This window comes from Oncorhynchus tshawytscha, linkage group LG09 (genome assembly GCF_018296145.1).
Source record: "Oncorhynchus tshawytscha isolate Ot180627B linkage group LG09, Otsh_v2.0, whole genome shotgun sequence".
Classification (NCBI taxonomy): domain Eukaryota; kingdom Metazoa; phylum Chordata; class Actinopteri; order Salmoniformes; family Salmonidae; genus Oncorhynchus; species Oncorhynchus tshawytscha.
Genome location: NC_056437.1, coordinates 77249226 through 77367176, shown reverse-complemented (window position 1 = coordinate 77367176; position 117951 = coordinate 77249226). Strand labels below are relative to the sequence as shown.

Here is a 117951-nt window from a genome sequence, read left to right as displayed (position 1 = left end):
TAAAAAAATGTACACACAAAAAAACATTTCATGAATAAAAGATTGTCATCCTAAAACGAAGTGGATGTTGACGTAATCTTTATAAGCGGGAGGGATTCTTATTTCATTGGTCCTCAACTCGTGGCTCAGTCGTTTCATTCAGTGTAAGTGGAGTTCACAGGAGGTTGTGGCACATTAATTGGGGAAGACGGGCTTGTGGTAAATGGCTGGAGCGCAATCAGTGGAATGGCATCCACGCTCCGTTCCAGCCATTATCATGGGCCGTCCTCCCCTCAGCAGCCTCTCCTGGGCTGGAGTTAGCCTGCTCAGGAGCAGATTAGTTCTGAAATGTACCTGGCTAAAGGGTGAGACACTTTCCTATGAATGGCTGTCCCGAGTTGAACTCAGAGTTGATCTAATTTACCTAGGTAACTCCTCAAACCTTCGTAGGATACCCCTCTGGATCAGATTTGCCTACCCATGTTGTAGACAGTGGCATCATTGGAAAGTTGTTTGGCTGGTTGACGTCTATGGTGTTGATTGTTATGAAATTATAATATCCTTGTCTTTTCCTCAACGTACAGAAGACTTTCAGGAGTATCAGGGTACTGACCGGGATAACTAATGTAATCATTACAATAATTATGATTGTGGGGTCATCTGAAGAGGAAATAGAAGGAGAACAGGAGAGTTTAGACATGATTCAGACCAATTCTGTTTATAAATTGATTCAGGCTAGCTTGTGATCTAGGATTTCTGTTTCGCAATTCAGCTCTTTAGAATTAAATGTCATTCATTCATCTTACTGAAAGAATATGAAGTATGTCTTATGACAACATGAATCACTACATCAGGGTCAGCTACGTTTCTACCATAACATGACCCTCAGTCGGTCAGTTATAATACCTTTCAGAGTTACTGTTGTTGTTCTGGTGGCTGTCCCAACTCTATTCGTGGCAGTGCAGATGTAGATCCCAGCGTTGGTAGACGTGGCTGTGGTGATTCTAATAGTCCTCTGGCGCCCCTCAGTGGACAACTTCACATTGCGTGCAGCGGTGTAGTTCCACTTCATCTCAGGAGAAGGGTTCCCCTCAGCACTGCAGTTCAGAGACACATTACTGTCTGCACTCACCACTGTGTCATTCCCTAGAAGGAACTTAGGAGCATCCAAGGAGAAAGGAGGTGATTTTAGAGTAGACCACTCAAAACTATGCAACTTATGGGATTTCAATTGGAATTGGAAGCCATACCCGTCAAGTGTTTTTGATTTATGAAAAAGATCAAGATTAATAGCCAACTTACAGTGCACAGTAATGTTGAGAGGTTCCTATGTCACTGTAGGATGGGGTTGTGGTCCCTCTGGTCCCAGGTCCAGTTCTGCTCTACATCATCATCTCTACTGGGGCTGATCATCAGAGTATCTGACACATCCACTGGTGTCTTACTGACAGTACTGTAAGTTACATTATCTAAGGGTTCATTCCCCTTGTACCACTTCATAACCAGGTTCTGTAGAGGAGCGATGTTCTGGATGTCACACTGCAGCTGGTACTGTGTCCCCTCCACCATGGGACCAGAGTGGTTCAGAACAGAGATGGAGACGCTGTCTGGAGTCTCTGTAGAGGAGGTCAACAATATAAAAAACCCTCAATGCTGATATACAGTTAAATAGAAACATACCTTTCACATTCACAAGGAGGACCATACTCACTGTAGAGAATGACTGGAAGTACTTTTGAGGGTTGTTTGCTGTCAATGAGAGTGATGTAGCATGTAGGTTCTATTGTCCAATCAGTAAGGTTATCCACAGTCCAGGTGACAATGTTGACATCTTGTTCAAAACTTGTACCTCCGAATGTGTCCTCCCAGCCCATCCCCTCATGGTCTGTGGATGATGTGCTGCAGTTGACTGAGACTGAGTCTCTATATCTCACCACCACTCTGGGAGGGTTGAGCTCAAGAGGGAAGGTAACTACTGTAAAAACATACAAGAATGAAGACATCAATGTGAAATCCACATCAAATATAAACTGTTCTGCCTTTGTGAGATAAGTGAGGGTGGGTTAAACAGTGTGATTGCAGAGATGAGCTGGAAAATACCCTTTGGCTTGGCTGTTGCTGGGAGGGTGGTCATAGTTCCTGGAGTTGAGGGTGCTGTGGAGAACATCTTTGGCTGTTGTTGTGGAGGTACATCTACTAGGACATGTATCTGCTTGGTGATGGAGCCCAGTCTATTTGTGACTGTGCAGTTGTAAGTTGCGTTAGCTGTTACTCTGGAGATATTGAGAGTACGCAGGCGCCCTACAGTGGTCTCATTGGCATTTCCCTCTGCAGTGTTGTTGGTCCACTTCAGCTCAGGAGGAGGGTTCCCCTCAGCACTGCAGTCCAGAGACACATCACTGCCTGCACTCACCTCCACTGTGTCATTTCCTGGAAGGAACTCAGGAGCGTCTGAGGAGAAAAGGAGGTGCTTTTAGACAGTTTCAAACGTACACAGTTGTAGAACATCCCTCCTGGTCAGGGGTACAGAGGCAAGATCGGGTATTGATAAACTCACAGTGCACAGTAATGTTGAGAGGTTCTGATGTCACTGTAGGATGGGGTTGTGGTCCCTCTGGTCCAAGGTCCAGTTCTGCTCTACATCTATACTGAGCTCCATCATCATCTCTACTGGAGCTGACCATCAGAGTATCTGACACATCCACTGGTGTCTTACTGACAGTACTGTAAGTTACATTATCTAAGGGTTCATTCCCTTTGTACCACTTCACAACCAGGTTCTGTAGAGGAGCGATGTTCTGGATGTCACACTGCAGCTGGTACTTTGTCCCCTCCACCATGGGACCAGAGTGGTTTAGAACAGAGATGGAGACGCTGTCTGGAATCTTTGTGATATAAATAATTTTTTGAATAATTGTTTTCCACATGTATTTTTCATTTCTCCTTTACACTTCCTACTTATGTGTTAATTGTATAGTGGACTTCACTATTGTACAGAAAAAAACTTTTTTTCAATACTAAACGGTGATGTTTTCCTAATGAATCTACTCATATTCAATGGGACACACTTCCTGTACACAGTGAGAGTAAGGTCTTGACTGCATAGGAGACTCCCATTCAACTTTATGTTGCCCCGAGCCTGTGTACCCCAGTCCACCACAGCCATGTTCCAGGTGACAAACTGGCTATTTTTCTCCAAGCTTGTATTTCCTTCTGTAGAGACCCAGTGCATCCCTAGGTGGGTATTGAACAATGTGCTGCAGTTGACCTCCAGTGGATTCCCGTGTCTCACCACCACCACTGGAGGCTCCAGAGTCAGGGGGTTGATGTCAGGAAGACCGGCTTCATCTGCAGCTGGTGATAAAGTCAGAGTGGCTGGTGTCTTTAGTCTTTGGTTGGATTTCACAATGACCTTTCCTGGAAACTGCAGTACGGGTGAACTCTGAGACACATTATATTAAATGGCTGATAATTGGTTACCCAAACATTTACATTTCTCATGAAAATATTACATTGGGTTGTTGATGATCTCATCCCTTCTGAAACATGCTGAAAGGGGAATCACCTTGCCCAAAATATTCAGACGCATTTCCTATTGTGTAAGTACAGTATATCATGGAACAACAATTGCTTAATAGAGCACTGTAAAGCACATAGTCCATCCCTATGCGTTACAAACTTGACAATGGTGCTTCTGTCAAATATGGAGTTTATATAGGTGTAATCGGCCTGTGTGTAGCTGGTGTGGAGGAGTGAGGCGCAGGACAGTAGATATGAGTAAGGAACGTAATTTACTCAAGGAATCATTAAATACAACTCAATAAACGAGCCCACAATAACGGACTGTATACATACAAACAATCCCTCACAAAAACCATGGGGGATCAGAGGGTTAAATAATAAACAAGTAATTGGGGGGATTGAAACCAGGTGTGTAAAACAAAGACAAAACAAATGGTAAATTAAAAGTGGATCGGCGATGGCTAGAAGGCCGGTGACGTCGACCGCCGAACGTCGCCTGAACAAGGAGAGGGACCGACTTTGGCGGAAGTCGTGACAATAGGTTAGCACATACTAGCCAAACACCCATACTAACAATCAAGCACCACACCCACCATCAGCAGTCATATATGTTGCTCTCAATGTTACACCACATGGAAATTCACACCCACCCCACCCATTTAGACACTGACATATCACTCAACAACATCAACAGTGTCTGTGTTGTACCTGAGTGAGTGTGTGTTTCTTGTGATTTCATGTCATTATATAATTGTGTCCTTTAATTAGGGTCCTGAGTTGTTTCTATCCATGTGACCTGATCAGGAAAAACTCAGGGCCCTGTCTACTGATAACTGTTACCTTATTGCATTATTGCAACATATCAATATAACTTTTTTATTGCTCATTGAATACTTTAATTTCTTGACTTTAATTGCTCTCAAATATTAGTCTTCAAATTGGCCATTGTGGGGTTAAAACTAATTTCCATTGTCAACAATCAACTTCCGTTCAAGTTTTGTTAGCGGGAGGTGAGCACATATTTAAGTACCACCCTGGGAGACAGCAAACAGTTACTATATCACCAGAGTAGATAATAACTAATAGATAAACTACAGTCAACATAAACATCATAATCCACACAGCGATCACAACAATAGATATTAATAGATAAGTATGGAACAAATTAACCACTCACCTCCATGTAACAGCATGAGCATGAGGAGGCCCCACATCCTCTGGAGTGAGATCATGGTAGTTCTCTGGTACCCCATGCTGAGCAAGGTGAGGGTGATGTTGTAAGACAGGATGCCCTGACTGATGGTCCACCCGTTGGTCCAGGCTCGGTCCTAACGCTGTGCTAGTGCCAGTTAGTGTATCTCAGGCAGAGAGCTTACTGTGTGAAGCAAGTGTTTCAAAGAGGAAATTCAAACCCTACCCTGATGCTGTGCAAAGAGGAAACTGTTAAACTGAAACATGACTGAATCAAACCAGTGATGGAAAAAGAACCCAATTGTCATACTTGAGTCAAAGCAAAGATACCTTAATAGAAAATGACTTGAGTAAAAGTGAAAGTCACCCAGTAAAATCCTACTTGAATGTAAGTAAAAAAGTATTTGGTTTTAAATAAACATAAGTATCAAAAGTAAATGCAATAGCTCAAATATACTTAAGTATCAAAAGTCAAATCATTTCAAATTCCTTATATTAAGCACATTCTTTTATTTACCGATAGCCAGGGACACCCTCCAACACTCAGACATCATTTAGAAACAAAGCATTTGTATTTAGTGAGTCTGCCAGATCAGAGGCAGAAGGGATGACCAGGGTTTTTCTCTTAATGTGCGTGAATTAGACCATTTTCCTGTCCTGGTAGGCATTACAAATGTTACGAGTACTTTTGGGTGTCAGGGAAAATGTATGGAGTAAAAAGTATATTATTTTCTTCAAGAATGTAATAAAGTAAAAGTCATCAAAAATATAAATAGTAAAGTACAGATACCCCCAAAAAAACGACTTATGTAGTACTTGAAAGTATTTTTTACTTAAGTACTTTACACCACTGCATCAAACCACAACGTCAGTTCTCATTAGCAAAAGAAACGGACTCCTACTTCACCTTGTGGTGTAATCTTCAAACATTGTTTTGCAATTTTTTATAAAATAAATACATTGCAGTTAGAAAACAATTCCACATGTTGTGTTGGTCAGTCTAACGCTGTCTTATTAACATACCTGTTTAACATATAAGAACTTCATTAACATCCTTCCTCATCCATGAAGGAACCATAATATTGCTGTGATGCATGATTGACGTGTATAACACAGGAGGCTGCTGAGGGGAGGACGGCTCATAATAATGGCTGGAACGGAGTGAATGGAATGGCATCAAACACATTTGAAACTATTCCACTCCAGCCATTACCACGAGCCCGTCCTCCCCAATTAAGATGCCACCAACCTCCTGTGGTGTATATCTAATGGGAAGAAGGTTAGGTGGGTTTGATCATCATGGTGACTGTTTTGAGGGAGTAGGAGCCCCCATGGAACTCTGCCCAGTAAACCCCGTCCTGGTAGCGGCTGCGGTAGTGACCCCCTCGATACCACACGCCGTTTAAGTTGGAGTGGGCACACATGTGGTACCACCAGCCCCCCTTCTGGAAGTGGGCACAGTTCCCTAATGAGGAAATGGAGAGAGAAACCAACTCATCAAGCCAAACCTGGGTGTTCAAACAGGCAGCCATGAAAAGAGGCAGAAATGAAAAGAGAGAGGGTAGTAGAGGTCAGAGTGGATTCACCTGAATAAGCATCCTTATCCTTGTCCAAAGTTGTAAAGGATTTGTCATTGTGCCAGGACATTGAGTCTCCGGCATTGCCTTGGTATTCCCCCAGCCTCAGACGGTACCCGTCGCTCTCAGGCTCCAGGCGGAAGCTGTCGTACTCTGCAAACACCTGGCGGCCCTGCCAGTCCTCCATGGCCACCCGAAGCTTATAGTGGGCCTGCTTGGTCAGCCAGTAGAGGTGCTCCAGACCCAGCCAGTACTCTCCATCCAGGTTCCCAAAGCCTTGCTGGGTTGGAGGGGTACAACAGATAGTTTAGAGTTATGTTCACTGTAGCAATAGTTTTCATGATTTCTGTGGTGTTAAACCGTCCTCAACTGAAGGATACTCTTGAGTCTCTGAGCTGTAATACCAGCTGTTTTTCTGGTTTTATAGCCCACTGTGATGGTTGTCAATTACAGTAACTATACAGCTCATGTTTCATCACATATAATCAGCTGAAATGAAAGGCAAATGGAGGAGGGGAAAGGATTATGGGTCTGCAGTGCACACACTCACTGTGTGTTTTGTATTGCAATGGTAATAGCACACTGGCTGATGTCATAACAAACTCTTGAGTGCTTCACTTTTAGTGGCTCACTGCAAACTGGAGGTGAGAGCACCTTGTACTGCTCCCAGGTCCTGAAGAAGTTGACTGATCCGTCCTGTCTCCTCTGGATGACGGTCCAGCCTCCCTGGGCCTTGGTCTGTTCACACCAGGCCTGCAGAAGCCGGTTGGCGCTCTGTGGACGCAGCAGGTAGATCCCATTGGTGGTCTCGCCCGAGTCCAGCACATGCTGGCAGTCCCTCCAGGGTCCTGAGGGACAGAGATGGTGTAGGTATGTGGCTCACAAAGGCAGTTAGGATTTCGGAACATACCTGGGTTCAAATAGTCATAATTGTGCTCGATTGAGCCTGCCTGGTGCAATGGAACTAATGGGAGTCCAGAACGTCCAAACTCCGCCCACCTGCCACTAGGCAGGCTCAACCAACTGCTGGAAATGAGGGTGTGAGTGAGACACGTAATGGAGAGAGTGGTCTGGAATTCTGTTTGTTTTAGAGCCAACAGGGTCACAGATAAATGTTTTCTCGATTTGCTTCAGCTTATCTCTTTGCTGCAGAAGACATTCTTTCACAACACATGTTGTATGTCTTATGTCGCACTAGAAGAGATAAGGGTACACCGCATGAATGGACGCAGAAAGGCTAAGCATCACCTCTCTCTCACACAGTCCAGACCAAGGGTTATTCATACTGTAACCGTACACTCATTCTATAGACAAGTATCTCCTTGTCACTCATCCCACACACATAAGCTCTGAGTCATGCTCCCTTTATTCTATATTGTAACTGGTGTGAAGTCCACATGCTGCTGCTCAGCTCCACTGTGGGAGGAGCCTGTCCATACAAGGTGGTGTCACACATCTGAATGCTCTGCCTTGTAATCTCACACATTCCAGTGGCGCACACAACGTGCATTGTATGGGGGTATCACCTTGTAATTCAAGGTTACATAGCAATGTCCTAAAGATGGCTGTGATTAGGGTGTGTGTGTGTGTGTGTGTGTGTGTGCGTGCGTGCGTGCGTGCATGTGCGCGCGTGCGTGCGTGTGTGTGTGTGTGAGAGAGAGTTTGTTTGGTAAATTAGATTTTTTTAGATTCTAATATATTTTATTTGGAATTCATCCCATTTGCTCTTTCTAAAGAGGAGGTGCTGACAAATCTGGTTATTGGTACCAAATTGTGGATTAGCTACTTTTGATGGTTTATTTCCTAAAAGAGGATTATATTTTGGCCCATTTGATTGTTATTTATAACAAATATTATTGATGAATTTGCAAATGTTATATCAAAGTCAAACTTTGTGTGTGTGTGTGCATGCGTGTGTGTGTGTGTGTGTTACTCATTAACAAAGCCCCTTCTCTACTCTGATAAGAACAGTTGGCAGTTATTAGACATTGTTTAGGCATTCCCAGAGAGATAACAAAGTCCTATCAGCGGGTCAGTGACTCCCCGAGCTTCTGCACAGTGTCTTCTGAAGTGTAAATAACACTGACAAAATACTGACATTGTTTCATACACAAACTCAAGGTCCCAACAGCAAACAATGAAGCATTTGAAGGGCCGAAAGAAAACAGCTTGCTTGTTCTGATTGTTGTCAGAGGTGACAGAAAAACAATATCGAAAAACAATATCGAAACAAAGCAGGAACCAATGAGATATGCGATGTATTGACTGAAATAGAAACAAGGTGTTATAATGTGTGATAACGCTGCTGGGGGAAGATACATAGTGTTACTCTTTCACACGGTCTTACAAAGAAAGACCTTCATTCCTACATAGACAGTGTTGGTTAAGCTGAAAGCACCGTTGGCAGTTGTAAGCTCTGAGGGTGCAGTGATTTACCTGGGGTCTTAGTGACAGGGAAGCTTATGTAGGGGGCGTCGGTAGGGGTGTCGGCCATGTTGGTGGGGAGCACCTTTGTCCCCTGCAGGGGTTCTCTCTCCTCCTGTGGCTGTAGTGGAGGGGCACCCTGGTCTCTCTGAACATCATTAGCCATCTCCTTGGACTGTGAGCTGTCATTCAGATGCCCACTGGACTGGATACTCAGGGGTTCAGAGGTCATCTGTCCAATAAAACACAAATATATGAAGACTTTTGTACAGACCATTGTGGGTACTGTAGTATGTTATGGTACAACTTTAGCTTCAAGGGTCAGGGTCAGTGCTTGAGAAAGGCCATGATAACAATGCCAGTGGTTTGATAAATACAGAGCTCCCCCTACCTGTGGAGGTGGGGTAGTGTTCTTGGTGGCCTGGCACAGCTTCTCCAGCCGGGCGATGAGCTGACTCTGGTTGCTCATCATGGAGGTGAGGGCTCCATACTTCTTCTCCAGCTCCCTGTAACTAGTGGAGATCTGCAGCATCTGGGATGTTGGTCCACCATGACCGAGCAACAGACAACGGGACAATCAGGGATGTATCAAGGTGCTACATGCCTGTCATCGATAGGTAAAGGATACTAAGGCAGTAGAGAGATAGATGGTAGCAGGTATACAGTTATATGATTTTAACTTCCCCCTTATGAACACAGCTGTTCCCACAATGCTCTCTGTCTGTTTACCTGTGCGGTGACGTTGAGCAGTAGGTTCTCGACCCGCCTCTGTTCGATCACCTGGTCCTTCCTGTACATAACCTCGTGCAGCAGCTGGGCGTAGAGCTGGGCAATGCGGGAGTTCATGCTGCCGCTCTCTTTCCGTAGTGCCCGTATCTCCGTAACCAGGGCCCCCTCCTGTTCCAGCTGGCCCCTCAGCTTCTCCAGCTGCTCCTGCTGACGGCTGAACTCACCCCGCAGAGCCGTTACCTCTGAGTGGTTGGAGGCTCCGGTTGTGGACTCGGTGCTCACGCACAGCGCCCCCTTCAGTTTCTGCTGGGGAACGATAAAGGTGTAGGAGCAGCGGCCTGCTTTTAGCTCTGAGAAGCGGGACGGGCGCTTCTGGGACTCTTCCTTCCGCCCCCCCACCTCAGGCATGACTAGGAGGAGCCCCAGCAACAGAGACAGGCCAATAGTCAGCTGCTTCTCCATCTACCTGTTCAACTGCTCTTCTGTCTGTGGAAATAAGCAGTGATAGAGATTCATTAGCAGATTCCCCCAATAAAACATGATACTCTATATCTAGAACATGTAGAGATGTATTAATTCAGTAAAACTAGCTTTTCCCCATTTCAAACAACTATAATTGTACACCAAGTACATCGCAGTCACACACTGGCCACAAAGATGCAAAATTCCATACAGGCAATTTCAGTGGAAAGCAGAGCATGTAAAAGTGCTACCACTATATCTAAGATGCAGCTCAGACTGTCTCTCAAGCCTTGACAGCCCACCAGATGTTTCCCTGGAAGGTGAAAGTACACTTAACCCTGTCTGCCTGGCGTTTATTAGCAAGTCAACACTGGGGTGACGATGGTCAACAAAACCCAGTCAGAGTCAACTCACATTTCCATCCCATTGGTCAACACAATCCTTTCAGGGTCAACTCTGGCTACCCCCATTGTCAACACCATTACCACCATTATCACCTCAACATTGGCACAACACACTATATTTGCAGGGGTCACTACTCCTCAACCTCAGTGAAACACATTATTGGTACCAACAAGTTTCTGTAAGTAAACTGGAATACCAAAGAAAAAGAATACATCACATTTTAATTTTTTTTTTACCTTTATTTAACCAGGCAAGTCAGTTAAGAACACATTCTTATTTTCAATGACGGCCTGGGAACAGTGGGTTAACTGCCTGTTCAGGGGCAGAATGACAGATTTGTACCTTGTCAGCTCGGGGATTTGAACTCGCAACCTTCCGGTTACTAGTCCAACGCTTCAACCACTAGGCTACGCTGCCAAATGGTAGTGTCAGAAGCCCTGTACCATATCGCCAAACATTAACCATTGATCATCTATCATTATAATAGCAGCACTATTCTTATTCAATCTGAAAGGTGATCCTATCTTTGTAACTTTGAAAGTGAGGGAGCATGACTTACCTCAGTCCTGTTCAGAGGTATAGAGTCAGTTGGCAAACTCTGTCAGCTGTGTTCCTGTGTGTATTCCAGAATCCTGAGCTCTAATGGGTACAGAATGTACTTCTTTAAAGCATCCTCATCTAGAATCCAGACGACAGGACTAACGGACCTTTCCTTAGCATTGCCTCAGAATGGTCTACTGCCGCAGAATTGCCTCCCAATGAGAAAGTCCACCGCTGTGGCTGTAGCATGCAGCCCGGCGACCCTTTTTCCTAGTGTGTCTCAGGCAGACCAGAGAGACTGAGCTACAGCAAGAAAGACTCAAGGGAGAAAGAGAACTACTCACCAAACTGACACACAACATTTTTTCAGCAGCAAGACCTCCCCCTCACTTCATCCCTGTCACAGGCCCTCTAAACAAAGAGAGACATAATTACAAACTACCCTAATGACACCCCCTCTCTCTCTCTCCTCCCATCCCCTCAACTCAGCTGCCTCTGGCCCTCAGTGCAGGAGGCAGGAGCCCTCTCTCTGTCTCGGCCCGTTGCCTCCCTTCAGCCTGCTGTTCTCTCACAAAGGCCTACTCCCAGGCGGTCTACCTGTTACTGCAGTTCAGCTTCAAAAGGTAGCCTATGAGTAATCAATATAATTTATAAAACAATGTCCAATATAAAAACAATATATTGAGGGTTATAATATGGATAAGATGCAGATGAAGGTGAATATCCACCATTAAGACGAGGAATAATTCTGTCAGTCATCCTGGATAGTCTCTTTCAACTGCTGTGTGCTAGTAGATACGGTACGGACGGCATTTCATCTGAAAAGGACCCATGAGCGCAACATGTGAAGTTCACAGGAACATGTCAAATTTGGTGGCAAATGAAAGCTAAGAGTCTATGATTTTACAAATTAAGGCATATATACCTTTTCCAACCATTTTCACCCTAAAAATGTGGAATAAGCAAAGGCTTTGATTTCTGGTCCAACAGATAGAAAATGGGTCTTAGAAAACATCTACCTGAAAAAGTATGAAAAGGTATTAGAAATACATTAAAAAACAATCATGTAAAGACCTCTGCCAACTAATATCAACACTTATATTTTGTTTTTTAGATTACTTTAGATTACATTGCCTTGTAATTCTGTTACCAAAAACCTCTAATTTCACTCACTCATGAGAAAGGAGGATGAAAGGTCACAGAAGTAACAAGTAAAGGTAAACCTACCAATTAGTTAGTGTTTTTACTGATATCAAGTTTGTTTATGAATTATTAAGTGATTAAAACTTTACCAGGTGGTGTCAGAGGAAGGCCCAAGAAATTGTCAAACTCTTCAGCCACCCAAGCCACAGACTGTTCTCTCTGCTACCACAGGGCAAGCGGTACCAATGCATCAAGTCTGGAACCACCAGGAGCCTGAACAGCTTCTACCTCCAATCCATAAGACGTCTAAACAAGACTACTAAATAGCTAATCAAATGGCTACCCAGACTACCAGCATTGACCCTTTTTGCACTAACTCTCTTGCACACACACTAGACTCTATCCACACACTCACATATATTAACACTGACACCCCAACACACACATACACACACACAAAAACACACTGCATATGTCCACACACACATAACATGTACACACATGTATACTGACACCACACACATGCATACTGATGCCACACACACACACTTTCACATTCACCACATACGCTGATGCTACTGTCTATCCTGTTGCCTAGTAACTTTACCCCTACCTACATGTACAGTACATACAGTTGAAGTCAGAAGTTTACATACACCTTAGCCAAATAAATTGGCTGACATTTAATCCTAGTAAATGATTTATTTCAGCTTTTATATCTTTCATCACATTCCAAGTGGGTCAGAAGTTTACATACACTCAATTAGTATTTGATAGCATTGCCTTTAAATTGTTTAACTTGGGTCAAATGTTTCGGGTAGCCTTCCACAAGCTTCCCACAATAAGTTGGTTGAATTTTGGCCCATTCCTCCTGACAGAGCTGGGGTAACTGAGTCAGGTTTGTAGGCCTCCTTGCTCGCACACGCTTTTTCAGTTCTGCCCACAAATTTTCTATGGGATTGAGGTCAGGGCTTTGTGATGGCCACTCCAATACCTTGACTTCATTGTCCTTAAGGCATTTTGCCGCAACTTTGGAAGTATGCTTGAGTCATTGTCCATTTGGAAGACCCATTTGCGACCAAGCTTTAACTTCCTGACTGATGTCTTGAGATGTCGCTTCAATATATTCACATAATTGTCCTCCCTCATGATGCCATCTATTTTGTGAAGTGCCCCAGTCCCTCCTGCAGCAAAGCACCCCCACAACATGATGCTGCCACCCCTGTGCTTCACGGTTGGTATGGTGTTCTTCGGCTTGCAAGCATCCCCCATTTTCCTCCAAACATAACGATGGTCATTATCGCGAAACAGTTCTATTTTTGTTTCATCAGACCTGAGGACATTTCTCCAAAAAGTACGATATTTGTCCCCATGTGCAGTTGCAAACCGTAGTCTGGCTTTTTTTATGGCTGTTTTGGAGCAATGGCTTCTTCCTTCCAGATACTTTTGTACCTATTTCCTCCAGCATCTTCACAAGGTCCTTTGCTGTTGTTCTGGGATTGATTTGCACCTTTCGCACCAAAGTACATTCATCTCTAGGAGACAGAACGCGTCTCCTTCCTGAGCAGTATGACGGCTCCGTGGTCCCATGGTGTTTATACTTGCGTACTACTTGCGTACTATTGTTTGTACAGATGAACGTGGTACCTTCAGGTGTTTGGAAGTTGTGTTTGGAAACCAGACTTGTGGAGGTCTGCAAATGTTTTTCTGAGGTCTTGACTGATTTCTTTTGATTTTCTCATGATGTCAAGCAAAGAAGCACTGAGTTTTAAGGTAGGCCTTAAAATACATCCACAGGTACACCTCCTATTGACTCAAATGATGTCAATTTTCCTATCAGAAGCTTTTAAAGCCATGACATCATTTTCTGGAATTTTCCAAGCTGTTTAAAGGCACAGTCACCTTAGTGTATGTAAACTTCTGACCCACTGGAATTGTGATACAGTGAATTATAAGTGAAATAATCTGTCTGTAAACAATTGTTGGAAAAATTACTTATTACTGGTAATTACTGTCATGCACAAGTAGATGTCCTAACCGACTTGCGAAAAACTATAGTTTGTTAACAAGAAATTTGTGGAGTGGTTGAAAAAAACTAAGTATATACTTCATCTGTACAGTGGGGCAAAAAAGGGACCAGGACGACTGATCCGTGTAAAGGAAAGAATGAATGGGGCCATGTATCATGAGATTTTGAGTGAAAACCTCCTTCCATCAGCAAGGGCATTGAAGATGAAACGTGGCTGGGTCTTTCAGCATGACAATGATCCCAAACACACCGCCCGGGCAACAAAGGAGTGGCTTCGTAAGAAGCATTTCAAGGTCCTGGAGTGGCCTAACCAGTCTCCAGATCTCAACCCCATAGAAAATCTTTGGAGGGAGTTGAAAGTCCGTGTTACCCAGCAACAGCCCCAAAACATCACTGCTCTAGAGGAGATCTGCCTGGAGGAATGGGCCAAAATACCAGCAACAGTGTTCTGAAAACCTTGTGAAGACTTACAGAAAATGTTTGACCTCTGTCATTGCCAACAAAGGGTATATAACAAGGTATTGAGATTAACTTTTGTTATTGACCAAATACTTATTTTCCACCTCTCTCATATTTTTAAGTGGGAGAACTTGCACATTTGGTGGCTGACTAAATACTTTTTTTGCCCCACTCTATATACTGTAATCTAGTCAAGGCCTATCCTATTTAATTATTGCTGTACATATACTATTCTATACTACATATTCTTCAGATAAACAAAATATTCTATCTGTTCACTGTCCATAATGTCTATACATCCCAGTATATATATATATATACAGTACAAGTCAAAAGTTTGGACATACCTACTCATTGAAGGGTTTTTCTTTATTTTGACTATTTCCTACATTGTAGAATAGTAGTGAATACATGAACGCTATGAAATAACACAAAAAAAGTGTTAAAGTGTTAAACAAATAAAAATATATTTTAGAGTCTTCAAAGTAGCCACCCTTTGCATTGATGACAGCTTTGCACACTCTTGGCATTCTCTCAACCAGCTTCATGAGGTAGTCACCTGGAATGCATTTCAATTCACAGGTGTGCATTGTTGAAAGTTATATTGTGGAATTTCTTTCCTTCTTAGTGCATTTGAGCTAATCAGTTGTGTTGTAACACGGTAGGGGTGATATACAGAAGATAGCCCTATTTGGTAAAAGCCCAAGTCCATATAAGGGCAAGAACAGCTCAAATAAGCAAAGAGAAGCAATAGTCCATCATTACTTTAAGACATAATGGTCAGTCAATACCAATATTAAGAAGAGACTTGCTTGGGCCAAGAAACACAGTGGAAATCTGTCCTTTGGTCTGATGAGTCCAAATTGGAGATTTTTGGTTCCAACCGCCGTATCTTTGTGAGACACAGAGTAGATGAACGGATTATCTCTGCATGTGCTGTTCCCAAGCATGGAGGTGTGATGGTGTGGGGGTGCTTTGATGGTGACACTGTCTGATTTATTTAGAATTCTGCATTCTGCAGCAATACGACATCTCATCTGGTTTGCGCTTAGTGGGACTATCATTTGTTTTTCAACAGGACTATGACCCAAAACACACCTCCAGGCTATGTAAGGGCTATTTGACCAAGGAGAGTGATAGAGTGCTGCATCAGATGACCTGGCCTCCACAATCACCCGACCTCAACCCAATTGAGAAGGTTTGGGATGAGTAGGACCGCAGAGTGAAGGAAAAGCATCCAACAAGTGCTTAGCAAATGTGGGAACTCCTTCAAGGCTGTTGGAGAAGCATTCCTCATGAAGCTGGTTGAGAGAATGCCAAGAGTGTGCAAAGCAGCCATCAAGGCAAAGGGTGGCTACTTTGAAGTATCTAAAATATATTTTGATTTATTTAAATTTGTTTTGGTTACTAAATGATTACATATGATTATTTCATAGTTTTGATGTCTTCACTATTATTCTACAATGCAGGAAATAGTAAAAATAAATAAAAACCCTTTAATGAGTAGCTGTATCCAAACTTTTGACAGGTACTGTAGATATCTGTCACGTTTTATCAAGGTGGGTGGAATCAGGCGCAGAGAGCAGGTTTCAGTGATTGAACAGTTTATTCTCCGGCGCGCAAAAAACACGGTCAACCCAACACACAGGGTGAATAATCCAACACAGGATCAAAATAGACCGGAGAATAAAACACAAGTGCTACACCAAATGACACGAATACAAAACAATCCCGCACAAAACAAGGGCGGGACAACCTACTACATATAAGGACGTTAATTAAACTAAAATACACACAGGTGAAACTAATAAGACAAAACCAACAGACAAACGAAAAAGGGATCGGTAGTGGCTTGTAGGACAGTGACGACGACTGCCGAGCACCGCCCGAATAGGCAGGAGAGCCAACTTCGGCGGAAGTCGTGACAGTACCCCCCTTCTGACGCGCGGCCCCCGCAGCGCGCCGCCACCGTCCTCGAGGACGACCCGGAGGACGAGATGCTGGGCGATCCGGGTGGAGGCGGTGGAAATCTCTCAGGAGAGAAGGGTCCAAAATGTCCCCCACCGGAACCCAGCATCTCTCCTCCGGACCGTACCCCTCCCAGTCCACGAGGTACTGTAGGCCCCCCACCCGGCGTCTCGAATCCAGAATTCCCTGAACTGTGTACGCCGGGGACCCCTCGATGTCCAGAGGGGGCGGAGGGACCTCAGGCACCTCACCTTCTTGCAGGGGACCAGCCACCACCGGCCTGAGGAGAGACACATGAAACGAGGGGTTAATACGGTAATACCTAGGAAGTTGTAACCTGTAACACACCTCGTTTATTCTCCTCAGGACTTTGAACGGCCCCACACACTCTGGACGTGAATTGGGGACCCCGATCAGAAACGATGTCCTCAGGCACCCCATAGTGCCGGAAGACATGGGTAAACAAGGCCTCCGCAGTCTGCAGGGCCGTAGGGAGACCGGGCAACGGGATGAGACGACAGGACTTAGAAAACCGATCCACAACGACCAGGATCGTAGTACTTCCCTGGGATGGGGGAAGGTCGGTAAGAAAGTCCACCGATAAGTGTGTCCACGGCCGTTGTGGAACGGGGAGGGGTTGTAATTTCCCTCTAGGCAGGTGCCGAGGAGCCTTGCTCTGAGCACACACTGAGCAGGAGGAGACATAAAATCTCACGTCTTTAGCCAGCGTGGGCCACCAGTATCTCCCTCTCAGACTCCGCACTGTCCTCTCGATGCCAGGATGACCCGAGGAGGGGAGAGTATGAGCCCACCGGATCAGCTTGTCCCGGACCCCCCTCGGCACGTACTGAGTCCCCACTGGACAGTTAGGGGGGCCGGCTCTGACCGTGAGGCCTCCTCTATCTCCGCGTCCACCTCCCATTCCACCGGTGCCACGAGACATGACGGTGAAATGATGGGAGTTGGCTCAACGGACCGCTCCTCGGTATCATAGAGGCGGGACAGCGCGTCGGCTTTGGTGTTTTGGGAGCCTGGCCGGTATGAGAGGGTAAACCGGAACCTGGTAAAAAACATGGCCCATCTAGCCTGACGTGGATTTAGTCTCTTCGCTGCCCGGATATACTCGAGATTACGATGGTCAGTCCAGATGAGAAAAGGGTGTTTAGCCCCCTCAAGCCAATGTCTCCACACCTTCAGAGCCTTGACTACAGCTAACAACTCCCGGTCCCCCACATCATAGTTTCGCTCCGCTGGGCTGAGCTTGCTCGAAAAGAAAGCACACGGGCGGAGCTTGGGTGGCATGCCCGAGCGTTGGGACAGCACGGCTCCGACCCCAGCCTCGGACGCATCCACCTCCACTATGAACGCTAAAGAGGGGTCCGGATGCGCCAACACGGGCGCATTGGTGAACAGCTCCTTCAAATGACTGAAGGCTCTGCCCGCCTCTGCTGACCAGAGCAAGCGCACCGGTCCTCCCTTCAGCAGTGAGGTGATGGGAGCAGCCACCTGACCAAAACCCACGATAAACCTCCGGTAGTAATTGGCAAACCCTAAAAACCGCTGCACTTCTTTCACCGTGGTCGGAGTCGGCCAATTACGCACGGCTGTAACGCGGTCATCCTCCATCACCACCCCGGAGGTGGAAATACGATACCCCAGGAAGGAAATGGACTGTTTGAAAAACTCACATTTCTCTGCCTTGCAATACAGGTCATGCTCCAGCAGTCGCCCAAGTACCTTACGCACCAGAGACACATGCGCCGCGCGTGTGGCAGAATAGATCAAGATGTCATCGATGTACACTACCACTCCCTGCCCGAGCAGGTCTCGGATAATCTCATCTACGAAGGATTGGAAGACGGCTGGAGCATTCTTCAACCCGTATGGCATGACGCGGTACTCATAATGACCAGATGTAGTACTAAATGCGGTTTTCCATTCATCTCCTCCCCGGATACGCACCAGATTATACGCGCTCCTCAGGTCCAGTTTTGTGAAGAAGCGCGCCCCGTGAAATGATTCCACCGCCGTAGCGATGAGAGGTAGTGGGTAACTAAACCCCACTGTGATGGAATTTAGACCTCTATTATCAATGCACGGACGCAGACCTCCATCCTTCTTCACAAAAAAGAAGCTCTAGGAGACGGGTGATGCGGAGGGCTGAATGTACCCCTGTCCCAGCGATTCAGCAACGTTCAGTTTCCATCGCTACTGTCTCCTCCTGGGACAATGGATACACGTGACTCCTAGGAAGTGCAGCGTTCTCCAGAAGGTTTATCGCGCAGTCCTCTCGACGATGAGGTGGTAATTGGGTCGCCCTCTTTTTACTGAAGGCGATAGCCAAATCGGCATATTCAGAGGGAATGCGCATGGTGGAAACTTGGTCTGGACTCTCCACCGTAGTCGCACCAACGGCAACTCCTATACATCTACCTGAACACTCCTCTGACCACCCCTTAAGAGCCCCCTGTCGCCAGGAAATCACCGGGTTGTGTTGAGCTAACCAGGGAACCCCCAACACAACTGGAAATGCAGGTGAATCTATAAGGAACAGACTAATCTGCTCCTTATGATCCCCCTGCGTTACCATGTCCAGCGGCACCGTAGCCTCCCTAATTACTCCTGACCCTAATGGTCGGCTATCTAAGGAGTGCACGGGGAAGGGTTGGTCTAACGACACAAGGGGAATCCCTAGCCTTAACGCAAGCCCACGATCCATGAAATTCCCAGCTGCGCCTGAATCGACTAGCGCCTTATGCTGTAGAGAGGGAAAAAACCCAGGGAAAGAAGTCAACACATACACATGACCGACAGGAAGCTCTGGGTGAGTCTGGTGCTTACTCACCTGGGGTGATCGAGCAGTGCTCCGCCTGCCCTCCCGACTCCCAGACGAGTTCCTCCAGCACCGGTCCGATGTGTGCCCTCGTCGACCACAACTGGTGCAGGAGGACACTCCTCCTCCGGTCCCCCTCGAAGCCGCCCCTCCTAATTCCATAGGGATAGGGGCAGGAGGGCTGGGAAGTGGAAACGACAGGGCCTGATCAGAACGCCCGCGGGCAGCCAGCAGATTGTCGAGACGGATAGCCAAGTCAATGAGTTCATCCAGTGTGAATGTAGTGTCCCGACATGCCAGCTCCCTGCGAACGTCCTCCCTGAGACTGCATCTGAAATGATCGATCAAGGCCCTGTCGTTCCATCCTGCTCCTGCGGCCAAGGTCCTGAACTCCAGAGCAAAGTCCTGTACGCTCTTCGTCTCCTGACGCAGGTGGAACAGCCGTTCACCCGCCGCCCGACCCTCTGGTGGATGGTCGAAAACAGCTCGGAATCGGCGGGTGAACTCTGGGTAATTATCCGGACCATTCCACACTGCGTTGGCCCACTCGAGGGCTCGCCCAGTCAAGCAGGAGACGAGGGCGCTCACGCTCTCCTCTCCGGAGGGAGCAGGACGCACGGTAGCCAGGTATAGTTCCAGTTGAAGGAGGAAACCCTGGCACCCAGCCGCCGTTCCGTCATACTCTCGTGGGAGTGTCACCCGAAGAGCCCCGGAGCCAGATGTGGTCGCAGGAACAGGAGGTACTGGAGAAGGGGGTGCTGGAGATGAGGTGGGAAGGCCACTCCTCTCCCATCGATCCATCCTCTCCATCATTTGGTCCATGGCAGAACCAATCCGGTGAAGCACGCTGGTGTGATGGAGGACCCTCTCTTCCATCGATGGGAGAGGAGACGCGGCTGCTCCTGCTGATTCCATGATGGGTGCGGGATTCTGTCACGTTTTATCAAGGTGGGTGGAATCATGCGCAGAGAGCAGCATTTGTTTTGTCTTTGTTTTCTTACACACCTGGTTTCAATTCCCCCCCATTACATGTTCATTATTTAACCCTCTGGTTTCCCCCATGTTTGTGTGCATGTTTGTTTTATTGTAAGCCTGTATTCTGACGGCTGGTATTATTGTTGCCGGGTTTTGTTGTTACGCCTGTTTATGTCGTGGTACCGGTATTTTTCCAGCACCATAGTGTTGTGTTTGTACTGGTGTTTTCTTGAATTAAATACCTTGTCCACGCATCTCAGCTCTCCTGCGCCTGACTCCTTTCACCAGTTACCCACAGCCTTATTTACCTTTATTTAACCAGGTAGGCAAGTTGAGAACAAGTTCTCATTTACAATTGCGACCTGGCCAAGATAAAGCAAAGCAGTTCGACAGATACAACGACACAGAGTTACACATGGAGTAAAACAAACATACAGTCAATAATACAGTATAAACAAGTCTATATACAATGTGAGCAAATGAGGTGAGAAGGGAGGTAAAGGCAAAAAAGGCCATGGTGGCAAAGTAAATACAATATAGCAAGTAAAACACTGGAATGGTAGTTTTGCAATGGAAGAATGTGCAAAGTAGAAATAAAAGTAATGGGGTGCAAAGGAGCAAAATAAATAAATTAATTAAATACAGTTGGGAAAGAGGTAGTTGTTTGGGCTAAATTATAGGTGGGCTATGTACAGGTGCAGTAATCTGTGAGCAGCTCTGACAGTTGGTGCTTAAAGCTAGTGAGGGAGATAAGTGTTTCCAGTTTCAGAGATTTTTGTAGTTCGTTCCAGTCATTGGCAGCAGAGAACTGGAAGGAGAGGCGGCCAAAGAAAGAATTGGTTTTGGGGGTGACTAGAGAGATATACCTGCTGGAGCGTGTGCTACAGGTGGGAGATGCTATGGTGACCAGCGAGCTGAGATAAGGGGGGACTTTACCTAGCAGGGTCTTGTAGATGACATGGAGCCAGTGGGTTTGGCCACGAGTATGAAGCGAGGGCCAGCCAACGAGAGCGTACAGGTCGCAATGGTGGGTAGTATATGGGGCTTTGGTGACAAAACGGATTGAACTGTGATAGACTGCATCCAATTTGTTGAGTAGGGTATTGGAGGCTATTTTGTAAATGACATCGCCAAAGTCGAGGATTGGTAGGATGGTCAGTTTTACAAGGGTATGTTTGGCAGCATGAGTGAAGGATGCTTTGTTGCGAAATAGGAAGCCAATTCTAGATTTAACTTTGGATTGGAGATGTTTGATATGGGTCTGGAAGGAGAGTTTACAGTCTAACCAAAAGTATTTGTAGTTGTCCACGTATTCTAAGTCAGAGCCGTCCAGAGTAGTGATGTTGGACAGGCGGGTAGGTGCAGGTAGCGATCAGTTGAAGAGCATGCATTTAGTTTTACTTGTATTTAAGAGCAATTGGAGGCCACGGAAGGAGAGTTGTATGGCATTGAAGCTTGCCTGGAGGGTTGTTAACACAGTGTCCAAAGAAGGGCCGGAAGTATACAGAATGGTGTTGTCTGCGTAGAGGTGGATCAGAGACTCACCAGCAGCAAGAGCGACCTCATTGATGTATACAGAGAAGAGAATCTGTCCAAGAATTGAACCCTGTGGCACCCCCATAGAGACTGCCAGAGGTCCGGACAGCAGACCCTCCGATTTGACACACTGAACTCTATCAGAGAAGTAGTTGGTGAACCAGGCGAGGCAATCGTTTGAGAAACCAAGGCTGTCGAGTCTGCCGATGAGGATGTGGTGATTGACAGAGTCGAAAGCCTTGGCCAGATCAATGAATACGGCTGCACAGTAATGTTTCTTATCGATGGCGGTTAAGATATCGTTTAGGACCTTGAGCGTGGCTGAGGTGCACCCATGACCAGCTCTGAAACCAGATTGCATAGCAGAGAAGGTATGGTGAGATTCGAAATGGTCTGTAATCTGTTTGTTGACTTGGCTTTCGAAGACCTTAGAAAGGCATGGTAGGATAGATATTGGTCTGTAGCAGTTTGGGTCAAGAGTGTCCCAGCCTTTGAAGAGGGGGATGACCGCAGCTGCTTTCCAATCTTTGGGAATCTCAGACGACACGAAAGAGAGGTTGAACTGGCTAGTAATAGGGGTGGCAACAATTTCGGCAGATAATTTTAGAAAGAAAGGGTCCAGATTGTCTAGCCCGGCTGATTTGTAGGGGTCAAAATTTTGCAGCTCTTTCAGAACATCAGCTGAATGGATTTGGGAGAAGGAGAAATGGGGAAGGCTTGGGCGAGTTGCTGTTGGGGGTGCAGTGCTGTTGACCGGGGTAGGAGTAGTCAGGTGGAAAGCATGGCCAGCCGTAGAAAAATGCTTATTGAAATTCTCAATTATGGTGGATTTATCAGTGGTGACAGTGTTTCCTATCTTCAGTGCAGTGGGCAGCTGGGAGGAGGTGTTCTTATTCTCCATGGACTTTACAGTGTCCCAGAACTTTTTTGAGTTAGTGTTGCCTTGACAGCAGTACAGGAAACTGGTCCAATTCACACACTTATCAAGAGCAAATGCCTGGTCATCCCTACTGCATCTGATCTGGCAGACTCACTAATCTCAATTGCTTAGTTTGTAAATTATGTCTGAGTGTTGGAGTGTGTCCCTGGCTATCTGTAAATACAAAAAACAAGAAAATCATGCTGTCTTGTTTGCTTAATAAGGAATTTGAAATAATTTACACTTTTACTTTTGATACTTAAATATATTTTAGCAATTACATTTACTTTTGATACTTAAGTATATTTAAAACCAAATACTTCTATACTTTTACTCAAGTAGTATTTTACTGGGGGACTTTCACTTTTACTTGAGTCCTTTTCTATTAAGGTATCTTTACTTTTTCTCAAGTATAACAATTGGGTACTTTTTCCATCACTGATTTTGAGGGGAACATTATGTAATTAATGTGTAATTTTACAGTACGTCATCCACCCCGACAACCTGGCCGTAATTTTAAAGCTTCTGGAAGCACCAGCCAAGTGAAAAAAATTAACACACTATTACTCCACAGAGTACGTGTAATATCTGTATAAGTGTAATGTAATTACTAGGTGTTACACAGGATTGAGCCAGTTAAAATTAAGTGTATCTTGAGATGTACTTACTTTTAATTATTGCGTACCTACAAAGTACATTACCCATTCTGACAATGTAATCATTATCCAAGTGGGACAATAAATACACTAATACACCACAGAGTATAACTATATCTGTAATATCTGCATAAGTACAAGGATGTCGCTAATTGTTACACAGGATGTAGCTATTAAAAGTGATGTGTAACTTTATAGTTACCAATAAGCAATTTCGATATTACAAATTACGCTTTACCAAGTGAAAATACCTACAAACAACAGATGAGCTTCTACTTTAGTCAACTTTATTGCAACATGTAAAAAATACCTTACATTTCTTACAAAATAATAAGGATTTCTATTGTTAGATTCCTAATTTGCTTAATTATATTAAACAAAGATATAGGCCTACTCAAGAACATAAAAATAACAATTCTAGTGACTCAAATCGAGTCACATTTTATTGGTCGCATACACAAACTATACAATAGTATATGGACACCCCTTTAAATTAGTAGATCTATCTATTTCAGCCACAAACGTTGCTGACAGGTGCATAAAATCGAGCACACTGCCATGCAATCTCCGTAGACGAACATTGGCAGTAGAATGGACTTACTGAAGATATCAGTGACTTTCAACGTGGCACCATCATAGGAAACCATCTTCCCAACAAGTCAGTTTGTAAGTTAAATATTAAGCAAACCACAGGCCAACATTGTCTTGTTTTTTTTAAATTTAAGGATAGCCAGGGACACACTCCAACACTCAGACATCATTACAATTGAAGCATTTGTGTTTAGTGACTCCGCCTGATCATGTCACGTTCTGACCATAGTTCTGTTATTTTATTCTTTGTTTTAGTATGGTCAGGGCGTGAGTTGGGGTGGGCAGTCTGTTTGTTTTTCTATGTTGGTTTTTGTGTTCGGCCTAGTATGGTTCTCAATCAGAGGCAGGTGTCGTTAGTTGTGTCTGATTGAGAATCATACTTAGGTAGCCTGGTTTTCACTTTTGGTTTGTGGGTGTTTGTTTTCCGTGTGAGTGTTTGGTCCACACGGTACTGTTTCGGTTTTCATTTCTTCACCTTATTGTTTTGTATTTCAGTGTTCAGTTTCTTTTCATTAAAGATTACATCATGAACACTTACCACGCTGCGCTTTGGTCCGATCCTTACTCCTCCTCAGACGAAGAGGAGGAAATCCGTTACAGATCAGTGGCCATTGGACCATTTTCCTGTCCTGCTAAGCATTCAAAATGTAATGAGTAGTTTTGGGTGTCAGGGAAAATGTATGGAGTAAAAAGTACATTAATTCCTTTAGGAATGTAGTGAAGTAAAAGTAAAAGTTGTAAAAAATTAAAAAGTAAAGTACAGATACCCCCAAAAATCACTTCAGTAGTACTTAAAAGTATTTTTGCGTAAGTACTTTACACCACTGCTAAAGGTACACTTCATTTCAACCAGCTAAATCCTGTCTAACACCTAGTAATTGCATTGTGTTATTCTGTGGTGTACTTGTGGGTTTAAATCAAATCAAATCAAAGTTTATTTGTCACGTGCGCCGAATACAAAAGGTGTAGACCTTACAGTGAAATGCTTACTTACAGGCGCTAACCAACAGTGCAAAAAATGTATTAGGTGAAGAATAGGTAAGTAAAGAAATAAAAACAACAGTAAAAAGACAGTGAAAAAAAAACAGTGGCGATGCTACATATGGTAGCGAGGCTATATACAGGCATCGGTTAGTTGGGCTGATTGAGGTAGTATGTACATGTAGATATGGTTAAAGTGACTATGCATATACAGTGGGGCAAAAAAGTATTTAGTCAGCCACCAATTGTGCAAGTTCTCCTACTTAAAAAGATGAGAGAGGCCTGTAATTTATCATAGGTACACTTCAACTATAACAGACAAAATGAGAAAACAAAATCCAGAAAATCACATTGTAGGATTTTTAATGAATTTATTTGCAAATTATGGTGGAAAATAAATATTTGGTAAATAACAAAAGTTTATCTCAATACTTTGTTATATACCCTTTGTTGGCAATGACAGAGGTCAAATGTTTTCTGTAAGTCTTCACAAGGTTTTCACACACTGTTGCTGGTATTTTGGCCCATTCCTCCATGCAGATCTCCTCTAGAGCAGTGATGTTTTGGGGCTGTTGCTGGGCAACACAGACTTTCAACTCCTTCTGAAGATTTTTTATGGGGTTGAGATCTGAAGACTGGCTAGGCCACTCCAGGACCTTGAAATGCTTCTTACGAAGCCACTCCTTCGTTACCCGGGTGGTGTGTTTGGGATCATTGTCATGCTGAAATCAGAAACTTTCTGTCCAAAAATGATGCAGAAAAATTAATCCATGCTTTTGTCACTTCTAGGTTAGACTACTGCAATGCTCTACTTTCCGGCTACCCGGATAAAGCACTAAATAAACTTCAGTTGGTGCTAAATACGGCTGCTAGAATCCTGACTAGAACCAAAAAATTTGATCATATTACTCCAGTGCTAGCCTCTCTACACTGGCTTCCTGTCAAAGCAAGGGCTGATTTCAAGGTTTTACTGCTAACCTACAAAGCATTACATGGGCTTGCTCCTACCTATCTCTCTGATTTGGTCCTGCCGTACATACCTACACGTACGCTACGGTCACAAGACGCAGGCCTCCTAATTGTCCCTAGAATTTCTAAGTAAACAGCTGGAGGCAGGGCTTTCTCCTATAGAGCTCCATTTTTATGGAACGGTCTGCCTACCCATGTCAGAGACACAAACTCGGTCTCAACCTTTAAGTCTTTACCGAAGACTTATCTCTTCAGTGGGTGTAGTCTGGCCAGGAGTGGGAAGGTGAACGGAAAGGCTCTGGAGCAACGAACCGCCCTTGCTGTCTCTGCCTGGCCGGTTCCCCTCTTTCCACTGGGATTCTCTGCCTCTAACCCTATTACAGGGGCTGAGTCACTGGCTTACTGGGGCTCTCTCATGCCGTCCCTGGAGGGGGTGCGTCACCTGAGTGGGTTGATTCACTGTTGTGGTCATCCTGTCTGGGTTGGCGCTCCCCCTTGGGTTGTGCCATGGCGGAGATCTTTGTGGGCTGTACTCGGCCTTGTCTCAGGATGGTAAGTTGGTGGTTGAAGATATCCCTCTAGTGGTGTGGGGGCTGTGCTTTGGCAGAGTGGGTGGGGTTATATCCTTCCTGTTTGGCCCTGTCCGGGGGTGTCCTCGGATGGGGCCACAGTGTCTCCTGACCCCTCCTGTCTCAGCTTCCAGTATTTATGCTGCAGTAGTTTATGTGTCGGGGGGCTAGGGTCAGTTTGTTATATCTGGAGTACTTCTACTGTCCTATTCGGTGTCCTGTGTGAATCTAGGTGTGCGTTCTCTAATTCTCTCTTTCTCTCTTTCTCTCTCTCTCTCTCTCTCGGAGGACCTGAGCCCTAGGACCATGCCCCAGGACTACCTGACATGATGACTCCTTGCTGTCCCCAGTCCACCTGGCCGTGCTGCTGCTCCAGTTTCAACTGTTCTGCCTTATTATTATTTGATCATGCTGGTCATTTATGAACATTTGAACATCTTGGCCATGCTCTGTTATAATCTCCACCCGGCACAGCCAGAAGAGGACTGGCCACCCCACATAGCCTGGTTCCTCTCTAGGTTTCTTCCTAGGTTTTGGCCTTTCTAGGGAGTTTTTCCTAGCCACCGTGCTTCTACACCTGCATTGCTTGCTGTTTGGGGTTTTAGGCTGGGTTTCTGTACAGCACTTTGAGATATCAGCTGATGTACGAAGGGCTATATAAATACATTTGATTTGATTTGATTTGAAAGACCCAGCCACGTTTCATCTTCAATGCCCTTGCTGATGGAAGGAGGTTTTCACTCAAAATCTCACGATACATGGCCCCATTCATTCTTTCCTTTACACGGATCAGTCGTCCTGGTCCCTTTGCAGAAAAACAGCCCCAAAGCATGATGTTTCCACCCCCATGCTTCACAGTAGATATGGTGTTCTTTGGATGCAACTCAGCATTCTTTGTCCTCCAAACACGACGAGTTGAGTTTTCACCAAAAAGTTATATTTTGGTTTCATCTGACCATATGACATTCCCCCAATCGTCTTCTGGATCATCCTAATGCTCTCTAGCGAACTTCAGACGGGCCTGGACATGTCCTGGCTTAAGCAGGGGGACACGTCTGGCACTGCAGGATTTGAGTCCCTGGCGGCGTAGTGTGTTACTAATGGTAGGCTTTGTTACTTTGGTCCCAGCTCTCTGCAGGTCATTCACTAGGTCCCCCCGTGTGGTTCTGGGATTTTTGCTCACCGTTCTTGTGATCATTTTGACCCCACGGGGTGAGATCTTGCGTGGAGCCCCAGATCGAGGGAGATTATCAGTGGTCTTGTATGTCTTCCATTTCCTAATAATTGCTCCCACAGTTGATTTCTTCAAAGCAAGCTGCTTACCTATTGCAGATTCAGTCTTCCCAGCCTGGTGCAGGTCTACAATTTTGTTTCTGGTGTCCTTTGACAGCTCTTTGGTCTTGGCCACAGTGGAGTTTGGAGTGTGACTGTTTGAGGTTGTGGACAGGTGTCTTTTATACTGATAACAAGTTCAAACAGGTGCCATTAATACAGGTAACGAGTGGAGGACTCTTAAAGAAGAAGTTATAGGTCTGTGAGAGCCAGAAATCGTGCTTGTTTGTAGGTGACCAAATACTTATTTTCCACCATAATTTGCAAATAAATTCATAAAAAATCCTACAATGTGATTATCTGGATATATTTTTTCATTTTGTCCGTCATAGTTGAAGTGTACCTATGATGAAAATTACAGGCCTCTCTCATCTTTTTAAGTGGGAGAACTTGCACAATTGGTGGCTGACTAAATACTTTTTTGCCCCACTGTATGATAAACAGAGAGTAGCAGTAGTGTAAAAGAGGGGTTGGTGGGTGGCAGGTGGCAGGTGGCGGGACACAATGCAGATAGCCTGGTTAGCCAATGTGCAGGGGCACTGGTTGGTCGGGCCAATTGAGGTAGTATGTACATGAATGTATAGTTAAAGTGACTATGCATATATGATAAACAGAGAGTAGCAGCAGCGTAAAAGAGGGGTTGGGGTAGCCATTTGATTATGGCTTGGGTGTAAAAACTGTTGAGGAGCCTTTTGTCCTAGACTTGGGACTAGGTACCGCTTGCCATGCGGTAGTAGAGAGAACAGTCTATGACTGAGGTGGCTGGGGTCTTTGACTATTTTTAGGGCATTCTTCTGACACCGCCTGGTGTAGAGGTCCTGGATGGCAGGCAGCTTCGCCCCAGTGATGTACTGGGCCGCACGCACTACCCTCCGTAGTGCCTTGCGGTCAGAGGCCGCGCAATTGGCGTACCAGGCAGTGATGCAACCAGTCAGGATGCTCTTATCTTCTTACTTGGATGGCAAGGAGATTCAGGTTTTCATAATGGCTAGCGTAAACATTAATTATACATTATTTTTGTATTATAATCTGGGATGACACCCATATGGTAGATCCCAGTCAGTGAGGTTAACTTATATATAACTGTCACACCATGATCTGTTTCACCTGTCTTGTGCTTGTCTCCACCCTCCACCAGGTGTCTCCCATTTGTCCCCATTATCTTCTGTGTATTTATACCTGCGTTTTCTGTTTGTCTGTTGCCAGTTTGTCTTGTCCCATCAAATCCTAACCGCATATTCCCATGCTCTAGTTTTTGTGTTTCCTAGTCTCCCCAGTTCTCCCCGGTTCTCCCCAGTTCTGCCTGTCCTGATCCTGCCTGTCGTCCTGAACCTGCCGTCGTGTACCTGCCTGACTCTGATTTGGATTATGACTCTTTGACTGCCTTGACCTACCTTTTGCCTGCCCCTTGTACTATAATAAACTCTGAGACTCATACCATCTGCCTCCTGTGTCTGCATCTGGGTCTTAGCCTGAGCCATGATAAAACATGTTTTTATAAACTCAACCAAGTTAACCCAGATGGTACACTTTGGGGGCAAGTGCTAGCAACAACATTGAGTGGAGCAGCTTCTATCTCAAAGCCATCAGACTGTTAAATAGCCATCACTTTGCTGCTTCCACCCAGTTATACATAGACTTGAAATCACTGGCCACTTTAATAATGGAACACAAGTCACTTTAATAATGTTTACATAGTTTTGCTTTACTCATCTCATATGTATATACTACATTCTATTCTAATGTATTTTAGTCTATGCCACTCAGACATTGCTCGTCCTAATATTAATATATTCCTTAATTCCATTCTTTTACTTTTAGGTTTGTGTGTATTGTTATGAATTGTTAGATATTACTGCACTGTTGGAGCTAGAAACAAGCATTTCGTACACCCGCAATAACATCTGCTAAACATGTGTATGTGACCAATAACATTTGATTTGGAGATTTCGAAGGGTGTGGATTGACAGGTCGGTAATTAGAGCCTATTGAGCATCTAATTTGTATAATCTCGGACACCTTGTGACAGTTATTACTGAATCGGATGCAGCTGAGAAGAAACTAAATACTAAATTGGTGAATGGAAACACTAAATTGTTGAATTTAGTGGAAACTTGCCCCTTTGTAACAAACATGGTAACAAGCATTTGTTGTTACACCTCTGTAATTACAGAATGAAATGACCACCAGTTACATGTTATTACAGTGTAACTATTGAGTTATTACAATTAACTACACTACCTGTTACATGTAATTACACTGTAATAATTAAGTTTTACCTTTTGGACTTCATATTGCAAATGTTCTTCAAATTCCTCTAGCAACACCAGGTAGGTTGCCAAATATACATACTGGAAGCTGAAAACAAAAGTTTGGTTAGGCATTTGAACAAGACGAACGTTTTTCAATGTGACACACAACGCGCCGGCGCAGTGAGATCCACGTGGTTGAAGAGCAGTATCTGATTGAAATGGAGGACTCAGAGAGGCATAACGGAGCTTGCTCGCTTTTTACATTTAGATAGTTCGGTTCATTAGCGACGTTTTATATTATTGACTCTATTATATTGTTTTGTTAAACTGCCATTATGGGAAAGTCAAAGGTAAGCGGTTAAGTAGATGTTGGCTAACGTTAGCTAGCTAAAGTTTTCTAAATAACGTTAGCTATCTAGTTATTGACACGATTATTGTAAACGGAATAAAGTTACTGGTAACTATATTTAATATTGTCTCATCTGCATATGTAGTTAGGTGGATGAAAATGATGTTTTTATGAGAATATCTGAACAATGATTAAAATATTTGTAACTGATTACATCCACAACGGCGTTAGCTTGTAACATAGCGAAGTATCGTGGCCATTTAAACGAACGTGTTAATTCAATGTCAGACCAAAAACCAGAGGAAGTCACGTTTGAGTGCGAACCATGTGGTGGAAGAGGTGTTCCGTGCGGTCCCTCATGTGTTTCACCGTGGCCAAGTCGGCAAGAATGTCGGTCAGCTAGTGGAGAACATGCGGCGCGTCGTGGAGCCCTTCACTGCAGAATCCCTTAAGGTCCGTTTGTTCATGTCATGAAACTCAAAGCTGGTATTTATAACTGACTTGAATCAAAGTGACGTTACTGCATGCCACATTTGTTACTTAATATATGTGTTAATTTTTATAAAACTTTCAACCACTGTTCTGAGTTTATACATGGAAGTGTGTCTTGGCTCATAATGGATTGCATTTGAGGTCTTGCCTGCTTGTGATTGACAGGTGAGGAAGAAGAATGTGCTGAAGAACTTTGTGGCTGTAGCAGGGCCACTGGGAGTGACACACTTCATGATCTTCACCAAGACGCCCAGCAGTGTCAACATGGTAAATAAGTCTGCAAACACCAGGGGTGTATTCATTATTGAAACTGTTTTACTGTTTAAGAACCATTTACTGTTTAAGAACCAAACTGAAGCTAATTAAACAGGGAGTAACATACTTGATTTTGTAAAGTAGAAACTCATATTTTTCTTGTCAAAAAGTATGTTTTGTTATATATATTTTTACCCTTAAAGGGTTTTGTTTGGCGTAAACAGTTTATTTTGCAACAGACAACATTTTGCAACACCTGATGCGTTACTGTACCACAAGGGGCTTTAAGCGTTACTGTACCACGAGGGGCTTTAACAGTAGACACTGCAGCTGCTCTAAACCCTTGGCCTTTTCAAAGGCAGGCAAAGGGAATAGCTTTATGATTTATCGCTATTGATCAATGAAGTATATGCTGTGTTAGCCACCTCCTTAGTTATTCCAATTGCTGGTGCAGATGATGAGTTATGAGAATATCTGAATTCATGATTAAGATGTTTTATCACTGATGCATCAATATCTACAGTTGGGCTGTTTACTAGATCCTAATGGCAAATTAGCAAGTGTATGAGTATTTTTTTTTTCTCTTTCCAGATGCTTGCTCGGCTGCCTAAAGGCCCTATGCTCCATTTCCGGGTGACCAAGGTGAGTACACAAACCCATATGACTTACTGGAAGAGATGGGCTCAAAGGATGACAGATTTTGACGTGACTGTTCGGTGATATATGTTCAAAGTAAACGCACTGATGAGCCCCAATACTAGAAACAAGCAAATATAGGGGTTTGGGCTTCAATTGTTTTCCTGAATATGTTTTTAATCGTTTTAGGTACTCCCTTATTAAAGATGTGGTCTCGTCACTGAAGAGGCACAGAATGCATGAACAGCAGTTCACACATCATCTACTGCTGGTCCTCAATAACTTTGGCTCGGAGGGCATGCATGTCAAACTTATGGCCACCATGTTCCAAAACATGTTCCCTTCCATCAATGTGCACAAGGTATGTCAAAGGCACCAGTACCTGGATTTTTGCTTTATTGGGGATTTGTGAAATATGATGATAGTACAGTCTTCTGATTATCTGTGACGATCACTCAAAAGTAAACGCTTTCTGATATCCCACAATCTTTTTATCCTTTATGATTATATTGATGAGAATCAGATTAGTATGCATTTTAACAGGTTTGCTTCTTGTAGGTAGCCCTCAACGCCATAAAGATGTACTTTGCTGAACTACGATCCAGTGTCTCAAGAAATTGAATTTTGCCTTTAGTACGTATACAAGCTGTTTTGTGCACTCGTTTTAATTCAAGGTGGCTTGGTTACTCTATAGGAAGACTGCTTGGGCTCAGAGGATGACAGATTGTGATTTGACTGTTTAATTATGTATATTCAAAGTAAACGCACTGATGCACCCATCATGCAGAATCCCCCCCAGTAGCTGACTAAATGGTTCAGTCCACACTCGTCCTTGTCCTTTTCCCTATCCCCCTCTGCAGCAGCCTGAAAGTAGTCCCTGTGGGCATGAGTAGAGGAGTGAAGAAACTGATGCAGGAGAAGTTCCCCAACATGAGCAAGTTTGAGGACATCAGTGAGCTGCTGATGAAGTAAGAGCCCTGTCTGTCAGTCCTATCAGACTGCAGAGTATCTCCTGCTGTACTTGATCTATCTGGTCTATCTGCATGTGTTTGGGTTGTCAATATTGCTTTGATGAATTTGAGCTGTTTCACAATGTTATTTGGGTGATACTACCTTGTCTATGCTGGCTGTGAAGTGATCTTCCTACAAAGTCATTCTGATTTGGCCAGCTGTTATGTGTTCTCTTACCCTGCTAACTTTCTTTCAGAGGAGATAATCTTTCAGAAAGTGAAGCAGAGCAAGATGGAGATCACAACATAACGGAACTGCCACAGATCTACTCCGGGCGTGGTAACATGGCGTCTCAACAGAGCGCTGTGAGACTGACTGAGGTGATTACCATGGTGACTTAGTGGCTGATCTTGTAACCAGTGTTTCTATAGAATTGTCTGCTCCTGTGTTGGCAGTGACTATGAATGCTAGGTTTATAGCATCCGTTTGTCTTGTCATTTTCTGTCCGTGGGATGTACATGATGAAAAGATATCTATGATTACCTGTGATATTTCACAAAAGTAAACGCTTACTGACACATCCTGACATTTATCACCATGGTGCCTTCAGCGGTTGATCCTACTGATGTGACATTGTCAGCCGTTTCTGGTAGGGTTTTACAGCATCAGTTTGTTTTCTCTTCAGATAGGCTCACGCATCACCATGCAGCTGGTGAAGATCGAGGAGGGAATGGGAGAGGGAAACATTCTCTACCATGCAGTCAGTAAGTACACCTGTCAGTTTCCTGTTTATTTGGCTGTCCATGGGATGTACACGATGAAAATATATCTACGATTACCTGTGATATTTCAACAACAAAAATGTAAACGCTTACTGACACATCCACTGAGAATGGGTGTTTCTGTTGATTGGTCATGGTGAAATGCTGATACAGGCACTCTGAATGTCTTTTCTGAAGTCTCCAAGACTGAGGAAGAGCTTCAGGAGATCCTGATCCGAAAAGAGGCGCAGATGAAAGAAAAGCAGGAACGGAAGAAAAAACAAGAGCAGGATGTTTCCCAAAAGAAAGCGTTACGGGAGGAGAACAAGTGAGCGTTATAGCACATTGTAACTGCTATTCATTCCACCTGAGTTGGAGTGGAACAGTGATGTTTGTTTCTGTAATGTCAGGAAAAGAAGCATGGCAGGCATCAAGAGGAAGCGCCAGGAGGAGGAAGAGCATGACCCTGAAGTGGAGGATCCCGGGAACCAGGATAACAGGCCCCCGGTTGTTGAATCTGACGACGAGGCAGAGTACTACAGACAGGCTGTAGGGGAGGAGCCAGATGATGGTATATACTCTTTCAGTACTGAACCAAGTCTCAATAGTTTGTTTTGTTGTACTATATTTTTGTGCTACTTTGGAAGACAAAATCACCTTCTATATGTATTTTTCTCCCTCCCATCTAGATATGTTCCCTGCAGCCAAGAGGAGGCAAAGACCTGAAAGGCCCTCAGGAGGACCCTTCAAGAAGAGGAAACCGTTCTCTGGCGACGACAGGAAAAACAAATATGGTTCGAAGTCACCTCATCGGTCTGGTCTGAGAGGGAAACCCAGAGACCGAATGGGGGGTGACGTGGACAGGAAAGAGGGAAAGAGATTTGGGGATGGGGGCAAATCTTTTGGAAAGATGTCACCAGGGGCAAAAGGTTGGGAGGAAAGAAATTTGGTGACAGGGATAAAAGATTTGGGGGGCAGTAAATTTGGGGGTGATAGGGGTTCTAAGTTTAAGGGCAAACCTCGTCCTGGTGGTTTCAGGAAGGGTCCTAGAGGGGTGAAGGAGGGCTTCAAACAGAGGAAGGGGAAGAGCTGAGCTTCATAACCCTGGATTGATGTGCGCTGAGTGCTCTACCCTGGTAAAACATCAGGTGGCAGTATGGAGTCACGCTTGTGGTCACTGCAGTTTCTGATCAACATGAACAGAGGAATGTATTCCTTCATGAAAGGACATTGGTATCGCCACAAGTCAGCTCGAGGACTGGATGAAAATGCAATGATGTAATTTTGTGCCTTGTGAACATGTTTATAAAAAAATATTATAAGCGTTAAGCGTGTTATAAGTTATAGGCAAATAAATAGCTGAATACAAGGTACAGCTCAGTTGTGTGTAGACTTTTTATCTTGGGGCCGACTCATGTAGCCTCTGCCACAAGGTTTCACTTCAAAGCATGACCGTAAACTGGAGCCGAGGCTGATGCACAACGACTTGAGTATGGAACGCCGTTTGGGTCTTTGCGTGTCAAAAAGATACACGTAAAATAACACTATTTGACTTGTGTCAAAAAAGCTTCTTGACCAATCGCCCTGAATATGACTCCACATCACATAATTTAACACGTTCATTATTTTTTTACGGTGTTCTTACACATTGATTACACTCACTCGTAATTCATATGTTACATCGATTCACCGATAGGTATGCTATGAGTCATAGATTTTTGTCACTGATGATCTACATTTGCATAAAGTTTGTTTGGACTCCGCCCAATTCTCAGGTACTGATGACAGACGTTCACTCACCTTCTGTTCTTCCGAGGTAAAATAAGCTGTCCAAATGGAGTTCCATAGAGTTGTCACCTTTTCATTTGGTACTGTGCTACAAATAGAACAAGGGGCAGGCAGTGTTGGTCACATTTCTTGAAAATGCCTACAAATGGGTCGATTTGGTTGGATGAAAGTTCAGAAAAGGAAGTGACTGCTTTAAATCTTTGTACATGTACATGTAACTAACCTATCATGGGATGTTCTACTGGTCTCTGAACGTCTACCCCAGGAAATGTAGCCTTGTCTGTCAATGAGTAAGTACTAATCTGTCTTTATTCTGAGGTCATTGCCATTATACATTTAAATATCTGTAAATTGTAAGGACAGAAACGGAGTAAATGTGAACCGTTTATAATTGACCACCTGTTTTTGAATACTGGTGCATACTTCTGGTGTTTGTCTGTTGAATAGACTGGAGAAGTGTTTTGGACAGACATTCTGTTGGTTTAAGATTTACACAACCTTGGTCCATGGTATTTTAGATTATTATTTGCTATCCATTGCACAACATTAGTATGGAGAACTGCAGTGTGTTTTTATTTATTTTTGACCACAGATGTATATTTCTGATAAGACAACAGCTCTGAAGGTATCTTAACACTACTAATACTAGCAATTTATTACATGTATTGCGACAGAATGATACTGATTGATGTTATGAACTGTTATGACTGATGTATTGGCTGGCACAGTGCAAAGTTCCCCTTAGGGGATCAGGATGAACTGCATAAAAGAATGGTTCTCCACTTCAGAATATAATGAACATATTTATCCTTTTTCTTCCACAGAGATGAACAAATACCACTATTGGGAGACAATTTGCACAGCCTTTTCCCCTCCTATTTTCTAATCTCCCACAGAAATCAATACACAAACATGATGGATTACAACTCTTCTTGTCATGGTGACAAGTTCCAAGTGCAGTTATTGCCTTCAATGTACGGTGTTGAGTTCTGCGTGGCGTTGGTTGGTAACCTGTTTGCCCTGAGACTCTTGGCGACCAGGGAGAGGAACAACTGGCACACTGGTGTGGTGCTGTCCTGTAACCTGGCCATCAGTGACCTGCTCTATGTCCTCACCCTGCCCCTGCTCATAGTCTACTACATGCAGGACAAGAACTGGCTGTTTGGGGTGGCGGTCTGTAAGATAGAACGCTTCCTCTTCACCTGCAACCTGTATGTCAGTATCTACTTCATCATGTGTATCAGTGTGAACCGCTATGTGGCCATTGTGTACCCCTTCTTCAGCCGGAACCATGTGAACCCAGCCAAAGCCAAGGCTGCCAGTGTCGTCATCTGGATCTTTGTGACAGCCATCTCCTCTCCTGTGCTGAAGTTTGCCTCCACATGTCCAGAGGGAACCAACAAAACCCGTTGTGTATCCTACTCCTATTGCACCAACAGTGATGCAGTTGCAGTTGCATACACTCACTTGTTTTACAAAGTATTTCTGTCTGTGGCTGGGTGTTTTATTCCCTTCCTGGTCACATTTGCATCATATTGCGCAGTGTTGAGGGCGGTGTGGAGGAATGTGAATATCACCTCCCTGGAGAAACGGAAGGTGGCCCTGATGGTGTTTGCAGTGGTTGTGATGTATGCCATTTCCTTTGTGCCTTATCACCTCCTCCAGAGCTACTATTTCTACCAGAAGGTTGACGAACTTGGCTCTGTCTGCGACTGGGTGTACAAGGCCTACCAGGTGTCCAAGGGACTGGCTACACTGAACATGTGCATCCATCCACTGCTCTACATGGCTGTGTTTGATAACATCCGAGTCGCCTGCTGTGGAAGAAGCTCAGCAGATATGGCAATGAATAATACATGAACAAAATGATGCTCTCTCTGCTCTTTGGATGCTTGCACTAATGGTGTTTCTGATAAGCAAGTGTTACACACAGTTGATGACTTATCTGTAAATAACTGTAGCTATATGCACTTCCTTCCAATGTTCTGATGTAAGATGTTTTTGAGGGTAATGTTTCTTTTCATGATGTCTAAACTATGCCCTCTTCTATATTCATTATTACAGTATCAGATAATAGCAATTGAACATATTCAAAATAACTATTTGAAATGTAGCTGCATTACAACATAATAACTTAGAGTTTTCACATGATGAGAAATACATGAACACCAAAAGCACTGGATAAAAAGTTATTATAACAACCATTGTGTGCCCTATGAGACAGTGGATGGAAGAACGCGCTTGATTGAAAAAGAAAATAGTCGCGGTAGCTATTGATAAAGAAAACCATCAGGAGGAAGCTGCTGCTTTACAAGTGGGATGCACTGTTGATCGCTACATCACGATGGGTTGTGATGATTGAACAGAGATTGTGACAGCCATACAAATACTGCATAACAAACAAAGTTAAGGAAGTGCACTTCAACATTTTGCATAAGATATACCTATGAAGTTCTATGATTTTGACATTTGTGGCTATTGATGATATCTGCGTTTTCTGTGAAAAAGAAGGTGAGAATCTGTCTCGCTTGTTCTTTGAATGTAAATTTGTGTCAGAATTTTGGGAAAACCTTGCAAAGTACTTATTTACCATTATGAACACTGCCTATAATTTTAACATAAAAGATATATGTTACTATTGCAATGATAACAAAACCACTGAAATGATTGTTAATTTTTTAAATTCTTGTTGCCAAATACTTCTATTCCAAAATTACCAATTTTTCTGATTGAATTGAATTATCTTATTAAAACACTAACCCTAGTGAATAACAAAAAGAATAACATCTTCATGAATCATTATAATAAGATATTTTCAGACTGAATATAATTGCACTTAAATTGTTTCTTTTTTGTATTTTATTTATATTTTTTGTATGTTCCAAGTCACACAAGGCCCTGCTTAACAGGTTTTTTGCAATCTTGACAGCTGATTCTGCCTTGCCATTTGCTTTTGGGTGTCATGGAAAGGAGGTCACGTGGTCAAACTCCCATTCTGGGGCGAAACGCCTGAACAGTGCCGTGAATTGTGTGCCATTGTCCGTGATTACTTTGTCAGGCTGACCTTGCCTTGCAAACTGAGCCTTGCAGCGCTTTATGATCGATTCTGCAGACAAGTCAGGGAGCAATTCAATTTCCCAAAAGTCAGAGTAGTGATCAACGATGAGAAGATAGTCCTTTTGTCTGTGGCTGAATAAGTCCATGCTGACGATATTCCAGGCCCTTGTGGGCAGTTCATGTGACATCATGGTTTCCTTTTGCTGTTCATCAGCGTACTCGTTGCATGTGGTACAGCTGCTGACAAAGTCTTTAATTTCTGCTTGCATGTTTGGCCAGTATAATGTTTCACGAGCCTTGCGGTAGCATGCATCACCTCCAACGTGACTGGAGTGTATGCGGGTAAGCATCTCTGGACGTAGTGATTTGGGAATAATGACGTTCTGACCTCTGAACAAGACGCCTTAAGCAACGCTGATCTCATCTCGAAAGGTCCAGTATTCTCTCACTGTGAAAGGTGTCTCCTCTTTCAGGTATGGCCAACCTGCGAGAGCCATGGACTTCAGTGACTGTAGGTGTTTGTCCTTGTCAGTGTGTTGCCTGATCTGGGCTAGGCGGTGATCTGTGACTTTTAAGTAGTCTGCCTGATTGATCTGTTGAAATTCTTGAAGTTCCTGCTGTAGCGAACAGATGGCCTGCCGCTGATAGGCAGTGCCCCTGCTTGTACATTGTGCTGTTGCCCTGCTCAGTGTGTCGCTGATGTACATCTCTGGTCCTGGCTTGTAAATGACCTTCAGGCTGTAGTTTTGCAGAGTCAGGAGCTTTGAAGCCTCTTGGGCGCATTGAGGAGAGGTTTACTGAATATGGCAATGAGTGGTTTGTGGTCAGTTTCAGCAGTGACCAGCTCTCGACCATATAAGTAGTGATGGAATCGCTGGCAGGAGAAGATTATGCTGAGGCACTCTTTCTCAAATTGTGCATAGTTCTGTTCGGTGGGGGTGAGCGCTCTCGAGACAAACGCAATGGGCTGGCCTTCCTGCATAAGGCAGCATCCAAGTCCCCTTTGGATGGAGTCGCTCTGGACTGTGACAGGCTTTGTGACGTCGTAGTAGCGCAACACTGGCATGGATAAAGCCAGAGATTTCATCTCCTGCACTGCAGCCTCATGCTTGGGTAGCCAGTACCATGGTGTGTCTTTGTCTAGCAACCGGTGCAGAGCCTCACAGACTGCTGATAGGTGTGGCATGAACTTTGCAAGATAGTTTGCAAAGCCGATGAGACGCTGTACTCCTTTTGAATCAGACGGGTTTGGCATGTCGAGGATCGCTCGGATCTTGTCTGGGTCTGGCTTCAGGCCTTTTGCTGAGAGAATGTGGCCATGGAAGTGGACGTCTTTCACCTTGAACTGCAACTTCTTCAGGCCAAGACAAAGCTTAACTGATCGTCAGCGCTCCATCAGTGTCAGGAGCTTCACATCGTGGTCGCGTTCTGCTTCTTCGTCTGTGTCACCACAGCCTACGATCAGGACATCATCGGCGATGGGTTCAATACCCTTGAGCCCAGCCAGTAACTCGTGCTGCTTGCGTTGGTATATCTCAGGCGCCACTGAGAAACAAAACGGGAGCTTGAGCCAGCGTTTCCAACCCCAGGGGGTCCAGAAGGTAGTCATGAAGCTGCTTTCTTCGTCCAGCTTGCATTGAAGGAATGCATCTCGGGCATCCACCAAGGTGAAAATCCTGGCCTTGGGAAGCTTGTAGAGGACATCCTCTAGTGTCGGCATGATGTAGAGGGATCGTTTCAGTGCTTGGTTCAGATGCTTTGGGTTGATGCAGACCCTCAGCTTCTCTGTTGTTTTCACTATGACCATATTGCTGATCCAGTCAGTTGGTTCAGTCACAGATGTCATGTGGCCATCGGCCTCATACTTGTCCAGCTGGGCCTTCACAGTCGCTTTCATTGCAATGGGCACATTGCGAGGAGCACTCTGGACTGGAGTGATGCTCTCATCCACTTCAAAGTGTACCTCCCCAGGCACTGATTCAACGGACATGTTGAATACATCGTCATATCTGCTGAGTAGTTGTTCGGACAGGGGTCCATGCTGGACATGATCCACAATGTGCAGGTCATTTGGTACAGTGAACTGCATCAGTCCTAGGCATCCATATGTAGAGCCTGAGAGGAGAGGATGTTGACTGGTTTTCACAATCTCAAACTCCAGCTTGTGTTTGCGTCCCCGAATAACACATTTGGTCTCAAAGGTGCCCATAGAGCTCATTAGCTCTCCTGAGTACAGCTTTAGTCGAGTATCGCTGGGCAATAGATGTGTGTAGCTCATTACGTTGCATGTAGCACCGGAATCCAGTTGACATTGTTGTTGCTTGTTGTGTAATCGTAGTGTCACAAATCATTTCTTCCCTCTTGAGTGTACAGCCCCAATGAATTCTTGCATGTAAATGTCACTTTCACTGTTCCGCTATGGCCCTCCAAATACACCTCTGCTGTTTTCAATCAAGATCTCAGCGATCACTGCCTCATTGCCTGCATCCGTAATGGGTCTGCGACCAAACGACCACCCCTCATCACTGTCAAACGCTCCCTGAAACACTTCTGCGAGCAGGCCTTTTCTAATCGACCTGGCCGGGGTATCCTGGAATGACATTGACCTCCCGTCAGTAAATGATGCCTGGCTATTCATTAAAAGTGCCTTCCTCACCATCTTAAATAAGCATGCCCCTCTCAAAAAATGTAGAATTAGGAATAGATATAGTCCTTGGTTCACGCCAGACCTGTCTGCCCTTGACCAGCACAAAAACATCCTGTGGCGTTCTGCATTAGCATCGAATAGCCCCCGTGATATGCAACTTTTCAGAAAAGTTAGGAACAAATATACACAGGCAGTTAGAAAAGCTAAGGCAGGCCTCCCGGGTGGCGCAGTGGTTAAGGGCGCTGTACTGTAGCGCCAGCTGTGCCATCAGAGTCCCTGGGTTCGCGCCCAGGCTCTGTCGTAACCGGCCGCGACCGGGAGGTCCGTGGGGCGACGCACAATTGGCCTAGCGTTGTCCGGGTTAGGGAGGGCTTGGTCGGTAGGGGTGTCCTTGCCACTCCTGTGGCAGGCCGGGCGGACTGTGCGCTAATCAAGGTGGCCAGGTGCATGGTGTTTCCTCCGACACATTGGTGCAGCTGGCTTCCGGGTTGGATGCGCGCTGTGTTAAGAAGCAGTGCGGCTTGGTTGGGTTGTGTATCGGAGGACGCATGACTTTCAACCTTCCTCTCTCCCGAGCCCGTACGGGAGTTGTAGCGATGAGACAAGATAGTAGCTACTACAACAATTGGATACCACGAAATTGGGGAGAAAAAGGGGTAAAATTCAAAAAAAGACTCAAAAAAGTTCTGGGACACTGTAAAGTCCATGGAGAATAAGCACCTCCTCCCAGCTGCCCACTGCTCTGAGGCTAGGAAACATTGTCACCACCGATAAATCCGCAAAATTGAGAATTTCAATAAGCATTTCTCTATGGCTGGCCATGCTTTCCACATGGCTACCCCTACCCCAGTCAACTGCCCGGCACCCTCCACAGCAACCCGCCAAAGCTCCCACCATTTCTCCTTTACCCAAATCATTGGCTTTCTAAGGTCTTCGAAAGCCTAGTTAACAGATTACTGACCATTTCGAATCCCACCATACCTTCTCCGCTATGCAATCTGGTTTCAGAGCTGGTCATGGGTGCACCTCAGCCATGCTCAAGGTTCTAAACGACATCATAACCGCCATCGATAAGAAACATTACTGTGCAGCCGTATTCATCGACCTGGCCAAGGCTTTCGACTCTGTCAATCACAACATTCTTATTGGCAGACTCGACAGCCTTGGTTTCTCAAATGATTGCCTCGCCTGGTTTACCAACTACTTCTCTGATAGAGTTCAGTGTGTCAAATCGGAGGGCCTGTTGTCTGGACCTCTGACAGTCTCTATGGGTGTGCCACAGGGTTCAATTCTCGGGCCGACTCTCTTTTCTGTATTTTTTTTATTTTACCTTTATTTAACCAGGTAGGCAAGTTGAGAACAAGTTCTCATTTACAATTGCGACCTGGCCAAGATAAAGCAAAGCAGTTCGACAGATACAACGACACAGAGTTACACATGGAGTAAAACAAACATACAGTCAATAATACAGTATAAACAAGTCTATATACAATGTGAGCAAATGAGGTGAGAAGGGAGGTAAAGGCAAAAAAGGCCGTGGTGGCAAAGTAAATACAATATAGCAAGTAAAACACTGGAATGGTAGTTTTGCAATGGAAGAATGTGCAAAGTAGAAATAAAAATAATGGGGTGCAAAGGAGCAAAATAAATATATATAAATATATATATTATATAAATATATGTATACATAAATGATGTTGCTCTTGCTGCTGGTGATTCTCTGATCCACCTCTACGCAGATGACACCATTCTGTATACTTCTGGTCCCTCCTTGGACACTGTGTTAACTAACCTCCAGACAAGCTTCAATGCCATACAACTCTCCTTCGTGGCCTCCAACTGCTCTTAAATGCAAGTAAAACTAAATGCATGCTTTTCAATCGATCGCTGCCCGCACCTGCTCGCACGTCCAGCATCACTACTCTGGACGGCTCTGACTTAGAATACGTGGACAACTACAAATACCTGGGTGTCTGGTTAGACTGTGAACTCTCCTTCCAGACTCACATTAAGCATCGCCAATCCAAAATTAAATCTAGAATCGGCTTCCTATATCGCAACAAAGCATCCTTCACTCATGCTGCCAAACATACCCTCGTAAAACTGACCATCCTACCGATCCTCGACTTCTGTCATCTATAAAATAGCCTCCAACACTCTACTCAACAAACTGGATGCAGTCTATCACAGTGCCATCTGTTTTGTCACCAAGGCCCCATACACTACCCACCATTGCGACCTGTACGCTCTCGTTGGTTGGCCCTCGCTTCATACTCGTCGCCAAACCCACTGGCTACAGGTTATCTACAAGTCTCTGCTAGGTAAAGCCCCGCCTTATCTCAACTCACTGGTCACCATAGCAGCACCCACTCATAGCACGCGCTCCAGAAGGTATATCTCACTGGTCACCCCCAAAGCCAATTCCTCCTTTGGTCGTCTTTCCTTCCAGTTCTCTGCTGCCCATGACTGGAACGAATTGCAAAAATCTCTGAAGCTGGAGACTCGCATCTCCCTCACTAGCTTTAAGCACCAGAGCATTTTACAGATCACTGCACCTGTACTTAGCCTATCTGTAAACAGCCCATCTATCTACCTACCTCATCCCCATACTGGTATTTATTTATTTATTTTGCTCCTTTGCACCCCAGTATCTCTACCGGCACATTCATCTTCTGCCGATCTACCATTCCAGTGTTTAATTGTTATATTGTAATTACTTCGCCACCATGGCCTATTTATTTCCTTAACTTACCTCGTTTGCACTCACTGTACATAGACTTTTTTGTTTTCTTTTGTTCTACTGTATTATTGACTGTATGTTTTGTTTATTCCATGTGTAACTCTGTGTTGTTGTATGTGTCGAATTGCTACGCTTTATCTTGGCCAGGTCGCAGTTGCAAATGAGAACTTGTTCTCAACTAGCCTACCTGTTTAAATAAAGGTGAAATAAAAAATATAAAAAATTGAGTGACATCATCAACACAGTGAATCTTGCCCTCACTCACCCTCCTTTTGCTTTTGAGACACACATTTGCAAAGTGATTATTAGTTCCACAAGCTCTGCATGGTTTTCCGTAGGCAGGGCAGTGCTCTTTGCCAGGTGTGTGTGTATTCCCACAGTATTTACATGCTATGGGGCTCTGTGTTCACCGTTCGTGGTGAATTACTCTGCCTCAATTGGTTTTGTCTGAATGTCTGCCTAGCAACAGTGTGAACCGTATCAACATCGGGGCGTGGGGTTTCGATTTCCATTGCTCTCATTCTCATGTCAGTGACTTCAGCAGTGTGGCACATTTCGGTGGCAGTTACTAATGTTAAGCCTCTCTCTCTCAGTAGACGCCGGCGCGTATCCTCATTTACAATTCCCAGTACTATTTTGTCACGAATCAATTCATCTTTCAATCCCCCGTATTCACAAGTGGCAGATTTTTCTCTCAAATGGGTTACAAAGTTTTGTACTGACTCACCCTCTACCTGTTTGCAGCTTCCGAAAACGAACCGCTCGTAAATTACGTTTCTGGCGGGTTTGAAGTAATTCACCAATGCATCCAATATAGCCTTTGCATCACACTGTTGTCGTACTGTGAGGGTGAGATGGTGCTGGTAGATATATGCCTGCATTCGCGGCCCATTAAACTCCTCAGAGTTGCCGCTTGCACCTCGTTGGGTTTCTCATGTAGACCGATCGCCAGGTCATAGTCCTCGAATTCATCCCTGAAGTTGTCCCAATTATTATTCCAGTCCACTGTGAGAACCATGGGATTTGGTGGCGGAATGTTTCACTGCCATAGCGATAGAATAGGAGATTTCTTTCCCTTCAGTCATCGAGGTAGGTAGTGATGCTAACTAGCCAGCTAACAACGAGTTGATCAGTGTTGTGACTAGGAATAGGAAACGGCGTGTGTTCGCATATGTAACTGCGCCTATACTGTACTTAGCTACAAAAATAACAAACATGTGTTTTTCGAGCCACTTCTGATACAATGTTTCAGTATTATATGTTGGATAAAGGAATAAAGACAGACACCAATGTCAAGTTCAATAGCCTCCTTAAGTCTACTGAAGACTCATCTCTTCAGTAGGTCATATGATTGAGTGTAGTCTGGCCCAGGAGTGTGAAGGTGAACGGAAAGGCTCTGGAGCAACGAACCGCCCTTGCTGTCTCTGGCCGGTTCCCCTCTTTACACGGGGATTCTCTGCCTCTAACCGTGTTACAGGGGATGAGTCACTGGCTTACTGGTGCTCTTTCATGCCGTCCCTAGGAGGGGTGAGTCACTTGAGTGGGTTGAGTCACTGATGTGATCTTCCTGTCTGGGTTGGCGCCCCCCTTGGGTTGTGCCGTGGCGGAGATCTTTGTGGGCTATACTCGGCCTTGTCTCAGGGTGGTAAGTTGGTGGTTGAAGATATTCCTCTAGTGGTGTGGGGGCTGTGCTTTGGCAAAGTGGGTGGGGTTATATCCTGCCTATTTGGCCCTGTCCGGGGGGTATCATCGGATGGGGCCACAGTGTCTCCTGACCCCTCCTGTCTCAGCCTCCAGTATTTATGCTGCAGTAGTTTATGTGTCGGGGGGGCTAGAGTCAGTTTGTTATATCTGGAGTACTTCTCCTGTCTTATCCGGTGTCATGTGTGAATTTAAGTATGCTCTCTCTAATTCTCTCTTTCTTTCTCTCTCTCGGAGGACCTGAGCCCTTGGACCATGCCTGAGGACTACCTGGCATGATGACTCCTTGCTGTCCCCAGTCCACCTGGCCGTGCTGCTGCTCCAGTTTCAAATGTTCTACCTGCGGGTATGGAATCCAAACCTGTTCACCGGACATGCTACCTGTCCCAGACCTATTATTTGACCATGCTGGTCATTTATGAACATTTGAACATCTTGGCCGTGTTCTGTTATAATCTCCATCCAGCACAGCCAGAAGAGGACTGGCCACCCCTCATAGCCTCCCTAGGTTTTGTCCTTTCTAGGGAGTTTTTCCTAGCCAACATGCTTCAACACCTGCATTGCTTGCTGTTTGGGGTTTTAGGCTGGGTTTCTGTACAGCACTTTGAGATATCAGCTGATGTACGAAGGGCTATGTAAATTGATTTGATTTTGATTTGTTCATGCATTATACAAATCGCTACAGGCGGAGTCCGGGGAACAGTCCGGCTAGTCGGTTACCTATCAACTAGACTCCGTACCAGCTACCATGGATGTACATGATGAAAATATATCTACGATTACCTGTGATATTTCAACAACAAAAATGTAAACGCTTACTGACACATCCACTGAGAATGGGTGTTTCTGTTGATTGGTCATGGTGAAATGCTGATACAGGCACTCTGAATGTCTTTTCTGAAGTCTCCAAGACTGAGGAAGAGCTTCAGGAGATCCTGATCCGAAAAGAGGCGCAGATGAAAGAAAAGCAGGAACGGAAGAAAAACAAGAGCAGGATGTTTCCCAAAAGAAAGCGTTACGGGAGGAGAACAAGTGAGCGTTATAGCACATTGTAACTGCTATTCATTCCACCTGAGTTGGAGTGGAACAGTGATGTTTGTTTCTGTAATGTCAGGAAAAGAAGCATGGCAGGCATCAAGAGGAAGCGCCAGGAGGAGGAAGAGCATGACCCTGAAGTGGAGGATCCCGGGAACCAGGATAACAGGCCCCCGGTTGTTGAATCTGACGACGAGGCAGAGTACTACAGACAGGTTGTTTTGTTGTACTATATTTTTGTGCTACTTTGGAAGACAAAATCACCTTCTATATGTATTTTTCTCCCTCCCATCTAGATATGTTCCCTGCAGCCAAGAGGAGGCAAAGACCTGAAAGGCCCTCAGGAGGACCCTTCAAGAAGAGGAAACCGTTCTCTGGCGAAGACCGGAAAAACAAATATGGTTCCAAGTCACCTCATCGGTCTGGTCCGAGAGGGAAACCCAGAGACCGAATGGGGGGTGACGTGGACAGGAAAGAGGGAAAGAGATTTGGGGATGGGGGCAAATCTTTTGGAAAGATGTCACCGGGGGGCAAGAGGTTTGGAGGAAGGAAATTTGGGGATGAGGCAAATGTTTGGAGGACAGAAGAATGTATTCCTTCATGAAAGGACCTTGGTATCGCCACTAGTCAGCTGGAGGACTGGATGAAAATGCAATGATGTAATTTTGTACCTTGTGAACATGTTTATAAAAATGTTATAAGCATTGGCAAATAAATAGCTGAATACAAAGTTCAGCTCAATTGTGTGTAGCTTTTTTTTCTTGGGGCTGACTCATGTAGCCTCTGCCACAAGCTTTCACCTCAGTGTGAAACTGTAGCCGAGGCTGATGTGCATGAGACTTGAGTTGTCACCTTTTCATTTGGTACTGTGCTACAAATAGAACAAGGGGCAGACAGTGTTGGTCACACTTCTTGAAAATGCCTACAAAGGTGTTGATTTGGGGGGGCGGAAGGTCAGAAAGGGAAGTGACTGCTTTAAATCTTTGTACATGTAACTAACCTATCATGGGATGTTCTACTGGTCTCTGTGTGAACGTCTACCCCAGGAAATGTAGCCTTATCTGTCTGTCAATGAGTAAGTACTAATCTGTCTTTATTCTGAGGTCATTGCCATTATACATTTAAATATCTGTAAATTGTAAGGACAGAAACGGAGTAAATGTGAACCGTTTATAATTGACCACCTGTTTTTGAATACTGGTGCATACTTCTGGTGTTTGTGTCTGTTGAATAGCCTGTAACATCAGAAACGGTCTTGTGGCTTTTCTTAGAGAGAAACTATATGGAACTTGTTTTAGGTTCCATGGGGTGTTTTGGACAGACATTCTGTTGGTTTAAGATTTACACAACCTTGGTCCATGGTATTTTAGATTATTATTTGCTATCCATTGCACAACATTAGTATGGAGAACTGCAGTGTGTTTTTATTTATTTTTGACCACAGATGTATATTTCTGATAAGACAACAGCTCTGAAGGTATCTTAAAACACTACTAATACTAGCAATTTCTTACATGTATTGCGACAGAATGATACTGATTGACGTTATGAACTGTTATGACTGATGTATTGGCTGGCACAGTGCAAAGTTCCCCTTAGGAGATCAGGATGAACTGCATAAAATAATGGTTCTCCACTTCAGAATATAATGAATATATTTATCCTTTTTCTTCCACAGAGATGAACAAATACCACTATTGGGAGACAATTTGCACAGCCTTTTCCCCTCTTTTCTAATCTCCCACAGAAATCAATACACAAACATGATGGATTACAACTCTTCTTGTCATGGTGACAAGTTCCAAGTGCAGTTATTGCCTTCAATGTACGGTGTTGAGTTCTGCGTGGCGTTGGTTGGTAACCTGTTTGCCCTGAGACTCTTGGCGACCAGGGAGAGGAACAACTGGCACACTGGTGTGGTGCTGTCCTGTAACCTGGCCATCAGTGACCTGCTCTATGTCCTCACCCTGCCCCTGCTCATAGTCTACTACATGCAGGACAAGAACTGGCTGTTTGGGGTGGCGGTCTGTAAGATAGAACGCTTCCTCTTCACCTGCAACCTGTATGTCAGTATCTACTTCATCATGTGTATCAGTGTGAACCGCTATGTGGCCATTGTGTACCCCTTCTTCAGCCGGAACCATGTGAACCCAGCCAAAGCCAAGGCTGCCAGTGTCGTCATCTGGATCTTTGTGACAGCCATCTCCTCTCCTGTGCTGAAGTTTGCCTCCACATGTCCAGAGGGAACCAACAAAACCCGTTGTGTATCCTACTCCTATTGCACCAACAGTGATGCAGTTGCATACACTCACTTGTTTTACAAAGTATTTCTGTCTGTGGCTGGGTGTTTTATTCCCTTCCTGGTCACATTTGCATCATATTGCGCAGTGTTGAGGGCGGTGTGGAGGAATGTGAATATCACCTCCCTGGAGAAACGGAAGGTGGCCCTGATGGTGTTTGCAGTGGTTGTGATGTATGCCATTTCCTTTGTGCCTTATCACCTCCTCCAGAGCTACTATTTCTACCAGAAGGTTGACGAACTTGGCTCTGTCTGCGACTGGGTGTACAAGGCCTACCAGGTGTCCAAGGGACTGGCTACACTGAACATGTGCATCCATCCACTGCTCTACATGGCTGTGTTTGATAACATCCGAGTCGCCTGCTGTGGAAGAAGCTCAGCAGATATGGCAATGAATAATACATGAACAAAATGATGCTCTCGCTGCTCTTTGGATGCTTGCACTAATGGTGTTTCTGATAAGCAAGTGTTACACACAGTTGATGACTTATCTGTAAATAACTGTAGCTATATGCACTTCCTTCCAATGTTCTGATGTAAGATGTTTTTGATGGTCATGTTTCTTTTCATGATGTCTAAACTATGCCCTCTTCTATATTCATTATTACAGTATCAGATAATAGCAATTGAACATATTCAAAATAACTATTTGAAATGTAGCTACATTACAACATAATAACTTACAGTTTTCACATGAAGAGAAATATATTAACACCAAAAGCACTGGATAAAAAGTTATTATAACAACCACTTTTGCCCTAGGAGACAGTGGATGGAAACGCGTGCTAGTTTGAAATTGAAAAGAGTCGCTGTAGCTGTTGATAAAGAACATCAAGATGATGCAGCTGCTTTAGAAGTGGGATGCACTGTTGAGCGTTACATCCCGAGGGGTTCGTGCTGATTGTATGGAGATTGTGACAGCCTTAAATGGCATCTCCTGAGAGGGCAAGAACAAGATGAATGTGAGAAGTGCAGTATTATCATAAGGTGATGTATACTTGGAGGAAGGGGGAATGGAGGGAGAACGTGAGGCAGATGAGGTCTAAAAGAGAGGGAGAAATCGGGTGAGCTTAAGTCGGTTAAAAATGGCGGGGAAAAGGGAGATGGTTTGTTAAAGAGGAATGGTAGAAAGCTGTTGTACGCAGGATTGAAGACAGGAGGGGAAAGGGAAGTGAAACAGGGCGAAGTATCGGAGGCGCAATGGCGACCTGTCATTCGGGCAGGAAGCTCCACCTGTTTAGTAAAATACTTTTTTTTTTTAAATAATATATATATATATATCTAGATAAGTTGGGTGAATTTAGGCCCATTCCTCCTGACATAGCTGGTGTAACTGAGTCAGGTTTGTAAGGCCTCCTTGCTCACACACGCTTTTTCAGTTCTGCCCACACATTTTCAATATGATTGAGGTCAGGGCTTTGTGATGGCCACTCCAATACCTTGACTTTGTTGTCCTTAAGCCATTTTGCCACAACTTTGGAAGAATGCTTGGGGTCATTGTCCATTTGGAAGACCCATTTGCAACCAAGCTTTAACTTCCTGACTGATGTCTTGAGATGTTGCTTCACTATATCCACATAATGTTCTTCCCTCATGATGCCATCTATTTTGTGAAGAGCACCAGTCCCTCCTGCAGCAAAGCACCCCCACAACAAGATACTGCCACCCCCGTGCTTCACGGTTGGTGTGGTGCTCTTCGGCTTGCAAGCCTCCCCCTTTTTCCTCCAAACATAACGATGGTCATGATGGCCAAACAGTTCTATTCTTGTTTCATCAGACCAGAGGACATTTCTCCAAAAAGTATGATTTTTGTCACCATGTGCAGTTGCAAACTGTAGTCTGGCTTTTTATGGCGGTTTTGGAGCAGTGGCTTCTTCCTTGCTGAGCGGCCTTTCAGGTTATGTCGATATAGGACTTGTTTTACTGTGGATATAGATACTGTTGTACCTGTTTCCTCCCATATCTTTACAAGGTCCTTTGCTGTTGTTCTGGGATTGATTTGCACTTTTCGCACCAAAGTACGTTCATCTCTAGGAGACAGAAAGCATCTCCTCTTGAGCGGTGTGACGGCTGCGTGGTCCCATGTTGTTTATACTTGCGTACTATTGTTTGTACAGATGAACATGGTACCTTTAAGCTTTTGGAAATTGCTCCCAAGGATGAACCAGAATTTTTTTTCTGAGGTCTTGGCTGATTTCTTTTGATTTTCTCATGATGTTAAGCAAAGAGACACTGAGTTTGAAGGTAGGCCTTGAAATACATCCACAGATACACCTCCAATTGACTCAAATTATGTCAATTGAACTTTCAGAAGCTTCTAAAGCCATGACATATTTTTCTGGAATTTTCCAAGCTGTTTAAAGGCACTGTTAATTTAGTGTATGTAAACTTCCCCCTGGAATTGTGATACAGTGAATTATAAGTGAAATAATCTGTCTGTAAACAATTGTTGGATAAATTACTTGTGCCATGCACAAAGTAGATATCCTAACCGACTTGCCAAAACTATAGTTTGTTAACAAGAAATTTGTGGAGTGGTTGAAAATGTAGTTTTAATGACTCCAACCTAATGTCATGACTGTCCTGACCAGGTCAGGTTACAGGAGACCACAACCCTACAGATTATCTCTCAACCCCAACAGAGGAGGAGAGATTTAGGGGTCTGAAGATGTGGGGGGTTTTATGACCCCTCACGTATCTGTTAAATCTCAGGCCACAGACAAATTATTTTGTCCTGTTACTATGGAGAACCAGCCTCAGAACATTAAACATGAAATAAAGGAACTTTGGAACAATGGTTTCTGTCAGCCACAATGGTGGTCATGACGATAGATGGAATATGAAAATGTATGTCATTTTTGTTTTGTTATAAAAGGTTAATAGATGACGTTATTACGAAAACATTGTAATGTGAAGAGTTTTCCTAGTAGATGTTTGATGTTTATACATTGTACGTAGTATGGAAAATATCCACATCAAAGAGAATGTTGTGGGGAAGATAAAATGTTAAGTTAGTTGTCTAAAATTGGATTTGAATAACATCTAGACCTTGCCTGATTAACTTGGTACGCCCAGAGAATTGCCCTAAAGGCGGTTACGCCCACTTCTGTATAGAATTTACAGACAAGACTTCGTGACCCCAACTGCAGCAAGGTCTAAAAAGTCAACGAACCCAGAACGCAACGCAAGTTTGAAGACAAAGAAATCCTTTTCTACCCAAGCTACGGATGAGTAGCTGTGTCTAAGCAGGTGAATTCAAGTCGACCCATCTAGCCTCCATCTCCCATCGAATCGTGGTATCTCAAGGGTTTCATTCCTATGCTGTGAGCTCTGAGCTACAGAGCTGTCTGTCCTCAGAAGACCCCTTCCAGAGCAAAGGGTGAGGGAACAAACTCCTCAGCCAAAAAGGACACTGACAGCGGGAGGACTCTCAGGGAGGTGCGCTGGAGTAGTGCATCATCGAACAGCTGAAGGCCTACGCAGAGAATCCTCGGAGATCATCCCCACGTAATTACATCATTATATTCTGACCCATAAGAGCGGCAGTTTGGGGCAAGGCTAGGGTTAGAATAGCATAGCTGACAAATTCACCCAAATGTATATTTCTCTTGTGTACTTTCTTTTTTCTCTCTCTTTTGAAATCCTCGTTGTGGGTAACACACGCCATAGTGTGTTGGCCTTTTATACTACGTTCTAATCAATAGCCTATAATGTGTTTTGTCTATGTGTATCTTTTATCATCATTTTGGCAAATAAATATTCAACTAAGATTGGTGTGGTACGAATTAATTGGTGAGACCCGGGTCCGTGCAGATTCCCGGGCTATACGACGTTCAGAACGAGATTGGTAGAGGCAACTGGTTATTAGCGGCTGTTGTAAAATCGATATTCTGATATTATTTGAGTTAATTTGGGAAATAGAAACTCAATAGAAACTAGTTTTCCCATGGTCATTCGATGAACAACAGTCGTCACATTAACTAATACAACGTCACGACACTAAGTATATGTAAACTTCTGACTTCCACTGTACAGTCGTGGCCAAAAGTTTTGAGAATGACACAAATATTAATTTCCACAAAGTTTGCTGCTTCAGTGTCTTTAGATATTTTTGTCAGATGTTACTATGGAATACTGAAGTATAATTACAAGCATTTCATAAGTGTCAAAGGCTTTTATTTACAATTACATGAAGTTGATGCAAAGAGTACATTTTTGCAGTGTTGACCCTTCATTTTCAAGACCCCTGCAATCCGCCCTGGCATGCTGTCAATGAACTTCTGGGCCACATCCTGACTGATGGCAGCCCATTCTTGCATAATTAATGCTTGGAGGTTGTCAGAATTTGTGGGTTTTTGTTTGTCCACCCGCCTCTTGAGGATTGACCACAAATTCTCAATGGGATTAAGCTCTGGGGGGTTACCTGGCCATGGGCCCAAAATATTGATGTTTTGTTCCCTGAGCCACTGAGTTATCACTTTTGCCTTTGTGCAAGGTGCTCCATCATGCTGGAAAATACATTGTGGGGCGGCAGGGTAGTGGTTAGAGCGTTGGACTAGTAACCGTAAGGTTGCAAGTTCAAATCCTCCAAGCTGACAAAGTACAAATCTGTCATTCTGCCCCTGAACAGGCACTTAACCCACTGTTCCTAGGCTGTCATTGAAAATAAGAATTTGTTCTTAACTGACTTGCATAGTAAAATAAAATTGTTTGTCACCAAACTTTTCCTGGATGGTTGGGAGAGGTTGCTCTCGGAGGATGTGTTGGTACCATTCTTTATTCATGGCGGCTGTGTTCTTAGGCAAAATTGTGAGTGAGCCCACACCCTTGGCTGTAGAAGCAACCCCTCACATGAATGGTCTCAGGATGCTTTACTGTTGGCATGACACAGGACTGATGGTAGTGCTCACCTTGTCTTCTCCGGACAAGCTTTTTTCCGGATGCCCCAAACAATCGGAAAGAGGATTTCTGCAGAATATCAGACTTTTGCAGAATATCAGTCTGTCCCACGTTTTTCCTGGAGAGAAGTGGCTTCTTTGCTGCCCATCTTGACACCAGGCCATCCTCCAAAAGTATTCGCCTCACTGTGCATGCAGATGCACTCACACCTGCCTGCTGCCATTCCTGAGCAAGCTCTGTACTGGTAGTGCCCCGATCCTGCAGCTGAATCAATTTTAGAAGACGGTCCTAGCGCTTGCTGGACTTTCTTGGGCACCCTGAAGCCTTCTTCACAACAATTGAACCCCTCTCCTTGAAGTTCTTGATAATATGATAAATGGTTGATTTAGGTGCAATCTTACTGGCAGCAATATCCTTGCCTGTGAAGCCCTATTTGTGCAAAGCAATGATGATGGCACGTGTTTCCTTGCAGGTAACCATGGTTGACAGAGAAAGAACAATGATTCCAAACACCACCCTACCTTTGAAGCTTCCAGTCTGTTATTCGAACTCAATCAGCATGACAGAGTGATCTCCAGCCTTGTCCTCATCAACACTCACACCTGTGTTGATGAGCGAATCACTGACATGATGTCAGCTGGTCCTTTTGTGGCAGGGCTGAAATGCAGTGGAATTTTTTGGGGGGGATTCAGTTCATTTGCATGGCAAAGAGGGACTTTGCAATTAATTGCAATTCATCTGATCACTCTTCATAACATTCTGGAGTATATGCAAATTGCCATCATACAAACTGAGGCAGCAGACTTTGTGAAAATGTATATTTGTGTCATTCTCAAAACCTTTGGCCACGACTGTATATATATCAGACCCTATACCATGGGTGTGACAAAACATTTATTTTTACTGCTCTAATTACCACGGCTAAGGGCTGTGTCCTAGCACTCTGCGTTGCATGGTGCAATAGAACAGCCCTTAGCCATGGTATATTGGCCATATACCACACCACCCTTGGGCCTTATTTTCTTAAGTAAATCCGATTTGTGCATGTGCATAACTACAGATAAATTCAGACAGGAGAGTTTGAGGGATCAAAGTTGGACAGATGATCTCAATATGTTCAAGAAACACTTGGACGAACTTCAAAAAAATAATGTTAGGCTTTTTTCTGGCAATTGTGCCTTCTTTATGTGCCAGATGTTGTCTACAAACAATTATAAATGGCCTATTTGCAAGATTGACTTGTCATTTCAATAGGCATAGGCTGTTGACTAAAATCTGGGTTTATAATTGCAATTCAACGTTGCCATGGTTTGCTGAGCTAGATGCACGTAGCCTATAGCCACTGAAAGGCCAACATCTAATTTCAGGGAAAAGTCCACATTGAAACTGACATTAATTAAATGTGGAGAATGATACATACGCGATATGGCTGTGATACATACGCGATATGGCTGTGACCATGATCACAATTGATAACTTCCAATTTAATTAACTATACATGGTCATTAAGAGTTGCATAATAAAAAAAGGCTACAACAAAAAACGGAGTTCTATTTATTAAATCCGTTTGCCAGCTCCAGGTAGGTTAAACAAGTTGCACAAATTGATTTGCACTGACTCCAGTGATATCGTAAATTCAACATATTTATTGTACTGTGTCAAATGGTATGTCACAGTAGCCTAGAATGGTGTAACGGATGTGAAATGGCTAGCTAGTTAGCGGTGTTCGCGCTAAATAGCGTTTCAATCGGTGACGTTACTTGCTCTGAGACCTTGAAGTAGTAGTTCCCCTTGCTCTGCAAGTGCTGCGGCTTTTGTGGAGCGATGGGTAACGATGCTTCGTGGGTGAATGTTGTTGATGTGTGCAGAGGGTCCCTGATTCGCGCCCGGGTATGGTCGAGGGGACGGTCTAAAGTTATACTGTTACAATGGCATAGAAATTAATAGCCTACTTGATGGCCAACATATGCAAATGTAGCCTATCATTCTCCACATTTAATGTCAGTTTCATAGTGGACTTTTTCTCCATAAACTCAATTTTAAATGTCCACTCTAGAGAGCTGCGCGAGTGGACATGTGAAACGGAATTTATGGAGGAAAAGTCCACTATGAAACAGACATTAAATGTGGAGTATGATAGGCCACATTTGCATATGTTGGCCATCAAGTAGGCTTTTCATTTATATGCCATTTTAGGCTACTCTAGAACTGAGCATGAGTAAAACCCTTCGCTTGATTCGGTTATCCATAAGAAAAGTCGACATTTGAATGCAGTTTACTTTAATCCACCTCTGGGCGAATTTATCTAAAGAGCTCTAGAGCACATAAAGTCATTTCCCGATGCTTTGTCGCCATTATATCAGTTCTAGTGCATTAATATGTTTTATGGAAACATATTAAATAGCCTACCTACAACTGGTAAAAAGTTGTCACGATGTGCATGCATGCTGCACTGTCTCCTTGACTCAGCACTATGGGATCAATATCATGCCAAATGTATTGTGAACATACAGCATGCATTTTGTATTCGTGTATCATGATCTGTACAAATAAGTACCAATCCACAATTGTAAATCACCAATCCACAAATTGTAAATCATTCTATATTGCATTAGAATTTTGACAGATATGGCAAACCTGCAACGCCATATTTGGAAGCGCTAAGGTCAGCTGACTTTTGGCAGGGATTTGACAACAAGAAAAATACAAAAAGTTCTCACATGTAGAAAGCGAATTGAAGTACCCCTAGAAAGCATGGTGGTTACAGTGTTATAATTTCTGCAGCCTTGTAAGGCAGTCATCATCAGTCCTCATGAGAGACAGTTTCATCATAGCGCTTGGTGGTTTTTGCGACTGCATTTGAAGAAAGTTTAAAAGTTCTTGAAATGTTCCGTATTGACCTTCATGTCTTAAAGTAATGACGGACTGTTGTTTCTCTTTGCTTATTTGAGCTGTTCTTGCCATAATATGGACTTAGTCTTTTACCAAATAGGGCTATCTTCTATATACCACCCCTATCTTGCGGTCAATTTGCAATCTACAAATGATTTGTAATTATGATATGGCCCCCCCGACCTACCACTCAAGAAAAAATTGGCCCCCGGCTGAATCTAGTTGAGGATCCCTGTTTACGGGCATATGTAGGAGTGTGTAGGAGGGAGATTCCTTGGTGTAAGACATGTGCAGAATGGGGCATTAGGCAAAGGAATTTGTAGCATTGGGGAAAGTAGTGGTATGTGTTAATTGTAGGGGTGCCCATGGGGCTGGGGATCAGAAATGTCCAGTGCAAGAGAGGCAGGTTGAGGTTTCCAGGGTTAGAGCAGTTGTTATATGCTGAGGCAGGGAAGGAATTAGAGGAAGATGGGTCAAGGGGGAGGGATCCTGAGAGGAGTGGTGTAAGTTGTAGATCTGTACCAGTACAGAGGGATAGGCCAAGTGATATATGTTTCAGTAAGATTGGATTTTTAGCAATTATAGCAATGGTTATCAACTGAACTGCAGGGATGTAATGTACATCGCAGAAAATCGAGGTTGTGGTGGCAGCTGCAGGAAGGTTTTTTGTTGTTGTGCGAGACTTGATGTCAGAAGAGTTACAGTGTGTTAAGTATTTTCAGGCTGTTGGCCTGAGGTAGGAATAAATATATTTAAAAAGTGGAGCAGGGGGGTGGTTTATTTTTATATTGTTTATTATTATTATATATTTTTTTGTGTTTAGATGGTAGGGTATTTGTTGATTAAAAACAAATTCAAGCAAAGTATAAGGTAGTTATACTCCAGTCTAGTAACGTTAGGTTGCGGTAATTCAACATTAATTGGTTGCCAACCGCCGATAAACCTCATCGAATAAGATTTTGTGCCTAATCGTTTAAGTTGCATTAAGTAGCCTCCATACCCGTTGGTGGCACTCTAGCTATCCTATTTGGTAAGCTTTTTAGTTTGTGTCGTTCGTGTATTTTTCCTTGTTCTCTGGCCGCTGCGCGCACAGACAGAATGCCGTCGATTGAATACGACGAGTGAGTTCTTCAATATAAATATAATGATTCTCGTATATATCATGTCTTTGAATTCTCAAACACTGTGTGTTAATCCTTCTTTCTAGTTCCAAGCCTAGTTGGGCCGATCAGGTTGAAGAGGAGGGAGACGAAGGTAAGAAGCTGGCTAGCATTAACTTGCTAGCTAAACCAGGCGATTTCCACGTGTATTTTTTCTTCATTATAGTCGTTAGTTTCTCTGTCACACATCGTAGTCAGTACGACAATTTTGGGGATTTGTCAGGGAGAAGGCTACCCCCCCGCCCCCCCCCTAACGTTAGTTGGCTAGCTAGTAACGAACGTTAGTCTGTCAGGGAAGCAAAGTCTACTCGTCATATGGTGGGTAGTTGGTGGTAGGCAGACAATCCACTAACAGACAGTATCGATATTATTGTTAACTATCAGGACCTCATTTGTGTGTTGTCATCCCCACCACCAGGTACCCTACCCCCTCTAAAAGAAACCGTCAAAGGAAATGTCAAAACCATCACGGAATACAAGATCGACGAGGATGGAAAGAAGTTCAAGGTACTTTTTTGTTTTAATGCTCATCAAAATAGGAGAGTGAGTTTCTTGATTCCTTCCCACATAGTCTACTGCCCCTGATGTCTGAATCAGATGTAACTAACCAAGAAATGAACATTTGTCATTTATGTTATAGATTATTCGCACCTTCAAGATTGAGACTAGGAAGGCCTCCAAAGCTGTTGCCAGGAGAAAGGTCAGTATTTTATTTGGGAATTTAGCACAATCTTAACATTTGTTGCACAACACCTCAGTATTGAGTTTGATAGGATTGTACATTAACCCTTTACACTTGTACCTGTATATGGATTGGAAATGGCAGATTTGGAGGCAGTGGCTGTACAATAACATGCAATGCACGACATCAGAGCTCAGGGTCTCCTCCTCAGCTTTGTATGGGTTTTGACTAACAGCTGTTCTGAACTTGAGCACTGCGTGTGACAAGAAGTTTCTCCCATCCATCCCGCTAATTGGGTCACTTTAGAATGGTTTTGTCTGAGTGAGGGAAATGCTGTAAATTACGAGGCTCTATGTGTTTTATGACAGATGAGATGTTACGGATTATAGTAAATACCACTGATGTCATACAAGCAAGCCAAACACACGTTAGTCCAAATGGGCACTTCACATTTCCATATCCTAAGACTCATTTAATATACACTGTCAACATCTATGATCACAATGTTTGATATACAGTTACAAGATGACAGGGCATTATACCCCCCCCCCATACTGAACAGAAATCTAATTGTATTTGTCACATGTGCCAAATACAACAGGTGCTTACTTACAAGCAATTAACCAACAATGCAGTTATAAGAAGAAAAAAAATATATAACAAATAATCAAGGAGCAACAATAAAATAACAGTAGTGGGGCTATATAGAGGAGGTTCCGGTACAGATTCGATGTACAGGGCCACCGGTTAGTTGAGGTAATATGTACATGTAGGTAGAGGTAAAGTGACTATGCATGGATAATAAACAGAGTTACTTCCGGCGCCGACAGAGATGGCCGCCTCGCTTCGCGTTCCTAGGAAACTATGCAGTTTTTTGTTTTTTTACGTGTTATTTCTTACACTAGTACCCCAGGTCATCTTAGGTTTCTTTACATACACCCGAGAAGAACTACTGAATATAAGATCAGCGTCAACTCACCATCAGTACGACCAAGAATATGTTTTTCGCGATGCGGATCCTGAGTTCTGCCTTACAACCAGTGTAACCGAGTGGATCACATGCAGCGACCAAAAAAAAAAAACGACTCAGAAAAAGAGGGAAACGAAGCGGTCTTCTGGTCAGACTCCGGAGACGGGCACATCGTGCACCACTCCCCAGCATTCTTCTTGCCAATGTCCAGTCTCTTGACAACAAGGTTGATGAAATCCGAGCAAGGGTAGCATTCCAGAGGGACATCAGAGACTGTAACGTTCTCTGCTTCACGGAAACATGGCTAACTGGAGAGACGCAATCCGAAGCGGTGCAGCCAGCGGGTTTCTCCACGCATCGCGCGGACAGAAACAAACATCTCTCTGGTAAGAAGACGGGCGGGGGCGTATGCCTTATGGCCAACGTGACATGGTGTGATGAAGGAAACATACAGGAACTCAAATCCTTCTGTTCACCTGATTTAGAATTCCTCACAATCAAATGTAGACCGCATTATCTACCAAGAGAATTCTCTTCGATTATAATCACAGCCGTATATATCCCCCCAAGCAGACACATCGATGGCTCTGAACGAACTTTATTTAACTCTCTGCAAACTGGAAACGATTTATCCGGAGGCTGCATTCATTGTAGCTGGGGATTTTAACAAGGCTAATCTGAAAACAAGACTCCCTAAATTTTATCAGCATATTGATTGCGCAACCAGGGGTGGAAAGACCCTGGATCATTGTTACTCTAACTTCCGCGACGCATATAAGGCCCTGCCCCGCCCCCTTTCGGAAAAGCTGACCACGACTCCATTTTGTTGATCCCTGCCTACAGACAGAAACTAAAACAAGAAGCTCCCACGCTGAGGTCTGTCCAACGCTGGTCCGACCAAGCTGACTCCACACTCCAAGACTGCTTCCATCACGTGGACTGGGAGATGTTTCGTATTGCGTCAGACAACAACATTGACGAATACGCTGATACGGTGTGCGAGTTCATTAGAACGTGCGTTGAAGATGTCGTTCCCATAGCAACGATTAAAACATTCCCTAACCAGAAACCGTGGATTGATGGCAGCATTCGTGTGAAACTGAAGGCACGAACCACTGCTTTTAATCAGGGCAAGGTGTCTGGTAACATGACTGAATACAAACAGTGCAGCTATTCCCTCCGCAAGGCTATCAAACAAGCTAAGCGCCAGTACAGAGACAAAGTAGAATCTCAATTCAACGGCTCAGACACGAGGTATGTGGCAGGGTCTACAGTCAATCACGGACTACAGGAAGAAACCCAGCCCAGTCACGGACCAGGATGTCTTGCTCCCAGGCAGACTAAATAACTTTTTGCCCGCTTTGAGGACAATACAGTGCCACTGACACGGCCTGCAACGGAATCATGCGGTCTCTCCTTCACTGCAGCCGAAGTGAGTAAGACATTTAAACGTGTTAACCCTCGCAAGGCTGCAGGCCCAGACGGCATCCCCAGCCGCGCCCTCAGAGCATGCGCAGACCAGCTGGCCGGTGTGTTTACGGACATATTCAACCAATCCCTATACCAGTCTGCTGTTCCCACATGCTTCAAGAGGGCCACCATTGTTCCTGTTCCCAAGAAAGCTAAGGTAACTGAGCTAAACGACTACCGCCCGTAGCACTCACATCCGTCATCATGAAGTGCTTTGAGAGACTAGTCAAGGACCATATCACCTCCACCCTACCTGACACCCTTGACCCACTCCAATTTGCTTACCGCCCAAATAGGTCCACAGACGATGCAATCTCAACCACACTGCACACTGCCCTAACCCATCTGGACAAGAGGAATACCTATGTGAGAATGCTGTTCATCGACTACAGCTCGGCATTCAACACCATAGTACCCTCCAAGCTCGTCATCAAGCTCGAGACCCTGGGTCTCGACCCGCCCTGTGCAACTGGGTACTGGACTTCCTGACGGGCCGCCCCCAGGTGGTGAGGGTAGGCAACAACATCTCCTCCCCGCTGATCCTCAACACTGGGGCCCCACAAGGGTGCGTTCTGAGCCCCCTCCTGTACTCCCTGTTCACCCACGACTGCGTGGCCATGCACGCCTCCAACTCAATCATCTAGTTTGCGGACGACACAACAGTGGTAGGCTTGATTACCAACAACGACGAGACGGCCTACAGGGAGGAGGTGAGGGCCCTCGGAGTGTGGTGTCAGGAAAATAACCTCACACTCAACGTCAACAAAACTAAGGAGATGATTGTGGACTTCAGGAAACAGCAGAGGGAACACCCCCCATCCACATCGATGGAACAGTAGTGGAGAGGGTAGCAAGTTTTAAGTTCCTCGGCATACACATCACAGACAAACTGAATTGGTCCACTCACACAGACAGCATCGTGAGGAAGGCGCAGCAGCGCCTCTTCAACCTCAGGAGGCTGAAGAAATTCGGCTTGTCACCAAAAGCACTCACAAACTTCTACAGATGCACAATCGAGAGCATCCTGGCGGGCTGTATCACCGCCTGGTATGGCAACTGCACCGCCCTCAACCGTAAGGCTCTCCAGAGGGTAGTGAGGTCTGCACAACGCATCACCGGGGCAAACTACCTGCCCTCCAGGACACCTACACCACCCGATGCTACAGGAAGGCCATAAAGATCATCAAGGACATCAACCACCCGAGCCACTGCCTGTTCACCCCGCTGTCATCCAGAAGGCGAGGTCAGTACAGGTGCATCAAAGCTGGGACCGAGAGACTGAAAAACAGCTTCTATCTCAAGGCCATCAGACTGTTAAACAGCCACCACTAACATTGAGTGGCTACTGCCAACACACTGTCAATGACACTGACTCTACTCCAGCCACTTTAATCATGGGAATTGATGGGAAATGATGTAAATATATCACTAGCCACTTTAAACAATGCTACCTTATATAATGTTACTTACCCTACATTGTTCATCTCATATGCATACGTTGATACTGTACTCTATATCATCGACTGCATCCTTATGTAATACATGTATCACTAGCCACTTTAACTATGCCACTTGGTTTACATACTTATCTCATATGTATATACTGTACTCGATATCATCTACTGTATCTTGCCTATGCTGCTCTGTACCATCACTCATTCATATATCCTTATGTACATATTCTTTATCCCCTTACACTGTGTATGAGAGTAGTTTTTTTTGGAATTGTTAGTTAGATTACTTGCTCGTTATTACTGCATTGTCGGAACTAGAAGCACAAGCATTTCGCTACACTCGCATTAACATCTGCTAACCATGTGTATGTGACAAATAAAATTTGATTTGATTTGATTTGAGTAGCAGCAGTGTAAAAATGGGGGGTGGGGTAGGGATAATGAAAATAGTCCAGGTAGCCATTTGATTAACTGTTCAAGAGTCTTATGGCTTGGGGGTAGAAGCTGTTAAGAAGCATTTTTGACCTAGACTTGGCGCTCCGGTACCGCTTGCTGTGTGGTAGCAGGGAGAACAGTCTATGACTAGGGTGGCTGGAGTCTTGGACAATTTTTAGGGCCTTCCTCTGACACACCCATAGAATTGCCAAGGACTCCAACCACCCTAGTTATAGACTGTTCTCTCTGCTACCGCACGGCAAGTGGTACCAGAGCACCAAGTCTAGGTCAAAAAGGCTTCTTAACATCTTTACCTGAGTTTGGTTGTTGGGTATTGTGAAGATTTGCCGCTGAATACACATCTGAATGCACTCATGACACAAATTTCGATTGGCTTCTCTGAGTTGCCTTGTGAAAGCCTAACATTAAGATCATATTTTATAATTTAGCTAGTCTGACCCAGATTGTGATTTATAATGGACCGTTTTTGTATTGCATAAACACCAACAGCAATTGGGTTAAGGCAGGGATTCAGGGCGGTGTTCCAAACAAAGTAACTGCAAGTGTGCTTCCTCTAGTTCCTCAATGGCACAGATAGGAGAGCTCAAAAAAGCACCTTACAGTTGAAGAATCTTCAAGTCATAAAAGTGCATTAAAATTGCTTAGGAACTGTTCACACTTTGGAGAGGTGTGGCCACTTGAAAACACCAGTTAGACCTCACTCAAACCCTCGTCATATTCTGTTCTTTGTTGCACCTACCCAAAATGTTCCACACATATTCTTTGTTACTGAATCTATCCAGAATATTTTCAGATTTTATCAACAAATGTGTCAAAGTACAGTACATTTAAAATGCACATAAAATCAACAGTGTAATGTTTGGATTCAGTCATGTGTCAGGTGAACTGTTGTCATCACCTTCAGTCTGATCATTTCCCCATCATCTCCAGAGTGTTTTCTTTCAGTTGCTGCCATGGTCATGCATATCCTTATTCACATTTCAATTTAGTCCTATCCATATAGGCCAATTCCCATGTGTGTAAGGGGTTAATAAATGGAAGGTATTTTGATTTGACTTAACATTGTTTTTCTATCCCCTCCAATCAGAACTGGAAGAAGTTTGGCAACTCAGAGTATGACCCACCAGGTCCCAATGTTGCTGATACCACAGTCAGTGATGATGTCTTTATGGTGTTCATCTCTAGCAAAGAGGTAAAGAGCCAGTGAGAGAAGCTGATCTAGTATTGTTCTCTTTGAGCCATCAGAGATCTCCTCAGTCACAACAATCCAACAATATGTTTTTGTATGATGTAGTTATGATCCTTGTTCATTGTCACCTTTTTAGTTCCGGTATAAATCAGTGATGTAATAACATGTATCCTTCTCTCAGGACCTGAATGCCCAAGATGTGGAAGAGGACCCCATGAACAAGCTGAAGGGACAGAAGATAGTGTCCTGTCGAATCTGTAAAGGAGACCATTGGACCACCCGCTGCCCCTACAAGGACACTCTGGGTCCCATGCAGAAGGAGCTGGCCGAGCAGCTGGGCCTGTCCACTGGAGACCCGACGAAGACTGCAGGAGGTATTGTCATAATTGCCCAGAAGTTATATTGTGCTGTAAATGTACAGTCATGATTGTGGTTAATGATTTTGTTCAATTGACATCACTGATGGATTAAAAAAAAAAAAAAAACTTTGTTTCAGACGAGCCTGAGCCTGCCGCACCAGCTGCAGGGAGCAAAACAGGGAAGTATGTGCCCCCCAGCCTGAGGGACGGCAGCACACGTAGAGGAGAGTCCATGCAACCCAATCGCCGTGGTGCATGTACGTATGATTCAACTTTTCCACTGTTTTCTCGTTTGAGAAGTATCTTGATGTCTGGACAACACTCATGGTCCTGGTTCAGCACGTAGCAGTCTAAGCAGAGAGATGTAAAACATTTCTCTTGATTTCATTTGGGGAATTCCAACAAAGCCAGGCATTTTGGTAAGATGCCTAAACGGCTGGGAACACAAACCCAGACTAACAGTGTGTATCCTTTCACAGCTGATGACAACGCCACCATCCGTGTGACCAACCTGTCTGAGGACACCCGTGAGACGGATCTGCAGGAGCTCTTCAGGCCGTTCGGCTCAATTTCCAGGATCTACCTGGCCAAGGACAAAAACACAGGCCAGTCCAAGGTGAGAGCAGCAGAAGTTCAAATGGTTACTAGTTTAGAAGTAGTGTGCACCAGCAAGTTAATGGAGTAATTGAAAATTGTGGGAGCATTTACAGGTCTTTCAGAAGTTCAACTGGTTGGTTTATTCTGAAATTGTTTGTCCTTCAGGGCTTTGCCTTCATCAGTTTCCACCGCAGGGAGGATGCAGCCAGAGCCATCGCAGGAGTGTCAGGATTTGGATACGATCATCTTATCCTCAATGTGGAATGGGCCAAGTGAGTATTGTTTGACTTGTGATGAGCGATTCCATATGCATTGTAAGCTTTCAATGGCTGTTTAGACACTTCACTAAATTGCATTGGATTCACTTACTGATTTTATTCCACCATCTTTTCTTCCCTCCCAGACCATCAAACAACTGAGATGGCGATTTCATGTAGTAAAATGTGGCTCTGAATAAAAATGTATGTCTCTACAGAACCTTTTCATGGAATGACTCATGACTTTAATTTGTGGTTTGGGGGGGGGGGGTATTGGGACAACATTTGACCATTCTACATGGGAACCTGTTCACTAGAATTTGAGCGATTCAACATAAGCATCACCAGTTACTGTGTGCACTGATTTTTGCTGCCATTTTGAAAAATCAGACAAATTGATGTACTGAAGGCCAAGAAGACACCATTTAATAAGAGCTTTATTTGAAATATTACAACATATAAAAACTACATACGATTCACGTTCCAAGCAGATATTTGCAAATACAGTTAAATCACATTTAGAAAATCATAAACATGGAATGGTACTGCAGACTGGCCAGCTCATTTAAAAAATGAGGCTCTCCTGTGGCTTGGTGGGCTCCAGGGAATTTGATGACTCAGTGGAAAGGGGATTGGAATAGGGCTGGGCACTAGTCCGACACCATCTTCTCCTGCTTCCCATTCTCTGAGGGAAGAAAATGACATCGTATGGATACTGATGACATGCTTCCCATCCACATTAGAGCCACTATCAGTAATTTGCCCAAATGAGCAGAGGTAGCTAATACAGAATATAATGCACTTTGAGCAGGCCTAACCTTTCTCATTTGTATCGTCATGCTCCTTGATCCGCTCTAGGACACACTTCTTGATCTCTAGTCCAATGGCTCTGGAGAGTGGTGGAGGAACAGCGTTGCCAACCTGATTTGGGGGGGACAGTATCACTCAAAGGCACTTTCTGGTAGGGGATTGAATTCCAGATGGAGAACAGAGAGACCAAGTCCAGTACCTGTCTGTGTTTGTCCAGAACGTTTCCGAAGAAGCGGTAGGTATCAGGGAAGCCCTGAGAGCGTGCACACTCCCTCACACTGACCACTCTGTGCTGCTCTGGATGCAGGACACGACCCTGACAGGACATTTTAGTACCCAAAGCATCCAACATTACAGCTCTGCAGGAAAGGGACCCCCAATACATTTCTATAGACTAGTATTTACAACCACTGTATATGTTATTACATGGCTGTGTCCCGAGGTGAAATGGTCCTAGCCATTCATCAATTCCAATAGAACTGGTACAGTATTAGATTTTACCTGCTTGCCCATGGGCTCAGGGTTGGTAACGGTGGTGCTGAAGAAGCCGTCCCACTCCAGCCTGCCGTAGAGGCCAGCCCAATGATTGTGGCGGTTCCCCGTGTGGGGCAAACACCAGGGGATCAGTGTGTTGAACTGCCTGTCAGCAGGGTCACAGGGCACCCCTGGAGGACAGGATGGCAATAAGAACATATCAGACAGCGTTACAACAACCCCTTAGATTGGCCATCTGACCTGAAAGTGCTATAAAAATGTTAGTTATGAGTACTCCAAGCACCCACTGTTTTAGCCCAGAGGCTAAACTGATAAGGTTGCCGTTGTATGAAAATAAATGTAAAAAAATAAAATGCATTAAGCATTTCATAACATTTGTATGGCCTAAATATCCATGAAATTTAGTACCTCCTGAACAAGTACAAACACCCCTCAGTGCTCCAGAGCTGCTGCGACCATTCTTCTTGTCAGGGTGGGTGTAGCGGAGCTTCTTGGATGAGGTCCCATCTCTCAGCCGGACCTCGATGTTGGGCAGGTCCCTCCAGTCAGAGCCAGGCGCCAGGGGGATGTGCCTCATACGGGCAGCTACAAGGGCACTCAAGTCCTGGGAACAAAAGAGGGACTTAGTTTGTTTCAGGGAAAGCCATCCATCCTTGTGACAGTTCTCAGTGCATATATGGGGCATTGCATAATTCCATTGAGAAGTAACGATTTTTACTCCTAGTTCTACTTCCGAGATGATCCATTCCTGTTTTGACGTAGACAGTCACCACACGCCATGAATTTAACCAACACCGCAAGCATTAGAGGCACTACAAATTTGCTCTGCTTCTGTAAAAACCAAAACAGCTTTTCACTAAGCTGCACTGAAGTCTAATAGCTGACTAAATTATCCAAGAGAAGACAGAGCCACACCTTTGGCTGTTCTAACAAGTTACTGCTGAGCCACCAGGTGATTGTAACTATGAGGCAGCAGCTGTACCTTGCAGATGTGGTCTTTGAGGATGGGCTGGTACTGTGTGCCTCTGATCTGCCTCTGGAACCAGGACTGGGGCTCTCCGTTGTAGGAAATCTCCAGAGCAGACGCTCCGTTGCGGATCTCTGGCAGGTCAGACATGGTGTCCCTGACTGTGATGGTCCTGTACACACCGCCATTACCTCTGAAACAGGAAGGAACAATCAGAAACTAGACACAACCCTCATCCTTCACATCACAAGCTATACAGCACGCGTTTACATTGACTGGTTACCGTGTGACGTTGCTGAAATATTTCTTATCGTCCACCACCACGTTGAGAGAGCATGCCCGGGGAGCGAACACATGCAGGGGCTCTGGGTAGCGAGGAAGCTTCTCCCCAGGCGCGGCCGCCAGGATGATGGCCCTGCGCCGCGTCTGAGCCACACCGTACTGCCCAGCCTGGGAAGTGGACAGCAGAGGTCAGGCTCAAGCATATCCCATGAATGACTTTCACAACATGTAGCACCATAACTAAAATTGCATAATACTGCAGACTATTGGATTCATAAGCTGGCATGTTTCTTTCTGATTTAAGTTAACTAATAACTCACCTGAAGGACTCCGAATGTGCACTGATAGCCCATGCGGACAAGACAGCGCAGAGTCAGTTTCAGGACCATGGAGCTTTTGAAGGAGACAAAGTTCCTCACGTTCTCAAGCAGGAAGAACTTGGGTCTGTAGTAGTCGCAGTAACTATAGGAGAATACACGTTAGGGGAAAAGTATACAACTACACAGCAACCACTTAGACTGGAGCTTCTGTACTTGGACAGATCAATAATATACTCCTACATATGTTTAACTGACCTGAGATAAGACACCACCAGAGAGTTTTTGAATTTGGAGTAGGTTCTGGAGTTGAAGCGGTTCATGCCGCTGAAGCCTTGACAGGGAGGGCCTCCACACAGCATCTCCACGTCTCCCTTCTGGGGCAGCCGCTGGCCCAGGGAGTTAGTCTTCTCTCCAGACATCACCAGCTTTAGCAGCACATTGCAGTCCTCTGTAAACACTGTGGTGCCCGGGTTGTTCAGTCTGAAGGCCTGGGCTGCTGGGTCCCACATCTCGATGGCCCACAGAGTCTCAGCAATACCTGACAGGTAGGAGCAACAAATTACAGTCACTATGTGGCCTGACAAACACTTAACTTGACTCTTGTAAGAAATTCTCCCTGTATATTAAAATAAGTTCCCTCGGTCACCCACAACTTAAACATTTCCCAATCTGTTGAAGTGAAGAAACTACTAACCAGCTTGGTGGAAGCCTTCAGAGAGCCCACCGCAGCCAGAGAACACGTCCAGGGTACGCAGCTTGGGCACCTTGGGGTCCTGAGGCTCCTGGTCTGGAGGCTCCTGAGCAGAAGACGACTTCCCTTTACCTGGAGGGCAGGGGGTTTGGAACCACAGTTACAACAGTAGTCGGAGAAGCCTCATGACAAGCCTAAACCTCTAATAGGCATGAGGACATTTCAAAAGGAGAGAACTATGTGACTGGCAATAAGTCTCACAGAGGAGAGTAGTTACCTTTGCCCTTCCCTTTCCCCTTGCCCTTGTTCACAGCAGAGCGGGCATGGTTGGGTGGGTCCTCAAAACTCTTGGACTTGGCATTATAAGCCTTTGAGTTAGAAGGAGACCGATATTACCATCTTGAGCAAACTTCCTCAAATGAGCATCTCAGCTACTTAGCATGCAAGAATAATGTGAAGTTAAAGTTGCTCAATTGCTTCTCATCTAGTCCAGCCTCACCTCAAGGAAGTAGAAGCGGTCAGGTCCACCTGAGGAGAAGTCCTGAACGGTCTCATTCAGGTCCTCTCCGTACTCCACACGACACCGGCCCAACACCTCTGACATGTTGACTGTCACTTCCTCGTCACTCCAGTACAGCTGGTTGATGTCTGTGTGGTAACCTGCCTTCGCCCCCTTGTGAGTGTTCTCAGGCCTGACAGAGGGTGAACATTAAGAGTACAGTAAAACCACTAAATACAGACATGCACGTATTGGCACCAGTTCACATCCCTTACAGTGAAGAGATTCATTTTAGGCCAAAATTCTCATTGTACAAAAGTCACTAAATTTGACATGGATCCAAGGGGTCCTTCTTTGCAGTTCTACCATGACATTTGACTTGGGTGCTCACCTGTAGAACTTGTACAAGCGCAGTTTGACTTCAGACACGTCAGCCTTCCCGTTGCTGCGTCTGTTGCAGAAGATCTCCTTGATGCGTCCCACTCTGAAGGGCTCAGGGGCATCCAGGTTGGAGCCCTTGATGTAGTCTGAATGCTTCCTGTAGTACTCTGGGTACAACTCCTCATCCACATCCTCCTTCCTGTGAGGACGCTTCACTGGACTGGCTGCCTTCACACTGAACACACAAGAAAATAATGTTAATGTAAGAGATTTTTTTTAAATTAAAAGCTGACGTTGAATTTGCCAACAATAGGATTTGCCTAGTTGTCCCCAATGGAGACCATGCCTATGTAAGGCAGTGGTACTGAAACTTTCAGCAGGGACCCCATTTTTGCACCAGAATCTCTTGGGACCCACCCGTCCCAAATCAATACAATTACATTTACATCAAATGATCTTCAATTCATTAGATTTATCCCTTAACTTCTTGGTGACAGAGGGCAGTATTTTCACAGCCGGATGAAATGCATGCCCAAATTCAACTGCCTGTTACTCATCCCCAGAAAATATGCATATTATTATTAGTAGATTTGGATAGAAAACACTGAAGTTTCTAAAACTGTTTGAATCATATCTGAGTATAACAGAACTTATTTAGCAGGCGAAACCCTTCAGATCTTTTTTGAGGTCACTCTTTTCAATGAGTTTTCCATTGGGAATCCAGATTTCTAAGGGACCTTCTTGCAGTTCCTACCGCTTCCACTGGATGTCAGTCTTCAGAAATTGGTTGATGTTATTCCTTTGTGTATTGAAGAAGTAGCCCTGTTCAGAATGAGGGTCACTTCAAGTGTACTGTTAGAGGCGGGTGACCAGAAAGCTAGCTACAGTTTATTTTTCTCCTGTATTGCACACAGATCATCCAGTCTTAAATTTTATCGATTATTTACGTTAATGGGACATATTGGAGTGCTAACAAAAGAAGTTTGTCAAAGGTAAGGCATGAATTATATTTTTATTTCTGCGTTGTCGCACCTGCAGGGTTGAAATATGCTTCTTTGTTTACGGAGGTGCTATCCTCAAATAGCAGCATTTGCTTTCGCCGAAAAGCCCTTTTGAAATCTGACAGGTTGCCTGGATTCACAACAGGTGTAGCTTTAATTTGGTATCTTACATGTGCGATTTCATGAGTAATTTTTTTATAGTAAATTATTTTAATTTGGTGCTCTGTATTTTCACTGGCTTTTGGCCAGGTGGGACGCTAGCGTCTCACATATCCCAGAGGTTAACATATCTTTCTCAAAAACATTTGTCTAGTGTCCCATACAATAACCTGTACTCTTAGTATTGTCACGACCCCACGACACCAACTTTGAATACCACTGATGCATGAGAATCAACGAGGGGCTTTGCATCCTATGAAAATCATGAACGTGGAAGGTGTTCCACAATGTGCTAGCGGAGCTGAACTAAAATGCCATGGAGTTGCATTATTTTCCAGAGAATGCTTAGAGTCCAGAGTTGATGCCTTTAATTGAACACATTTGCCACTAGAAATGTTTAACATCCACTGAAGTAGATAGCAAGTTCACTACATTGTTTTGGTCACCAAGGCAACTAGACTTGCTAGCTTAGCAAACCAAACCTAGCTTACCAATCAGAAACAAGTATTCAACAATGCCATGTATAAGTGTCAGTATTCCTGGATGTTCCACTCACCTGAAGTTGTATGCGTCGGGCGGTAGGTAGCAGTTGTCTCCCACCCTGAACTGCTCTCCCTTCAGGCAGGCCAGAACATATAAGGCCTTGGAGTCGTGGTCCTCGGCCTTTATGGGTTCAAACACCCGAGGAGTCTCCTGTTCTTCCCTCTCCTCAGCCCTACTACAGCTGGCACAGAAGCTGAAATACAGGGGACACGGTAACCCAAGACCAACTTACTAATCCTCCTATCAAAATGTCACACTTAAAAGGTTTAGACATTGCTAAGTAAAATTCAACGACTTTCAAGCACTGAATTGTAATTTGAAGACCTCAATTTGTATTGAATTGCAGTATAGAAGAAAAACAGCATTACCACTTGACAAGCCTTTCCAAAGGCACTATGCATTGGAATTCAACATTTTTCCATTTGAGATGTAGGGTATTGTATCATGTTTCTCAAACAAAAAACAGCCAAAATGTCCCTTTGTATGGCAAGCCAAGTTCAAGACAACATTTGATGTCATAATAACCGTACATGGTTTTACCGCAACACCAGTCAATTGAAACTGTAGGAAAGAAATGAAAGTCTACATCACAAACTGATCAGAAATGAAATCGTTGGAGCAGGAGATTAAAAAACCTTGGCTACAACACATTTCAAAATGACTTTAAGAACCACACTGAGGAAATGTTAGCTTTAAGGTATTTCAGTACTAGATTTTCAGAGCTCCAAATGTAAGTACTTCTAGCACTGATAGGGCTGTCAAATGTCAATTATGACTCACTTGTACTTGCAGTCCTCTTGGGGTGTGAAGGTGGGCGGGGTCTCAAAGCGGGCACAGTCTCCTTCATACCACAGCTGGTAGAAGAAATTCTTCCCATTGTCATCGTCAATCACCTTGATGTCCTCTACCATGCCACCCTGAAAACACAGTGGTACAAAATACATCAGTGATGAGGTGCATTGAGTAGTAACTGTATAGACAATTGGCATGGCAATGACTGTAGGAGTTAGAAAGACCGTGCACACAGATCTGGGACCAGGCTAGCGACTACGCTTAAAGAGCGATAAAGCCAATGAATTCTTACCTCCATAAACCAGTTGTCTGAAGGGGCCTTGTACATGACGTTGACCTTGCCCTCTATGTAGCTCAGCTGCATGTCTTCACAGTCCTCGACCAGGAACAACTCCAGAGGGTCAGAGGACTCCCCCAGTACAGTATCTGTACCGCGGCAGAACCAGTGGGCATGGAACCACTTCCCATTGTTATCCTCCCACAGGGATGTGATCCTGGAGACCCAAGACAGTCAACACCTGACCCAGACAGAAACCAATAGAAAAGGCTAAGTCAAGATTCTTAAACTGTTCTAGGACCTACCTGGCCAGGTAGAGCAGGATTGATGGGTCATCAGAGCTGACAGAAACGCAGTCTCCCACCTCCAGCACCTCATTGTCCATACACACCTTCATGTAGTACTGCTTCTTCCCCTCAGTCTGAACACAGGAGGGAGAGGAGAGAACCTTTATCCCAATAGCTGTTTGCATTGCAGCAAGTCAGGGAAATTACGTACACATTTTTTATATTAAAAGTCTGGTGTACTAAGGGATATTTTGATCAGTTTGAGGTTAAGAACATCAACACTAAGGAGTACATACTTTGATAGAGTCTCCAACCCAGGTCAGCTTGCCATTGCTCTGCTTCTTAGTCTTGGCCTTGGACACCTTCTTTGAAGGGGCCTTTACAGGCAACAACTCTTCTTCCTCTATGTTCTCATCATCCTCAGCCTCCTTTACTGCCAGGTTGGGGCATCTGGTGGGGAAATTACATTGGCTAATGTGATTTGCTCCCTTATCAATGAGTTCAAGTCACCATACCAACAACATAAGCCCCCAATTTGAAATAAAGGCCTCTGAAGATGTTCATTAGCTGGCTAGCATAGCCCCATTCACACTTGGTGGCAGTTAAAAATAAAATTAAAATAAAACAATCAAGTCAGTTTTAAGAGTCTCGGAACTGTTTAGCATTTTTTCCAGAATGAGCTCATGGGAAGGAAGTGTTCTGGAACAAAAATGGTATGAGTGTTCAGTTACAGCCATGGCAGGCACCATTTATCTAGGCAGCTAAGGGGGAAGAGGGGCACTAAAGACCAGCTAACTTACCTCCTCTTCTGGCAAGCCTGCTTGCTGCGACCACTACCCCCAAACTTGATCATGTCCTTGCAGGCTGTACACTTGCCACAGTCTGGAACTAGGCAAACCTGGAGACAGAAGAATGAGAACATGTGTTTTAAACTAGGGCATTTCATACCAAAGCTGCAGCCTAAAGTTACATCTAGACTTGGTTTCCTCCATCAGTCGCTCCTCTTTCACCCCAGCTGCCAAACGAACATCCTACCCATGCTAGAATACGGAGATGTAATTTAGAGAGCGGCAGGTAAGGGTGCTCTTGAGAGGCTAGATGTTCTTTACCATTCTACCATCAGATTTGCCACCAATGTTCCTTATAGGACACATCACTGCACTCTATACTGGTCATCTCTGTATACCCGTCGCAAGAATGCTTACTTGTAAAACCTTCCTAGGCCTCACTCCCCCATATCTGAGATAGACAGCAGCCCTCGTCCTCCATATACAACACCTGTTCCCAATAATGTTTGTACCATGTGTTGCTGCCATGCTGTGTTGTCTTAACCTCTCTTGGGTAGGGGGCAGTATTTCCACATCCAGATGAAAGAGTACCCAAAGTAAAGCGCCTGTTACTCAGGCCCAGAAGCTAGGATATACATATTATTAGTAGATTTGGATAGAAAATACTCTGAAGTTTCTAAAACTGTTTGAATGATGTCTGAGTATAACAACTCATATGGCAGGCAAAAACATGACAAAAAAAATCCAACCAGGAAGTGGGAAATCTGAGGTTTGTCAGTTTTCAAGTCTTTGCCTATCCAATAGTGTCTATGGGGTCATATTGCACTTCCTAAGGCTTCCACTAGATGCAAACATTCTTTAGAACCTTGTTTCAGGCTTCTACTGTGAACGAGGAGATAATAAGAGCTGATTGAGTAAGATGTCTGGCAGAATGCCATGAGCTCGGTCAGGCGCGTGTCCGAGAGAGGTAGCCGTTTTCCTTTCTAAAAGACAAACTCCGGTTGAAACATTGAAGATTTATGTTAACATCCTAAAGATTGATTCTATACATTGTTTGACATGTTTCTACAAACTGTAATGGAATTTGACTTTGTCTGGCCTGCGCGTCGTGAATTTGGATTTGTGAACTAAATGCGAACAAAAAGGGGAGGTATTTAGACAAATTATGGAATTTATCGAACAAAAAACATTTGTGGAACAGGGATTCCTGGGAGTGCATTCTGATGAAGATCAAAGGTAAGTGAATTATAATGTTATTTCTGACTTCTGTTGACTCCACAACATGGCTGGTATCTGTATGGCTTGTTTTGGTCTCTGACCGCTGTACTTAAAGCTTTTTTGAAATCTGACACAGCGGTTGCATTAAGGAGAAGTCTCTTTATTTCTGTGAATAACACTTGTATCTTTTATCAATGTTTATTATGAGTATTTCTGCAAAATCAGATGTTTTGGAAACAAAACATTACTGCACTTAACGCGCCAATGTAAACAGATTTTTGGATATAAATATGCACATTATCGAACAAAAACATACATGTATTGTGTAACGTGATGTCCCATGAGTGTCATCTGATGAAGATCAAAGGTTAGTGAATATTTTATCTATATTTTTGCTTTTTATGACTCCTATCTTTGGCTGGGAAAATGGCTGTTTTTTTTGGACTTGGCTATGACCTAACAATCATATGTTGTGCTTTCGCTGTAAAGCATTTTTTTATTTTAATATTTTTTTTATTTTTAAATCGGACACGATGGGTAGATTAACAAGATGTTTCTTTCATTTTGCTGTATTGGACTGAATTTCGTGCGCTGCCTTTATTGGAATGTGGTTGACGGGTTCCGCTGGCGGAACGCCTGCACTAGAAAGGTTAAATCTTTACATAGTGTTGTGTCCTATATTTTTAATCCCAGGCCCCCCATCCCCACAGGCGGCCTTTTCGTAGGCAGTCATTGTAAATAATAATTTGTTAACTGACTTGCCTAGTTAAATTAATTCTAAAGTGCTACATACTTCAATTATGAACAGAAGACTGTTCCAATTAGTTGCATAAGGGTTTAGCTAGTGCGAGTGGCAGAAGGTTTGCACTTATTCAAAGTGCAATTAAATAAGGCACCTCCCAGCCTTGGCTCAACCTTATTCAGATTGGCACTTAGTAAGTTACCTCACAGACACCACAGCGCTGGCGTTTTATTCCACCATCCTTCTCATTCTGATCAATCTGGTCAGAGAAGAAAGTGTCAAAGATCTTGTAGACCAGCTTGGTGGTAGTCGCTCTAGTGGGCCCTCCTTTGCTGTCCTTCTCAATCTTGGTGGGATGGCGGATGGCCTGTCTTCTAGCAGCTCTCCTATGAAGGCAAAGAAGCAGGTGGTTGGGTGATGGCCCAAAGCAATCAATTAGTATAATAAATATTAGTACAAATGTAGTAATGCTGTGTTCAAGCTCGACAGCCAAAGCAGCCATGCAGCAGATTTTTTTAAATGACAAACAGCACAAATTGGGATGAGCTATACAGTTCACCAAATTGCTCTATGACAACACATTTGTTGCAATGCACACCAAACAAGCCAAGGATATATTCAGACCGAAGGGCTGTAGAATACCTACCAGTACAACAGCATGCTGCATTAGGGAATGTCAAGAGGATTGTTAAACACCAGGGATCAGAGGGAACAGACAGCAGGGAGACAAACATGACCCCCTTATTGTTCCACAACACAAATCAGCATGTGAACATACACAGCTCTGGTGGCTGGACCTTTAGCTTTACGGTTTCAACATAAAATGAACCACAGCCAAATTAAGACTGAATTGCATCTTCAATCCAGCTACTGACAGACAAGTCTGCCATTTTAACTTCATACTAAGAGTTATGATTATCTTCCAGCCACACAGCCTAGTGAGAAGCAGACAGCACTAAAAGGGAAGGAAGGACAGGGGGGTTGTGCTTATAATGGCAAGTCTGTTGCAACATCAGACAATACCAGGTCCTATCATTACCTCTTTCCCAGGGTGACCCCAGCCAGCTTGATCAGGTCCCTCATGCAGGGGGTGACGATGATGGGCTGCTCGTCAGAGTCCCCGGCCTCGTCGTAGCTCTCCACCTGCTCCACCACAAACTGGGCGTGGCGCAACAGCGTGTCCTCTGTGAAGCGGTTGAAGTTCAGCCCAGCAGGAGGCACTGTGGTCTTAGGGGCAAAGAGGAGAGCTGGCGAGTCAAGTCAGTGCTAAAGCTGATGTTGCCATATGAAGATTTGGGCCATGTTCATTAAACAAAAAACTACCTGCATTTATCCATTAAACTTTAGTTGCATCAATTTAAAACATTTTGCACTAATGAACACGACCCTGGTCAAGTGTCTACACCAAACATTAGTATTTCACCTCAATCTTGTTGAGGAGGTCCTCATAGCTGACGTCAGGGTTCTTCTGCAGGAACTCCACTACCATCTTGCTCATGTAGATCTTCTCCTGCATCACGGCGAAGATGGGGGCGTACTCTTCCCTAGGATCCATCAGGATGTAGTCAGCAAAGGCTGGAGAGAGAAGACGTCATGGGTTAGAGATCAGAGTCACTATATACACACACCCCATGAGTATAGGCATTAGGCTAATGTTTTAACATTCAATCCACTTAAACCTAAAGGAAGCTCTTTATTAGATTACCTGTAGTGAACCCAATTAAGGCCTTCTCTCCTCCGTCAAAACCAGTGATCCACCAGGCATTGATGGGACCAAGCTTTTTGGCAGGAACCCCACCTAGAAGAATAGCAGTATAGTAGTTAGCCAGATGTACACCACTCAAGTATACCTCACAAAAAATGGTTTAGTAAAGATAGTTGATTTAGAATGGTTGGAGGAAAACAAGTATATAAACAGTTAGTGTGAAAAAGGTCAGGGCCATACCATCCATGCAGGGGTTGTCATCATAGATGGGCTTGACTGCACAGCTGAAGTACAGCTCAACATTCTTCTCAATGAGCCCAGAGTCAAATGGACACAGGTGGCCATGCTTGTCATAAACACTGCAACAAAGAACAGTTCACTTTTACCAAGGTGACAGCAAAAAACATGCACTAAAAGGCTGATGCGGTATACATTTGAAGGGACAGCATGAAGGGACCACTCACCAGAAGTTGGTAATCTTGTGCTGGGGTAGTTCTTCGTAGTTCTCAAAGCCGTCTTCGTTTGAGTCAAACAGAGAAAGGCGCTCGTCTGTTAACATTTCTGGCTCATCCAGCTGTAAATATACAAACATAAGCAAGAAAAGTAATGGTTTCATTGATTGTTCTACCAGAATAACTCCATATTGTTTTACTCTATAAAAGCCTATTTAGTGCAAGTCATCATTCAACAATTATCCAGTTGGCCCCAATGCTACGTTAAAATGGCACCATATCACATTCTGTAGTCACGCTTGAGTTTCTCACCGCATTATCAGGATCTCCCTGAAATAACTTGAGGTCCGAGTCATCCAGATACTGCCTGCAGTCTGGACATTTAGGGGGTGGAGTCTGAAACAGGAGATGAGCATCAGTGACACGGCAACTCTGCACCAAAATTATAACTGCGTGAGTGCAGGAATAGGCCTCACCTTAGCTGGAGCCACTTGCTTCATTTTCTCACTAGTGGCGTCCTCTGCAACTGGCCTGAGAAGAGAGATGTGACAGTCAATGCAAATTGGAGGAAGGGTGTGGCCAATTGAAGGGAGGGGGTTAGAAGGTGGAAGGTCTTACTTATTGTCTGACTCCACTTTAAAACGCTTCTCTTCCGGTGTCTACAACAGAAAGGACTGATTAGCAGGAGCATTGATGAATAAGAGTAAATCACAAGGTTTGAGTGGCAGGTGCCAAACAATAAGATCACCTCTTCCTCCATGTCCCGCTCTATTTTATCCTGCTCTTCCACTTTTCCATTTGTAACCACTCCATTCACCTCAGACTTGCACTTCTGACTGCAAGGGAGCAAGAGGAAGGTTTACTCATGAGCAGAATGCATAAGACCTTGAAAAGTTAAGGAAAACAGATGAGTTCCTACTCACACTTTGGAGAACATTGATAAGATGGTCGGTTGTTTCCCGGAGACAGAGTTTCTTGTGACCCTGGAACCAGGAGATTCTGGACATAAGCAAAGAAACAATGTTTTATTATTTAAGGATATGGAATCAATTGCACATGCATACATGTGCCTCAACACTTGGTCATTTCCCAAAATGTACAGTTCTCTAAAAATGTGTTTGGTGTTTTACAAGTTGCTTGGTCAAACAATTAGATGGGCATCAGAACCAATCTTTCAGAACAAGAGACATCACAGAAAAGTAAGGGATACTGTATAGATTTCAAATTGATGTTCCCAGCCACTCCTACTCACTCTTGGGCTCAGAGTCTGACTTGATCTTCCGTCCTCCCTTGCCTTTGGGGGCAGAAGGAGACTTCATGGCATCAGCCTCTTTGGTGTCCATGATTCCATCATCATCCTCTTCCTTGTGAGAGTCACCATTTGCTGCAGAGCCATTTGTTTTGCCATTCTTGCAGTTCTGCTCCACAACATCCCCATGTGAGCCATTCTCCACACACAGCTCACGTCCCAATAGGGCCTTCACCTTAGAGAGGTAGCCATCCTGAGGGGAACATGCAGGCCCTGGTTAAAAGCACTGCACTATATAGGAATTAAAGTGCCATTTTGGACAAACCCAAAGATTCTATTTCTGTGGAGTGAGTGATGGGCCAGAGTGAGTGGATTCGTTAGAGTGACAGGATGCAGCCACAACTCACCATTGAGATCTCTGAACTCTTCATCTTGGCTTTCAGGCTGCTGAGCTGGTCCTGGGCATCCGCATGCAGGAAGTCCTGCACCAACTCCACCTTTTCTTTGACAAGGTCCTATGAGTTAAATGAACTCGTTTAAGACCTACTTTGGAAGGTGCTACCCATCTAAGTTATTTTAAGTGCTTAGCCACAAGCAGTTCACTCGCTTACTGTGAGGAAGACTATTGGAGCATGAGGTCTGATACCAACAGGCTCGGAGACAGCTTGTAGCTACAAGCCATCAGAATGTTGAACACTATGCAGCTCTCCTCACATTCATCTTGCACCCCAGTATCTCTACTTGCACAGTTGTGTGTGTGATATATTTTTTCTTTCTGCACATCTACCATTCCAGTGTTTAATTGCTATATTGTAATTACTTCATCACCATGGCCTATTTATTGTCTTACGTCCCTTATCCTACCTCATTTCCACATACTGTATATAGACCTTTTCTACTGTATTATTGACTGTGTTTGTTTATTCCATAGGTAAACTGTTGCGGTATGTGTCAAACTGCTTTCCTTTATCTTCGCCAGGTCGCAATTGCAAATGTGAACTTGTTCTTAACTAGCCTACCTGGTTAAATAAAAGGTGAAAAAATAAATACAAATCCTCACGATTGCATGCCACACACAAAATAATGCACAAAGTAAAAACTTGCCCAGCAATCCCCAAAACAGGTGTAAATATTAGACTATAGATTAGCATAAGTATAATACAAGAATGCACAAAATGTTTATTCTAGTTTGAGCCATTTACCTTCTCTTGTATTATTTCATATTGCCAAGCGACCTGCAAGTAACCATTTCGTTGGACGATGTATACCATGTGTATCTTGTACATACGACGAATACAACTTCACAAAGGGATAGTCATGATCGGCTTTTTGGACATTAGTCAACGATGAAATAACATAGAACACGTAAATAAGTCTATAGCAACCGAAACCAAATGTCCAACTTGGAAGTTCAGGTCACTCACCTCATCTGAGATCCCATCTTCATCTTTTTCCAACACCTCCAGCCTGTTTAAATATATATATATATATTTTTTTTTTAATGAAGTGCTACCCACTTGCTACAATGACCTAAACATGAACATAGTCAAATCCAACATGGTACAACTGGTTGGCAAGTCGCTAACGCTAAAATGTTAACGATATCTAGCTAATTAGCTGGACACTTGATTGTAAACCTGACTTAGATTTGAATTCCTATCCTAGCTACTGTACCAAGCATCGAATAAAATAAGCCAGCTAGAGTAATGTTATGCTGTAAACAGACAAAGTAGATAGCTAGCCGTTTTGAGTTGCTACCATTTCACAAATAGTCGATGATAGCTAGCAAGCTAACAATTAGAGCATAACGCGAACGTTAACATTAGTTAGCCAACTAGGAAATAAAAACGTGCATGTATCCAATATTGAAGTGAGAGGAAACAGCTGACATGAGCCAAAATGTATTATTTGGCGCCAAATCTATTCCAAAGCACAATGCATCTTTGGTACAGTTAAATAGCTAGACATGGCATAGGTAGTAAACTGTGTGGAAGATGCTAGCTAGCAATCCAGTTAGCTGAGCAGCTTCAGCATGGCAACATTCATTCGCAGTATTGTGCATGGAATGGTGGATCGTGTGATGCGGTGAGAATTAGAATACCCCATGCCATGCATGTGTGCTTATTTGACAGGACAAAGGGTGAACTGAATGCAGTGTGCTGCAAGCTAGCTAGCCGAACATGACAGCACTGCAACATTACATTTGCGCTAGCTAGCTTGTAACGTTACCTTTTCCTGACATCCACCGGCAGAGACAAGGAGGTATTGGCTGGCATTTCAAGTGTGAGCGTGATAGACTAAAATATGAAATTCGTTTAGATTAAAAAACAACAACAAAGAATCGTTAAAACAATGTGCTAAAACCAGAGCTATCTGAACAACAATGTGTGTAGCATCTGTTGTAGGCTATATGCAGTTCAGACGCGCGGGCCCTCTTTTCGCGCGGAAACCCGGGCATTTTGGACTTTACCATTACGTTGATGTATAGGTGAAACGCATTGAGAATATGGGATCACATTTCATTAATAAATGTATCGATTAAGGTTTTGAACAACTTTTACATTGATAGTTAAATTAAATAATACATCCATAGCATTGGCTGTTTGTTTCATAGTATATTTTCACCTCTATGGAATATTGTAAATTGTTGATACCCCCATTGATTTGCCTACTACGAAACTACGTTCACCACAATGTACATGATTTTTTGAGGGAAATGCAATCGGATTGCTAGTGATAATGGTTGATGTTTTGTTACTTATCAGAGATAAACATCGCTGGCTTTATAAATGTATTTGTTATGGTGACCTGCTGTACAACTAAAGCCTCATGGCCACGAGATGCCGCAAACTCTTTGCGTTCCGGCGGTTGTCATTCATTGTCAAAGGAGCAGTACGAACGCTACGTTAGGGATAACGCACATGGTGGTTGTGCGTTCTATGCACCATGCGTTCAATATTTTCAAAACGCATATGCATCACATGCATCTGGTGGACTTGGGGCAACTTGGCATACGCACACGTGGGGGTGGCGGGGGTGTGGTTTATTTATGGGTAATTTCAGTGGCAACAGAAATTGTATTTGAATTCCATAATTTTTTATTTTGAAATCAAATAAATTGTAACGCACAAATTTAATTCAAACTTGTATTTAAAGATTTGAAACTGAATTGAATATTGCATTCAGTTTTCAAATAAAATAGAATTTAATGTTAAAATTCAATATTTATATATTTAGTTTCAATGTTGTATATATTGCATTCACTGTCTGTGTACCAAGTTTACAAACTATAATTTCAAGTTAATATAAGTTAATATATTAAACTTCTCAAATGCATTCAGATTTCAAATTCAGTTCTATAAATTCAGATTGAAAACCAGAGACCAACTTCCTGGTGCTTTACAGTGCTTGACTTGGTCTGAAGTAGGTGCCGGTACTCAATTTGGGTGTCGGTACTGTTTATATTTAGGTCCAGAAGCTCCACAATACTTTAGCTAATATTTTCTAAAAGTAACAGGAGCTCAAGCAGTAGAACATTTGAAATGCTGGTACTCAGCTCTGGTGAGCTCCTGCCTAAGTCAAGCACTGCTACTTTGCCAGCCAGGAAAGGTAGAGGATAACAGATTTAAAGACTGTGTTAACACACTTAGCTAAAGCCTATAGAGACTCACATTGGAAGTGTAAAAATACCCATAAAACCTAGTGGTCAAACAGGGAAACAGTTCTAGTTGTTTTTCCACCGTTCATTTTTTTCATAGGGGATTTTAGAAACACTTAAAATAGGAGCTGTGTTTTGTGTAGGCTTACCCTGGCGTTGACGTTTTGATAAACCATTTAAATCTCTCTCGGAGAAGGTGACATAAATATATTTGTCTATTTACTCTCAGATTCGAAAAACGAATTAGCATAAAAGTAGACATCATGCAAGACTAGAAATCCCTGCAAGCTCCTGCACATCATCTCTGACACCTTTGTTAACAGGTATTATATCCATTTAAAAATTCTGCACGCTCATTGAAAACAGCTCCCTGCGTAATGCAGCTTGTGCCAGATTGACTTTTCTACCACAAGGTGCTGTGCGTACACATGGTCAGAGTTGTGCTTAAATTTACGCACATTCTCAAGTATAAGTACAAATGGATAAATCCCACAGTTTGCTTAGAAATGATTGCACGCATGCTTTACGAACATTTCTGTTCGCACTCAACATTGATAAATGAGTGCCCAGGATGATGTCTCTGAATTTAGAAAACTGAATCTGAATGCATCTGAGAAGTTGAATAGAGTGCATTCGGAAAGTATTCAGAGCTCTAGAGTGCCTCTGTGGCGATGGGAGAAACTTCCAGAAGGACAACCATCTCTGCAGCACTCCACCAATCAGGGCTTTGTGGTACAGTAGCCAGATGGAAGTCACTCCTCACTAAAATGAACATGATATCCTGCTTGGAGTTTGCCTAAAGACTCAGACCATGAGAAACCAGATCCTCTGGTCTGATGAAACCAAGATTGAACTTTTGGGCCTGAATGCCAAGCGTCACGTTTGGAGGAAACCTGGCACCCTCTCTATGGTGAAGCAGCATTATGCTGTAGAGATGTTTTTCAGCAGTAGGGACTGGGAGACTAGTCAGGTTTGAGGGAAAGATGAACAAAGCAAAGTACAGACAGATCCTTGATGAAAACCTGCTCCATAGTGCTCAGGACCTCAGACTGGGGGGAAGGATCACCTTCCAACAGGACAACGACCCGAAGCACACAGCCAAGACAACGCAGGAGTGGCTTCAGGACAAGTCTCTGAATATCCTTGAGTGACCCTGCCAGAATCTGGACTTGAACCTGATCGAACATCTGAAGAGACCTGCAAATAGCTGTGCAGTGACGCTCCCCAACCAACCTGACAGCGCTTGAGAGGATCTGTAGAGAAGAATGGGAGAAATTCCCCAAATACTGGTGTGCCAAGAAGAGTCAAGACTGTAATCACTGCCAAAGGTGCTTCAACAAAGTACTGAGTTAAGGGTCTGAATACTTATGTAAAAGTGATATTTCCGTTTTGTATTTGCAAAACAATCTTGACCTGTTTTTGCTTTGTCATAATGGGGTATTGTGTGTAGATTGATGAGGGGAAAAAAACAATTCAATCTATTTTAGAATACGGATGTAGCATAACAAGATGTGGAAAAAGTTAAGGGGTCTGAATACCTTCTGAATGAATGTCTTTCTGAATGTTTCTTTTGAAATAGTATTTAAATAGGAATAGTTTCACCATATTAAAACGAGAGTTCAGTTCATATAACATGGTTGACCTTAGAATGAGGGTCATGTTTATTTATTTTTTACCTTAAAATTAATAACTAATCATATGAAATATGTAAACTCCAGAAATTACTTTGTCAAAGCATTGTAAAGGGCTTAACAACGATGGTGAAAACCTTTGGGTTTAAGTGGGTTAAAATATTCCTAGAAGACACAGAGGGTGCATAGTGTGTCTTTATTGATATAAAAACGTGTTCTATATTAATGGGTACTTCGTTTAATATAACTTACTTTTAAAATGTAAAATTGGTGCACAATTTCTACTTAAAATATCAAAGGGATGCAAAATGGACTCATTTCGTGGAACGACCAGTACACAATAGCAACATTTGTGTCTATTGTCGAAAAACAAACCTTCATAATTGTAAGTGTGTGCAGTAAAATGTAATTAAAATAACCCCAGAACCATTGAGCACATAACATAAGCCAGCATCTCTTCATATTTATTTTGGGTTGGACAAATGGAACGAATAGATAGATATAGATCTGTATTATTTACATTATGCAACCGAAAACAAAAGTTAATAATGAATGTGTAGAAATACAAAGATTCCATGAATAAAAAATAAAATAATTATATTAAAAACTCACACACATCATATTCAACATTTTATGATAGAAGTTAGTGCTGTGAATGAAAGTGAAATGTACAAGTAAAATTGAAGTCTGTTTCACCACAAGGTGGCACAAGTTCATTACGGTTGATGTGAATTTCTTGAGGCTGAGGGTGTAACAGTATAGCTTCCGGTCCTCTCGCCCCTTCCAAGGCTCGAACCAGGGACCCTCTGCACACCAACAACTGACACCCACAAAACACCGTAACCCATCGCTCCATAAAAGCCGCAGCCCTTGTCTGCAAGGGGAACAACTACTTCAAGGTCTCAGAGCGAGTGACGTCACCGATTGAAACGCTATTAGCGCGCACCCCGCTAACCAGCACGCCATTTCACATCAAATCAAATCAAATCAAATTTATTTATATAGCCCTTCGTACATCAGCTGATATCTCAAAGTGCTGTACAGAAACCCAGCCTAAAACCCCAAACAGCAAGCAATGCAGGTGTAGAAGCACGGTGGCTAGGAAAAACTCCCTAGAAAGGCCAAAACCTAGGAAGAAACCTAGAGAGGAACCAGGCTATGTGGGGTGGCCAGTCCTCTTCTGGCTGTGCCGGGTGGAGATTATAACAGAGCATGGCCAAGATGTTCAAATGTTCATAAATGACCAGCATGGTCGTATAATAATAAGGCAGAACAGTTGAAACTGGAGCAGCAGCACGGTCAGGTGGACTGGGGACAGCAAGGAGTCATCATGTCAGGTAGTCCTGGGGCATCGGTTACAAGAGCATATGAGCTTCTTTGTACGTGTGTGTTTTTGCTGTGATATATCTATAACAGGAATGTGCAGCTGACTCCAAGTGCCTGTATGTTTTAAACTCGCAAGTGTGCAGTCTTTTTTTCCCCAATATGGATGCCTGATTGAGGGTGTGCCTGTGTGGCGTGAATGTGTTCATGTCTTTTTAAGCATATGCAGCTGTTTCAGTTGAGCTTAATGCACAGCGTAAACCTTTATGCCTTTTGTGTTCTTCACCTACAGGTTTCTAGACTCTGTCATATCCTGCTGCTGAGCTCTGGAAATTAATGGCCACATTCTCAGCAGCGCAGGGTCATGGCTGGAAGGGATCCAGCTTTTGTCAAATTAACTGAAAGTATTTTTTAAAGGATTTTACCTAACCTTAACTTAATTCTCCTAACCTGCTATGTTAATTCTCCTAACCTGCTATGTTAATTCTCCTAACCTGCTATGTTAATTATACTAACCTGCTATGTTAATTCTCCTAACCTGCTGTGTTAATTATACTAACCTGCTGTGTTAATTATACTAACCTGCTGTGTTAATTATACTAACCTGCTATGTTAAATATATTAACCTGCTATGTTAATTCTCCTAACCTGCTATGTTAATTCTCCTAACCTGCTATGTTAATTATACTAACCTGCTGTGTTAATTATACTAACCTGCTGTGTTAATTATACTAACCTGCTGTGTTAATTATACTAACCTGCTATGTTAATTATACTAACCTGCTGCGTAAGTTCTAACCTGCTACGAAAAGTCAAATCGGACTTTAATTTGACAAAAGCTGGATCCCTTTTAGTCATGACCGCAGCGCAGCCTCCTGGGGCTGATTTAGCCAATGTTCCCACCCAGGAATCCTGGATGTCTGACAGCAACCAGGCCAGACTCTCTTTCAAGTCCACACTCCATCAGCCTCTCCCGGGCCGTGGCCCAGAGTCCGCCCTCCCTCCCAAGGCTGTCTCCCATCTTTATGGAGCACCCAGAAAAACAGCCACTCTCCCCCCTAAATAACAATTTCTTAAAACTGCCTGCCACACCCGATTTTCTTTCTTTCATTCCCTGACCTCTCCTGCCCCTTATGGTCACCCCTAACATTTCACACAACAGAAATCGTTCTCATGTTAGTCTGGAAGCAGTTAAAACCATGCTGTTAGATGTGAAGGCCAAGGTTAAATGGGGAAAGTTTAATGGCAACATTTCCATAGAGCTTTTTCATGTTGAAACAAGTATTTTTTAGACTTTGTTAGAGCATGTTTGGATTAAATATCAGTTTTCATTTCTACCTCATGCAGCCATGTGAGATTTTGAAAGATGGCAATAGGCCTGGAAAGTGAAACGTACCAGGACATGTTTTTCTCATACAATACATGCACAAATATGAACTTTTGTGTGCACACATTAAAAACACACACACAAAACGCATTGGATTCTTTTGATACTTCATTTATTTTATAAAAAGGAATGCATTTAAGAAAAACAAATTATGTACCACTATTAGTGTTTAATATGTACCGTTCTGACACAGGCATAGTGCTACTGGACACACAAGACATTCCATACGTGAACACAGTTCATACATACATACATACATACATACTGTACATACAGTTATTCATATATTTATACAGGGTTAGACAACACATGAATGAAGTGATAGGTATGTTTGCGTTGTCTTTTAAGAAACCCGGGAGAGCGCAGGCAGTCAGGCAATATGGAAGCTGCCATATTGCTTTCACTATTCCTACTGGTCTGGCCTAGCCCGGAATCTACATTCATAGGTTCAGTTTATTGTGAAGTGAAACAATTGTAACAGAGCATATCAGTTTGGATTCCAGGCTAGGGCTCGCTGTCTAACTAGCAGGCTGTAAAAACCTGCAAGGAAATATGACGACCAGAAGCGTGGCCAAGTGAGAGTGAGTGTGTTTGGACAAAGGCAGATGAGGTTCTTCCTGAACAACAGCAACCGCTTTATGAAACACAGGACTTCCTGTCGTTAGAGGAATTAAGAGTTTATTTAGGCGTCTTAAGAGAATAAAGAGGGCGACCTCTCTTGAGAAGGCAATGGAGACCCCCGCTCCCCTTGAAACTGGATCTCGTTTATGGAGGGGGATTATTGGGATTGGGGAAGATGAGACGTGTCTACTCTGGACGAATCCCATGTCTTCCTGTGTTGAACAGGACTGTACTATTTTTCAACCATTCTACCTGGACATGCTTGGTGGTGATATTGCTGTTATTTGTTGTAGTCTGTTTTTAAGACTTCACAGTGAGCTTGACCTACCCTGTTTAATCCCACTCTCTGCACGTCAATGACAAGTCAATGATCTATAATACTGTAAAAAAATAGAGCGGTCTCGCTCCAAACACTTCAGACTTACATTCAGGCCCATTCCCCTGGAGCAAGAACCAATAATAACAGAAAGCACACTGCCACTGCGTTGCTACAACTTTGTTAAAACAACAGTCCTGTTGGTTATGGGCTGCTGGGTAGCTGTAATTGAGTGAAATTTATCAGTGCCAACTCACTTCAAGAAATGTGTTTTCTGATTGGGCCTTCCTCTTAGGGAATGTTAGTTACAAAAGACAACATTAAAAGCGAGAGGGACAGATTTAAGTGGGCGGAGAGAGAGCGAGAGAATGTTAATGAACAAGCTGAACTTACTGGAGTACACCAATACACATTAGTTCTTACAAAGGAGTTGGAATGTCATGCAATATACGTAAGCAGAGTACTTTTGTTTTTGCAGTTAATCAAAGGGATCTATGTATGTTTATATATGAAGATATATAGCCCTGGTTTAGAGGGGTACTTGTAAGGGTTTTGGCCTGCATGGAGTGCAGTACTGAGTGAGGACTAGTCACTGCCTGGGAGCCTCATGTCTCGTCTGGCCTATGAGTACTGTATGTATGGATACATATATAATTCACTCAGGGAAACTTCTGTGGTTTAACCTTTCAAGAGGGTGACAGCCATAAACAATCACACAACGCTTACATGTCTACAAAGTGCAATATGTGAAAGCTTTCCATTATCAGGGTGCAGTAAAACACTCCAACAACTCAGCATCACGATTATGTATATGGTGTCTGTGGATTTCCATAAGAGAGTCTGCATACATGTAAAACAAGTTGACATGCAGAACATTAATTATGTATCGTTATAATCAAGACTCCCTCAACAAAGATTGACTCCACTCTGTGAAAGTCCCTAAGAAAATGTTTAAAACATTGTTAAAAAATAAGATTTTAAAAAGTCTCAGCTACGATTGTGAATTCATTGAATAATAGTGAATTCACTCCCGAGGATGATTGCGTTACCATGCTCTTGTGGTGAATCGGTTGAATGCTGATTGTGAATTCACACAGGTATGATTGTAATGAGAGTCAACGATGTTGTGACATCTCTCCAGACAAACAGACAAGACGGTCTTCTGTGTGGCAGGTCTGGAGTGGGGATGGGAGGGGGGTTCACAGGTGTGCTTTCCTCTTTAAGTCTCTTCACCTGCACACAGCTCCATCACACACACTATCCCTCTCACACACCCAGTCGAACAGACACACGCACACACATTCACATTCAGAAACACACACTGTGTGATTATAGCATCGAGTCAGACACAGGTGGTGCACTCTGCCTGCATGATGGGCGTGGTCTGGTGTTCGTGTTTGTTGGTACAGTGCTCCATAGAGCTGGAGCTCTTGAGGGGCACCAGGCATCGGTCAGTGGGGCGCCCGCTGGTCAGCAGCCCCCAGCAGCACAGCACGCGCAGGAACTCTTTTCTCATGTCCTTGCTGCGTAGCGTGTAGATCAGTGGGTTGAGTGCCGAGTTGAGCGTGGCGATGCCGAAGAAGATGTCTGCCTTGGAGAGGACGGGGCAGTCCAGCCTGCGGCAGGAGGTGTCCAGGAGGAGGACTGTGAAGGCGGGCAGCCAGCACACGATGAAGACGCCCAGCACGATGGTGACCGTCTTCAGCAGGGCGTAGGCCGGAGAGTTGGTGGCCTCCTGGTGGCTGGAGCGCACGATCAGGTAGATGCGCACGTAAAGGATGCCGATAGAGAGCAGGATGATGCTGAAGATGGTGACCACAAATAGGATGTACTTCTTAGAATAGAGAGGCAGCAAGACCGAGCACTCAGGCAGGTTGTTGATGCAGTTCCAGCCGATGATCGGCAGGCCCCCCAGGAGGATGGAGGTGACCCAGCACGTCCCGATCAGCAGGAACATACGACACGTCCTGTTGGAGCCGTACACCCTGACCTTGGTGATGGCGATGTAGCGCTCGATGGCAATGGCCAGCAGGCTGAAGACGGAGGCGGCCAGCGCTATAAAGGCTGTGCCCTCCCGGATGAACCACTGTACCGGCACCAACTCAAAGGTCCTTGGCCCTGATAGGAAGATGTTGGCGATGTAGGCAGAGCCGGCCAGCAGGTCGGAGAAGGCTAGGTTCCCGATGAAGAAGAACATGGCGGAGTGGAACTTCTTGTTGCGGAACACGGCAATGAGCACCAGCAAGTTCTCCAGAATGATGATGCTGCAGATGATGACGAAGACGATGTTGAGGGAGCTGAGCTGGGCCTTCCCGTTGGTGCGCTCCTCCAGCTCCTCCGAGGTCATGTCCTTGGCAAACACATAGTAGGCATGGATCAGGGTCCGGTTGTAGTACTGGGAATACTTGCTCTTCATGGCAACAACGGGGTGGCAGAGCACGGTGGCTTTTCGACAAAGAGTCATTCACACAGTGGTGTGGTGGCGGTAGAGCTGGTCTGGGCCGATAGTCATTCTCTCAAGAGGAGACGTCTGGGAGACAGGGGGAGGACGCAGGGCAGGCAGGCTGAGGGGAGGGACTGTGCCCGTCCCAGAATCACGTCTCTGTGGCCCAGGAAGCCTGGTTGGGTCACCTGCAGAGAAACAGAGAGACATGGTCAGGATTACTAACAGGGCATATATTAGTGTGCATCGTGTGACTTTAACCAATTATGAGTAGGCATTGCCTACTAATTGGTTGATATCTTTGGAAAAACTTTTTTACTACAAAACATAAAAAGCACAATTTTCACACGTTGATGTTGGGGTGGTGCTGGCGATAACAATGAAGTTCAATTTTTAAAACTTTTTTCCCTTTAAATAATCATTTTAAGAGGTGGAAAAAGGTTGATTCAAGTGTCAACTCTTCTAAGGGAGACAAAGTAATGAGTTGGTCTGTGTTACAGTGAAATAGTTTATTAAGGTCAGACTTGCTTATGACACAAATCAGAGCAGTTGTGTGTGATGTGTGTGTGACTGATTCTTACTGCCATAGGGCCTGCTTTGGCCTGTGGACCTGGGGTGATCAGACATGTCTTAGGTTTCAAAAATAGATCCAATCCGGACAGATCTGGCATCTGCCTTTAGCCACAACTATCCCCTGAGCATTACACAGCGAGGACTGTGTGTTACCACATGTGCTACTGCTGCAAATACACTGTGTACTGTGTCCTTTTGCTACATCTCCAGCTAAACACCCACACAGGCAGACAGTTGCTGCTTTTGTCTGTGCAACAGGATTGGAATGGCAGTAAGGAGATAGTGTATTAGTGTTGAGCATTGAGAGACTCCAGGGCAAGGTTTACATCATCATCATAACCTATCATGAAGAGTTACACTCTTTGACCAATCTGGAACTGTAATTCCTAGGAAAATCAGTACGAGGAAACAAGACATTCCAGAACAGTAAGCCTAGATATTTCTGCAGACAGAGATCACCTGTAGGCTGTAGCCTCAGAACCTAATGGTCCGTCAGGCTAGAACACACAGCAGCTAGGTCTGTCTGTCTACCGAGGATATTCCGCTCACCATTTCTAAGCACCTTGCCGTCAAAAACTCTGCTCCGTCACACCATCATTGTCCGAACTGAGCAACATTTAACTCTATTGAAGTCCCTCTAACATCAGCAGAGCAGCATAGATCGTGGATCAGCCAGACTAGGGCCAGGGGCAAGCCTCAACGTGATGACCCCCCCCAAACACTGGAGGGCATATCACAAGATGGGAACTTTCCAGACTTGTGGGAAGCATATTATTAACCAATCTAAAGTGAAATGAAAAATCTATTCTCATGATCATTGGTTAAGATTGTTGTAAAAGCCACAGTTGGGTCATAACATTTTAATTAGCAGATGTGTTAATGGTTTTCAGATCCACTCTACCCTTAAACATTTACATTCAATAATGAGTTCAAATTAAGCCGTTTGTTCATTTGAATGATACAGTTTAAATAATGACTTGCTATCAAATGTATGCAAATAACACACGTGTCCATAAAGAAAGCTTGGAATCAGTAGTCAAATGTCAAAACAGTGTTGAAAGCAAAAGGAGGGTCTGTTAAAACAAAAATAAAAGCTGTCCAGCAGTAAAGAGGTTCTGGAAAGCTGATTAGAGTCTGAGCTCTTAAATACGGCGACGGTAACGAGATGCGTCTGGAGAACAGCTCATAGTAACCTGATGCTTTCACTGCACGCCTCCTCTGTACAGCCTGAGCTGCTGCTGCCTGCTTCATTTCCCTAATCTAAACGCTTTTACTGCTGTTTGGGTAGCTAGCTAGGTAGTCTAACTGCCGTCCTGTCTACTGGGCTGTGACAAACCTCGGTGAGGGTGGAGAGAGGAGCTGGGGAGAGTGGAAAGAGCGGCGTACCCATGTGGAATGGCATCTGGACACAAAGGCAGGAATCTGAGACATCTCTGTGACGCACACAAAACCCTCACGCACTCGTGCACACACACTCACAAAAACACACACTGATACCAGCACACACCAGACCCCCACATATAGGCTTCAACGTCATGTGCCTGTCCATGCACCGTACACAGGAGTGAAATGTACTGAACATAGCTGTATACACTCGGTCACACACACCTAACAGTATATACTCAACACACAGAGAGCTGAGTAGAGCAGCACACCAGTCCAGCTGCACACACACAAACACACACACATACACAGCTGGTTACTAATAATAACCAGAATGCTCTGCTGTTTCCTCAAGCAGGAACAAAAGAACAATAGTCTCCTTCGGCGTGGAGGAGCTCTGCCTTTCAGCCTGAATAACACAGCCACACCAAGCCATGCTGGAGTCACTCCCTCCCCGGTCAGACTACTCCCAATAGGGCTGCTGCAACTGTATTAGCCGTTGGACGTGTGCTGATGTATGCCCATTTTATGCTGGGGTCAAATCCAATGTCCCCTCTGTGGAACAATAAAGTTGATTCAATTCAATTAATATATTCCTATTTCCTTATCGGAATCATAGCATCAGGCCTCCGCCCATCCCCCGGTTTCCTGTGTCCATAAGTAGAGAGAAATCAGGACTTGAGGCTGAGTGCCTCTGCCAGCCGCACCAGTGTAATTACATCAGGTTACATTACTACTGCAGACGGTAATGATGTTGTTATTGGAGGAGTCAATATAAACCAGCTCTCTAAAAACTGCTGAGATTGAACAGAGCAAGAGAAGATGATGTGATGTTTTGGAAGCAGCTTCTTCCTTCCCCTCAGCTCATCTTTCAGTTAGGTCTCTTCAGTCAGATTTCTAAGGAGAGTTTCCCGACTGTTTTCCGACTTTGCTAGTAGTCGGCAGCTCAAGTTCCCGTCAGACTGTGCGTGACCGTGGAGACCTTGGCGTGCCACATGACATCTCTGTGACCAGGGGATTTGACAGCGTGTGAAACCTGATGGGCTGGTTTACCTGCAGTGCTGTTGTCTCGCCCTTGATCTGCCCTGCCCTGTGCCACACAGGCCCAGACGTCTCCACGGCAACTAGCTGACAGACAGGACATGAGAGCAGCAGGCTTCCTGCTCCACTGCTCTGTAGTCCTGAACCTCATACGGCACGAGTCAAAGCTGTGCACTGTCTTGACACCTCATACATCACTGTCAGATCCATGATGCTGTAGCCATAACAGATAAACACATGCTCAGCACCAAGACCAAAACACACCTGCCACGATTCCTTCCTTCCCTACCTACCTTCAACAACAGGACGTGATGAGAGTGACTGAGATGAAAGACTACACTGAGGGATTAGGCCTAGATCCAATGAGAGAACAAGTCTGTGTGCTATGTGAGATTCATGTGGCTCCACTGCCAGGTTTTACACTGGTGCAAGAACCTAAAGCCTCAGGCTTCTGTATTTCCATGGCTCAAGGCCCTACTCTAACCCACATTAGTGTTCAATGGTCTACTGCAGAACCAGGGGTCTCGGCCATACAGTACAGGCTGGAGAATGGTGTCTCCATTGGGAGTGTGTAAAAAGAGAGCGAGAGAGAGAGATGGATGGATGGAAAGAGTGAGAGGAAATAAGAGGTAAAAGGCAGCAGCGAGAGACAGGAAGACAAGCACTAGACATACGTTTCTCAGGTGTCAATCAGAGACAGGAAATCAAAAAACGCTTCAGGGAGCACATTTGCATCAAGAAAGGAGCCGAAGACGAATCACCAAACATGTATGCTCATGCTGCATAGCCTAGATATGGGGTCATTATCAAAGCTATGTAAACGCAGCAAAAAAAGAAACATCCCTTTTTCAGGACCCTGTCTTTCAAAGATAATTCATAAAAATCCAAATAACTTCACAGATCTTCAATGTAAAGTGTTTAAACACTGTTTCCCATGCTTGTTCAATGAACCATAAACAATTCATGAACATGCACCTGTGGAACGGTCGTTAAGACACTAACAGCTTACAGACGGTAGGCAATTAAGGTCACTGTTATGAAAACTTAGGACACGAAAGAGGTCTTTCTACTGACTCTGAAGAACACCAAATGAAAGATGCCCAGGGTCCCTGCTCATCTGCGTGAACGTGCCTTAGGCATGCTGCAAGGAGGCATGAGAACTGCAGATGTGGCCAGGGCAATAAATTGCAATGTCCATACTGAGAGACACCTAAGACAGAGCTACAGGGAAACAGGACGGACAGCTGACCGTCCTCGCAGTGGCAGACCACGTGTAACACCTGCACAGGATTGGTACATCCGAACATCACACCTGTGGGACAGGTACATGATGGCGACAACAACTGCCCAAGTTACACCAGGAACGCACAATCCATCCATCAGTGCTCAGACTGTCCGCAATAGGCTGAGAGAGGCTGTACTGAGGGCCTGTAAGGCAGCTCCTCACCAGACATCACCAGCAACAACGTTGCCTATGGGCACAAACCTACCGTCGCTGGACCAGACATGACTGGCAAAAAGTGCTCTTCACTGACGAGTCACGGTTTTGTCTCACCTGGGGTGATGGTCAGATTCGTGTTTATCGTCAAAGGAATGAGCATTACACTGAGGCCTGTATTCTGGAGCGGGATCGATTTGGAGGTGGAGGATCCGTCGTGGTCTGGGGTGGTGTGTCACAGCATCATTGGACTGAGCTTGTTGTCATTGCAGGCAATCTCAATGCTGTGCGTTACAGGGAAGACATCCTCCTCCCTCATGTGGTACCCTTCCTGCAGGATCATCCTGACATGACCCTCCAGCATGACAATGCCACCAGCCATACTGCTCGTTCTGTGCGTGATTTCCTGCAAGACAGGAATGTCAGTGTTCTGCCATGGCCAGCGAAGAGCCCGGATCTCAATCCCATTGAGCACGTCTGGGACCTGTTGGATCGGAGGGTGAGGGCTAGGGCCATTCCCACCTGAAATGTCCGGTAAATTGCAGGTGCCTTGGTGGGAGAGTAGGGTAACATCTCACAGCAAGAACTGGCACATCTGGTGCAGTCCATGAGGAGGAGATGCACTGCAGTACTTAATGCAGCTGGTGGCCACACCAGATACTGACTGTTACTTTTGATTTTGACCCCCCCCTTTGATCAGGGACACATTATTCCATTTCTGTCAGTGGGACTTGTTCAGTTTATGTCTCAGCTGTCGAACCTTGTTATATTCATACAAATATTTACACATGTTAAGTTTGCTGAAAATAAACGCAGTTGACAGTGAGAGGATGTTTCTTTTTTTGCTGAGTTTAGTTTGTGACCATGTAGCCCATCTAGTGTGTCTCCAACACCAAGGTTGTTTTACATTCACAACTGATCAGAACTAAAACAACCAGATAATAATATCCGTCTTACATAATCAAAGCTGCTCAAAGTTTATCACGCAATGTGTATTTAGTAAGAAATTCAAATGAACCATGCTGAATATTCAGGAGTTCAAATAGTAAAGATCTTCTGAAACCTTATTCTCTGGTTTCCCCGGGTTCTCTGGTTTCCCCACGCTGGGTAGGACCCATCTTTGCTGTGATTGGATGCCTTGTCGGGTTCCATTTTTGGCCCGTCTAATGGTGTGGTGAGCATACTCGTTGAGAGCTCTGCTAGCTGTCTGGAGGATTGTTCCATTTTGCACTTAACGCCTCCTCCCCCACCCCGGTCCCTGACCACAGGTTATCACCCTTGACGCCAAGTGTCAATAGTGTCTCTGCGGTATCAACACAAATGCAGTGAGATGGAGCATGAAAGATGTCAGTGCAGGAAGGAAGAGAGATTTCTATCTCAGCAGGACCGTTAGACACAATGCAGTGTATAAAGTCAGGAAGCAATGGGGCTTGAAACATACAGTGCCTTTGGAAAGTATTCAGACTCCTTATCATTTTCCACATTTTGTTATGTTACAGCCTTATTCTGAAATGGATTAAATAAAAACAATTCCTCAGCAAAAACAGAAATACCTTATTTACATATTTCAGATCATTTGCTATGAGACTCGAAATTGAGCTCAGGTGCATCCTGTTTCCATTGATCATCCTTGAGATGTTAGTACAACATGATTGGAGTCCACCTGTGGTAAATTCAATTGATTGGACATGATTTGGAAAGGCACACACACCTGTCTATATAAGGTCCCACAGTTGACAGTGCATGTCAGAGCAAAAACCAAGACATGGGGTCAAAGGAATTGTCCGTAGACTGTCCAAGACAGGATTGTGCCGAGGCACAGAAATGGGGAAGGGTACCAAAAAGATGTATACAGCATTGAAGGTCCCCAAGAACACAGTGGCCTCCATCAAAGGAAGAAGTTTGGAACCTTCCTGAGCAATCGGGGGAGAAAGGCCTTGGTCAGGGAGGTGACCAAGAACCTGATGGTCACTCTGAAAGAGCTCTAGAGTTCATCTGTGGAGATGGTTGTCCTTCTGGAAGGTTCTCCCATCTCTGCAGCATTTCCACCAATCAGGCCTTTATGTTAGAGTAACCAGATTGAAGCCACTCCTCACACGGCAGCCCGCTTGGAGTTTGACAAAAGGCACCTGAAGACTCTCAGACCATGAGAAACAAGAATCTCTGGTCTGATGAAACCAATATTAAACTATTTGGCCTAAATGCTAAGCGTCACGTCTGGTGGAAACCTGAAACCATCCCTACGGTGAAGCATGGTGGTGGGGCATGATGTGGGGATGTTTTTTAGCGGCAGGACTGGGAGACTAGTCAGGATCGAGGAAATGATGAACTGAGCAAAGTACAGAGAGATCCTTGATGAAAACCTGCTCCAGAGTGCTCGGGACCTTAGACTGAAGCGAAGGTTCACCTTCCAACAGGACAACGACCCTAAGCACACAGCCAAGACAACGCAGGAGTGGCTTCGGGACAAGTCTCAGAATGTCCTTAAGTGAACCAGCCAAATCCCGGACATAAACCTGACGGAACATCTCTGGAGAAACCTAAAAATAGCTGTGCAGTGACGCTCCCCTTCCAACCTGACAGAGCTTGAGAGGATCTGCAGAAAATAAATACAGGTGTGCCAAGCTTGTAGCATCATACCCAAGACAAATCGAGTCTGTAATCGCTGCCAAAGGTGCTTCAACAAAAGTACTGAGTAAAGGGTCTGAATACTTATAAATGTTATCAGTTTTTTATTTTTAATAAAATAGCAAAAATGTCTAAACTTGTTTTGCTTTGTCATTATGGGGTATTGTATGTAGATAAAATAAAACATGTTTTCCCCTCATCAAATCAATTTTAACTGTAACCTAACAACGTTTGGAAGCTACTGTACATCATACATAGTATCTACAGCAAGTACTGCCATGACGTGGTTTCTGTTGACCCATTATAGATCTATAATAGATGCACACAAACACACTATGGTATGGATCTATAAATCGCGAAGTCTACAGTCGCAGAGACTAAAAACACAACTCACTCAAAACCTCTTCCTGTCAGACAGACAAACGTTTTATCGGATTGGAGAGAGCTACGCTGAGGTCGGTTTAGTTTCAGTTAGATAACACAAAAATAAATCACAGTTTAAAAAGACACAACATTAAAATGCACAAAGCATTATGTGGGTTGAATGCTGTAACAGAGAATAAAACTAAATAAAGTCCCACGACGGTAGTGACTGTCCATTACTGCTTATCACTTATTAACCATCATTTATTCACATGACTTTATTTCAATATTTCACCTTCCAACAGGACAACGATCCTAAGCACACAGCCAAGACAACGCAGGAGTTTTGTTTTAGGCCTATTTGATGACTAAATTATTTCATTGTAAGTCATTATCTCATCTCTGCAGAGCTGAAAGTCACATATTTGAGTTGCTCTTCAATGTAAATAAGGCCCATTTTATGACTGCTGAATACCAACTAACACACTTAGATCATGTACACTACATGATCAAAATTATGTGGACACCTGCTTGTCAAACATCTCATTCCAAAATAATGGGCATTCATATGCACACAAACTATTTGCATACAAATCTGTAGATGCTCTACAGACGATAAGTGACACTTGTATATCACCCTTTACCAGACAGCGTTTTCCAAATCAGATGACACCCCCCCGGTCTCTACTTTACACACAGACACCAGCTACACTCTCTTCTATAGCTACAAGTCATTACATAGTGGAAACGGGCAGGGAAGGACAAGCCCTCTACAGCCCACTGACTAAACAGCCCCAGCCAGTTAGCCACACACTGAGCTTAGCTTCACAGTCAGGAAGTAGTGGGACTGAATTTGCTGGTGATAGCAGGTGGCAGCAGTGTGTCTCTGCTCTCTCTCCACATCCCTGAGCCCCAGGGCTCCATCCATGACATGATGTGATTTCACAGCCATCACTGCAGCATTGATTGCCCTCAGTCCGTTCCCAGGGCAAGGCAGAAGCAGAGCATTCAAGTTCACAAAACCAGCAGGACCAGGGGCAGAAACACTATTTGAATAGTCTATCTGTAGATGCTCTACAGACTATCAGCAACATTTCAACTAACTAACTAGCTACTAACCCTAGCTTTAACCCTAACCTTAACACTTATCCTAGCTAACACTAGCAAGCAGTTGCTTATCAACAGATAGTATGATCCTCTGTAGAGCATGTACAGATGGGCCAAATAAAGTGACTTTAAAAACTCAGCTAGGTGAGTGGTCACAGAACAGAAGAGACACGAGCAGCACTCATCCTAAACCCTAACCGCGGTCACTGTATAGATAGATAGGTCTTTGAGTTCCATCTGCAGTCACAAACAGAAGAGGTTTTATCTCGGGGTGTTTTCCCATAGGGAAAATACATACAACATTAACAACCCAATTGTGAGGCGTAAATGAAATAACACTAACTGCTACATTAACCCAGGGTAAGTCTTCAGGGCAACAGTCATGCAGTCAGTTGGTGGTGGTGGTGGTGGTGGTTTCAATGATGATCTGTGAGAGAGAGAGAAAGAGAGAGAGCAGTGATCCTCCCCTGGCCTTCTTCCTGCCTGGTGTTATCTCCTCTAAATGGCTCAGTGTTGACAGGCAGGCTGATAACACCCACAACGGCACTGCCATGCAGCCAGGGCTGAAACCCACACCAGGAAAAAAAAAAAACACAAATAGCAACACACACGACATCCACCGAAGGTGGCTCCTCTCCCTGTTCGGGCGGTGCTCGGCGTCGCCGGTCTTCTAGCTGCCACCAAATCCTTTTTCCTTTTCATTTGGTTGTGTCCGTCTTGTGTTTCACCTGTGTTTGATTTAGGGTAATTAGGGGGGTATTTTATCTCGCCATACCCTCTGGGTTTTGTGCGGGATTGTTACGTTTGCTGGTATTTAGTTTGGGTTGCGTTTTCTTGTGTTCTGTTGAACAGGTGTTTTTTTCCTGGACGGGGTCCGGTTGTTTTGAGGCTACTGTTGTAGTCCTGTTTCCTGTTCTTTGGACTTGTTAATAAAATGTGCTTTCTCCTGCGCCTGACTCCACACCCACTTCTCCTTGGGGAGATTGTTGACAAACACTGAAACGCCACACAACAAGCCACACAACAACACACGCGTGCTCGTGGACCAGACACAGAGATACACACAGACACCTGCAAAATGCAAAAAGAAAAATATTATCACTCACACAGACACACCAACATAATCTTATCTATATGCATACCACTTTGACACTGATATTCACAACTGTTTAGAGCTCAATTTCCTAAACAAAGGAAATGGCTATGGTGAAATCTCCACGAGCAGACTTTGGACTGGAGAGTGAATCACTTGGTCTGTCTTAGATTTGACCTTTGACATACAGTTCTGTAGCACCTGGCTTTGTGGAGCTGGCTACAGCGTGGACTGACTGATTGTGGGGGAGTGAAACTCAGACTCAAGAGAGACGCTGTCATTGAGAGACTTGCACTGTTCATATGACCGCCAGGCAGCTAAATGAAACAAAAAACAGAGGCGAGAGGAAGAGAGGCTGTTTCTGTGTCGCTCTGTGACTTGTACTGTAGAGAGGCCGGACGGACCAGTGATATGAGATGGAAGCCTGCAATATCTCAGTGTTAAGCTTTAAGAGGAATTCCATATGGTGGAAAAACGTCTTTGTAGCTTGCTTTGTGTAAACTTACCAAACCATGTCCGAGACAAACACATTTCTCTGGCTCTTCACTCGGACGTATTGTTTAGAATAGTTATAGTGAAACATTAGTCCAGTAATGATCATTGAATACTTACATTCATGCGTTATCACTGCATAGCTATAGTAGTACAGAGTCAGATAACTTCTACTGATGCAGAAAAAAATAACAGAAATATATTTTCTTACATACTGTGACTAGACATCTACTTCTGTTTTTTTGTTACAGAACTCTAATTTGCAGAGATGCTAACTTCTTCCCTGGAAGGCACACTGTTTTTAGCGTCAAAGACAGAATGTCTTCCTCTCCCGCTTGTCGTATTGGTGTGGGGATTTGTTAAAATCTTGCTGAAGCTGGCAGATTATCGAGGAAGTGTACAAATAAATAAACACTGAATGATAGGTAATCTTGTAATTAGGGATTGACCTTCCCCTCATCAGCAGATGACAGTTAGAGCACAGCCTCTTTTGGGGGTCTAGTTTCTGTCTGCACAGTTCGGTCAAGAAGCAATGTTTACTTTCAATGGATGGATATGTGCCCCCTCTCCTTCCACTTGAGAGGGACAACTGAAGAAGGGCATCGTGCAGCATTGCCTCTACCCAAACGGGAGGGGCAATGCATGAGAGGGGGTGGCGCCTTTGAGGCAATTACCGTAAAACATTCACCCTCAAACCGTTCCTGTCAACCCGCCCCACGGGGCACACTGACAAATTATTCATATTCTTACGTCGCACTATTCTGCATATTTCTCTTTCATCCGGCGTCCTGATTTAAAGGGACCACCTTTCCCTCTCTCCGTGTTCCCCCTCCTCCTCTGGTATACTTTACACTTACCACAGAGATCAAAGCACAAGGGCACAAAGAGCTGACTTAGAACACATCTGGAGCAGACATGTTCTTACAGTTCCGTATTAAGGCCTCATGACTCCATATAAAAGGAACCAACCACTCTCTGGTTTGAGGCTCATCATGACACCCTGAGCCGTCTTCACACCACATCATTTCAACACTCATTTCACACGAAAGGTTCGCAACAACCTGAGCAGTTATACGTCGCTCAAGAGATCACAGTAACTAGGTTTCCATCCAGTTGGCGACAGATTTGTATGTGAATAGACTAACATCAGCACAAAGAAAATATATGTGAATTTCCTCACCAGTAGTGTGTTTCAATCAAAAGAATCCGTGCGATGACATTGTTTTTTGCTTGTACCAAATAAATATCTAAAAAGTTTAATGGATTTCCATTAAATTCAACTCTCCCAATAGTGTTGTCACAAAATGTTTTGTTAAATAGCACATGTTCCTACTCTAGTCTTGGCACGTGGACTCACAGATACAGTGAGGGTAGGCTAGTCTACATGATGAGATTATTATGGATAAGAGCCAGAATATTTGTATTTGTCAAACGGTGGTCAAGCATCGATCATCATGTCACCAGAATAAGACCCCAAACAGTTATTGGAAAGGAGCATCAAGCTCCACCCTGTGAAGTTCATCACAACTTATTTCATCTGTAGCTTAATAAACTGCATGGTTTCCTGAGTCGTAGTGGGAGGACCACACACATATCATTGCGTGACTCCAAGTTTACTTTGATATGATGGTTATTATATCAATATTTGCACATAAAAAGGTGTTTCCACCTCCATTTCTTGCATAATACATTTTACAGACACAAAAGTATCTGTCTGCATTTAAAAATTGTACCTACACTTTGTTTCCATCATAGCTGTCGTGATTTATTTTTTATTAAAGGTATGACTTTACTTGCATAAAAACTGTGGAGGTAAACGTGGTTAGTGTCACAAAGGAAGCGTGGTAGTAAAAGATAACAGTAGGCTAATGTTCTCACGGCACTAAGACACGTACACACTAGTCACATTACTGGTAAACCACAGAGGCAAGGCTCGGAATATTTACACTCAGCCCGGAGGCATGCTTGCCTCCATCCAGCTCTGAAACTGAAAAGAATGTGAGCGCAAGGCTCCGTAGAGTTACAGCAGGCCAAGTCAGTCTCGAACCAGTATCCTGGCTCGCTCAGAGCAGTGGGAGGGGGGCAAGGAGCTCTGTTCTTCTGTTGGACCTGAACATAACCGGTTGGTCTAGGTCAGAACCCTTCAGTTTGGAACAAGGTGTTCCATTATGGGTCAGATATGGAACTAACAGCTGAGCTCAAGGGAGGATGAGGTGTGCTTGTTTCAGGTTTCAGCAGCGCTGCTATTCTCACATCTCTGTGTTGTTGTTTAACACAGTCAGGTACTCCTAAACGAATAGGCTTTGAATGCACATTCACCTTTTCTTTGTCCAAGCTCCTATTCTGACCTGATGCTCAAACTTGGACTCCAACCCTACTCCGGTTCTATTCTATTGCCTGGCTAGGATACGGTGTGTAATGAGGGTTTGGGATAGCGCACAGCATCAATGTGCACAGCATGCATGTGATCGTGCATGTATGCATGTAAGCACTATAGAAGCAGATTCCAAATGCTTTGACACATCTCTATGTGTGTGCAATATTAGTTGTGTGTGTGTACACAAATTGGTGGTGAGGGTGCAGGCAGTGACTGTGACACGACAAACTGCATGCTTGTTCCTCTGATGTTCCTGTGATCTTTCTATGCATCAATAACAGCAGACTGTCACGGGACAGAGAGCTGGGAGGCCACAATAGAGGAGAGGGGGATGGTGCCAATGAAAGAGATGAGAAGTGTGTAAAAAAATATGGTAGCATCTATAGGGCCGAACAGAGGGGGACAACGCAGTTCTGATTGCTTTTAGATTCTGTTTTAGATGCTGCATTGAAGCCTTCCATATTTTATTAATACATACCTGTATTCAGAGCTTTGCTGTCAGAAAAATACATGGTTGCCTAGTGAGAGAACACGCTCTACGAACATTCAACAAAGTTTTAGACAGGATGACATTTTCTTTAGAAAAAACTATCAAGAGCTAGCCAATGTGTCTCATGAAAAACAACGAGTATATTTCGACATCCATAGACCTCCCGAGCACTGACATATAAGAGCACCAATCCCCCCTGAGACTGGACACATACAGTTACAGTACATGGTAAAAGCAGACCACATACAGAGGCAGAGTGAGCTGTACGGAAACAACCCAAGAGGTTCAGTTTCAAGTCACATGCACAAGTACAGAGAAATGCCTTTCTTGCTAACTCAAAGCCCAACAATGCAATAATCCATAACAATTTAATATTAGAAGAATAATATATATGATATACACAATAACGTAAATAACGTAAGAAAGTAGGCATACTATATAAGGCAAATATTTAAAAAGTCAGTTCCAATACCATATTTACAGGTGCAGGGATACTGGAGTGATGGAGGTAGATATGTATGGGGATAAAGTGACTGGACAACAGGATATGAAATAAAGATAAACAGAGTAGCAGCAGCTTGCATGTGAGTGGGTGTGCAGAGTCCGTATAAATGAATGTGCATATTATGTGTGAGTGAGCGAATGATGGAGCGAGTGTTTGTGTGTGTGTTGGAGTGACAGTGGGTGTGAGTGTGTAGGGCCCTGTGAGTGTGTAGGGCCCTGTGAGTGTGCATAGACAGTGCAAATACTGAAATAAAAGGTAAATAAAGATACAAGTTAAAGTCTGTGTAGCTATTTGGTTAGCTATTTGTCAGTCGTATTGCTTGGGCATGGAAGCTGTTCAAGAGCCTGTTGGTGTCAGACTTGATACACTGGTACCTCATGCCGAGCGCGGCAGCTGAGAAAATTGTCTATGGCTTCGGCAGTTGGGGTTTTTGATGACTTTCCGGGCCTTCTTTCACACTGCCTAACATAGAGGTCCTGGATGGCAGGGTTGTCTGCGATAGCTCTGTGTGCGGTAGCCATGCTCTTTAGTTTAGCGCCAACCTCAGTGCTAATCCAGGGCTTTTGATTGAGGAAGTAGCGAACCCTGACCGTGGGTACAACGTTGCTGATGCATTTTCTAATGAAGTCATTGACGGAGGTGGTAAACTCGTCAACGTTAAATCGGTGGAGTCTCAGTACGGAGTCATGATCTGATTTGGAGGATATTGTATGCTTGCTTATGGGTAAAATAGCAGTGGTCTATGACTTTCTCCCCTCGTGGCGTTGGAGACGTGTTGATGGAAGTGGGGCATCGCGCGTCTTAGCGACCTCTCTAAAAGTACCTTGACGGAACAGTTGTATATTTGTGTATGTATGCTATAATATTAATAGTGAGCAGGTCTGAAAGTACTCTGCCATGCTGTGGGGGTATGGTTTCGAGGGCAGTGAGAGAACGGCTACTTGACTTTGACCGGGAGCAGAGAGACGATCTCACAAGAGTTACAACATTTGACCTGTTGTCACGTTTGGTTGAGACAAACATCGTCCATTTCAAATTGATCTGCCAACTCCTATAAAGCATTCTGAACTGCTGCATGACCTCACTCCAGTTCAGTTACTCGTGGTGTTTTTCTTAGTGTAGTTCACTTAAAATCCCATTTCAGTATGTCAGTCAGTTAATGAGAGGAAGTAGGCCAGCCAATACAGAGTCTGTCAGTCTGCCACATCCATCTTTATTCATAATCACACATTAGAGATGTATCGCCAATACGTTGTTCATGGAACAGACCTTCTTTCAGAGTTCGAAGTCTCAGTCAGCGAGTCAAACACTGCTCTAAGAACTTTAATCTGAGCTTCTCCCACTTGAACAATCCTGAAAGGCCTGACTCCAACTCCTTGTCTCCCTCCTTCTCCATGTGTGTGGGGGGGGGGTTGAAGAAGCACAGCTTTTCTTCCAGCTGCACAAACAAAGCCAGCTCAGAATAACAATGGCTGCCAGAATGGAGGGATGTGGGTGGGGGTGGGGTTCCAAACCACACATCTCCATGTGTACCTGCTCCAACATCACTGAAACATGACCATTGACTGGGATTGACCAGACACCAGGAAACCACAATCTGACCACATTGATTAACCATACAGCTGTAGCAGGAGAGCGGAGCTCATTCCACTCCCTCCCTACCGTAAATCACAGTATTCGTACACTGTACAGTTCTCAAAGTGTTGTCGCCTTCTTCGAAAGCCACAAAACCAAAATGTAAATGTTGAGGTGGTTTGTTATTGTTTCATGTGCCATGGATGAAATATCCAATATTGCAATCCAATAACCTTTCTTAGCCTAATTACTTAGACTGGCAGAAAGTTTCTGCCAGTCTATGGGTGGTCCACAGTGAAGTTAAAAATACTGTATGATACAGACATGCCTCTATCACAACTGTGCAGGATGATTTGAACCAAATCCCTTTAATGATATGTCAGGCATGCTGGTACGTTGGTGAGGGTATTAGGGTGCGTAGCCATGGATACGTTTATGGTTCAGTGACTAGAGAAGACGGGATATGTAACAGGACCTTTTAAAGCTGTTAGATTTGGGTAAGGAATTTAAACATCATCCTGGACTGAAATACCCCAAACCTTTCCCTCCTCCAAATGTCTGCTCAACTAAATATTTATAAAGTATTCCTGAGATCACGTCTGACAGTGAGTCCGGGTGTGTTAGACAGATTACGTTTGGAAATAGTTTCATGTGTCTGTGTATGTGTGTAAGATGTTGGGAATGGGAAAAAAGCAGAGCAGGCCATATATTTCCTGAACGGAGACACTCCCAGTTCTTGGCTGTGTATCAGAAAGCTACATGCTGTCAGCTGTTTGTTGCAGCTTGTACTTCTGCAGCCTGCGAACAGAAGGCACTTATTTTTCTACAGCTGCCACACCCAGGAAAAGTGTTTTTCATGCTAGCGGAGATTCTCATTTGGGCAAAAGACCGTCCTCTCATTGACTTCTCCTTCCTCTCTCCTCCGTGACCCGTTAAAACCGATAAGTGGTCGAGTGTTAATTCGTTAGTAGGCGAACGAAGGAGGTTGCTCCCCCCCTCGATTACCAACTTCGACAGAGGATGCACAAGAGTATCCACACCACAGGAGGTTGGTGGCACCTTAATTGGGATCGACGGAATTGTGGTAATGGCTGGAGGGGAATGATCTCAAATACATCAAACACATGGTTTCCATTCCAGTCACTCCGTTCCAGCCATTATTATGAGCCGTCCTCCCCTCAGCAGCCTCCACTGATCCTCACGGCAGGTAGCGCAGAAGTGTTTTAATACCCGCCACACCCCCTTTGAGTCAGCTGATGTTTTCCCGAAGGAGAAGAGCATGCACTCATTTATAAATGATATGCTACTTATCCTTTAGTCTAGAATATTGTAGCACTAACTACATTTGTTTTGATCACTTTATACATCTATTTGGGGATCCACCCATGTAAAGGCATTACACACATTGGTTGTAGGATACATTTATTTGGGGATCCACCCATGTAAAGGCATTACACACATTGGTTGTAGGATACATTTATTTGGGGATCCACCCATGTAAAGGCATTACACACATTGGTTGTAGGATACATCTATTTGGGGATCCACCCATGTAAAGGCATTACACACATTGGTTGTAGGATACATCTATTTGGGGATCCACCCATGTAAAGGCATTACACACATTGGTTGTAGGATACATTTATTTGGGGATCCACCCATGTAAAGGCATTACACACATTGGTTGTAGGATACATTGTTAGTCAGTGCTGCAGCTCTTATCTGTAAGTAGGGGATTGACACGTGACTGTTTCCTTTTAACCCTGTCTGTACAAGCTAGAACGTTGTTGCACCCGTTGTTCCCTTCTCTGATCTTTCCGCTGTCCGTACTCCTTTCTGAAATGACTGACTAAAGTAAAGTGGCTGTGTGTAGTAGACAACAAGAGCCTTCAGCGTCCCTAAGGAAAAAGACTTCTCACTGCTCGTATTAGTGGCCTCGCTCTCCCAGGATTGGAGCTGAAACATGAGCATCCTTTAGGGACGACCCCACCCACATCTCCCTCCGACTTCAACCCCCATGTGACCCGGCTTCCGACCTGGCCAAGAAATAATCCCACACATCCAGTTCCCACTGCTGAATTATCATCAATTTATTTATCCATCCGTTTACTTTCTACATTGGTTTATTTATTTGTCCATTGATTTGACTTGCATTTCTCACGCGCTACTTCTCCTCGCAGTCTTCCTCCATTCAGTAGGCTTTGGTGACTCTAGGGCCCATGGGGGGGTTCAGTTCATGAGGGATAAACTGGTGACTGAGCAAGGAAGGAGCCAGGGTGGGTAACAGCACCCAGAGACCTCCTGACCCCAACATGATGATGTCATGATCTGCTGGATTTAACCAGAGAGCAGTCTGACATCATGGAGTTTAGATTCACTCTATACGGACTGCTAAACCCAAAAACATGTGTCAGAGCCAGAGCATGAGATACAATGAATCCCTTTAAATCCTTTTTTTTGTCTTTAACAGTAAGTCTGCCTGGTTACACTGTGTGGATGCTGCTGTCATGTCTGCCTGGTTACACTGTGTGGATGCTGCTGTCATGTCTGCCTGGTTACACTGTGTGGATGCTGCTGTCATGTCTGCCTGGTTACACTGTGTGGTTGCTGCTGTCATGTCTGCCTGGTTACACTGTGTGGATGCTGCTGTCATGTCTGCCTGGTTACACTGTGTGGATGCTGCTGTCATGTCTGCCTGGTTACACTGTGTGGATGCTGCTGTCATGTCTGCCTGGTTACACTGTGTGGTTGCTGCTGTCATGTCTGCCTGGTTACACTGTGTGGTTGCTGCTGTCATGTCTGCCTGGTTACACTGTGTGGATGCTGCTGTCATGTCTGCCTGGTTACACTGTGTGGATGGTTGACTGTTGGTGTGTTGGAGCTGTTAACAGCAGCACTCCAGGACTCTGTCACTTGGGCCAGAGATGAGTGTGTGTGAAGTGAACGTGTGTGAAGAGGGTTGCCAGAGGTCAGTTGTGGCAGCGGCGTGGCGGGTTTTGTTCTAGTGTAATGAGCCGTGAGGTCACATGGTCCCAAAGCAGATGGCCAGTCGCCTGGATCAGGTTATATCTATCTCCAGCCTGTCGTCGTCCCCCCCCCCGGTAGCACAGGCATCCCATCCACACCCGAAACAACCCACAGCACTCCCACAACATCCCCATCTCACGCCTGATATTGTTCTCCACCTACATACACTGAAAACACCAAACATTATGAACACCTCCCCCCTTTACACTCAGAACAGCCTCGATTTGTCAGGCATGGACTCTACAAGGTGTCAAAAGCATTCCACAGGGATGATGGCCCATGTTGACTCCAATGCTTCCAATGACTCCAATGCTTAGCAGGATGTCCTTTGGGTGGGGGACCATTCTTGATACACACAGGAAACTGTTGAGCGTGAAAAACCCAGCAGCATTTCAGTTCTTGACACAAACCAGTGTGCCTGGCACCTACTACATTACCTTGTTCAAAAGCACTTAAATCTGTCTTGCCCATTCACCCTCTGAATGGCACACACACAATCCATGTCTCAATTGTCTCAAGGCTTAAAAATCTATCTTTAACCTGTCTTCTCCCCTTCATCTACACTGATTGAAGTGAATTTAACAAGAGACATCAATAAGCATTCACCTGGATTCACCTGGTCAGTCTAAGTCATGGAAAGAGCAGGTGTTCTTAATGTTTTGTACACTCAGTGTATGTCCTTCTCCCACCCACCACCCCTCTCAAATTATGTTATCATGGAGAAATGTTTGCTTGTCTTTATTTGGTGTTTTTTTGTCTGTCGTGGTTCCCATGTGCATCTAAGCATTCAGTTAGTTTAGCGCTCTGTTGCCATTGGTTAAGCATGAGCTGATGTCATCAGGAGCTTTTAACATTTTAGAGATGTTTAATGACCAGCACACTGAAGAGAGTGAGCTTAGGAGAGAGAGAGAGAGAGAGAGAGAATGATGAATGGGTGTTTTTATCAGGGTAATAAAACACTAGTTCCTCCTCCTTATCCGCTTATCTCTGTGTTTCTCTTATCCATGAATAGATTACCGACACCCTCATTCTGTGTGGGTGTGTCTGTAAGGTGTATAATATAACAGCATAATGCTGTTCTTTCAAAGAGCAGAAACGTGCAGGGTGCGTTTATGCTTTTCATTGTCAATTTGACCCAAAACTGTGCTCCTAACAAACACTATTTCATTCATCCTGGCCAGGGTGCAGAATGGGTCATAAACACACCATAACAGACATCACCGCAGTCACCTAAATCCACACAACCCAGACAATTATGACACATCTTGTTCCACACATCTTAATCCACATATTCAACACGCTGAACTGTAATGTCAAGCAGTGTCAGAGGAAGGCCCTAAAAACTGTCAAAGACTCCAGCCACCCAAGTCATAGACTGTTCTCTCTGCTACCGCCCGGCAAGCGGTACCGATGCACCAAGTCAGGAACCAAAACAACCCTGAACAGCTTCTACGCCCAAGCCGTAGGACTGCTAAATAGTTAACCAAATATCTACATTGAACCTTTTTGCACTCTCTTTTGACTCATCACATACGCTGCTGCTTTTTATTATCTATCCTGTTGCCTAGTCACTTTACCCCTACCTATAATACATATCTACCTCAATTACCTTGTACACTGTATAGACTCATTTTTCTTCTATTGTGTTATTGACTGTACGCTTGTTTATTCCATGTGAAACTCAGTGTTGTTGTTTGTGTCGCACTGCTTTGCTTTATCTTGGCCAGGTCGCAGTTGTAAATGAGAACTTGTTCTCAACTAGCTTACCTGGTTAAATAAAAGGTGAAATATATATATTTTTAAGTACCCCTGCACATCGACTACATACTGGTACCCAGTATATATAGCCAAGTTACCATTACTCATTGTGTATTTTTTCCTTGTGTAATACATTTTTTCTATAATTTTTAAATGTTTCTCTCTTCATTGTTGGAAAGGGCTAGTAGGGCCACTAAACCTGTTGTTTACAAAGCATGTGACAAATAAACTTTGATTTGATTTTGTAGTCAGTTAAGACCTCAGCATATAATGCATGTACAGTATGACAGAACAAATAGGTTAGCCTAATGTAATGGTTTGTGAAAGTGTGCAGCAAGTAGGTAAGGGCTTTTACAATAGAATTATGAACAGTTTCTTTATCTTTTAAGATAAAACTGAGCAGTGTTGCTAAAAATATATATATATTAGCCTTAATTCATTTTGGAACACTTGAAAACATTTTAGAATGGAAATGAGGTTTAATCCACCAGGCACTTGAGGACCCCGATCCGCCCACCAAGCAGCTCCGCTCCGGTGAGATGGTATAATGGAGCCTTTTGTTTTATTAAAACATCCTTTCAGGACAATGCGCCCTTTACAGTGACGGATGAGCGGACCTCGACAACACACGAGGGGGGCACAGCGGGTCTTGCAACCGCTACAAGACGTATAGAAGCCCCATGCGAAGCTAAAGCCAGGGGACCACAGCCCCACCCCCCTCGACAAACTACAATACACATTGAGCAGTAGTGGATCCGCCAGCAGCGGGCACCGTGGCTTGTTAATATTTAATATATCATGTTACTCATTAAACACAACGTTCCAAAACATCTGTTATTCTCGGAGAATAAAAACAACATATTTCCTGAGGGATCATTTTCTGGTTGTTCGATTAACCATCTAAAGTACAACCTTGAGGGACACTAATAAGGCATCACCCAAGACACCCATAAGCTTCTCTTAGAATGTGTGTGTGGTTTCCTTTTAGGTTATATACTGATAACCTCTCAACACGTTTGACTGCATCCTGGTAATCATTCATGCTGCCCAATTCTAGTATCATTAGGGTTACAATCCTGTGTGATTAGACGTCAGTGGTTGCCACGAAATACGTGCAATAGGTCTTTGGGTAGGTTAATATAAAATAATAGGCTATATCTTCCCAAAGTGGGCGAAGTTCATAACCGCCCTCGTGTGTTGCAGACTCGCTGCACATTGTTCATTGATTGATAGTTTCTTTGTTTTTCTAACAAACTGCACGTGTAGAGTGTACACTTGCCACAATTGTACAATTTGGCAATTTGGCTGGTAGGTTTACACAATTTTTGTACAATTTGGCTGGTAGGTTTACACATGAAACTTACCCCATGTGCGAAGTCGGCCGGTGTGGTTGTTGTCGACAAATGTGTAGCATGTGGCTACCTATCTCCAAATCAAATGCATTTTCAAAAGTTCACCTGATTTGTGAGCGCTGTCTTCTTCTGGGTCGAGGGTAATGAGGACAATCAAAAGTTCGGATGACGACTGGGCAGTGTTGCTTGTCTGGTCAAAGGTAAATCCATAGCTGGAACTACTCTGCCTCAAAAAAAAAGTATATACTGCGAAGACTGAATGATTCCCAATACAAAATACTTTAAAGACAATGCCTAAGACTTTTCGTTAGGCTCATACTTTCTCCTTTGTTGCTCTATTCCCAGTGCCCGTGTGGTTGTTCCTTCTCTAACTCTGAGAACAACAGCTCCGCCGGCTTTGGAACAACAGGGAGGCGCGCGCACATTACGCGCCGGTCACACACATATTTCCTCAGAACCACTGTCGAAACGTCCTACTACAGAATATGAACACCAGTCCCATTGGTGGTTAATGGTTTTCACTTATAATGTTCAGATAAACCCTCTACCTTTATTCATAGTCACTAATTAGACTTACAGGATAACAAATTGCATTTTCATTGGGAGTTTTTCTCTGTCCAGTGTACAAATGAAGTCCAGATGTTTTCGTCCTTAATGTTCCACCACCTCACTTCCGGAGCACTCGCGCTCCCTGGATGAACGTGAGTCCAGTGCTCCTCCAAATCTAAACTAGCCTGAGATCCGAGGACTCTTCTGACAGACTACAGTACTGCAATTACTGTCTCTGGCATACAGGCTATTCATGTACTGAAGAATTTTAGTGTATCAGTACATTATTTGTAATTAGATTATTTATTTTTTTATTATTTTTTTTATTTCACCTTTATTTAACCAGGTAGGCTAGTTGAGAACAAGTTCTTATTTGCAACTGCGACCTGGCCAAGATAAAGCATAGCAGTGTTTAGACAACACAGAGTTACACATGGAGTAAACAATTAACAAGTCAATAACACAGTAGAAAAAAGGGGAGTCTATATACATTGTGTGCAAAAGGCATGAGGAGGTAGGCGAATAATTACAATTTTGCAGATTAACACTGGAGTGATAAATGATCAGATGGTCATGTACAGGTAGAGATATTGGTGTGCAAAAGAGCAGAAAAGTAAATAAATAAAAACAGTATGGGGATGAGGTAGGTAAAAATGGGTGGGCTATTTACCGATAGACTATGTACAGCTGCAGCGATCGGTTAGCTGCTCAGATAGCAGATGTTTGAAGTTGGTGAGGAGATAAAAGTCTCCAACTTCAGCGATTTTTGCAATTCGTTCCAGTCACAGGCAGCAGAGAACTGGAACGAAATGCGGCCAAATGAGGTGTTGGCTTTAGGGATGATCAGTGGGATACACCTGCTGGAGCGCGTGCTACGGATGGGTGTTGCCATCGTGACCAGTGAACTGAGATAAGGCGGAGCTTTACCTAGCATGGACTTGTAGATGACCTGGAGCCAGTGGGTCTGGCGACGAATATGTAGCGAGGGCCAGCCGACTAGAGCATACAAGTCGCAGTGGTGGGTGGTATAAGGTGCTTTAGTGACAAAACGGATGGCACTGTGATAAACTGCTTCCAGTTTGCTGAGTAGAGTGTTGGAAGCAATTTTGTAGATGACATCGCCGAAGTCGAGGATCGGTAGGATAGTCAGTTTTACTAGGGTAAGTTTGGCGGCGTGAGTGAAGGAGGCTTTGTTGCGGAATAGAAAGCCGACTCTTGATTTGATTTTCGATTGGAGATGTTTGATATGAGTCTGGAAGGAGAGTTTACAGTCTAGCCAGACACCTAGGTACTTATAGATGTCCACATATTCAAGGTCGGAACCATCCAGGGTGGTGATGCTGGTCAGGCAGCGAACAGGGTGCAGGCAGCGAACGGTTGAAAAGCATGTATTTGGTTTTACTAGCGTTTAAGAGCAGTTGGAGGCCATGGAAGGAGTGTTGTATGGCATTGAAGCTCGTTTGGAGGTTAGATAGCACAGTGTCCAAGGACGGGCCGGAAGTATTTAGAATGGTGTCGTCTGCGTAGAGGTGGATCAGGGAATCGCCCGCAGCAAGAGCAACATCATTGATATATACAGAGAAAAGAGTCGGCCCGAGGATTGAACCCTGTGGCACCCCCATAGAGACTGCCAGAAGACCGGACAGCATGCCCTCCGATTTGACACACTGAACTCTGTCTGCAAAGTAATTGGTGAACCAGGCAAGGCAGTCATCCGAAAAACCGAGGCTACTGAGTCTGCCGATAAGAATATGGTGATTGACACAGTCGAAAGCCTTGGCAAGGTCGATGAAGACGGCTGCACAGTACTGTCTTTTATCGATGGCGGTAATGATATCGTTTAGTACCTTGAGCGTGGCTGAGGTGCACCTGTGACCGGCTCGGAAACCAGATTGCACAGCGGAGAAGGTACGGTGGGATTCGAGATGGTCAGTGACCTGTTTGTTGACTTGGCTTTCGAAGACCTTAGATAGGCAGGGCAGGATGAATATAGGTCTGTAACAGTTTGGGTCTTTGAAGAGGGGGATGACTGCGGCAGCTTTCCAATCCTTGGGGATCTCAGACAATATGAAAGAGAGGTTGAACAGGCTGGTAATAGGGGTTGCGACAATGGCGGCGGATAGTTTCAGAAATAGAGGGTCCAGATTGTCAAGCCCAGCTGATTTGTACGGGTCCAGGTGTTGCAGCTCTTTCAGAACATCTGCTATCTGGATTTGGGTAAAGGAGAACCTGGAGAGGCTTGGGCGAGTAGCTGCGGGGGGGGGGGCAGAGCTGTTGGCCGAGGTTGGAGTAGCCAGGCGGAAGGCATGGCCAGCCTTTGAGAAATGCTTGTTGAAGTTTTCGATAATCATGGATTTATCGGTGGTGACCATGTTACCTAGCCTCAGTGCAGTAGGCAGCTGGGAGGAGGTGCTCTTGTTCTCCATGGACTTCACAGTGTCCCAGAACTTTTTGGAGTTGAAGCTACTGGATGCAAATTTCTGCCTGAAGAAGCTGGCCTTAGCTTTCCTGACTGACTGCGTGTATTGGTTCCTGACTTCCCTGAACAGTTGCATATTTACTATTAGGGAAAGGAAATGTATTTGCATTTCAACTTTGATATGGCTCATAGCAAAACATGTAAATAAGCGTTGAGGCAGTTGTTCATGTTGACTCATTCTTGTTTTTGTCTTTAATCAATACATCATGGCAATTGGTCTGCTGTCAATCAAGAAGGTAGGGGAGAGGTGAGTATGGGCATGTTCTGTCAGTCATTATCAAGCCAGAAATCCAGCCTAGCTACTGTACCGTGATACAGAGTGACATCAATGTAATGCTGTTGTATACAGCAGCCAGAGACCACATGACACATTACACACATCTTGGTGGCAAATGAAACTAGGTAATGAAACCCACACAGATTAAACATATAGTCCATAAACTGTCTGCTTTCTCTCCCTATGTTGGTGAGTGAGTTGAGAGTGAATAGAGCTGCATAGTAAGAGGAGACAGGCAGTGATTGGGCAAACCCCACCCACCAACTGTAGACATCCTTCCCACCTTTCTTCCTTACACCTCTCCTCCTCCACCAGCTGCGTGGGAGGTGTTCTCTCAGAAGCAGGGAAATTGTGATCTTGAATAGAAACACACTATATTTGGGAGAAATCAAAAGGAGACTCAAAGTTAACGTTCTGTTTCTCTGGAAACTGAGAGAGGCTCTTCGACACGTGGGCGTACCTACCCTCTAAGGCGCCAATTCTTTTCGTACCTCCATGTCAGTGACGTACTCCACTTAAGCGTTGGCAGTTTGAATGGACAGTGAGTAATCTGGATGTCTAGCAAGCGCTCATTATGGACTGACTGCACATTGTCATGGAGTTTATGATGGGACAAGACATTTGAGAGAGAGTGCACTGCAAAGCCTCACAGAGGAGAGAGGAACCCCCAACCTTGCAGATCCCACTTAGCTCAGGGGAGGGGTCAAGAGCCCTGACCTCACTTCCTGTTGGGGCTACTCACAAGCATTCCATTGTCTGTGAGAATGTGACTGGGCTCTTGAGACTCCCCACATCTGGCAGCTGTTATTACGGCCCCTGCATGGTGAAACATCTGTCGATGTGCCCTTGAGCAAAGCACAACCCTAATTTCTCCTGAAAGTCACTTTGGATAAGAATGTCTGCTAAATGACAAAACAAATGTGAAGTGCCTTTCTTGTAAGTGAACATGGATTGTTGTGACACAGTCTGTGGTTACCTGACTTGTCTCTAGCCCTATGGAGTTATGTGAAAGTGAGAGAGAGCGAGAGACAGACAGACATTTAGAGAAACAAAACTATTTCTTGTAATGTCTAGCAAGCAGACCTGGGCAGAAAAAGTAAGTTTGTATTTTGTAGTTTATTAGAAAACACCAACATTTCAAATAGTTGAGGTAGTCCAACAGTAGTCAGATATAGAAAATCAACTACAGGCAATTATTTCCTTTGATATTCAAATAAAGGTCTCAGAAAAACGAATCACTTTTGACAGTATTTTGAATACCTCTCAGAAAAACACAATATTGAAAGGTATTTTATATGCAAGGTATTAAAAATATATATACTGAATAAAAATATAAACGCAACAGCCAACAATTTTACTGAGTTACAGTTAACATAAGGAAATCAGTCAATTGAAATAAATAAATTAGGCCCTAATCTATGGATTTAGCATATTTAAAACTATAGTTATCCCAGGACTGCTAGCAAGCAAAATGTCCCTTTGAGTAAGAGCAGATATTATGACTCCTCAACTCATCTCCATACCTCCTCTCAGACCCAACAAAGGCAGAGTGGTATTAGAGGGTCTGAGGATCTGAGTTTCCTTTGTATCTACTTTTAGATGCTGGCCAGCCTTCACTAAGGAAGTCATCACAACAGTCAAGCGTAACAGTTCTCATGCTCTATTTCAGTGAAAGGGGACTTTCCATGGCTAAATGGTATACATTTAACCTATTTTCTATGGTGTTTACAGATGCAAGGATGTTGTCAACGTCATGCACGGGGATTTCAATTAGGGTTAAACTGGTTCAGGGGGACCATTATTTAGGGTACACTGAATGCACAAGGTCTAGGTTTGCTCCTTTGCACAAAGATCAGGCAAGACAATACTAAGAAAATATTCTGTTACTATTCTGCATGAGGATTGCTGGGTGAAATCCACTGTGTATTCCTGTTAATATGACCTTGTTTGGATTTGAAAAATAAATGTAAAGAGAAAAGCAGGGGAAGGATCTCTTACTCACATCACTTCCTCTTCTGAAGTCAGAGAGCAGCTCCACAAATCCTGGACATAAGCCTTCCTCTTTCCGCCACAGATGCTTCAAAGTACCCAAAGTTAGACTTTATATTTTTAGCACTGTGAATGTTCCTTAAATTATGTGCATCTGTAATCCATTCTTGTGATACAATGAGACCTGATGGTCACAATGACATGAATAATGAGTGTTACTCTTGAGTGTTCTCATTCAGGTCAAAGGATGTGGAAATTATTTTGGTTATGTAACACCTTTGTGACCGTTAGTCTCCAGAGCGACATATTTCTCACCAACTGATGATTGAGACAGAAGGGGCACAGGGTTCATTTTAGCATTAGCTCATAGCCTCATTTTAGTTTAGGTTTACCAGTAACTTTTCTAGTGCAATTTTCTAGCGCAAATATGTTTTACCACAAAGCGGTTATACTACATACAATACTCCTATTTTTGGTTCTATCTTGGTACTAGGGTAGTGCTGCAAACAGTCAGAACATGAGAGAACAGGACACAGCTAAAGGGGCTTTGCATGCTTGCATGTGATCGTGGTTCAGCGCCATATTCTACACTCTATTTTATGAATACAGCATAGGGCATGTTCTGAGAATTGTCAATATGAGTTCTGGATGTTCAAATCAATAGTGTTACTGTAGATGAACAGGCATCCCAGTCAGAGGCCTCAGCTACAACTGCTTCCAGCCACTCTGAAAAATCACTAAAACCTGTGCCTTTAACCATCAGTAAGTATCCTGATGTGCTGTGTGATTCAATCAATGGAGCAATGGGACCGAGTGGCGCAGCGGTCTAAGGCACTAGTGCTAGAGGCGTCACTACAGACCTGGGTTCACAATTGGGCGGTTCACAATTGGGCCAGCGTCGCCTGGGTTAGGGAAGGGTTTGGCCGGGGTAGGCCGTCATTGTAAACAAGAATTTGTTCTTAACTGACTTGCCTAGTTAAATAAAAGTTAAATAAAAAAATTAAGACAGCAGGCTGTGTGTGCTGCTGGTTGTAGAGGAGGTGTGTGTCATTGCCGGGTGTTTTTGTTCCCCCCATACCCCTTAAAAAACAGAGTAAACATTGTCGCTTGGACGTCTGCTGATCTTCTCCTCTCACCAAATCACCCATTAGTGGCTTAAGTGTTGGTCATGCCACATGTCTCTCTCTCTCTCTCTCTCTCCCTTTCTCTCTCGCTCTGTCTGTCTGTCTGTCTGTCTGTCTGTCTGTCTGTCTGTCTGTCTGTCTGTCTGTCTGTCTGTCT

At 44.1% G+C, this 117951-nt stretch overlaps 8 protein-coding genes and 1 long non-coding RNA gene across 13 annotated transcripts; 5 read left to right on the top strand and 4 right to left on the bottom strand.

The window, feature by feature from the left end:
* Positions 1-1243: 1243 nt before the first annotated feature.
* Positions 1244-3154, bottom strand: LOC112259427 (vascular cell adhesion protein 1-like). Its single transcript, XM_024434132.2, has 4 exons — positions 2537-3154; positions 2080-2430; positions 1691-1954; positions 1244-1595 (listed from the first exon to the last, which is right to left on the bottom strand). The coding sequence occupies exons 1-4, from the start codon at positions 2904-2906 to the stop codon at positions 1312-1314; spliced, it is 1269 nt and encodes a 422-aa protein (XP_024289900.1). The 5' UTR covers positions 2907-3154; the 3' UTR covers positions 1244-1311.
* A 2285-nt stretch (positions 3155-5439) lies between these two features.
* On the bottom strand, positions 5440-11212 carry LOC112259426 (angiopoietin-related protein 2-like). 2 transcript variants are annotated; one of them, XM_042327487.1, is made up of 7 exons: positions 10849-11212; positions 9423-9904; positions 9085-9225; positions 8706-8925; positions 6924-7117; positions 6279-6549; positions 5440-6157 (listed from the first exon to the last, which is right to left on the bottom strand). In XM_042327487.1, the coding sequence occupies exons 2-7, from the start codon at positions 9882-9884 to the stop codon at positions 5973-5975; spliced, it is 1473 nt and encodes a 490-aa protein (XP_042183421.1). In that variant the 5' UTR covers positions 9885-9904; positions 10849-11212; the 3' UTR covers positions 5440-5972. The 2 variants fall into 2 exon arrangements, with proteins under 2 accessions (XP_042183421.1, XP_024289898.1); XM_024434130.2 differs by having other exon boundaries at positions 5441-6157; positions 9423-9908; positions 10849-11211.
* Positions 11213-30210: 18998 nt separating this feature from the next.
* Positions 30211-34858, top strand: LOC112258686 (suppressor of SWI4 1 homolog). The gene is given in 13 exon segments (XM_042327486.1): positions 30211-30391; positions 30679-30843; positions 31048-31149; positions 31729-31778; positions 31963-32138; positions 32336-32348; positions 32350-32406; positions 32634-32741; positions 32981-33104; positions 33410-33488; positions 33684-33813; positions 33896-34056; positions 34175-34858. Coding segments are annotated over 13 exon segments (1584 nt in total). The 5' UTR covers positions 30211-30376; the 3' UTR covers positions 34579-34858.
* A 90-nt stretch (positions 34859-34948) lies between these two features.
* LOC112258684 (P2Y purinoceptor 11-like) lies at positions 34949-38003 on the top strand. The gene is made up of 2 exons (XM_042327485.1): positions 34949-35563; positions 36098-38003. The coding sequence occupies exon 2, from the start codon at positions 36186-36188 to the stop codon at positions 37131-37133; it is 948 nt and encodes a 315-aa protein (XP_042183419.1). The 5' UTR covers positions 34949-35563; positions 36098-36185; the 3' UTR covers positions 37134-38003.
* Positions 38004-45742: 7739 nt separating this feature from the next.
* LOC121847322 lies at positions 45743-46701 on the top strand. Its single transcript, XR_006084199.1, has 3 exons — positions 45743-45764; positions 46322-46450; positions 46533-46701. It is a non-coding gene; the product is annotated as an uncharacterized LOC121847322 (long non-coding RNA).
* A 1436-nt stretch (positions 46702-48137) lies between these two features.
* Positions 48138-50010, top strand: LOC112258685 (P2Y purinoceptor 11-like). Its single transcript, XM_024433213.2, has one exon. It carries the CDS (start codon positions 48217-48219, stop codon positions 49156-49158), a length of 942 nt encoding a protein of 313 aa, XP_024288981.2. The 5' UTR covers positions 48138-48216; the 3' UTR covers positions 49159-50010.
* Positions 50011-57552: 7542 nt separating this feature from the next.
* LOC112259191 (eukaryotic translation initiation factor 3 subunit G) lies at positions 57553-65357 on the top strand. Its single transcript, XM_024433936.2, has 10 exons — positions 57553-57664; positions 57751-57797; positions 58122-58210; positions 58344-58403; positions 63823-63927; positions 64106-64298; positions 64421-64540; positions 64763-64899; positions 65046-65152; positions 65284-65357. Exons 1-10 carry the CDS (start codon positions 57642-57644, stop codon positions 65297-65299), a joined length of 897 nt encoding a protein of 298 aa, XP_024289704.2. The 5' UTR covers positions 57553-57641; the 3' UTR covers positions 65300-65357.
* A 199-nt stretch (positions 65358-65556) lies between these two features.
* On the bottom strand, positions 65557-81226 carry LOC112259194 (DNA (cytosine-5)-methyltransferase 1). Of its 2 annotated transcripts, XM_042327482.1 has the most exons (35): positions 81025-81226; positions 80220-80262; positions 79203-79310; positions 78799-79048; positions 78470-78545; positions 78295-78382; positions 78165-78205; positions 78023-78077; positions 77859-77942; positions 77559-77668; positions 77335-77453; positions 77095-77187; positions 76813-76964; positions 76429-76616; positions 76036-76050; positions 75592-75775; positions 73442-73539; positions 72938-73091; positions 72660-72775; positions 72370-72571; positions 72066-72202; positions 71299-71478; positions 69593-69817; positions 69202-69394; positions 68980-69070; positions 68706-68834; positions 68267-68549; positions 68012-68153; positions 67693-67859; positions 67425-67602; positions 66851-67046; positions 66449-66612; positions 66147-66263; positions 65956-66058; positions 65557-65822 (listed from the first exon to the last, which is right to left on the bottom strand). In XM_042327482.1, the coding sequence occupies exons 1-35, from the start codon at positions 81069-81071 to the stop codon at positions 65788-65790; spliced, it is 4563 nt and encodes a 1520-aa protein (XP_042183416.1). In that variant the 5' UTR covers positions 81072-81226; the 3' UTR covers positions 65557-65787. The 2 variants fall into 2 exon arrangements, with proteins under 2 accessions (XP_042183416.1, XP_042183417.1); XM_042327483.1 differs by lacking the exon at positions 76036-76050.
* A 5663-nt stretch (positions 81227-86889) lies between these two features.
* Positions 86890-116707, bottom strand: LOC112259195 (sphingosine 1-phosphate receptor 2-like). 3 transcript variants are annotated; one of them, XM_042327481.1, is made up of 2 exons: positions 116684-116707; positions 86890-90362 (listed from the first exon to the last, which is right to left on the bottom strand). In XM_042327481.1, the coding sequence occupies exon 2, from the start codon at positions 90193-90195 to the stop codon at positions 89074-89076; it is 1122 nt and encodes a 373-aa protein (XP_042183415.1). In that variant the 5' UTR covers positions 90196-90362; positions 116684-116707; the 3' UTR covers positions 86890-89073. The 3 variants fall into 3 exon arrangements, with proteins under 3 accessions (XP_042183415.1, XP_042183412.1, XP_042183413.1); XM_042327478.1 differs by lacking the exon at positions 116684-116707 and adding an exon at positions 111389-112055; XM_042327479.1 differs by lacking the exon at positions 116684-116707 and adding an exon at positions 111482-112055.
* Positions 116708-117951: the final 1244 nt, after the last annotated feature.

Coding starts and splice junctions, on each gene's coding strand:
- LOC112259194 (XM_042327482.1), bottom strand. CDS start 81,071: ATGCCAGCCAATACCTCCTTGTCTCTGCCGGTGGATGTCAGGAAAAG. Junction 78,078..78,164: donor AAAGTGGAGTCAGACAATAA/GTAAGACCTTCC, acceptor CTCTCTTCTCAG/GCCAGTTGCAGAGGACGCCA. Junction 72,203..72,369: donor CAGACAACTGGTTTATGGAG/GTAAGAATTCAT, acceptor CTGTGTTTTCAG/GGTGGCATGGTAGAGGACAT.
- LOC112258685 (XM_024433213.2), top strand. CDS start 48,217: ATGATGGATTACAACTCTTCTTGTCATGGTGACAAGTTCCAAGTGCAG.
- LOC112258684 (XM_042327485.1), top strand. CDS start 36,186: ATGATGGATTACAACTCTTCTTGTCATGGTGACAAGTTCCAAGTGCAG.
- LOC112259427 (XM_024434132.2), bottom strand. CDS start 2,906: ATGTGGAAAACAATTATTCAAAAAATTATTTATATCACAAAGATTCCA. Junction 1,955..2,079: donor AGCAACAGCCAAGCCAAAGG/GTATTTTCCAGC, acceptor ATGTTTTTACAG/TAGTTACCTTCCCTCTTGAG. Junction 1,596..1,690: donor ACTTCCAGTCATTCTCTACA/GTGAGTATGGTC, acceptor CCTCCTCTACAG/AGACTCCAGACAGCGTCTCC.
- LOC112259426 (XM_042327487.1), bottom strand. CDS start 9,884: ATGGAGAAGCAGCTGACTATTGGCCTGTCTCTGTTGCTGGGGCTCCTC. Junction 8,926..9,084: donor ACACTACCCCACCTCCACAG/GTAGGGGGAGCT, acceptor TTTATTGGACAG/ATGACCTCTGAACCCCTGAG. Junction 7,118..8,705: donor CCCTGTCACTAAGACCCCAG/GTAAATCACTGC, acceptor TCTGTCCCTCAG/GACCCTGGAGGGACTGCCAG.
- LOC112259195 (XM_042327481.1), bottom strand. CDS start 90,195: ATGACTCTTTGTCGAAAAGCCACCGTGCTCTGCCACCCCGTTGTTGCC.
- LOC112259191 (XM_024433936.2), top strand. CDS start 57,642: ATGCCGTCGATTGAATACGACGA. Junction 57,665..57,750: donor CCGTCGATTGAATACGACGA/GTGAGTTCTTCA, acceptor CCTTCTTTCTAG/TTCCAAGCCTAGTTGGGCCG. Junction 63,928..64,105: donor TGTTCATCTCTAGCAAAGAG/GTAAAGAGCCAG, acceptor TCCTTCTCTCAG/GACCTGAATGCCCAAGATGT.